The sequence below is a fragment of the Fusarium phalaenopsidis genome (assembly GCF_050370095.1).
Source record: "Fusarium phalaenopsidis strain FUZ10S chromosome Unknown contig_32394, whole genome shotgun sequence".
In the NCBI taxonomy this organism is placed as follows: domain Eukaryota; kingdom Fungi; phylum Ascomycota; class Sordariomycetes; order Hypocreales; family Nectriaceae; genus Fusarium; species Fusarium phalaenopsidis.
In genome coordinates this window covers 23,135-145,908 of record NW_028145379.1, presented here as the reverse complement: position 1 = coordinate 145,908, position 122,774 = coordinate 23,135, and the positions used below count along the sequence as shown (strand labels likewise).

Here is a 122,774-nt window from a genome sequence, read left to right as displayed (position 1 = left end):
TGGGAACGCAGCCCTTTTCCCAAAGGAGATCTGGGGAACACAATGACCACTATGCCATACAGCAAAAGTAGAAGATACCTTCTGCTATTGCAGAGGGATTTTGGGCCTTTTATGCTGCTCAATAAGACCACATGATAGTTACGGTATGTCCTCTAGCCTAGATCGTGATCCTTCTTGATGAAGGGGGGATCAGTCACACCCCCAAGAACATATCTTATGGCACTCATAGCATTGAAATCTAATGGTGCAGTCACAGCTCGTCAATCAAGTTGCAGATAACAGCCCCAGAGTCCCGACATATCATCCCAAATGTGTGCTCACTTTGTCGTCATCCCTCTGTTCCACGACTTCTCCCTTCTACTCAACAATGTACTCGGCTTTCCTACCCACTATGCGCCCATCCATGATCCCACCTCGTAGTAGTTCCACTCGAGCGTAACGGCTCTATGGGAGATAAGGCGCTGTGCGGATCGCGCTGTCGCTCACGTAAATTGACGCTATCCCAAGAGACAATCGCAATACCCAGCTAGTCTCGCAAGCTCAATCGGGGTGGCCGCCGGCCCTACCGCCTCTCTTAGACAGCATCTGCGTCTCTTAAGGAGTTTAAATAGGGCCGTTAGAGCTCAGTGGCACGAAATCATTTCGCGGCAAACATTGTCTACAGGTGGTATTGTCGTTCCAGCCTTCTTCAAGATGTTGGGACCGTGTGACCAGGACCAGACGGGGCATACGCGCGTACTTTTCTAGCAGCGCTACTATTTCCAGACAACGACGATGCAACTCAAGGTATTCAATAGCCGTAACAGATATTGAGATTGGCCGGAGGAGCAGGTCCGGCCGAGTTGGGAACGGCGTTGCTGTCGTCGTCGCTGTCGTCGTCGCTGGTCACTGTGACAGTAGGAAAGGAGAGTGCCCCAGAAGGGTGTTGGGAGATGTCGCTCGGAGGTTCGGGCTTGGGGGAGGAGATAATCGAGCCATTGACGGACATTGTCCAGTGGTGTTGCTCGGCATCACTGTGCCTAGCCATGGACTCGATCATCTCTGGAGCAAATGTTTCATGCTCTTGATCCGGGCAACAACGCCGCTTCGAAAGTTGAGTTATCGACTTATAATGTAATATTTGAGCATCAAGCCTTCAGCCGTTCTCTTTGGCATTGCGTGCGGCGTCCTCAACTTGTGATAGAAATATTCTAGGGCCCTGTTCAGCGGTGTTTCCCGAGGTTCGAGTTTTCTCCGAGCCGTCGCCACTCCCAGTATCATGGGGGGTATTATTTCTGATAAGCTTGCCGATAAGGGAAATTGGTCGCGCGCACGTCAGCGTAATGCGCGGGAAAGCCTCCAACTTTGGCTCGTGGGTGTCAACATTGTCCTTGAACTCCTCCAGGCTCTCACTATCGTCCTCAATCGCATAGTCATCAAGCGAGCCGGTTGTAGGCAGAGTTGCAGTTACAGTATATGTTGATGGTAATGGAGAGGGATCATTTGTTGTCGAGGTGAGCTTGGCAAGATCTTGCGACACTTCTGAATCTTTGACCAGGCTAGGTGACTTCGTACGAACACTCTGCTCATCAATAGGCTAGTCGTGGTGAGAAAAGGAAGTCCTCGTGTCCGTTCGAGGCATAGCAGCGGCATCAGTCTTTGGCTTGACACCAATAGCGCAAGAATCGACAGTCCGTGTAAGCGCAGTCGCGATGCTCATCCTAGTGTTTCCGAAAACGGCGATAGGAGGAAAAAAGCGGAGTCAGGCAAGAAGAAGGCGAACAAGGCGAACCACCAGCACAGGGGCCTCTTCGCATTTTTATCCCCAAAGGATATCAGTGCACCCACCAACGCAGACGTTCACGCCCAAACTTTCGTAAAATGATATGTGATACGCAAGTGGAGGGTGTCCCATGTCTCCCATGTCTCACCTCTGCCTAATCCTTGTTGACTGTACCCCTGCAGCAGTGTCCCTGCTCGAAACGCAAAAGCAGGGATCAAGCAGGTCAACCACAGCGGCGTTAGCGTGCTGGGCCTCTCCCCTGCACGGTGGAGCCTCGCCGTCTCCCTGTGCGGTGGCATGACGGCTCATATCCGTGTTCCGCGCTAAAAGAAAGTTGACGCAGATTCCACCAGCTGAAGGGCCTGCGGATCATTGCATCCACGGATCATGGTGCCCCTGTCAAGGTCCGGTGGTCTATGAAAACGCAAGCGTCCCCAGAGAGAAATGGTGGTACCCAAGCTTACACTCCCGCACCCTGACAACAACCAAAGTCATGGAACCAGACCTGGCACCCGTTATCAGAATGGCACCCAATCACACAGGCGATATGCTCAAACCACCAGCAACAACCACGCCCTCAAGAGGCACTCCGTGCTCGGACGGAATCCAATCTCTTAAGACTCAACCACCTCTAGCCCTTGAAGATCTACCGGCCAATATTATCCCAAAAGAGGTACCGGACCAGGTTCGCTGTGGTATATGCGCAGATGAAACATTCCCGCAACTCGATATGCTGCAACGTCACGTATTGAGGCGACATGCTAATGGCAAGGGCGCCTATGCGTGCAATAACCCTGCTTGTGAAGTTGCTGGTAAACCGCCGCGTTTTGACGACGAGTCTGATGCTAAGTAAATAATTCAAGTATAGCGAAGAAGCATACTAACTCATTGAAGGGTTCATAAATGTCATAAGCCATTACCGATGCCCTATGCCTGTACCCTATGCAGGACAGGACTCACCCACAAAAAAAGTGCAAAAAAGCATCGTTGCCGATCTAAACGACCCAGAATTATTTTCTTTTGTGGTGATTGCAAGAAGGAATTCAACGAACATCGTCCACTTAACTCCCATGTATTTGGCCATTCCGATGAGAAACCGCTAAAGTGCACTTGTGATACACAGTTCAACGATTATAGGGTTTTCAAGACTCATGCCGGAGAAGAGGGGTGCCAGCTACTCCCAGATCGCACGCCCGATGATCTCAAAGACAAGCGCATGTTTGGGTGCTCCATTGAAGGCAATGATACTACTTTCTACGACCTGGCCGAGCTACTGTGAGTTACCTGAGCGATAGTGGTTGAGCATCGCATTAACGCTTAGGTCACCCAGTGACAGCACTCTCAGCAGTCGCGCAATCTACAGAGGGAGAGGTAGGGCCCGGAGCGGCCAAGCCCGACAGCTCAGGTCAATCGATTCAGCCTACCGAATCTCGACGCAAATTCAGGCCCCGCAATGCTATCAAGTTGCTCAGTGCCCCCCCTTCACCACCGAGGGTCACGTCAGATCCACTGGGTGGCCCGCCACTTGTTTCCTCCGATGGAATCCAATCTTCTGGACCTCGGCATCGTGGCTAGGCAGAGACGGTGCGGCCATTCATGTATCGGATGAGCCCTCAGACCACCTACCGAACGACTCTCCAACTTCACTCTTCGACGAAGAAACTGGATCCAACACGACTCTCGCTGGTGACGAAGACTGGCGGCCACTTACCCCTGCCCCCGTCAGCGGTAGGCCATTTCGCAGGGCCCACAGACAAGTCAGAACACCCGAACCGGCAGCGACTCTCGAGGTGGAAGATATCAACCATGACCAGGGTCATGGAGCGAACGATTGGCCTCAACTACAACCAACTTCCTCGATGGAGTCAACCGCGCAAGGCAACGAACCGTCTCAGCGTACACATATCTCGAACCCAGAAAGAATGCACCGGCGTAATTCCCCAACAGCGACACTTCATGCACCTGTTGCCACCCAACCACAACAACCCACCCGCCCCCGCCCCCGCCAGCAGCTATCTCAGCTCGAACCTCCTCAAAAGTTCCGATGTGGCTATGACCAGTGTGACAAAGGGTACACGAGGAAGGAAAGCCTTACGCGACATATAAAATTTAATCATGAGGGGACGGGGGTTGTATGTGACGTCTGTCACAAGGTATGCCGGGGACCTTGGGATCTTGAACAACATGAAATAATTGACCATGGGGAGGGGGAAAGATTGCCGTGCGGCCAGTGCGACGGGACGTTCGCGCGCAAGGGTGACCTTCAGCGTCACATAAAACATGCTCATCGAGGGTTTCGCGCGCCTTTAGCGGACCGACGGTGTGACACATGCAACAAGACATTTCCAACAAAAGGCAATCTCAGGGTGCATATAAGAACTGCTAAGAACTGCTCACAAAGGACCACAGGCAGGTTCAGAGTAATCTAGGAGAGGAAATAGCGTTTATTAAGATAGTGAGAGCGATAAAAGCCGCGCTCGCGCGCGACTGTTCGCTTATAATCCCGGACCGAGAGTGGGCCTGCTGTACATATCGCGGGGTGCTGACCAGGTGCATTGACCAGAGTGTCGCTCCCGGATAAGTCTCGGAAGTGTACTATACTTTAGCCTGCCATCCAGCCACGCCCCGTTCACTCATCGTCCCCCCAGAAACAACCTCGCACATCCGCCAACACGGCTGAGCCCGGCACTCCAGCACCAGATCTCGCCGCGCTCTTTGCTGCAACCCGCTGGGTCAGTTCTCAAATCAAACAGGTACAGAATTCACTCAAGTCTATTGCGGCATCCATTCAGCAGCACACAAGTGAGCCGAGATCCAGCACGCCACCTGCGACTCGTAGCACAGCTGGAGGAAAAGGCAGCAGTGAATCGGCAGTATGGACAAAAGCTATCTCCGACCTCAAAGAGGCCTGTGAGAAGATGGATTCTCTCGAAACTACTGCGGAAGCCCTCATCACTTCAGTGTCACAACTATCACACGAGTCGCGAGCTCGTGCCGACGGCAGCTCAGTGCATGATGTTGGAGATCACAAGTGTGAGGCGACCAAGGCGGTGGTAAGGTGTGGAAGGAGGAACACTCTACAAGAGATCGTGCCTGTACATAGACAGTGGTTCCCCCCCCTACTGCACTTTTAGGAGGAATCAAGCAATCAGCATCTTCTCATTACAACATGAATTGCAGACGACGTGATCTCGCTGCGCCAAACCCTTGTAGGTTTGACGAGCCAGGGGACTCGTCATGGTCGCCGTTTTGCATCGAGATCCAGGATATTAATCCGAGAGCTTGCAGCACGCGGTGGGAACATTTTCAGCGGCCCTCAAAAGTCATGGTTGCATTCCACCAGACAAGGAGCCAGAACATTACTCAGTCACTGCCAGGGCCTCTGAAAAATGAAAAGTAAAATTCAGCTTACAGATACCCTACAATCGACGCCCCTGCCCACCCCATCCTTCGACCGCCGAAGCGCACCTCTATCCGCGCAAAGAAGTGATCGTATCGATCCATGAGCCGTCATCCAAAAGTCATCAACTGCAGTGAAGCGAGCCTAAACTGCATTAACCTAGCCGAGTCAGCTCTCTTGTCTCTACGAATTCACCATTGGTCATCCTTGTCATCCCCTTCAGGCAAGAATGCCCACATCTGACTTCAGGGGCACCGCGGCCAACAGATACATCAAGTGCCATGGGGAGTGATCCGAGCGCGGCTGGAGAGGAGGAGGCTAATCGCTGAGAAAGGGTCTCGCCGAAACTCGTGTCCGGGGCGCGGAATCGAGGCCTAAGTGACTTCTCTAGCGTGCTGTCTTCCGCGACTGTAAATGATCGGCTCGGCTTGGTTCCTACCCTCCCAGAAGTCTTTCCATTGCCGCTCTAGAATCGTCGTGTTAATGGTAGAGTATGTGCGTTCTCCACCGGAACAACAGACTATCGTAATCGTGCAATGAAGGGTACGCGGTAGATAATGGGGTTGTCTTGGCGGTTTTTTTTTTTTTTTTTTTTGGTTTCGATAAAAAGATAGGCGTAGTATTATCGGCTTGAAATCCTAATTACTCCTTTCGACTTGGCCAAACGGCCTGCAATAAAGAATGACCCATCGTTTAACCCTTCTTCTCAAGATTCAGTCATCGTCAACCCATTCCTACTTTGCTACCGCTATGACAATTAGGTAGAATCTCCAGGATCGGTCCGGCTTTGTGGCACCATAGTCAGCAACCGATGAGCAGTAACAATCTCTTCTTCGAACTCACCTCAGAATGGCCAATGCAGTTTTCGCATGAGAAGGTGGAGGATCTTGTAATTTCTTTCAAATGATCACAGTAGATTTCGTGCACATCGGCCATGTAAGCCTGTTCTTGTTGTGCCTCTGGGCAGCGGCGTCTTTTCTCTCTCAAATCCTTCACTTCGTCGGGGATGTTTTCATCGGGAACGATGTCTCCGCAGACGTCGCAGTAAGTCACGTACTGGAAGGTTTTGCACATGGCCAATCGTCAGGGCGTTGAGGATGGGTTGAGACTGTTTTGGGGTATGAATGAGGGTTTGGGTCGATATTGGGAGTGATTTGTGGGAAATTGAGCGGGCGAGAGGACTGAATTTATATTAGGTAGGTCCGGCGAGGGAGCACGGTATCAGGGACGACGTGGGAACAACTAAACAACAAAGGCAGTGGTCAGGTGGAGGATACATGACTAGCTTGAAATGAGATGACCAGTGTGCTAATTTGTCTTCCCTTCGCCCTACTTGCGCTTGGCAGCGCCCAAAACTCATGCAATCCATCGGCTCCTCCGTGGCCACAGCCCCTGGAAAGACAGAGTCCTCAGAGATGCCGAACCAAACCAATCCTTATGGCTACACAGGGTTACAGAAATTCATCGCCGCTCTTGAGACTGGAGTTGGCGACATAAAGCCTGACGCTGGGGAGGAGGAACAACTCGATCATCATCTAGGTAATCCTAGAGATTGCCATGTCTAGCCTCGGCGAGAAGAATGCCGCCCTGCACTTGCGGAAACCGAAAAGGGTTATCTATCATTTCTTAGAAAGTTTTACGGTTAAATGCTCAAATGAGGGCCCAGTTTCTAAAAAGCTATATTTCAGCGGCGAAGGAGTTGACGATAGCATTTCTGTGAGTCGGCGGTGATCGGTTGCGCCTGTCAAATACGGCAAACCCCAATGGTCAGGGGTAGCTCCGTAACTTGAGACTTGAGATGAAACGGAGCCCCAGGACGCACAAAAAAAAAACCATTGTAAGAGGGACAAAAAAATTCAAAGGGAAAAGGTAAACCCAACCGAGAAAAGAAAAAACTGAAGAGAAAAGCAACAATACCGAAGGAGGGGGCAGGTCCCCTTCTCAAACTCCATCCCTCCACCCCGCCATCCGGACCAGCCGCCAAAGCACAAGCAAGTAGGTGGGATGGATGCGTAGTTGCGCGTCCAAAGTGTCAGTGACCAAAGGGGGAAACAGGCGCCAATATCGAGGCGGTTGGCCCAAAGTGCCGTGGCGTAATACAGTCGCCAACCCCCGCGCCCAATTACGAGGGTCACGTCTCTTTGTCGTCTCGAGTGACAAAATGATGCCCATGTCATGTCAAGAAGGTGCCGCAAGTCACAGTCTGTGCTAGACGGACGGCTTGAATCTTTATCGAGCTCCGCCGCTCCCGCTGGCTTCTTCTGAGGCTTCGTAGAGGTCCAGACAGTCTTCGAGAACTATGCGCTTCTATTAGCCATCACGAGGTCGAGCCTTGGTCAGGAGAGTCTTGGGCATACCGGCAGTTATCAGTTCCTCCCACACCCCGTGTTGGTAGTCGACGAGTCCGTGGCGCTCGATCCCGTCGCATAAACGTATTAATTCGTTACCCATCTTCTTAATCATGGCCTTTGACATGAGGCTCTGCGATCTCGATGGCTGGGATGAAGTCATCAACTCCATCTGGCGCTGGCCAAGGCCTAACCAGGCGTGATTGAAATCGTCCCATAACTTGATTCGATCGGCGTGGAGGTTTGTATCGTCTAAATTGAGGCCTGTAGTCTTGGTCAGCCATGTCGTCCTGCCTGATGCTCTGCTCCCACCCATGCTCTTGAGGTTTGCGACAACACATACCAAGGTCTGCCACCTGAGACAACAGCCAGCTGGTGACGCTCAGCAGTGTCTCGGATGCGCTTTCTAGGATCCATTCATGATCTCTTGGAATATGGTGCCCAATTGTCTCTGGTAGTTGACCCATTTCTCCTCTAGTGCGCCATCCGGGTACGCGTGATCTTCTGCCATGGAAACATCGGCGCTCGCGGTCGCCTGGGGCGTTGCGCCCACGTTCGACATGTTGCTCGCATCATTCATGGCATTACTCTGCTGGTACACGTTTGCTGATCCGCTTGAGCCCTGCGCCGACTGTTGCAGGTCCGGACCGCCTGTGCTTCCCGTCTCGGACCCGAAGTGTGTCGAAGCGACATCCGGCGTCATCATCTGCATAGTTGCAGGTTGCCGTGATCCAAATTGCTGCGCATCGTAGACGGGGTTTTGCGCCACAGGCTGGGCGACGTTGTACATCACGGTCGCGGCCGTGTTGTAGCCGCCAAAGCTCTGAGGATGCTGGCGCGAGTCCTGGCCGTACTCGGGCCCGTAAGCCATGGCTGTCCCAGGCATGTTTGCCGTCGAGAAGGATGCGCTGGGTTCGAGATAGTAGCTGCTGTAGTTGCCCGAGCCCCCCATCCCTCGTACTGCTGCTGAAGGAGACGATGAAGCAAGGGACGCAGGCCGGTACCTGTCGCTGGAGACTCCGGCGAGAGAACGGCGCGGCTGGGAGGGATCGTTGAGCGAATATCTCTGGTTGGGTGATACTGGAGGGGTCACCGCGGGGTCGTTGGGATAAAGTCCACTCAGTTGGAGTAGTCGGGATGATCGATGGTCGGGGGGGTGGTGAGGCAGGGAATCGATGGCTAGGCGAGGTAGTAGTCGAAGTGAAAGAGCACAAATGAGTTTACAAACAGGGTGCCGCTGGCCTATTATACGCAACCAAGCCCAACTGATCCACTGGTCAGGGTGGCGAGAAGAGAAGGAGGGGTGTGGGCGTGTGTATCCAGGCTACTGAGGCGGGCGCTCGCGCTGAACAACAGCTCCAACATCTGTCTGGCTCTGAAGGGCTCGGAGTCTTTTGAGGTCCAAGCTCTGATCAAAACTTCTTGACCAGCGAGTTCCATTCCTGTCTTGCCGGTGAGCGGCAGCTGAAAATTGCGGCAACCGAGAAGCAATGCAAACAGGGCTGAGAAAACAAGGCCGAGTGGGGTCCAAGCCCACACACTATCCTCTGAGATCACGCCCGATGGTGCTTCGCCAAGGTGGGAACGCAATGGTGTATCGAGCCACTGACCCGCCCACTGGGAAGACATGGGCCGTGAAACGATACACACGCATCGAGAACATCAGGCGAGAAGTATCAATACTGCCACGGATTCAGCATGTAAGTGAACTACGAGCACGAAGACAATAGCTAATCCTCTCTTCCAGGAACACATCGTCCGACTCCATTCCTATGATTCCTTGACAAAGCCCCTAGACGTTGGCCTGGAGCTCATAGATGGCCAAAATCTCCGCCAGGCACATGAACGACATCCATTTAGCCTACTGGACTGCAAAGCATTATCAAGACAGGTCCTCGAAGCCCTCTCCTACCTACATAGCCACCATATCACACACCGAGACATCAAACTTGATAATATCATGCTAGAATCAAGGAGCCCAATGAGAACCAAGCTCATCGACTTCAATTCGGCGTCTGACTTAGAGTCAATGAAAGGCCATGTCGGCACGCCTACCACTACGATAGCAAAGTCGATCTTTGGTCGTTTGGTGTTATGATCGTGGAGCTACTTTGTAGTCTCCCCATCGATGGAGACGTCCCGTCCCACATGTATTCTCGGTGTAAGATATATGATTCAGCCGTCCCCTTTCTCGCCTCACTGCTTTACCCACTGCCTATATATCGCCAGACGGCTCAAGATGCTCTCCGTAACAGGTTTCTCACGATTACCGACAGCGATGCTGGTGTTCAATTACCACCTATTGATTCTGGCGAGCTCCCCGACACCTTGAGGGTTTCTAAGGTAGCCATAGACGGTGCTGGTACTGACTCACATGGGGTCGCACCTCCTTTGCCTGCAAAACTGGCAGTGGAAACCTACACCCACCAACTCCTTGTCTCTCGGGGCCTTCGGCCTCGCTCGGTCTTGAACGCAAGGCGGATTGCTCCTCGATAAGTCCTATGACCGTCTAGTTAAACCAGAAACTGAATATCGCAGGAGTCGTTCCGGTCCTCTGGATGAAGCTCTACGAATCAAGAAGCCGATGATGCGCCTGAGGCCCCGAAGCGATGATCATGGTGTAAGTTTATTTTTACCAAGATAGGAGAGGATAACATTGAGCTGGAAGATGATGCAACAGATGTAAATTAAAAACTAGCCTTGACATACTTGACCATCTCCATCGCGCGTGCACTCCGGCTAGACCCCTTCTATCTCGACCCTACAGTGAGGTGTTGGGTAGACATGGAATCCCATCTGAGTAAAACAGCATTGTAATCACAGGAGATGCCTTTTCTAGCACACTGCCTGCAGGTAAGTTTCGCAAGGTTGCATCTCCTTTTGCGTTTCTTACAGGACCAGCAAGAGCCTTCAACGGCGGCGAAAGGTTTTCTCTTCCCTTTTGTGCACTGAGTTTGGGATAGTATGGATGTTGGGCCTCTTTGGGCCCTCGGTAGAGCCTTTGGGACCGGAGGCTCCTTCTTAACGCCCTGAAGGGTATTGCTGGTCGCTGGTAATTCGCAAGTTGAGGCCTCCTCATCGCCGTTTTGATGAGTATCATTGGTTGACGATACATCCCCTCCAGAAGCGAGAACAGGGCGAGTGTACTGCTCTGGCGGATCTGGCGTCGCGTGCGGCTCTTTGATATTGGTTACAGATCTGATGAGACCGCCTGGATCCTGTACTTCGACTGTCCCTGGCGCGCTACTGACGGGTGACTCTTCGGGAAAGAATTTCAATCGCCTATGGGCAATTATGGGCGTCTAGCAAATGGATATCCAATGCAACATACAAGTGACCCAAATGTCCGGCCAATATCAATGAGCGATGGTATACTCCCCGGTCATCTTTCCGGAAGCCCTGGAGCCTGGTATTCTCCAAGTGTTTAAGAATCTGACACCGTGCCGTGTTAAGGGGTTTGGGGAGGACTTGACCATTGCTGAAATAGGCCAAGCCACTTCGTGACTGGCCGTTACAAGATAAAACGTAACAAAACCACTGAGACGACATCAAGGCAAAGGCAATGAGTAATCGTAGGTGAGGCAGAAGTTGGAATATTTTACAACGAAGGTTGGCTTGCACCGAGCGCGTGGTCTCAAAGGCTGGTGGGACTCGATTAACCAATGCCAATCAACATTCGGAAAGGCTTGACAAGGAGCACCCCTACAAGCCCGACGTGAAGGCTCTAACATAAGTATTCTTTAACTTAATTTACAGGGAAGAGATGCCATTCTTGGCCAAGACTGGGCCCTGTTGTGCCATGCGTGGTGGTTGTGGAAACCAACAACGCCTCAACAGCAAGGTTACCTGGTTACTTGCCTTGTGTGTGTACGCAGACTCTGGCCTTGAGGGGGGACGTGTGTCTCTGTGTGGCTGGTCGCCTTACCAGGGCCACCCTCCCATTTTATTCATGTTTCACGCCGAGTCCGGCGTCAATGGACCGCAATCACCTCCGAAGTGTGGGGGTGATTTGAGATCGGGATCGGCAAGCGCGGGTATACAGAGTCGAGACACCTTTGTCAAAACGGGTAGAGTCGAGTCACCTTTGTCAAAATGGGAGTTCAGATAAAGCTGTCACATTCAACATCCTTCTGGCCGATCCACTCCACTAGGTACTGTATATCAGATGTGTTGACCCCTCTACCCCCTGCTCCCTCCCAGTTGAGACATGGTGCTTCCCGCCCCTGTCCTTACGCTAGTCCAGATACGATGGGATGAAAATCCCGATTATGGAATGGTGGCTTGTCAAGCTCTTCAAGGTCAAGGTTCCCTCACTGCCCCTGCTTAGAAATTGGTTCGCAAATCAAGGAGATACTTACTTGGATCTGACTAGAGTCTGAGGCGTTAGCACGGTGGCTCGGCCGTGCCACCGATTTTTTGTACACTTAGTACCAAGAGGGCAGATGCAGCCCGCTGAGAGGAGGCTTGAAATATGCTCCCCTGATGGTGTTGGCTTGGGCTGAGGAACCACTTATGGGGAAGGCTTTGGTAAGAGAGTCATCTTGTGATTGCGGCATGAACTGAATGACATGGGAGCGCAAGGAAGTCATTGCGGGGTTCAATGACGACGAAGACAAGGCGACCGCATTTGAAAACCGCAAGGCAGCAGCCGCACTTATATGGGCATTATCCTGGGGTGCCAGATGACCAACAGCTCCATACGCACACACCCTCCAACTTCGTTTCATGTTGACCCTTTTCTCCTGTGAGCCAAGAAATCGAGATGAAATGTGGTTAGAGCGAACGGTCCTCGACTTGCTGGAGTGCTTTGCAGGTAGCATGTCTCACCATGGGGGACTCTTTGCTTCTGCTGCTTCCCGGCAATTCTCATTCCAGCCGGGGCCCAGTGGGCCGGGTTATTCTGTTGGGGTGGGGGGGCTCCCTGTCACACAACGTCTCTGCCCATGCCGGCATCTCCGTTCTTCGGCGTCACAGGCAGTGGTATGGCTCCCACTCCCCGGTTCCCGTGGTTGTCTTTTGCATCCTGGGTCTTCCCCCGGTATGTTGCCTCCCATGCCGTGCAGTCCACGCTTCCTTCGGGTGGGGTATCCGGGTGGCCAGCATTGTTGCGGTCTTGCAACTGTTTACAGGTGTTTTCCAAAACACCAGTCACTTCTGCTTCGTCCAGGTTGTTCAGATCCCTAACCACATTCTTGTTCATCCCGCTGGCAATGCATGCCAGTATCTTTCGGTCCCGGAGATCTCCATAGATTGTAAAGGTCGTGTCGATCCCCAGATTTCCGAGTCGCGTCTCAAGATCGTCTGTTTCGTCGGGCTCGTCATCACAGTCGCCAGTATCATCTGTTTCGTCGGGCTCGTCATCATAGTCGCCAGCATCATAGTCGCGTAAGTTCCAGCGTTGAATCAGCGCCTCAAGGGACGGCTCGGTAAGGGACGGTTTGGTTTGGCCGACTATATCCTGATAGATACATCTTAGGTTGCCATCGCGTAGTTGCTGATGCAAAGCCTGTTGCCAGTCCTTCCCGCGGTCGTTGGAGTGAACGCGGCTGGCGATTATGATAAGGATGAACGGATCCCGATCAGTGAACAGATCCTGATCAGTGGCCAGATCTTGATTGTCCATCTTTAGGGGAGAAAAATGCTCTGAGTTGCGCCGCTCATGGGTGTAGGCCGAGGGGTATTTGCACTACACTACCAAGCTGGGCAGGCATGACTCCGCTAAGCCTAGCGCAGGAGCCGGGGCACATAAAAAGGTAGCGCGGCGGCAAGTGAATTCACCTGATATATTATGACCCTAACCTAAAGGTTTCGCAGGCTCGCGTGAAGCCGGCGGCAATCCCCAAGAGCAGGCATGCTGTGGTATACTCTCCCCTCCAGCATTTCGTGATGATGGAGCCAGTGAAGAGGTCATCGACTGGTTAGAACTCTCCCTGCTAGAAGAGAACATTCACCCTCTTGCAGTAGCTCAGATAATCCTTCCCTTCTACCTGGTATGTCCAATGGCCTGGGCTGGCTGTAGGGGGCGTACGGCCTAGGCTGGGGGCGTCGGTGGCCTCGGATGATTTGCCGTGAAAAAGTACTGGATTATAATAGGCGAAACGTACGTAAAGGTTGTCCGTACATAGTACCTGCTCAACAGGCGACTGCGACTTGGGTTGCAGGCCTGTGGCTGCCTATCATGGCGGCGGATGGCCTTGACCAAGCCCAAGAAGGCGCAACGGCGACATTGGTTTGGTAGCCAGGATAAGCAGGGCGATCTCAAGAAAAAGGGTACTCTACCATACTCCATCGGATCTGCCATGCCCAATTGCGATCAACCGGTGCGCACAGGGAAAGAATATTGTGCAAGGCCGCCCGGCGTGCCCTGGATCCCTCGGAAGTGAGCGCCAACGCGTTAAATTCTCGCACTGGTGGGCGCTATTGTGCGAGTGGTGAACAGAATCGGGCCTGTTGTTTGGAAGGCATCCCTGTCTCAACCCAGTCCAACCAATGATTGCTCTGGATATTAAGCAGCTAACAATGGCATCTGCCGATTCCATTGGGCCAACCAAGACAGGATACCGACTTTATTCCGGTTGCAAGGACGGACGAGTAGCTGAGGCTATTTATGACCTCAAGGTTATCGGTGGGTGTGGCGAAGCAATATATACCATTGGTTCCTGTACTTCCATTACGGGGGCCTCCTCTTTTTGGGGTATTTGGTCCAATGGTCTATTGTCACAGTTGGTGTCTCCCAAAAGCGCCACATTCTGCCTCTCATCCGCTGGTTGGTTTGACTGTAATTGTTACGATCATCCCTGGTTCGACCGATCTCACACGCGGTGGTATCCGAGAAGGTTCCCTGGGTGGGCTGAGTGGTGATCAGCCAGCCACTCGACGCCGTCCACGCCAATACATGGCTCCGTATCAAGCAGCCGCCGCTCATGACACTTGCTTTGCCTCTGCCCGTGTCATTTGAGGCCACCAACTCGGCTTCTTCTCCGTAGATCCGCCAAGCGTGAATGCAGCAAACCCAATTCAGAAGCAGTCAGTTTGAAGTCACTTTGCTGAGTCGCAACCCATGTCCACCAATTCAACAATGAAGTTTTGACACAAGTCAGGCTGTCACTAAAACTCCAGCGGAACTCGTTCATTGACAGACACTATGTGCGGGGTCACCATTCGTGATATCCCGTCAAACTGTGTTCCGAGCACATCACAGTAGCGACAATGACAATGACCATAATCATCAACTAGAGACACTTTCTGTAACCGTGTCGATTATTATACATTAAATTCAATGACATAAACAGCCTGCGTAACTCGGGGGACCTCTTCTGAGGGAGACGTATCATCTGTGTAGGAAACCTGGAGAAACCCTTTCCAAGAGTTCGTCAACAACCCCCTATTGCGATGGCCGTCATCTGTTTCATTGTCTGGCTGATATGCAACTCTTCGTTGGGCTGGAGGGGGGGTTTGGCTATCGCCTTGTTCCAGAGCCCCATATGCAGTCCTGTAAAGCCTTTTGACTGTAGGGTTCACGGGAGCTTGACTGCCAGGAAAGGTCACATTCTTCATCAGGCCCTCCTCCTTGTCCCTTTGGTCTGGAGGTAGGTCCTCCTCAGCAGCAGAGCGAGCATATTCAGGATTTTTCCCGTCCCCAAGATGCTCTACCAGGACCGCATCGCCGCTCGCACACATCAAGGCGTCCCCGTCCTAGCCAAATAAAACCCATTGATAGAAACCGCAGCCCGAGATGAGGGAGCATCTATGTGCAACAGATTCACCTTCGCCCATGCTTCGACAAATCTGTTGAGTATAGGAAATTTATGAGCCAGCCTGCTAACGCTTTTGCTGCCGACGATGTAAGCGACGACAAAATCACCCGCGACAGACAGCTTTATTAACATACAAGGTGAAAGATATAATGCAATCGGTCGGCACTGTAACACGCAAATGCCTGGCGTTCCACTGCGGAACAAAGGGGATACTATAGATAAACTCAACCTGAAACTACTGCAACTACATTATTAGTCGCCCCTCTCGCTATCGGACTCTTAGTCGAATATGCAGTATTTCAGTCTTCTACCGATCACACGACTTTTTACCCTTCATTCAACCCCGCGTCATGTTGCTTTTCCATTGCTCATTCTAATAGCCATTTTTCAATATGCTCAACGGCAAATTCGTAGTCCTTGCCGTCGAGAAATTGCTGAACGTCACTAGGCGTTCTTCCAGGGTATTTATCTTGCCCAAGTTTGATGTCCTCCTTGGACTCATATCGGACCCGGATAATGTTGGTCACGGTCTCTTTGGTCATCTCTGCCGGAAAACAAAGCTCCCTATCTACCCTGCCAGGCCGGCAGACAGTATCGTCAAGAACCTCCCTGTGGTTGGTGGTCAGAATAATGTAGACGCCATCTGTTCCAATATCACCACTGAGCCAAGACATGAGGGTCTGTTTTTTGATTGGCTGTCGTTGTGACCCATCGGGATTGAGGCTGCCCTCCCGTCGTTGAGCCGCGTCCAACTGATCGACCTCGTTCAGAACTACAACCGTCCTCTTCCGCAGATCCTTGATCAGTTGCCTGAATTCCGTGTCCGTGCTTCCAGTGGCAAGGGTATAAAGTGGAACGTTGAGCTCTGAAGCAATGACATCGCCCATGGTCGTCTTTCCGGTTCCAGGTGCACCATGTGCGAGGAGAACGCGTTTCCATTTTTTGCCAACTCTAGCATATGCTGCTTCCCCTTCGAAAAGGCTCCTTACATCTTCCATCACACCGCTCAATTCTTCGTGATGGTAGGTTTCCATGAGTCGCCTTGGTCGCAACAGGTCAGACCACGTATCATCCTGTGGTGTGTACTGCCGCATCCTGTCATCCCGAAGGTATTTGTTGAGTGTTTTCTCCACGAACATCTTCACAGGCTTGTTGTTGAACCAAATAGCGTAGATCCTGATTGGGCTTTCTCGAAGGATAAAGTAATATCCCTCGTATTCGAATACAGTAAGCCCAGTAGGGAAGAAGAACATTTCGTCGTCATCAATGTCCAATGGGTCCGATTCTATGGACACGTAACATGCCATGGTGAAGGTTGCTGGGTTTTGGTAAAGGATACTGGCATAGTTGGTCCGCTTTGGCCGATATCTGGAAAACCAGGCAAAGATCAGTCGGCTGTAGATGTCGTGTTCTTTCAGCTCAACAGAGGGCAACCAATCGATCACCGCGCAACGGAACCACCAGAGCATGGAGAGGAGAAGGACGGGAAACCCATAAGTGGTGTGGATAATAGGGCCCATGGCCGCGATGAAGAGTGGTACGAGGTGTTCGATCACGATAGAAGAAGGGCCGTGAAGAGCAGAATGGATTGAATTGTTAGGTTCTATGTACAGTAGTGCTGGCGCGGCGAGACCATTTTATCTACAGTTTTTACCCTGCTTAAAATTTTATCAGGCTCACAATCCCTCAAGTGATAATGCATCTATCTGAGCATTTCGCCAAAACTAAGATCCAGCGCACGTAGCTTAGGGCAGCAATGATCGGCACACTGAAGGAAGCTGCAGACGCTGAGGAATATCAGACAGTGAGGAGACAAGCAACAGATGACGAGTCAATTTCTCGGCAAGGCAACTATGAGGCAAATGCAGGGGCAGCTGCATTAGGGGCATGTGTAATCCAGCGCCGAACTGTAGCCTCGAAGAAAGGAGCCGTGTTGGGCCTCAATACTTGTCGTCCATTCCTCAACAGGTAAGGGAGCGAGGCTGTAAACCCCTCCACATGGTTACCCAAACAAAAGAAGAGGTTGCTCTCGGAAAGGTCCCGCCGTGACCTAATGCCGTGTGGCCCTGGGATCTAGCAGCTCAGGTTACACACAGTCAAGCAATTAGTCGTTTCTCGTTCCTTCGTTTTCTCCTCATTTCGGTCTCGATCCAGTACAGCAGTGTCAGAACCCTCCTGTGGAAAAATAGCCTTGTACTTTCCGACGCCTGTGAAAAAATCAGAATGGGATCACATAGCCTACGTTACGGTTACAATAACACAGCATAATGACGTGCCTGTGATCATACAATTCAGGTGGGCCAGTGGGGAAACAAAACCACTGTCCCAAACCGCGGAGTGATGACACGAAACAGCCCAGCACACGTCACGTCAGTGACGGCCGAATACCTATACCGACGTGTAACAATTCGTCACCAATGCCCCATCGCTGCGGTCCGCATGGGTGGGGGGAGGTTGAACGTGCTGGTGGTCTGTATGAGAACGACGAAAGGATAATAATACGATCAAGTGCCCGAGAAAACCGCCCAGGGCCAGTGCAATCGCGAACCTTTTCCTCGGCCTGTACCGTGTACGTGAATCCTTCAGGGCCTTGACGGTCGCAGCCATTTCAACAGTGTCAATTTCTTCGACGTCAGGTATCGCAACTACGAGAGGCATGTAACGATGCGTCATGGCATGCTGATTGATAGCTTGGTCTCCCATCCGCCCTCGGCCTCAAAAATTTTACCGACCGCTCTGCCAACCTCGACAAGATGACGATCACGGTATCGTGGCGCTACCAGCGATACCCCAATGGGCATATCGTGGGCACCCTTGAAGCCGGGGACGTTGAGCACGGGTGTGTGCAGGGCCTATGTCCACGTCAGCTACAAGACGAGAGAGGGGGCAGGAGGGACTTGCACTCCAGATACAGCAAAAGATGTGACTCCCCGTGCTTTCGAGACCAACAGGTGCCTCATCAGGCACGCTCGGCGTGATGATGACTGCGTACCGCCCAGCAATCTCATCAAACTTGGGTCGGAGGGCGGCCATGCCGTCAAGCGCCTCCAGGTGCTCCTTGCGGGTGAACCCATTGATGTTCTCGACATGGTCGACAAGGACCTGGTTGATGTCATCTTTCCCGACACGATACTCTGGCAAGAATGCGGTGCCGCCTTCGCAGTGAAGGACCACGCGATGCCATTCTGGGAGGTTGTCGAATTCTAACGGGAGGTCGACCTCCTCGACGATGGCGCCGTGGGCCTCAAGAAGGGCGGCGGCTTTGGACAAGGCTCCCTGGGTGCCAGGGCCAGCAAAGGGCCACACGGCTGTCTTGCAGATGGCGAAGCGCGCACCTTTGACGCCTTCGAACACGGTTGCATCCTCCTCTTGCTTGTCATCCTGGATGCCGAAAACATCAGCCAAGAGCGCGAGGTCATCGACACACCGAGCAAACCACCCCAGTGTGTCAAAGGTCAGGGAGTAGATCTTGGATCCCTCGCGGGAGACCGTGTTCCACGTGGGCTTGAGCCCGTAGATGCCGTTGAACGAAGCGGGCCGGATCACGGAGCCGCCGGTCTGGGTACCCAGGGCGATGGGAGCCTGGAAGTCGGCGACGACGGCGCCAGAGCCGGTGGACGAGCCGCCCGGGGTGCGGTGAGGGTCGTGGGGGTTGCGGGTCTCGGGACCGACGTGTACGGCCGCGAACTGGGCGGTTGTCGTCTTGCCTGGGGGTTGGATTGTAAGTGGGAATCCCGAGTGGATGGGGAAACGGAGTTACCAAAGATGAGAGCGCCTGCATGACGAAGGGTGCGGACTGAGGCGGCATCAACCTCGGGAAAGCTTCCTTCGTATAGGGACGAGTTGTGCTGGGTGGGCATGTCTTGCGAGGTCAGTTGATGATCCCTTTTGGTGCTCGGTTGGCTTACCCTTGGTGTAGATGACATCCTTGACCGCAATAGGCAGTCCATGAAGGGGACCTCGGCTCTTCTTTGGTACCTCGTCCAGGGCTTTTGCTTGCTCGATCACCAGATCTTCGTCGAGATGTGCCCAGGCCTGTACTTGATCGTCCCGAGCCTTGATCCTCTCAAGTAGAGACCTGGCGTAGTCTTGGACTGAAAGCTCATCAGCCTGGATTTTGGAGAGGGCCTCGGAGGCTGTCAACCGCCACGGCTCTGCTGTCTTGGAGGGTGATATCATGTCGACTGTCACCTCCCCGTTTGGGTCCGCTGAGATGGGAGAAGCCGCCGAAAATAGCCTTGACGCTTTCCAAGGAGGACCTGGAATGAATGCTAAAACAAAGGCTCAATATTCTAACCGGGTGGAGGATCTGTTTTTTCTTTTAAAGGTGGTTTTTTTTTCCACCTGGGATTTAATGGGTTAAGAGCTGACCTCTATGTAAGATGATTCAAGGAGAGGAAGGCGAGGCAGTTGCCACTTGACGACCTTCTTGTGCCAGTACTTACCGCGTCTGATGGGTCATGGAAAATCAGAGGTGCGTGAAGTATAGGTACGTATTAGTTAGCGGGGAATAACATTACAGATCCCCTACACCCTGCATGTCTTGGGCTAGATCCGCTGCCAAGAAGTACGGGACACAGTTTCATGATTCTTGCCGGAAAGTGGCCAGTTTCCGGGATGAGTTCTGATGATTCAGCCGTATGCCCACCCCTGACCGCAACTTGACCAAGCAACGAGCGGGCTTGCCTACACCGCGATCCTCTCGCTTCCGTTCCATTCCATGGCTGGTAGACGAAGTTACGTGGCGTCCTGTACCAAGGGGCGGGAGTCCGATGATCAGCTGCCAAGACTTGCGAGAAGCGGGGAGTGCAGTAGTATTTGCGAGCCAGGGCGGCTCATGCACTGTAACCACCCTAATCCCGGATAGGTATCCGTTTTCGACTGGCCAGTTGATGAAGCCGTAGGTCCTGCCACTGGGCGAGGCGAATCCGTTCTAACCTCGCTTGCCCAGACCGGAGTCAGTTAATTAATCGTGGTTGGTTAGCGTTGCATGGCCGCGAGTCCGTGGTGGGTTTAGCTTTGCACCGCCTTACTTCGTACATTACGAAGACTACTGCAGCATCGGGTGGTGGTCACCAGCCCCGCTAATTTTAGGCCAAAGCGACTTGCCTCACAGCCCGCCTGCGATGCCACTGCCGTAAGTGTGGACGCAACTGGCCACACAACTTGGGCCTGCGACCATGATACCAACGCTTAGCAGGCGGGAATCTGACCGCATCCACTTTGCCAAGGGTCTCAATTTTGCAAGTTTCTACAGCAGAGGAAGGGAATTCATTTTCTCGTTGCCCCCGCAAAATGCTGATGTTTTTCATCAGCCTAGTTAGGTACATTAGCCTCTTGTCGATCGGGGCCTGAAGGCAAGAGGCGATGCGTGAGACGAGCTCGAGAGACAAGTTCGAGAGGGAGTTGGAGCGTTGCTGGAAATCGGTGCCAGCCCTCCTGTCAGATCTCTTGGCGAGCAGACTCTTCACCACGTCCTCGTGGCCGTGATAGACGGCGTGGAGTAACGGAATCCACCCATCCACATCCACTGCATCGATACCAGCCCCATGGGCGAGCAGAATCTCTGCCACGCGATCATAGCCTTCGAACGCGGCGTGCGATAGGGGCGTCCGCTTGTGCGTATCGCAATATTCGAAATAATCCCCACGGTCGATCAGAATCTTCACCAAGCCCTCGTGGCCTTTCGATGCGGCGTAGAATAGCGCAGTCTGGCCATTCTGATCCTTTGAATCGACAGGAACCCCCCAGGCGAGCGGAGAGTTTACCAGGGATACTCGGCCAAGGTATACGGCGCAAAATAGTGCATAAGCAGCGTGCGGAGAACGCATTTTGTTTGAGCGTTAAAAAGATGAGAATAACACGGGTCGTGTTTCATAGTCGCAAGCGTTGGGGTTGGTGCTAAAAGAGCGTTGTTGAGGAGGGCCAGAAAAGACATTTAAACAACGGACCTATAATAGAGGCCAGAGATCAGCTAAACAGGCCTGAGCGTTGCGGATCAGCACCTCCGCTCGGAGCCGATTAGCTCATGTTAGATTTAATAAACCAGGATTAGTTATCTGACCCTCTTAGTGTTTTGCAGTATTGGGTTTCAATACCGTTATGTATTAATGGCTGTTTTTCGCTGTTGTGGCTGACGGTCTCGCAGACTTGTCATTATACCATCTAGTACCCCTCACCCGGTCATACCCCTCATCCGTTCAGCAAAAAGAAATATTCCTCCATACACAATGCGATTTTTTATCATGCTGGCAAGAACCTGATAAAAATAGCAAAAATAAATTCATATTTAGGATCAAGATCAGAATTGAATGTATCCCTCATCCTCTTCCACCCCTCCCACCTCGATCACCTCCTCAACAGCTTCTGCCTCTTCAATTGCTTCGTTTGACCTAAAAATAGTGTTACCAGCCACTAGAGCCTCGGCAAATGTCATGAACTTCTTGTTGGGATTGGGTATCGCTTTCCTCTTCTTGCCTCTACTCGACCGGCCGACTTCCTCCTCCAGACTGGCTATTCTTGTGCTTAGCGAGGCGATCTTTGACTCTTGCGCTTCGAAACCCTTCGACATCACAGAATAGCGCCTTCTCGTTGAGGGGCTCTTGTTCTTCCCCAGATCCCTGATATGACGGCTGGTCTTTGGCGTGTTATCAGAGTCGCGTTGCCCGTCGCTCGGGCCATCTGATGCAGGTGTCGTTTCCTTTTTGTCTGGCTGAATCTCTGGATGTATGAGTGCTTTCCGTCGTGAAACCGGCCAGTTTCCAGTCACTCGCCAGCCCGAGAGGATGTTCTTCTTCGTCATACCCACCTCCCTGGCTTTGGCATAGGCCCTGATGAAGTTAACCTTATCTACCGGCGCAGAGTCGGTCAGGCTTGTCAGCTTTTGGAGTTCTTTGCGATAGGCAGCCTTGGATGCATTGTAGGCCATTGTCGAGTGGCTATAGGCCGTGGGAGCAGTGAGCTGGTAGGTAACAGCAATACACGTTGTTCAAAAAGCACGTAGCCATCCACTCATCCTGGATTTTGAGTCAGCGACATTTTTGGTCGAGAAAGTTCGGAACAGGCAGATACGCACAGATACGTGGCTTTGATGGCCATCTAGTATGATAAGCCTCGCATCAGACTTATCTTCCGGTTGCGTTTGGGGAAGATAGACCTCTCTGAGCCACTCGACTGCGATGTGGTTGTCTATCCAGCCGTTGTCGGACGTGACGTAATACCAATCGGCCACCTCCCTGAACTCATCGATAAACCACTGTTGCTGAAGCTCTTTGCCTTTGAATATAATCCCAGGTTTCAGAAGACGGTCAGTTGCGGTCGCGGCTTCGATAAAGCTAGTCCAAGTGCGGGACTGAGAGCCCTTGAGGAAGGTCTTCCTCCTGGGGTCGCTACTGCCAATAACCAAGGAATCCAAGCCTATGTTCCCAATGAATTAGCTCATTCAACGGCTAAAACGACTGATGCTCACCAAATCCGGCCATGATACCGCCCTCGTCAACGTTGACAGTGTTCTCGGGTTTGATCCAGCCATATTCCTTCTCCCGGATATCAAAGTACCAATTGACGGCGGTTGGGGTAAAACAATTGAACCTCGATGCCTCCTGGCATTTTCCGATCTTTGTCTTTATGGACGGATGCCGTTTCATGAACCTAGCTAGCCAATGTACGCCGATAGGCCGTTCCCTGCCTTGTTGTCGTAGGAGGGCAGCGACGGTGGCATGGACTTGACTGTGGGACGGAGCATAGCCCAGGGCCTCTTGCCGGAGTATCCAGGTTACCAACCTGGTCTCTTGGGACTTGGATAACAGCTGGGCAGGATGGGTGACTTCAGGTTTAGGCGGTATGCCTCTTAGTCGGTCAGAGAGGGTGGTCTGGGGCATGCCATGCTTCTGGGCGGCCTCATGCTGCGAGAGTCCATTATCTGCGACATCCAGCATGGCTTCAATAACACCATCCTCTGTATAAGGCGTTTGGGACATTTTGAGCGTCGTTTTGGGAGGCTGGTGTAGAGAAAAATCCGATGAAACCTGGTGGAAGGGGGGGTGATGAGGGAGGCGTTTCAAGACAGTTGATATTAGTGCCATACGGCTATACCACATGCGTCACTGGGGAAGCAACGTTAAAATGCTAGATTCCATGCAATTTTCAATAGAATAGACATTTTTCCATGCTGATAGCTTCGCTTTTGTTCAAGAACTGTTCAAATGAAAAATCGCATTTTGTATGGGGGAATATTTTTTTTGCTGACCGGGTAAGGGGTATGACCGGGTGAGGGGTACTAGATGGTAGATAATAAGGCATGCATCATGAAAACACGAACTAACCTACGGACATTTGGTAGGAGCTCGGCTGAGGAGCGGCACAACCCGCTCTCATCCAGACCTACGCATAGCTAAGCCTGATGAGGGTATTATAGGTATACGTAAATAAGTCAGACATTGAGTCATCTAGTCGTCCGACGCCGACTTGGCTCGCTCAAGTTGTATTATCGGGCGGGACTCACCGCAAGCCTCCCACATCCACATTTACCATTTGGCGCCAAATAGGCTTGCAAAAACAGCTTACAAAGGCTACCTATAATAATAGCAGCCAAGGAGGCGAATAACAGTAGCTAAAGAAACCTATAACAGCGCCCCCCAGCGATAGCCTTTGGTAATAGCAACTACCTATCCTATAATACCTACTTTCAAGGACGCCCTACTTACGGTGTTTTACGGCATTGGGTTTTGATGTTGCTGTGTCTATTCATGTGTTCTTTGATCTAGGGTATGACGGATACGTCATTGAAAAAGAAGAAGAAAAAAAGGGCGCCTCACAAAGCCATTAGTGGCGTCTGCATGTGTGAGCTGTGGGATCTGTTTTTTCGCCCCTTCATAAAAGTTACAACTTCACACAGGGCGCTCTACAGTAGCTAATGAGGGTTGGAAGGCGGCGCAATCGGGGCCCGAGGTCCCCGTAGCCCTACATACTTCGCGTTCGTCCTCCTGCTATCTTCATATGCGAGATATACCAGCTGGAAGATAGCGATAGCAAATGCAGCTGCTGAGCACGACCGGCTTATCCATAGTTAGAACACCCTCGACACATCGGCGTGTTTCAGAAAGCAGCTTTCAAAGGCAGCTCAAGCTGCTATTTCGAGCTGCTATTTATAGCGATAACTAGAAATAGGTAGTTCAAGGACAGGATTGAACCTCTTAAATCGTGGAGGGAAGGGCCTTATCTCTTTACCACAATGAAACCAATACTCTGGCTTTCCTCGATTTCCCTTGCGAGCACGGCTTGCACTTACAACTATGCCACCTGGGTCCCTCATGACGGGGACACGTTTGCCCAAGACGTTGGGCAGGCCCTTCCCGGACTTGATTATAATGAAGTCGAGGCTCTGAATCCCGGCATTAACATAAACAAGATTTACCCCGGGCGGACATACAAGGTTCCATATGACGCCAGCATGGAAATCATCCCCCCAGCCACATGGTCAGACGACTGCCCTAGGGCCCTGCAGCTGAACCAAAACGCATACACAAAATCGACAAGCTCACCTGCCTCTAGTGTGGCGAGCAGGGGCAGTTCGGATTCGACGGCCACATCGACAGACCGTGACAGTACAGTCACTCCATCCAAGATACAGACCGAGACAGACGTCTCTGCGAGTTCATTCAGTATCAGCCTACCCAAGGCCTCTACCTCCGACTCTGCAACAGCAGCGATACCCACCACGGCCCCAACTGACTCTTATTCTATATCGGCCCCGGCGGCAACTGGTGCCGGTAGTTCGCTCGTCTGTTGGAGAGAAACCCACCCCGAAGCAGCCCAATTCAGCTCAAATAAAGAGTCGAGAGTCAATTTCATAGAGTCGTTTTGTAATCGGCTCGATAATCTCAAGGTCAACGCCCAGCATCCCACGGAAGAGGCGCCATACGATGATGTGTGGATCGGGATGCAGATGCTACCGTCCTGCCCTAACCACGCCATCGGAGCGGATTCTGTCGACACATGCCGTGCGGTTCTTGAGCACATCAACGACAAATGCATCGAGGCGGGGGGGGTTTTCCAGACGAGCTGTATGTTATATTACTTTGTAAAGCTTGGGACCTAAGCGAGATAGCAGATGATGTCAGAACGCTCTGCATTTCATAATTCCCCGTAGGTATAATTGCTCGTTGCACATTAGGATCAACTCTTAGCTGCTATGAATAGACGATCTTCCGGCTCAGGTTAACCCATCAAGGGCCAGGCTTCAGCTATAATAAAGAACACATTAGCTATTTATAGATATTGATGGTATTTCGATACTTTAGGCCGCAATTTGTTCTTATGTACTATGACATGTTAATGCTAATGGCTTTGATATTGACTCTTATGTTTGCAGAAAATAATAAAGAACCTCATGCGACGACCATGCTCCACCGCGCATACCGGACGTCGTACATGTGCTTCTCCATAGCATAAAGCTGCCAAGGGGTGCATGAGGCGATCAGACCTGGGGGCTGCTCATGGCCGTGTGCAAGAAGACACGGATCGGGCAGTGCCATCGGCGGCCGAGGAGGGCCTCCACTCCGTAGCTCGCCACCTCTACAACGACGGGACACTGCACCAAGGGGTTCCTAAACTGGCCAAAGTGACTGGCGGAGCAGCGAGAGCACTCGGTGAGACACCGTTCATTCCTGAACGAGGGTGGTAACGAAGTCGTCCATGTCAGTGTCTCGGAGGTTACGGGGGAGGATGAGGAGGGTGAGCCTAGTCGCAGCGGCGAGAGTATGGCCGCTGTTGCCTTACAGCCTGAGGATTAGGGTCAGAGTTAGTCATTAGATCTATAGTCGCATCCGACAGATTCGCCAGCGCCTTCGCACCAGCCATAAAGAGACCCGCCAGGCAGGGGAAGGACGCTAAGGCCTACAGGCGTTGGGCAAGACGCCGACTTCACAGTATTGGTCTTCAGGGGTTTTCTACCAGCAGCTTTTCAGAAAGGGCCACCTCAGCGAGTATTTCGAGGTCAGCGCCCAACAAACCATCCGGCAATCAGCAGATCAGATGGACTCCCTTTCGGCATTCCAGGCCCAGACACTCTCTTCGTCAGAAGGAGGCCAACCTTATGCCAGAGCCATGGCCTGGTCGGCTTGGGTCTGTCAGCCATCTCCGCGAATGCGGTCCTCGATGCTGCTGGCATGAAGGCTACGGCCTCTCGCTTCTGGGTTCGCCGCTGCATGAGAAGGCATTACAGAATCTTTCATAGAAGAAAGGCAGCTACAAGAGATGCCCAGCGGAAAGTGACGGACCGACGTCATACGACACTATCTCCATCACGAGTACTGAGGTCATCTCGATGGCTGGGGTGGTGATACCGCCGTTCATTATCATTCGCGATGTCCAAGTTCCGCCCAGGTGGATTGGCAATGAACTTTATGGCGAGGCAGTAATCACAGCCTCTCCAAAGGGATATATTATCAATAACTTTCTCGTTTCAGAATGATTTGGACACATCTTCAAGCACACGAAGACGGCTCGAGAGCGGTAGAGGAGTATTATTCTGCTTGACGGCTGTCAAAGTCACTTTACCAAGGGTCTTTTCGTAACTTACGGCTCTCACAATGTAAACGCCGACATCAGGAGATCATGATGAGTGAGACTTACAGACGGCGCAACCGCCAAAATACACGGAGAAGTCCATGACAAGGAGGTCACGACCATGCCCTCCACGCCCCCTGGAGGCCCCCCTCCGATTCAACAATTCGAGCATTATTTGGAGCCTAGGTATGAGTCTTCTACTGCAGTCTGCAGGCAGCAAAAAAACTAAAATTAAAAAAAAGCCATTGTGTTAGTATTGAAATATGATGCTATGATGTGGTGATAATGCGTTCTTTATTATATTTGAAACCCGGCCTTTGATGGGTACATTGAGCCAGAAGATTGAGCCAGGGGACCGTCTGTGCTGCCTTTGAGTAGCCCGTCTCTGACCTCATGGAGGGATATGCATTTCTACGTGGGCATATATACAACATACTAGCTCAAGACATAGGTATCAGACGTGGCGGCAGCTCTCTTATCACACCTACCCATGTTGAGCACATGCATATGGTCTGACGATTCTTGCTCTGAAGTACCAAGAGGAGGCCATCGTGGTTGGGGCATTGACGCTCATCACACTTGGCCACTGCATACGTAGGATCAGGATAGCAAATCTTAACTGAGCTCATAATAAATAGTCATATACAGCACTTCCATGATCGTAGGATAATCAAGGGGGCTGAGTTGTACAGAAGGAACGTGGACTCGGGATCACACTGTGGCACCCCCACAACCGCCAGCCGACTGAGCTTCCAAAACAAGGCCGCCTTGATCCGTGTGCCAATCTCTGATATCTGAAGATACGATGACTTCGACCGTGGAAGGCCTGTCGGCGTGAGCGCAGGAGGAACCTCGCTGCCAGTCGGGCCCGGCTTCACGATGAGGGATTGGTGTCGATGATGCCGAACAAGCGATTATCAGATAGCTTCTCACCCAGAATCCCCTTGCGGTGTCGGTTCCGCGCGCGGACCAGTGCCTCTGCCTCGTTGTCCTTGCGGAAAAGGTCGAAGAAGATGGTAGGCTGGCCCTGGCCAGGCCTGTCCACACGCCCGATGGCCTGCTCCGTCAGGGCGTTGGTCCATGGCTCGCCGAGCTTAATCACGATGTTGGCGAACACCAGATCGTTGCGCCCAGCCGATAGCACGTTGAATGTGGTAACGACGACGGTGGACCTCTGCTGCCCAGAACCGCGGATGTCGCCCGTCCTGGCCAGGGGCTGCTGATGATACTCGGCCATCAACCCCGCCATCTTCATCGTCTAGTGGGTCATCCGAGATGTAAATCACCTCTTGGTTGCCGTCAGGATCGTCGGGAGGCGAGGGGTGATCGTCTGAGCGCTGGTCGTCTTCATCGATGCGTGTATGCAGCAGGTCTTGCGGTTGGGCGTCGTCTTCTGCACTGGGCTGCACTTCGGCTATCTCATCCGTGTCGACGACACTGGGCACTATCGGCACGTTGCCCAAAAGCGGCGTTGGCTCAGTGACGGCGGAGATATCGAGCTCTGGCTCCTCGGGCGCAAGCCGGGCACAGAGGCACGGGAGCGTCAAGGTGCGCGTGCTGTTGTCGTCGTGGGCAAGACGAAGGGAGTATCTGGTGAGAAAGGTAACGTAGTCCTCCTCGTGACAGATGTCGTACGAGACCGGATCGCCAGGAATGCGGCCGCAGAAAGAGACCACGCATCGCCCGCCAAACACGGACTCGGCGCGTGTCAAGAGGGATTCGAACGAGTGCATCCACGGGCGTGAAAACTGATCCCCGTCGACGTCATCATTCTCTGGCCTAGACGCCTAGTCGACGAGAGGAAGGATGAGGTTAGTGCGTGATTCCGGCCCAGTACCATCGCCCTTCATCTTGAAGTCGCACGCGTCTAGCCCGACGCGGTTTGATGACTCCATGGCTGCGCTCGGAGGGGCCCGCCCAGACCCGGCCTCCTCCGTACGGATATAGTAGAGAGTGAGGCGGACGAGGAGGGCGACTCGGTGAGAGCAGCCTTCTCACATGCGGTCGAGAAGGGTGAGCTGCGGGGCGTTGGTGGTGGTGAGGCTCTCTTAAGGGCCCGCCGGCGAGAAGGCGGTCGATTTCGGTCGGAAACGTGAGGGAGGGGGGCTGTCTCGTCGTGATCCTCAGCGTTGGAAGAATATCGAGTATTGTGAGCAGTCGCGGGTTAGGTATTTACAGAGGCCTTGGTAAGGAGAATATGCTGGCCGGTGTTCGATAGAGCGCACGCCCTGAGGAAAGCCACGAGTCAGATGCCCCCCCTGCTAGACGCAAGTCCCTTTGAAGGTATACTCACTAGGTGGCGGTGAAAGGCAAAGGGGGATAAATGCGCAAGAATACATCGTCACGGGTGATTGGTGTTTCACGAGAGCAGAGATGTTAAGGAGAGAGGCGTGGAGGAGTGAGAGTGTCACGAGCTCGGATTCTCTGAAGTGTCTGATTGGATGTGTGTATGTTCTTGATTGCGTCCTCTCCCCGCTCTGAGTCCCTGTACATCCTTTATGCAGAAGTAGCTAGAAGGATATTGCTATAGCAGTGACACGCCATGTATACGCCCTGCTACCCAAATACACATCGTGACAACCCTAGGCTCACCAATAATATCTATTGTTGGATTGACCCCTCGTGTGGCGGCATATGCCCCGAATTTGCATAAACCCCTGGTACACAGATATCCTAGCCTTAGTCAGGTGACTAGAAAACCCCCTCTTCTCTCGAGAGGGGCCGGGAGGAAGATCAAGCAATAACATCATCACTTTTGGCTCCACATCGTGTTGTTTCATATCGTTCTGATCGAATATGCCGTACGCTATCCAACATAAGATAAGGTGCGGGGCTATTGAGCAAACCGAACACTCAAAAGAGATGTGGGGGAAGACTCCTACACGGGAGACTAAGCCTATCTTGGCATATCAATCGGGCTCCGTATGCGGAGGAGGGGGGAGGGGGCACTAGGTGAAGACGATGGCTATGAACCCTGACGGGGTGCAACTGTCTCCAGTGAATCATGAATAGGGCGAGAACTATCGGATAGGAGGCCGTGACAGGCATTTCAAGAGTACATTTCATATAGCAATGGTAAAACTATCCCATCCACAGCTCAGTACCAGCTTTCCACGCAGGAGGCAGCATCGAGCTATCATAGCTGTCAATTACAGGGTAATTCTGGCCGCCTATGAATGTATACCAGGTGAACACAAATACGTCTTGGGGAATGCTAGAAGTTCAGTTCTCGACAGAGGTCACAGTGACCGGGCATGACCTTCCTACTCGAGTATGTGAAGATACGGGGATGGCCCGATCGCGGGATCCTCGCAGAGTCCAAAATGGAGAAGAGCTTCGGTGGGCGCTTGGCAACTGTCGAGTATGCATGTACGAAGGAGAAAGGAGAGTCTCCTACGAGGCCGCGCGTCGAGGAGTAAATAGAGGCTCGTCAAGTCTCCGCTTGGATCGACCGGGTTGTTCCTGGGGGGACGAGGCGGGCGACAGCTGCAGCAGCTGCTGAGGCAGAGGCAGAGGCAGAGACATCTCGGCGATCGGGGAGGAAGACTATATGGCGACTGCGATGTCAGCGGGCGAAGCGGTGGGATGGAAAAGAGAGGTTCGGGGTGCAGCTACCTATACGCTGAGTATTATGCTAGGCAGGCGGGGCGAAGTGATGACCGGCTCCCTCGCTGGCACGGGCAAATAGAGCTTGCAAAGCAAACGTGAGGAAGGGAAGAGGAGGAAGCCTTCTCCAGCCTCGCTGCGGAGTTAAGGGCGGAGGGGACAGGGAGGCGTCGCTAGAGAAGGCCGGGAGAGCCAGAGACCTGAGTGTCGCAGTGCGGCTGTAGGGTGACCTCGACCGTCTAATGGAGCAGGGGGGGTTTTTCAAAGGCGTAGGCGACGATAGGGGTGTCCTCCATCCAGGTGTGAAAAGCGATGCTGGTCACGCATAGCATGGCAGGGCACAGAGGTCGAGGTGAGGAAGGGAGGGGAATGAAGGCGGAGGGGGGGTTGCTAGAACCGGTCGAGAGCGGCGAATATGCAGGCAGGCCGAGAATGAGAACCGATCTATGGCTGGACTGGGCATTCACGCTCTAGAGGGGCTGGCCTAGGTGGTCGAGATGGAGACTGTGATGCGAGAGCCTTATGAGACCCCCGCCATACCCCGGATTCCAATCCCAGATCCGCGGGGACGAAACACTCTCTGTGCCTGAAATGTCATGCAGCGGGGGACTGCCACGTGACGAACGGGCGCTGGTGTCACACAGAGCTGTTAACCACATGGCCGCCAATAACGGCCCTGCGGACTGCAGATGGGAGGCGTGGGGGCGCGGAAAAGGGCGGGAGGAACAGAGTGAGTTTAACGCCGCCGGGTCCAAGACTGTGATATTGTGCACCGCGTGAGGGGCATCTACGAATCGCCTAGCCAGCTCACTCGGCCGGCAGTGGAAGAGCCTGCGATGGTGACGAGCCACGAAGGCACGTTGGAAGAAGAGGCGGGACGTAGGGATGGCGTTACTCTGCATGTCGCGGCCCTCTCGAAGGGCCACAGTCCAGGCGCCGTCACTGACAACGACGGGAGAGTCCCCGGAGTTGAGGGACAAGTCAGCGGGAGGCAGCACCGGCAGATGGTATACGCCTCGATAGCAGCCTAGCCACATGAGGCGAAGAACACCAGCAACACCAACCGACCACGACCGTCGGGATACTACTCGTACACAGGACGCTATGGAGTCGTGCTGCCTGTGTCTCACCTACTCGAGGCTTCGTGTGGCAGCATCAGGGGAGTCAGCAGAGCAGGTCCAGCCCTGCCTCGTGCATCGATTATTCGTCATCTACCTAACACTCAAATCTCGGACTAATACCATAGGCCGCAGCGGCCTTGTGCATGTAGCGATCCCAACAAGTGCAGTTGAAGAAGCCAGCTAGCTCCGCGAGGGAGGGGTGCCGATTCTCGGCCTGGAGGAGTTCCCACCAGTAACGGAAGATACACCCCGTGAGGGGCGTGGCGGGTACAGGGTAGGTCGGAATCATGCCAACGGCGAACAGAGAGTGGCAGCGTGAGGCGCCGAGAGACGACGGCGGCGGGACCAACTGACAGGTGCACGTTAGCGTGAGGGTGTCCCGGCAGGGCATGTGCGTGCAGGGCAGGGCGAAGCTCCTCCTCCTATAGCATCGACCTCGCATCATCGAGTAATGTGTCGGGTGGGGCCATCGTCTTCGCTCTACGGTCAAGGGCATCGCCAGGGGAAATGTCAGGTCGGTGCGAGGTCATGTCGGCTATGACAGGGGAGGGAATGATTGAGGCGCGGTGTGATTATCGGGTCACAGCCTGCTCGCGAGATCAGCTTCACGCTTGACAGCGGGGAGAGAAGAGGAGGGGAAGGAACACACCCGTCTCGAGGGAGGTTATGCGGATGGCGACGATGAAAGTGACAAGAGGCGAGGCGCAGGTAGGGGAGGTGATAGCTCTCGTCGTGGTCGGAGAGATGACAGCCGCGGAAGATGAGAGAGAAAGGCGTGACGATTGTGAAGAACAAAGGTGCCGATGGTGAATGTTGCACGAAGCACGTGATACATTGTGTAGGCAGCAAGGCAGCTCTTTCAACGGGCAGGGTGACGTCAGTCGTAATTGGACCCAATATGATCAATAACCGATATGACATTCAGCATTGGTCTGGTCGAAAATTCGATGATAATCAAGGGAGTGCTATTACGCGTATGTACTCACTGGAGGAGGTGGTGGCGGCCACACATCTGGGGGGCTTATACCCGGTTCGGGCCGGGGCAAATAAGATCTGTTTTATAAGCTCGATGTGTGTGAGCGTAGGAGGTCTCTCTTTTTAATGTGCAGGAGCCTCATTTTCTCTTCTGGTTCGGGGGCGGGGGTGGTTCGTAGCTCTTTGATTAAATCACATATCGCTTGTGGGCACTATACCAGCTTGCCCAAGGGTATGGATTTCACCTCCGATATCGCGATGCACGTGGGTGACTTCAAGGCGTGCAATGAGCAAGGCCGCTCTTTCACCCAGAAGAAGCCCTTTCCTTCTGCATCAGATATCGTCGTCGAGACGGATGATCGCACTCAAAAGCAGCGCCAAAACACTCAAGATATTCCCATCTTCGTGGACAACACCGCAATACGAGAAGGGTATCACCTGGAAAACAACGACAACCAATTGACTCGACGGCCTGCTATTGATAACTAATAAGGGTGGTCCTTAGACCGCATTTATCACATATTGACATCGGGGCTGCCGTTCCCTATGGAGTTTTGGATGTGTGCCAACACATCGCCAACATATCCAATGTCACCTAATAAGCTATTTACAAACCCCCCCAGCGCTGAAAAGAGCTCAGGCCACCAGATATCCTATCCTCCCAGGGGCAGCCTCTTACTGTAGAGGTACTACCGTGGGGATATCGGGCGACAGTCGAGTGGCACGTTGGGTATCTGATTGACGTGCTTTCCCAACGGCAGCGGCGCCCCAGCTCAGATGTGACTCCTCGCCCATTCCATTTGAGGAGAACTGGTCATGGCGAACGACTAGGCTGATGACGGTTTCGCGCCCTCTATCGGTTAGCTCCGATGCCAAGTTTTCGTAGATAGAGTGGCACTGACGCAAGTAGTCGTGCTCGCCCCCCTCGCCTATTGACTCATCCAGGGCAGGGCACGCAAACTCAAGCTCGAGTCCAAAGAACAGAGTCTGGGATCTGCTTTCAGGTTCCCTGTGTGTTCTCTTTGTCTGCCTCTCCTCTATAGCGTGTGAGAGGCGGCGCTTGCCGGCGGAAGCCACGGCAGGCGATGACGAGGAGTGCGACATGTCGGCCATGGGTCGAGAGGGCACGGAGGCATCCCCTGCTGCTCGGATGATGATCGAGGTGTTGCGTGTGTAGGCAAGGCAAACCCGCCAGCTGGGATGGAATTCTCGTCTCCGTGATGTGGTTCATCGGCCGGGAGGGTGGGCGAATGACAAACCGCCTCGATTAGCGCAAGCATAGAGACGGAGAGGAGAGCGCGGAGGAGATGGAAGAAACGTGCGGAGAGGAGGCCAAGACGGCCAACGAGGAGGCAGCCGAGCGTCTGCGCCCTCAGCGAAGCAATTCATATCACGGCGATATCCCCGACGGCCCAAAGACGGACAGTGGCAGCAGCGAACACCCGACCACAGCGGTATCGACTTCGGCGTCAGGCAACGAGGACAACGCAACCGCAAGCTCGGCCACCCTCGCGCTGACGGCCGACGATCTGGGTGCTCGCATGCCCCAGACGCTGTACGAGCTCTCGCAAGAGAAGGGGTTCTCCAGCGTTGTCCGCGTCCCTCGGATCGAGGTTGAGAAGCTGGATGAGGACATGGCCACGTGGGCGACGCCAGGAACCGATTGTCAGGGGCAAAAAAGGGGTTGAAGAGAGTGAAGAGGTCAAGCAGCTAGGGAGCATATCGAACGTAGGTCTTGGGGTGCGACGGTCTTGATTCTTGCCCTACTTGCTTTCTATGGCGTTTCCCTTATAACGTCGGTAAGCCCCGCATTAGCTGTGTCTGACCTGCTGACAAACAGCTCTCTTGCCTCTTTTGGCAGTCCGGCCATTTTGGCACGTGACACCGATCCAGATACCATAATGAATGTCGTTAGGAAGTCACAAGACGATGATATCTTGCGAGTCTACCGAGGGGACGTTGCAGAGGGGAAAGGGCTGGAGTGGCCGACCTTTGATGCTTGCCTCAAAAGACCGAAGAGGCGGAGGCATTGCTGGAGGCTTTTCTGCAAGAGGCGGCGTATTACAATGGCCTCATGGCGATGGACATAAACGACCCGTGTCCCCTCTACGGCGGCGACGAGCTCGACAGATCCGACAAGGTTACGCACATCAATGAAAGGCACACACACCTCGGCAAGGCCGGCTCGGCCACTGCACTACGCAAGGAAGACATGGGCCTATGGTCCTGCGATAGCATGAGCTAGGGGCTCAAGCTATGGGTCATCGTCGACACTTCACACGGGATGAAGCTCGACAAAGGTGGATAGATGAGTGTAAGCGGTGCGACCAATTTGTCCGTACTGTCCGTCTTCGCGGTCAGGCAATTCGTCGACGATGTAAAGTCGCATAACGCGACCTTGCGTATGGACCAAGACGAGATCACCGCGTACGATGGCGAGGAGGGACAAGTTCCCATCTGAGTACATAATGCTGGTGAAGGTGAAGGGCAGCAAAGTACAAACCCGCTACCGGCAGCTGCGGTTCAACGAGGCGTACAATGACCGGAGAGGCGGCTCGATGCGCATGCCCAGCACCCTCCGCGAGCGGATTGCGCAAGCCTTTGGCACCACACTCTACAAGGTCGACAATGACCGCAAGGCTGGGCGCTGCTGGAAGAGGCTCTGCGGACCATACGGCCCGGGTCCCCTCGCCTTCATCCCACAGTGCCGACCCGGGAAGACGCCCTTCCACGTAGCGACAGAGGAGTATATGAGGCTCGCTGAAAAGGCAGAGAAGGCAGAGAACCTCTGCGAGCTGCACGAACTGGTGGACAACGCATATGTGCGCAAGATTTGCGCTGCCGGACTAGCATTCCTGCGGGCGACGGACGGTGGCAGGGTTGCCAACTTTGCATTCTCGGGTAAGGAAGAGGATTCGGACTGGGATAAGATGAGGGAGGAGGAAGTTCTGGCCTGGGTGACTCCGTTCGACCATGATGATTAATGACGGCATCTATGTATTTGACAATCTTGCAAGCGGCATCCTTGATAGAGGGGCACAGGGGGGAGGGGGGATACTAATGATCCTTTCAGGCACTGTTGGCAATGTTGGTGAGCAACGTAGGCAGCAGGACGTGAAGAGGAATATACGCTGTATGGAGGTGCCCCTATACAATCTCTGATATCCTACCTGCTTTGGTTCATGGTTAATGACCGTCATGGAATACGTGCTGGTGGGTGTGACTCGCCGTGCCTTTCATAGAAGAGTTTCAATTGACGTGCTGGTGGGTGTGACTCGCCGTGCCTTTCATAGAAGAGTTTCAATTGACGTGCTGGTGGGTGTGACTCGCCGTGCCTTTCATAGAAGAGTTTCAATTGACCTGACCAACGGCCCTTCTATACCAACATTAGATGTGACGTCTTGTCACTATAGATGCGGTAGAGCGCAAAAGAAAAAAAAAAAAAGAAAGAAAGAAAGAAAGAAAGAAAGAAAGAAAGAAAGAAAGAAAGAAAGAAAGAAACGGGAGGTGGGGGAGGGGGCGCCCCGTTGAGATCTATGCGAAAGAATCGCTACCAACTTGACCTCCTACGACTTTTGATCATCCTTGACTCTCAACGCCTCGGCCCCCACACAGAGGTGTCAGACATCATACCAGCACTGACTCCAATCCAGATGTATGCCATGCAGGCTGCCTCGGAAGCGGCCTCGCGGAGCAAATTGCGACCTAATCTGCGGATGGGTGACCTGCTCTTGTACACTGAAGAGACTCCTCTGGTGGTGATCCCACATCTACAAGGCACTCTGTGATGCGGCCTTCGAATCGTGCCATGAGGATAATTCAACGCAATACGCAGTCTTTCCAGTAGCGGAGTACCTGGCGCCAAAGTATACTACTAGCTCTGCGGCTTTCGTGATTGGGAACTCTGAGAGCTACGAGGAGGAGTGGTGGCAAACCTCAAAGGGGGATCATAGAGCGCAATACATACGGGGTTTCCATGAACTGGTCTTCTCCCTCTTTTCTCAGCTATACCCTATCTTGTGAAGATTGTGTCTTCCTACTGTGGTCTGCCTTGTGCTACAACGCTCCCGAGGGGGGAGCCTTGCAGTGGGCGTCAAGCAAGCGAGTGGTCCTTATGTCTGCTACAAACGAGGCTGAGTGAGATATGCATGTTTTCTCACTCGTTCGTCCCTAGGAAGGCAAATTCGTGTTCGGGGAGAAACATTGAAGAATTTCTACTCTGCTGGACCTCGGTCGAGTCTTGTTCTGGCCTGCATCGGGAATCTAATATATCAATCACGGATCTAGGCGGTGACTTGCCGACGCAAGGTACATGTGGTTGCATTGAGGTCATATGTGGTCATTGCAGCACCTAGTACCCGAAAGGAACGTAGAATTATGCTGTTCGATGTATATGGGGGGAGGTATATCCCAGAGACGCTGTTGGCTGGCTCATCTATCTTGCATGCTGGCGCCGTGCCGACATTGAATATCTAGCCACATATTAATATGTGCAGTGGTTAGTTCTCACTCGCAGCTGCCAAAGTGCATGCTGCCGATCTACCTGTCTGTTGACTCCGCTCCATTCCCCGTGATGCGCCATGCGACTTAGAGTAGGCTCCACGTCAAGCAGGCGAGACAGTATGAGAAGCTGGCTGGGCCCGCAAGAAAAGGGGACGATGAAAGGGCATCACATGCGGCTGAACCATGGGCTCTCTGCGTTCTGATCCAGCTGGCGCATCGTTTTGGTTCGGTACGTGGCTGGCAACCGACCATTGTTTGGCACGAAAGGTAGGGGCCGGCTGGGCAGTCTTCTTAGTGGCCAGGTTCCACGTCCCTTCTGAACCCCACTCTGATACGCTTGTTGCTTGAGCCCTGGATGATCAAGCTTTCCCTGGCAAAACAGGCCGCCGAGCGGGATCAATAAGCTATGGGCGAGTTCATACGCAAGGTTGAGAGGGCTTAATAATCACACAATATACATTCACAACCAGAGGTATATTAACAACACAATGATATTAGATTGCCAGCTTAGTCTATGATATCTCTGTCTCCCTTGCCACGTCTACGAAGCGTAGCCGTTCTGATTAACGCTCCAAATATTAATGCCTGATCCCTCTGCTGCCCACAGCGGCTGTTGGCCATACTGTGCCGGGAACTGTGATGTTCATTTTGCGGTACAAATCATCGAGGGTTTAAAGAATATGGCAAGTCCACATAGGAGATATATCCGGGTCGGGGCGCTGCTGCCTTTGATAAATATTTGCCCCTGCCTGTCAGTGTTTGCCCGGTGGCGAACAGCTCTAATAACCTCGCCCGGCACGAAGGAGCACCAGCAATTCACCTCCCCTTTCTCTATCACCAGCCCATTTTATTCACCGTCTACTCGTTCACCTCTCCTCTCCTCCATTCACCTCGCCCCCTTCACTCCTCCAAGCTTGCTCCTTCGCCTCTGCCCTTACCTATCCCTTATCCTCTAATCCACCGCACCACAAAGAAGTCCCCGAGTCAACACTCCGCCTATTCGCTTCCCTCATCGCAAGCATCGCACCGGCATCGCAAGCACAAGCGGCGCGGCGGATCCATCTCTACCTACAGCCCTCCTCTACAAACGCCAGTCGCCGTGACGGTATCGGCCGCACACGAAGCCATGGAGACCATATCGCGGGCTCGTGCCGACCCGGACTTTCAGCACATCCTCCAATACGTCAGAAGCATGGTAAGTCTAAGAACCAAACCCGCTCCCCTTGCCTCAACCTCCCTCATCGCACCGCCGACTATGCCCAAGCACTCGAGTTGCCTCGCAGCTATTCTCGCACTAGGCCGTTGCCCTCACTCTCTTTTCTCGCGCCTCATATCGACCACCGTCACGCTTCCTTCCTTCCTCTCCCACTTCCCCGGTGCATCGCACCGCCAGTCACACCACGCGCGTCATCGCGTCCGGTCGGCACGACAAAGCCAAGGGTGAGGTCGACGGCCTGTGACAGAACCTTGAAGATGCATAGTCAGCAGTGATATTCATTGTGGAAGGACCTGTCGAGCTGAACATCCGAGCCACGTTCCTCAAGCTCAGTCTTATGTCTCAGTTAAACCATCGAGGGCCGGGCTTCAACGATGACAAAGAACACGTTACCGACACATCATAGCATCATATCCCAATGCTAACACAGCGGAGCCTCTGAACCGACTCATGCTACACAGAAAAGTTTTCAAGGTGGCAGAGAGGACTTCGTCCAGAAGGAATCAGCAATCAGTGTCTCGCAGATGTCCATAGCTGGATATATGAACTGGAATGCACCCGACAATGGTTTATTGGAAAAACCGAGACAGAGGAAGAATACTAATATGCTTGTTCACGACTCCTCGGCATACTGAACAACCCCGTACATACTCACCCACATCGTCAACGAGGCCCTTCCAGTGGAACTTCCTCTGGATTAGGTCCAGCGTGCGGCCAGTACCACAATTCCCTGCAAGCGGGTCATCATGGTAGAGTTCTGGAACCTCACACCGCGTATGCTCGTCTAGAGGTACATAAAGGCGGGTTTTGAACCGCAGAAGGCCATCGGGCTTCACTGTACTGTTCACCCTGGTAGCCCTTGATCGTCTCTTAGGTCCATTCGTCGTGTTTCTGCGAGTACCTCACGACTTCATTGCGCGGTCGGGAGGCCTCGTCTTCATATAAGTCCTCTGAACATGGCCCTCCTAGCCTGTTCTTCAGAGACCAACTGTTCGCAACCAGTATGGTCCCTAGCCCACTCTGCCAATCGCTTTGGATCCGACTCTTCTTCGCCGGGGACTGGTTCTTCCCTCGCCGGGTCCTGTTCGCTCGGGACTTTCTCTTGGAGGGGTTCATCCCCCTGCTTGGTCTTCCCTGGACGCTTCTGCAGCCTCCTCACGAGTCTTCGGGGATATGAGGAAATCGTCGAGATACACGATGCATACGGTATTGACAAGACCTTGAAGAGATTGGCGTATGTAGTTCTGGAATGGAGCCGGCGCGTTGGTGAGTCCGAACGGCGTCACCGCGTACTCAAAGTGCCCATAACGGGCGAGGAAAGCTGTCTTCCACTCATTTCCCTCTGCAATGCGGATACGGCGGTATGCGTCTTCCACGTCGATCTCGGCGAAGAACTGGGCTCCCGGAATACACTCCATGATCTCCGAAACTAAGGGGAGAGCGTGGCGATTCTAGATGGAAACCTGATTGAGCCCCCGGTGGTCCATGCATAGCCTGAGGCTCCTATCCTTCTTGTGCCCAAGAAGGATAGAAGACCCCGCTGGGCTGGTCGAGGGTCTGATCCGACCCGAAGCCAGGTTCTCCTCTTAGTGCCACCGTAACTCTGTAAGCTCTCCTTGCGAGAAGGGGTAGGTCGGTCCAAAGAGCGGTTGCTTGCCTGGCAGGGGGAGGTCGGTGGGCTTGTGGTCGTGAAACTCCCGGGGAATACCATCAAGCTGGTCTGAACAACCATAGGTCCGATCCCCTGGCAGTATAAAGGTCTCGTCGGCTTGATTGATAGCAAAGATCCTCGCTAGGTTCTTGAATTGTCTTAGACTTTAGTCTCCTTCCAGCGGACGAAGTGGCGGAGATCCAGCTATTGGTGTATTGAGCCCATCTTTCAACGAGGGAATAAGGGATAAAGTACAAGAATAGGTCTAGAGGCTCGTTGGGCAGCTCTTTCACCCGTAAGGCACGATAAGCGATGTGTTGTGGTTGAAAGTTGTAACCTCTCTCTGTGGTTGCGGGGAAATTGGGTCTGCACGTGGCATCGTCGGGCTGCAGCCGGCTGCAATTACGGTCCTCAATACAGAAAGTTATCGTAGGCATTGGCAACTAGTGCTTCCTTAGGTACCGACGGCATAGTTGATGTTTCAATTTGATAGGAAATTGACGATATCCCTTAGGCCCAGATCAGGGACTGGGTTCTGACTGATCCCGGTTATCAGGAAAGACATCCTATCGCATAAAATTAGCGCAGCCACCGTCTTGTACCCAAAACCCCGTCATGTTCATAGCTATTCCTCAACCGGCGAGGGCTCTGACCGCCCTGCCCCACGTGCCAGAGGGTCATAGTGAAGTCATCACGGCTATGATCTTGAGGAGGTAAACACATCGCATTTGAAGCTCAATTTCAACGCTTTGAGACGAAATTTTCGAGAAGAAGAGTATTGTTCCTGCGATTCCCATAGAAAATATACCTAAATTGAAGAGATGCCGCTCTCACGAGCCCGCCGGCAGTCCCGACGAGGTCCTCAATCGCTGCCGGCTACACAAGAGGAATCAGAGATGCCGCCCACCTACCCTCGCGATCCAAGCACGCAGCCGGCCGAGTCACAGCTTTATAATAGTCGGGGCTGGCATTGGACTGACGAGTAGACGTTATACTTCCTTTAGAAGCTCCTGGAGGCTCGTCGAGACGGCGAATTGAATGTGAATAAAGTCATGCCATACCGACGTGTGTTGGAGAGCTTTATTCCCGGCTTCCAAGAGAGATGGGGGTCTGATATGTGGGGATATGAGGCGTTGAAAAATAAGCTGAGGAATCTAAAGGGATTCTGGCGTGTTTTTCGTGATGCTGCTGACCTCTCGGGCACGGAGTATGACGAAGATACTGGGCGGCTTTATATGAGTCGATCTAACGCTAAGAAGATCAGGGATAGGAATCCTCATCATGGGAATAAAGTCATTAGCGACGGACTTCTTATCGGTCCTTATATCTCCTTTGATTCATGGGGGGAGATCTTCTTAGATGACCCGCCGGCAGGTCGTCTTATCACCGCAGCGACAGACAAGCGGGCATAGGGAAGGCACGCAAGTGCGGCAGAAGCTCAAGATTCGGATGCCCTGGTGGCCGACGACGATGAAGAAGAAGAAGAGGAGGAGGAGGACGAAATTGAAGTCGATATTAAAGAGGAGGCAGGGAATAGACTGAATAGTCTGCCGCAGAGTCAGCCACAGAGTCAACTTCCTAATTCCTTGTAACTTCCCGACTCTCTGCTCGAAGGAGGGGATTCACAACCGATTCCTGCGTCGCCTCGCACGTCTCATACGCCGGCAATAGGGTTAACTCCTTCTTCCACACGCCTGCGAGAGCGGCAACGTACCGCTATCTCTGAGTATCACACACAGACTTCATCATCGTCAAGGAAGAAGTCGAAGGGCCAGGGCACGATCACAGCGGAGGAGTTAAAGGAGCTTCTTTATGAGGATTCTGCGAGGCGCCTTTCCGTCATATCACGGGCAGCCGGGTCAGAGGATCTAGAGAGGGCTGTCAGCAACTGCTTGGAGGTTATTAGAGAAGCATACGGTATACCTTATGCCGTGAGGGCGATCGCGATATTCAAAGAAGTGAGGAATGCGGTGATATGGAATGCGCTTGGTTCAGTGGAGGTGAAGAAGGCCTGGGTTGAGAGCCAAATTGGCCCGGCAGAATAAGGCTATGAATAAGGCTATATGGTTACTGTGATTTAAAGATGAAGCTATGTAGTGTTATACCTGCTAAGGGGGCTTTTCCTATATAAATTGACCTTAATTCAGGTGCCTTATTACTAACTTTAATGGAGCTATCACAGACCTGATTTTGCAGCTTCAAATTACCCCTCACCGCCTTTAGCCTTGCTGCGGCCCCTCACTCTATTCACTTTCCTCACCTCCTTTACTTTCCTCGCTCTCGCCGCTGCCGCGTATCTCAACAGCTTCCTCTTCTCCTTCTTCTCTTCTTATTCTCAATACTTCATTATATCTCTGCTAAGTCGCTCTCGCGATCGCCGCACGTAATCCACGGGATGTCTGAGCCGGCACGAAGTCATCCGCGCGCCTCTTGGCTGCCTCTATCGCTGCCCGGGCGTGAGGGAAGTTATTCAGGTATGTCTGCAGATCAAGATCACGCTCATTGGGCTCGAGGCCGTCTCCTAAGATGAAATTCCATAGACCGGTGACCGCAAGGATAATACGCTGTTGATCCCGAATATCATATTCTGCGGCGCTATGCCTCACGATCTTGAACTTCCTTTTCACTCGACCAAAGATCTGCTCCACGATACCTCGAAGCTGGGCGTGACGAAGGTTATATATCTCCTTTTTATTCTATGGCCGTCGATCAGTAGCTTCCCAGTCTTTGAGATGGTATCTAGTCCTCGGGAAGGGAATTAGGATGCCTCGACTAGAGCCAAACCCGGCATCAGCTATGAAGAAGCGTGCTGAGGGGATTCGCAGGTCAATAGTCTTTGCAATCCGGATCAGCGAGGAGCCATTGATAGAACCCTCGGCGCCCACAAGCACATATACGAAGAATCCCTCGAAGTTAACTGCTGCGAGGATATTCTGCGATATGTTGTTTTTCCTAGACCAATATCTCTTCTAATGCCTCCGGGGCACATGGGCAGGTATATGACAACCATCTATAGCTCCAACGGCGCCGTTGAACGCAGTCATTTTCGGGGACAACTCCACGAAAGCCGATAGATCAAGAAGATGACTTGTTGGCTGCATAACAAAGCGTACATGCAGTCGGCGAAGAGGTTCGAGGAGTTCATGGAAGATATTCGAGACGGTTCCTTGGCTGACACAGAAGCGAAAAGCAGTATTCCTCTGCGGCTCCCCATACGCGAAGATCCATAGCAGGATCATCAACTTCTGCTCGAGGGATATCTGCCTGCTATCACGAGCAGAAGTATTAATCTTTAACCACTGGCAGAGGTTTTGAAATAGGACTTGTGGCATACGGAATAGGTGCTTGAACATATCATCATCCCCCTCGAGCAGCCACGAGGCATAGTCTCTTGCAGGATGATGATTAGTACGGGGGCGGCGGCGTCGGCGGCCTCGCCAGCTTGGTCTCTCCTCTCCAATGACTCCAAAGAAGCGTAACAGGATGAGAACCCTGTGGCGGTTGGCGATGACTTCATCTTCTTCTATGAAGTAGCGCAGAAGGTCCTCATTCTCGAGGAGGCCGTCGCCATCGATCAGGTTCGTAATTTCCTTATTTTCCTCGTCTTCAACCGACATTATCGATAGTTATTAGGAGTTGTGAATCGCCTCGATTCACCACCCCCCCCCCCCCCCCACGAGTATATCAATTTGAGTCACGAAAATCGGTATGGTCTACATCCCCGTTGCCGTCACGGGCAACCCGAAGCTCCCGGCTAGCTTGGTACATGAAGGTGGCGGTGTTTATGTGCAGCTATGCAATTGAGACAGTTAATTCTTATATCCCCCGCTAGAATTGGTGCCAAATTGAGCAAAGCGCGTCCCCTCATTCATTTACACCGAAAACCTGATGACAGGGATCTCCCAGATTGCTGACCCTGATCAGGGCCAAGTGGGGCTCGTGACCTGCTGGAGTCTTCGCACAGCAGAAGAGATAAGTGATATTATTACTACTGTACAGTAGGACGCCTTTGCGGCAACTGTTGCGGAAAAGCAGGGCCCGATAACCATATTGACGAACTATCTCCTCAGTGCCCACAAGACTGCAACGCGTACCTCGCCCCACCTTGACCACGTGATAGCCTTAGTACAAGCGGGGTACAAAAAGTTTGATCAATGAAGCTATCACAGCCAAAATCACATACAAATTATTTTGAACTGAACAATGGCTACGCTCTCAATTCCACAAGAGGCACAAGCCCTCAATGCCTACGATGACATGAGCTTTATCAAGGAAAATCATAGCCATCAAATGCACCCTAATGACCCGACCCGGGTGGCTGTTTTTCCGGCCGATAAGGCCCGCGGCACCAAATTTAAACCCTTCCCCGTAGAGACACGCAACTTGCACATTAACACACCGCCGCCATCGCCGCTGCAGCTTTTCCAGCTTTTCCTTCCTATCTCCCTCGTTGAGAGATGGGTCCAATACACTCAAAGCTGGCTTCTTTGGCTCAAGGAAAATGAGGTTGTCGATAGCTGGAATACCCCGATGACAAGGAAGGCAAGGCTGCGAGCTTGGCAAGGGACCTCTGTTGCAGAAGTATATGTATGGCTTGGAGTGCTAATTTATATGGGTTTACATAAGGAAAAGAATATCAAGAGCCATTGGAGTACTCCAAAGCCGGGGGAACAGCGCCCTTTACACTCTATCATCAGGTTCATGCCCTATTGGAAGTTTCAGATCCTTCACCGCCACCTTCGCCCTTTTGACTACACCAAGATCGACGAGACCGGGCCTCTTCCGAAGGTATTCCAAGCCTGTGACGAGTGGTCTAATCATATACAAGCTGCGTCGGCGGAGATCTTCATCCCGGGCTCTCATCTCGCTATAGATGAGTGTATGGTCCGCTTCACAGGCAGGTCCAACGAGACAACAGTCGTCAAAGGCAAGCCTATTCCTCGAGGCTTCAAGATCTGGGTTGTTGCACAGCAAGGGTTTTTTATCCACTGGTTCTGGCACATCACGGGCGCACAATACGGCGCCGTTGGTGTTGAGCTTCCTCCCGCAAAGCGCCGCTGCACCCGCCGCACGCAAGGATCACAAGAGACACAAGAGGGCTCCTCAGACGAGCCTATCGCCTTGAACTCGACTCAAAGCGTCGTCGTGGCCCTAGCAAATACACTGCCAAAAGCGACATATCACGTCTTCGTCGATAACCTCTTCTCGTCGGCAGATCTCTTCCGCAGCCTCCGCATGCATGGCCACGGAGCCACAGGCACGGCTCGAGCTAACAGCGGCATCAACGAGGAGCTTGTTCACGATCTCAGAGGCGATAAAAGGCTAGGTACTAGCTACGACTTTAACCAGGTTAAGGTGATCCCTACGGCTGACAATCAGGTATCACGCTAAGACGCTTTCACATATAAATCTCTTACTAATTTGTCTTCTCTTCATCTCACAAGGTCAACCAAGTCGCTTGGAAGGATAACCGCCTCGTCTTGTTCTTTACGACCGCTTTTTCCGGCGAGGAGCGCGTTGAACGCCGCAGAAAGAAGCCCTCCTCCAAGAAGCCCGAGGCCCGTCAGATCCGCCGCTTCTTTGGCGATGAAGCTATTAAGGATATCTCTATCCCTACTGTTGCCGCCGAGTATAATGATGAGATGAATCACGTTGATCGGGGCGATCAATTGAGGTCATATTATGCGTATGATCATCCCTTGCGCCGCGGCCCTTGGCAGGCTCTTTGCTGGACCTTCTTGCTTGACGTTGCACTCGTCAATAGCTACGTTATTCAGTTACGGGGTCCTGAGCCAAGTTGGAAGCGATTCACAACTCAGAAAGAGTGGCGAGAATGCATTTACAACGAGTTATTTAACACCTACGCCCAGAAAAGCCAGTCGCGGCAACGTTACAGAGCAGGCGACGAGAGTGACCTTCAAAGCCCTAATTTACAGCGTGTTCGCATCAATCGAGAGGTCAATCATGTCTATCGCAAGGTAAACTCAGCCTGCCTTGCTTGTAAGGGCTTTCGGCAGGGGCAGATAAGGTCAAAAGGTGAGAAAACAAGTCCCTTCCAGGAGCTCAGCAGTAACTGCCAAAGCCGGAAGCAGACTAGGTACGGCTGCCGCTTGTGCAATGTCGCGATTTGTAACAGCCAATATTGTTGGGACTTCTATCACCATGTAATTTAGGTGTGGCATTAAGTACCTTTCATTTGATGCATTTTAATTGGCCCCAACCCCTCGTCGTGACCTGGTTGCAGTCTTGTGGGCACTGAGGAGATAACAAAGATCGACGTTGCCGTCCGCGAACCATTTTGTCCGACAATGCTGGTTGCCTCGCCACGTCAGCTGCTCTCACACGCGCATGCAGGCGATATTTGATTCGATGCCTTCTTGACGCCACAATAAAGGCGGTGTGCGCGCAGGAGGCCTCAGTAAGTTGCTGGTCTTCTACATAAATTAGGTCATCCTTACCCTCCCCTTTGCCGTCAGCTCAAGATTTTAGCTTTGCATTCATCATCTTCTTATTGCCTGCATCCACGAAAACAGTCTTAATGGTCGTGGTTCAAATCGCCAACATGGGTAAGCCCAGCCAAGAGCCCAAAAGGCCCGAGAGCCCACCTTTAACCCCAAGCCAAAGCCAATTTGCCAAGGCTAAGCCTTCTAGGGTGGGGGGGAAAATGAAGGACAGGGCCATCGCCACGAACGAGGAACCACTAAAAGAATTCCTTGAGAAAGGGATCAACAATGCAGGTCAGTGGTTGTTTGAAGGCGACGGAGCGGCCTCAGAATGGCTTGTGGGGGGTGGAGGGGAGGAGGGGAGCGTATCGCAGCCTGCCATCTGGCTACACGGTCCCCATGGCTTTGGTGAGTGCTCTCGTGCTCCTCCCTACGGGCTTTTACTGACCTTGATATAGGCAAGACTACCCTAGTTTCGCATGCCATTCACAGGCTAGGGACTCTCCGGGCCAAAGAACCACCTTGCATTCCGAAAAACAGCAAAACGTACTACTTCTACTGCCAGGAACATAGCGGGCACAACACTTATGTTGATATTCTCAAGGGGATTCTCTGCCAGATGGTCGAGCAAGATGATAAACTCGTCTCTCCCTACCGCGAGAAGATGCCGCAGGAAGGATTCGCCTCTCTTTCCGACGCTCACACGGTCGAGTCACTCATCCAGAACATTGTACAATACCCACTCAGGCGCTACATCATCATTGACGGGCTAAACAAGTGCGAACCTTCGGAAAGTCATCAAGCCATCAAGTTCTTCACCAAGCTAGTTAAAGAGCATAACATTGCAAACCGCAGACAGCTGAGAATCATGTTTGTAAGTGGATGCAACGACAAGCTTCGGCAACAAATGGTCAAGACCGGGGTCGCCGACGTTCCTCTCAAGCCTGGGGACAACGCCGAAGACATGAAGGCATTTGTGACGCTGCGATTATCCAATGTCCAACTGTCAAGCCAGATCAAAAAGCTGATCGAGAAGAAAATTTGCGATCAGAGCAAATGTATGTCGATAATGGAAACTATAGTGCTGTTGCTGATCTATATTTATAGCCACAGGCTCGTTTCTCTATGCGAGCTTGACGGTCGAGAGAGTGTCAAGTGTCACAAATGAAGATGTCCCAGAAGAATGTAAGCAAGGGGATGTATTGGGGAGTATGAGAACAAATAAGTGGCTTGACGGATTATTTAGTTCTGCTGGGTTCATGAGTCAGAAGGGAGATAAGCCGTACGAATGTCGGCGTTGTGGCAAGGAGTTTGCTAGGATGAATGTCTGCCTCAGGCATGAGAGACAGAGTCCGCCCTGCGTTGACCCAGTTAGTAGTTGAGCATATGAGCGGTCTTCTGGCTCAGTTATCCCATTGAGGGCCAGGCTTCAACCATCACAAAGAACACATCATCAAAACATCATGGCATCATACAGTATTGAGCACTTACACGCTCCTCTCCTACAATAACCCTTGTTTTAAAAATAAAGTCTCACATGTGCCAGCCTGTCCCCACTTCCCCAGATTCGCGCCATGGGCCTCCAGGTAGCAGCGGTACTTCTGAGTACCTTATTCGCTCGACCAGAAACTGCTTACGCCCCCAAAAGAAGGCCTAATTCTGACAAAACATCTGCTTATGAGGTAGAGCTATGTACTCGGATGACCCCACCCTAGACTTTGCAAAGAGCATGTTGTTTTGGAAAAACTGGCTATAAAATAGCTAAAATTCTAAATAAAATATCTCTAGCTATTTAAATAAATATAAAAATATATAGTTTTTTTTAAGATTTATAAAAATTGCTCTTTATATATAAATAGTAGTTTATATAGTGTGAATAGCTTATTTTATATACTAGCTTAGTAATATTTTTTTTTTAAAAAAATATAAAAAAATTACTATGACTTATATATTATATAATAAGCCTAACTATTTAGTTTTGGTCTATTAGGCCTTAAATTAAATTTTAAAAAAAATTTCTTTATATATATTTTTAAGGTAAAAATACAAGTGCGGCGCATACTTGCATGCGGCACATACTTATCATACTGTCAAATGTAACGATGTATTATCTTGTTGTTCTCTGTGTGTTTCTCGGCGAAGCCTCGCAAAGGGGAAGGCGCATTTCTGCGACTTCCCAATTGAGCCTAGTGTCATCACATGACACCCTTCAAGGCATGTTGCAGGCTGTCACATTTGACACATACATCACCTACAGAAACACCATTAGGGAAATCCCGACTATGCCTAGAGGCAAGAAGCTAATAAAAACCATTCACCAAGCCTCAATTCTACTTAATAAGATCTTATAATATCAAGAAAGCTATTTTTACCTTTACTTCTGCTCTTGTTGTGGCATTATTATACTTCCAAGTTGCCAACCTTGTCGTCGCTCTGCCGTCTAGTGACCAATCAGAATTTAGCGGACAAAATCCATCCATTTTCAGAAGGGTAAGGCTTCTAACCCACATAAAGCCTAGCGTATTATTCCAAGAAGCTCAGCTAAAAGGGAGGGAGACTCCTTGATTGCCTGTTTGATTGCCTGTTAAGGTCTACACTAGGTTTATTCTTGGCCGCTTTATTGAGTACGACAGAATAGCAGAACATAAATCTAGTTAGATTCATATTTTGCTAGTTGCGTTATAAGAGATGAGATATTTATATTGCGGGTATTCACAGTAACGTACATGATAAGCGAAATGGTCAGACAAGCGAAATGGTCACTTTTCTTAACCTTTAAACTAGAAATCGCAATAAAAACACAACAAATCAATTAATCAATTGAACTACTCACTATACTCTTCCCCAGATGTCTCAATCACTACCTGACAGGTTCTTACATTATGACCAGGCTTGCCGCAGACACCACAATGCCGAACACCCGGTCGCGCCGACCTTCCTTGACCACTACGCCTTGACGATTCAGCCACTACCTGCGCATCAACATCCATCTGATCAATTGCTTGCCTTCCTTCCTCTACCGTCATTACCCCTCTTTTCTGTAGTCGGGTCCTTTTTGCCCTCCGGCGCCGGCTTAGCATCTCATTTGCCTGTCGAAGGTCTTGGTTCTCAGATCTCAATAAGGCATTCTCATGCATAATTGCCTTTGTTCCCTTAGTAAGAGACTTTAGAGCTCCTAGGATTGACTCTGGGGAGCTACTTTTGTGCCTTCTGATTCGTCTTTCAAGGTATTCAGACTGAGATCCAGCCTCAAGCACGGTCTTTGGGGTCCTTGAGGCCCAAGGGGTCGACGGTTCAGCTGCCTCCTCAACCGGCGTTGGCGTACGTAGCTGCACATCAAGCTTTGAGATCACATTTTCCGCATCAAGAGGAACAAGCCCAGCTCCTCTGAAAGCTCCCTTGATATTTCGTTCTGTCATAGTGGCTTGAAATGCGGCGTGGAAGGCCACAAAGAACTCAGTCTTTGAAACGTGGGTTATAGAGCATCTGATCAGACGCTCTATTTCTCGACCGTAAGCATTCTTAAGCACGCTAAAGCACCCGACGTCAAGGGGCTGAAGTAGATGAGACGAATGAGGTGGCATATAAAGCCTGATGATCTTTTTCTCCTCGTAATATCTCTCGAATTCGATGGAGTGGTGACTTTCGTGGCCATCAAGGATCAAGAGACGATAGGAACCAATTGATCGATTGGTTGTGCACCGGTCAAAGTGCTTGAGCCACTCGAGACCGGTCTCGTTATCGGTCCAGCCATTTTGGGTCATCGCAATAGCCCAATCGCCCGGGAGGTTACTTTCTCGGTACCAATTGGCGAGGTAATATTGGCCCGCACCGATGATAAACGGCGGGATCGGCCAGCCTTCCGCATTAATCGCCTAAATAACCGTAATCCATTCCCGGTTTCCAGGCTGCACTGCTTTTGGCTTTTCACGCCTTTCTGTCCCTGTGACGACCATTCCGCTTGCAATCATGCCCATAAGAAAGCCAGTCTCGTCAACGTTGTAGATATCATCTGATCGGATGCCGTACTTCGCGATTGTGTTCGCCATAAGCCGAAACTAATCGCGGATAATGGTTGGATCTTCGCACTTGGCTCTCTGGTAGTCGTATTTGCGGAAAAAAAACGCGTCTTAAGGTCTGAGTGTCGCTTGACGAAGTTTGAAGCCCAACGCGTGCCGACTGGTGACGCGTCGCGGTCGGCAAGTAATTGATTAGCCATTTCTTTCATACCACGCAGTCGGGGGGAAAATCCTCGTGAATCTAGGTCGAGAATAAACCGAATAAGAGTCTGTTCCTCTAGATCAGATAGTTTGCGTGAATTAGGCATTATATCGCGTCGAGCAGGAATGCCGTTATGTCGGTTAAGGAGATCACTATAGCGGACTTTGTAGATCTTTGCGGCGCGTCGGAGGCTTAATTTAGGATCATTCTGATAGGCTTGAAGTGCAAGAATAATATTTGCCTCATTAATTGATTGTGGCATATTAGGTGGTTGAGAAATAATTAATCAAACAGAAAGAGGAGAGATTAAGAGAAAAGTGACCATTTCGCTTGTCTGACCATTTCGCTTATCATGTACGTTATAGCTAACCTACACCGCTAAATAAAAGAGTGATCTCAAAGTATTCTCAAGCCAAGGCAGCAATTACCACGCGCTGCTATAGCAACCCGCAAAAGCAATAAAAATAATAGGAACTGCAAGAAGTAATCTACAGTATCATCAGCATCAAGTAATTTCTAACACATAGCACTCCAATATTTACTAGACTTACCATAGAAAGACCAACGGGGCGTAGACGACCACGCAAAAATGCAACAGCCCAGGACAAAGCGACAGCAGATACTCAACGCAAACGGGAAAAGCGGCAGAAAGTAGCAGCGAGAGAGAGAGACTTACCATATAGCAATTTCTACAACTTGTACCTTCCTTCTATTAGGCCTCCAGCTGATTGCGGCCATCCTATCCAGCACTTGGATAATGCAGAGAGTAATCTAGCCGCAGAGCTAGACAAAAACAAAGACATCGGCAACTTTCTACCTCCACCGAGCCCTCCATTCCAATCTACTACCGACGAGGTATCCTTCGACGATGGTGAGTCTCTTGGAGCAGCATTGATCTTATCCTCGAGTGATATATCAAAAGTAGACAGCACGGATAGCTCATAGTTCCTACTCACAGCTGATCCTCAACCACCAGAAGACATCAAAGAGCAGGCTATGGCTAATATTGGAACTTTTACAGATGCTACAGACTTGCTATCCATTTCGAATCACGAGAGCCCTGACCCAAACCAGGCCACTACCCTCGATATAGCCTTAGAGACCTCGCCACAGGTGGAGAACGACGAGCCAGATCCAGTTGGGCACCTCGCACAAGAGCTAGCAGAACAAGCCGCCCAACGAACAGATCAGCCTCGCCATGTACCTGGAGTTCACACCCGAATTAAGTCCTGACGTCCTCAGCAAGGAGGCTATCGCACACCGGAAAGATGACCTGGCCGGAAGAATGAGCCCTGAATCCGGAAGACAGGCCGTTTGTGGTCTTGAATCTAGAGCCGAGATACCCCATATTTGCTTAGATGAAGATGAGAGGGTTTCGAACGATGCCGGGGTTACCTTCGATGTGGATAGCGTCGTGGCCTTCCCGAGTAACCTTGCTGTCGCTAAGCAAGGTATTCGCTGGTCTCCTACTCAGATGAATGTATCTGATCTTCAGTCTGATCTTCACCTCCGATCAATCCCAGTCACATATCTTGATGCAAATGGAAAGCAACATCAAGTCCACCGGCCCGTGCACCAGATTCCTTACTATACCTTCGGCCGCGTTGTTGGATTTGAAGATATATCCTTATACCTTCTGTTCCCGAACCTATATCGAGAAGAGCAGAAATGTAGTAAGCTCAGGGATGAGGACTTTCGGCTATGGATGGATGGCATTCTCCTCGCTGCGATATACCAATGCTACATCACGGCCTATGTCTAGCATTATCCATCGAGCTATGACCACAGTCGTTGTGATCCTACCGCTCGTGGAGTAGAGTCACTTTTTCAACGTATGCATCCGATGGCACGGGAACATCAATTAGTGTACTGTATACTACCAGAGGCACTGGCAGATGTTTAGGCTTACAGACCGACGGCGAGCCGCGTTGGTATTGGTGATGGATAGCAGCTCTGGGGTCTGCAACGGAGGGTCTGGTGGGATTTGCATGGTATAAACTAGTTAGTCACATGATCCTTATCACTGCGAAAATTTTGTTCCCAGAGGTCAATAATGTCTTAGTCCCTCCCATCCTCTGCAACGCTAGGAGAGCCTTGTCCACCTATGATCATCTCCTCCTCCGTCTTTGCTTGGTATGCACTTCCTCAATGTGACGCTTAAGGTTATCAGGGCGGGTGAACTCTCTCTTGCACTCCGAGATGGAGCATTTGAACGCGTCTAGGGTGGGCAGGAACTGCCGATGGTAGACCCTGACGTGCCGGAGCATGGGCTTCTTGTCCCCAAATATTTGTCCACATCCTGCTATACAAAGCGTCCGGGGCTTATGTATTGTGCGGATGTGAATGCTGCGGAGTGACTGCGTGGGTCGGCAAATGCTGTCCCAGAGCTTGAGTAGACTCTATTTCACGCCTAGATTGTTCAAGCGCGTTGACAACATCTCCGGGACTCTTCGCTTTGACTTCAGCAGGGACATTTTCGCAACCCTTCGTAAGCATCCTTCAGTCATCGTTTTCCTGACTGCTAGCATGACCCCGTTGAAGGGGCCTACTATTGGATCAAGGTCTCGAGGAAGGGAAGTCTCTTTATCGTCAGACAGGGAATCGAAAACATCCCGACCAAATCCCCTGCCGGCGAAAGTCCATCCACGTTGTTCCGGGAATGCCCTCAGGTCCGAATGGAGCAGTGTTTCAGGTACAGAGCAAACCATCAGTGCTAACATTGGCTTGCAAATGGCTGACCAGGAAGTGCATTGCCGAACGATGATAGAAGGCGAGGCAGATTATAGGGCAGCGTCCTGGGCCTGCACTGCACGAGCTAGTCTTGTCATGTCTGCTTCTATTGGCTCGAGCCAGGTGATGCAGGACTCGACAGCTGAGCCATTCCATGAGAGGGAGGCCATGTTGTCCCTAAACGTGCAATCAAAGGCTCTCCTACGACAGCCCCAGCTCGACCAAAGTCACCAAGGCTGCCAGGGTACATCTGAGCTTGAACCGAGGAGCTATCCGAACACTGAGCAAACCCTCAGCACTGATGGTCGCTTAGAAGTTATTGACCCCAAAGCAATCCATACCCGCATTTCAGACGATGAAATGTCTGATAAAGGTCAACTAATCACGGAAAGCGAACTGCCAAGTGTCCAAAATACCAATGAAGTGATGCAGATTGACAGTGGTCTTTCAACTAAGGCCATTGACAGAAGCATCACCCACGGCAGCGACCTTTCTACATCACCCGTACGCATCTACCAACATCAGGTTCGACGAGCCTTGTTCAATCACACGGCAGCTGACCTTCTTAACCTAAAGACGAAATCAATCAATCTCTCCTTCCCGAGAGAAATACAAGTATTTACAGCAAGGCAACCCCGGTTACCCTCAGCTCGGCCGCGAACTCCTCAATGGCATGCCGGAGATCTTGTCCCACCTGACAACGAACCTAACTCTAGTCGCCATGCCATACAAATGTTATCACACCACGATTCCATGACAAGCACCGAGAATTCGCAATTAGGAATGGCCCGCACACCACAACCAAATCGTCCGATCACAGATTGTGATTTAACGAGCGGACCAGAGGTAGCGAGACCTCGGGACGCCGCTAATCAAATTACAAATACCTCTCTTTCCGAAGCACAGCAAACAACATCCCACGCCCTGATTCCGAGACCCTCGCTCACAACCCCGACAAGCAGGCCTCAACCTAGGGAATCTGGGATATTGCCAGGTCAAGTTCAGAGTGTGCGGTCTGTTCCCATCAACACTAAAGTCAACTCTACCACCCCTATCGGCCAGCCGCCAACGCCAAGACGTCGGGCTCCCATAGTTCCAACTCGCAATATTCCACCTGCAAGTACCAGATCTTTCGAACGATCACACTTACTATTACATGAGTTGCAAGCATCACATTTATGATTTGGCTGGTCATGGTATTATCCGTGCCGTGGGACAGGTTACCAAGATTATAGAGCCCATTCAGAGCGCCGAAACATTGTAGCCGGATGGAGGACTTGAGCTTTAAAAACATGGAAATTTTCGAACAGGATTTACCCTTCACTATCTAGTTTTACAGGTGCCGCTTAAGTAGACTGGTGCCGCCTGGCGTCCTGTTGACTCAACTCAATATCAAACATGCGTGAAAATTCAACTAGAATGCGAAACTAATTAACGGAACACGACACTTCATCCCCGCAATGCCGCCGAGGATTGAACGGAGCGGCGAAGGTGGGCCGTGCCTATTTCGACGACGAGCGGGAGGAGTTGCGGCGCCGGCGATTCGGCCATTACACCGGGCCGACATGCAGGGGCAGTTGAGGCAGATGGTGGGGCCGATGGTCGAGTTCAGGAGTCTGTAGGAGCCCGTGATCCGGAGACAAACCAGAAAGACATTTTAAGCGCAACGCTACTACAGTAAGAACCTACATAAATATATTTGTAGAGATCCGATATGGTCAGTATCTGCACACCAGCTGATATCGTCTGTGATAGCTTTGGTCGGCCAGACCAGGATACGGTTTGCAGAGCGGTTAATCGATGAGCGGCCCAATTGATCAATACCGTCTCCGTCGGCCACAATCTTAATGAACACAATAATGAATACATGACAGATTCAAAACTTAATGCTGTGAAACGCCGTAACCGAGACAAAATTAAGCTTCTACGGCGGCAACCATTGGAACTCGACAGTAGCAAGCTCCACCCCAAGAAGGGGTACCATGGAGACTGAGTCTCTTAGGGTGTCGTTCTTTCCGCCACGGGCTAGTATTGGCTGGCTAACCGAGGCAACTTTTTGGTGCTCGACTCATCAACGACATCTCCAAAATAGGCCATGCAATGATCAACCACAAGGGCATCTCCAGTGCATTCCCCCTCGCCCTTGCCTCCTGGAGCGCGGAGCAGGTCGGGCTGCAGGTGTTCGCTGCCTCGATGAAGGTAGGGGATGGCGGAAGACTAGCCCTTCTGGGCGGACTTTCAGGGGCCGCCGGGGGTTGAAGCAACCCATACCTTGGTGGGAATGGAAAGAGTACGACCTCCTTCTTTTCCGATAATCTCCTCATACTTTGTATCCCCAGGGGTCCTGCCTCAACGGTGGTGGTAGTGGTGGCCTTGTTGGCAGCGTCGTCTTTGTTATAGTTGAAGCCCGGCCCTTGATAGCATAACTGGGCCGGAAGACCCGATGACATCGTGGGTGATGTCGATTTGTGGAATAGGTGGAATACCGGGGATTCCAGAAGAGGTCATAGGTGCGTCTTATAGTACAAGATGCCACCTTCGTCTTCCCATCAGAGGATATATGCCCTGCTGGCTTCCTCCTGTCGTCTCCGTCAGCTTCTCGCTTGGCTCGACTGGGAGACGCCCAAGGCGACGACTGCTAAGGTCGAGGCATCTCGGCGAGAGGGGGGTAGGGGCTTGATGGTTCCTATAGTATCAACGGCCGAAATGGAGAGATTGAAAAGAGCCCAAGAAGCAGACGGGGAGACCCACCCCTGCTCTCCGTGAACCATAGATATCGCAGAGGCGAAGGTGCTGAGCTGCGCCTACCCTTCTCTGCTAACACATATTTGAATTACATGGTGGCATCCCTCGGATCAACCCGAGCCCCCCTTGGCAAGCAGAAGCTTTACAGCCTCTAACTGGCGTGACGATTGTGTGTTCTTAAGATGTTCCACGTAGCGGTACGAGGCGGCGTCGAACAGCGGAGTCTGACCGTGGTGATCCTCCTGATCAACGAGAGCTCCATGGGAGAGCGGAAGCTTCATCACGTGCACATGGCCGTTGAACGCAGCTAGGTTCAGCGGAGCCGAACCTCGAATCGACACTGACCTTTCCCGTGGTGAGGAGGGGCCCCACCACGTCGACGTGGCCAGCAGACGCGGCGTCGGACAGCTGAGTCGGACGAAAGTGATCCGTTGGATCAACGTCAGCCCCTTCGGCGACCAGAACCTTTACTTCGTCCATATAGTGGAGTAGCCTTGTAAATTGATGTTAGCCTTAACTCCGGTCTAGGCCTTTCTTTATTTTAGAAAGTAAACGAAGTTGTTGCGTAATTATATATTTCAGCATGGTCACGCGTAAAAATCATCACGCATCTGCATCAAGGTGGGGGCGGGGAGGAGCTTTCATTTCCATCTCCACTCCGACCACCCCCTCTCAAACTTGCCTCTTGAGCTCGTCTCTATGAAAAAACCTCCATCTAGTAGGGATAGTATGTATTAAAATGAATTTCCTTCCTCTACCGCAGAAACTCGCAAGATTCCTACTCTTGGCGAAGTGAATACGGTCAGATTCCCGCCTGGCTGTGTGATTTGTGAGGGCCTGAGTCTAAGCGCTGGCGTGATGATGGCAGGCCAGCAGGCCCAAATTGTGTGGCCGGGCGTGGCCTGGTGCGTCCATTTGTGGCAGTGGCATCACAAGCAACCACCCAGCATGAGGCTGATTCGGCTTGAAATTGGCGCCGAGTGCACCTTGCTGCCTGCGGCTGTATCAACCGACCACCGGAAATCCCTGGCTTGGAAAAGCAATGTGCTTACTGTGGAGTCATAGCCCCAGAGTGGTCGCTTGGTATTGGCTACCTTATGTCATGGCTCCCAAGAAGTGCCCCCTGACCAGGCTACCATGCTTACCTCCGCACGCCCTCTGGCCCGGCTGGTCAACGAGGTTACTCCCAAGGGAAGGTTCCTCCACCCATGTACTCGTAATTGGCCCCGGGAAGCCCGATGATCAACTGCCAAGACTTGCGGGAAGCGAGGAACCGTCGTTGGTTGGCGAGGCAGTTGTTGACCATATTTTGATTCAGCAAAGCTATCACTACCGCCAGGCACCCAAGTGGATACTTTGACAATAGCCTGCAGATATTAGGCAGAAACCGTGCAATGCAGTCTGATCAATTTCCTATTCGAGAAGGAACATTTGGTTTCTTGGAATTTTTCCACTTCTTGCTGCGGCTGAAACTGGACTCGATGAGGGGGGACACAGCCCTGATCGCCTCTGCCGCGCATCCATCAGTCAAGATCCTACGGTACTGCCAGTATGTACTGAGGCAATCATGTCATTTTACGGGATCGGGCCCGGTTCCCCGTGCTTTGTCTTCTAAGCGCAACACCGAGCACGGGGAACCAAGCTAGCCTACAGGCCCACTCAAGTATGCTTACGGGAGCGACCACAGTTAGGCTTTATGATAAATAAAAGCTCCTAGTATAGCCTTTATAACCTAAAGTCTTTTATCTCTTTTAGCCCTACCCAGCATACATAATCGACGGATTTGCCGGCTTATAACACTATTAAGAATGCCCACCGAGCGGAAACATGAGGGCCTGCACACATTCCGCCCAATAATTCAATTCGACTGCTTGTGAGCATTTTGATTTATAAGAGGCTTCTTAGAACGCGATGTGTCTTTATCCTTGAAGCTCCGAGCGCTAACCTTAGACCAGAATGTACTTGCTTAGGCAAGACTTTCGTTCCACACCTTTTGACGAGATCCAATATGCAATAGACGCAAACGGCCGCGATTTGAGCAAGGCTTATCGCCAGTTATGCGATAAGGCCGACCGTCGGGAGGTCGACGATCCACCGTGGGATCAGGTGGCGACATACACCAACGATGAACACAGTATGGCATTAACGAAGCCCACGATAGCCAGGAAGAAAGAGATAGCCGCCCTCAGAGAGGAGCGAAGGAACCGGCTCGCGAACCGAGGGCAGGAGAATTTTGTTCGCCGTAACCCCCAGGAGTCGCTGGAACAAGTCAAGATCGAGGAGGTCAAAAGGCCGCTCGATAATGACGATGCTGAGCCTCTAAACCGTTGCTCAGTTTGTCATTATGCACAACCTGTTGAGTTGGCCGAAGATCTCCATTGGGGGAATCCGGAGTGTAGGGTTATCAGCTCGAGTCTGTTGCAATGAAAGCCATGAACCCGGGGGCGCATGGGCATCGCTCGAGAGCAGCGACACAAGAGTGAGCCGCAACTGGTCGATGAGACAGAATCAAAGGCACTAATCCTCAATTGCAACAAATGTGCGTTATATCTGTAACTAACATACTATAGACATACGATAAGCGCCGTTCGTAGAATCAGGCGGTTGCAATAAGATGACTTACACTATTGAGAATTGTCTCGATGAGCAATTCTATGTGTGTTCGATGACCTGTGATTATGGCCACTTTGGTGGTGCGCCTGGCAAGTGCCCTTTATTTGAAAACACTGAAGAACGTCACGAAGCGGAAGCTAAGTTGGCAGAGCAGAGTATAGAGAAGGGAATCTGGCGATGCCAGGAGGATCAGAATGAAGCTCGTTGCAATGTGTGTAGGGTGGATAGTTTGGATTTTAGGGTCTAGCACTGCTTGTTTTTATATTAAAAGGCGAAACGATAAGGGCGAAACTGTTTTCCTCCGAGAAGTCAAGTGAACTCCTAAGATCCATTATGGCTACTTCTCACAGGGCTCGTCATCCCACAGCTCGCCTTATGTAAGAGCGATTGTTCTTACACCCTTTTGCCTAAATAATTAAGGGAAGAAGATGATTTGTCTATCGTCAAGGTATTCAATACGTTGTAGATTAGCTGTGGGCAACATGTTAATCTACCCGTAGCCTTGAAGAACCGAAAATTACTCCCCACGTCACCACCGCTCTGACAAGGTAAGCGAGTCGCTTAATGCGCGTGGTATATAAATTACAACCTCCTCTGTTATGAGGCTCTCTATTCCCACATGAAAACCACGAAATATCCTGCGCTAGAGCATAAGCCACCTTTCACAGGGGCTACCGACCGTTTCGATATCAAATCCATCATAATATCAGGCTTCGACGGAACATCCGCGCCCAACAACATCGAGATGGAAACAGCGGTAGATTGCGGGACCGTTGGTGTCGCACGGATCATGTCACCCAGCTTTGATACGCCTGTCAGATGGCTAGCTGGGCCGTTCAACGTTAAGCTAGGGTTGCCACCTCTTTCCCTCATCATTCCACCTGGCACGAGCGGCAGCATACTCGAAAGCCTGCAAGACGTGGTCAAGTTCTTCCAACGAGGCCGGCTTTCCTTCTTGCTCGTCGTTGCCAGGCATGGCCTCGGGAACTGCGCGTGGAAGTTTCGATCTTCTGGCTCAGTCAACCCATCAGGGGCCGGGCTTCAACTATAACAAAGAACACATTGTCAACACATTGTCAACACATCATAGCATCATATCCCAATGCTAACACAGTGGCCTTTTTCTTTTTAGTCTTTCTGTTGCCTGCGGTCAAAGACTCATACCTCATCATGAAAGGTTAAATCTATCAGGGGGTATTTAACTGCTATAACCTCCGTACAAGAAACAGGAGACAACTATCCCTTTCCATCTTCTCAAGCCTACAGTCTCTCAACACAATGCCAAGAACCACAATGAATTAAGCAATACAGGTCACTGGGTCGTACGACATCGCCGTCGCCATCTAGTCCGCTAGAGGCGGTTTGGTTACTTGCAATGTGAGCAAACGCAAAATCGACCACTTCTATGGCACGGCGGTGGTTGGGAAAGTGTAGGGGCATTACTTCTCCAGAGGCTGGGCAAATATGCTTGACTGGAATCTCTCTGGAGCATCACAGGTACCCAGGGTTCTTTACAGGCTCCTCAATTCCTCAAACAGGTCTTCCTCACCCAGAATCCGGCTTGAGTTTTGGTCATCTCGTGCAGGCTCGCACAAGTGATTCCCCTTCAAGATTCTGCACCAACCATCCACCTTTCTCATGGTGTCAACTGGTCTGTCTCCGGGCGTTTTGGAACACCTGGCCACCTGAGCGCGATGCCAAATTCTAGTGGCCTTGGCCGTAATCAGGTCGATCATCTGAGGAGCCTCGGGAGCCCTCAGTTACAACTGGTTGATCAATGTTTCGGCGGGATCCTCGGGTCCGTATATACTGTATAGACCCTGGGTGCTGGCTATCAAGGTGCGAAGATGAAGCCACCACTGAATGATGATGCGGCCGGTAGATAACGATAAGACACCCTCAGGGCAGCTGAGTATCATGATATTTAAGACCGAGATACCAACTTTATAAGGGAAACCCCAGAGAAAGGAAGTATGTACATCCCCTCACGGACGGCGGGATCATTTTGAGCCAGAACTTCAGGTTTGATCTTCATCCCTCTGACCCCAAGGAGCAAGCCCAAAGGGCTCTGAATCTAAAAAAAAAAATACATACACAACTCTAGTTCTTGCCTTGATCTCGCCAAGTTTCTGAGCGACCCAACGGAAATAACACAGTCGTAGAGCATGAGGCGGGAGTGTCGAGTACCACAAGATCAGTCAAGATACCAATTGTGGAACGAGTGACCTGCTGCAGTCTTCGCACTGCCAGCAGAGAAGATAGTGAAGGGTTTTTAGCCTTTAAGCCAAGGCATTGCTGTGGGATTATGAAGAGCATCCATCACCTTTGTACCCGTTGGCTCATCAAGATTTGAAACCTCTGCGACCTGTACGTTATTAGTAAGTTAGGGAGAGGGGGCCTGGAGACTGGCCCAGTTCCTCGTGGACCAACCAAGCCGCGCTATCAAGCCGTGATCGTGACCGTGAAGCTGCCTTTGCAAGCCCTCGCAAGCCTCCGCCACAGAGGGGGGTCGCCTACCAAATGCCGGTCATCTGGGCGAGCTAATTATAGAGGTAGAGAAGCGATTCTTTCATTCTCGACTCGTCGCAGTCCCCAAGGCATATACTAAGCCTGTAACTACAGGTCAGATTAGCCACGAGGGTAACGAGGATGTGTATCAAAAAACCTACCAAACCGGCTCTAAGGTGCTCTTCTTTTTTCAGTGTAGGGACCTCTTAGGCAGTGTCGCCACCGGGCTACAGATCTCCAAAATGGACGAGTTTTGGGATAAGAAGATATCCAGAGCCAATGACGAGTTCCTTTTTGGTGCCTCAACATATTATCTGGGACGCGACCACGTTCCGCCCGACGGTATCTCGGAAGGACATGGCTACGTCGTTATGGATGCTCGAAAGCTCGAATCTGGACAGCGCTTGGTGAAACTCCGGGATCCTCGAGGCAAGGTTGGCAAGGGTACCTGGAAAGGGCCCTGGAGTGATGGTTCTAAGGAGTTGACAATCCAGGCCCTTAAGGAGCTCGGCCATACGCCTGGGACCGACTCCGTCTTCTGGATGTCGTACGAGGATTTCGCCAAAATATTTACCCACCTCGATTGCATACGACGTTTCCATGGCCTTGACTGGCGATGCTGTCAGCGCTGGATTGCAGTCGACGTGCCATGGATGGAAGAGTACTATAAGAAGTTCCAGTTCAAGTTGACCAAGAACTCACCCCTTTGCCTGGTTCTGTCCCAACTCGATAGACGGTACTACGTCGGTCTCTGGGGACAATATTCATTCCATCTAGACTTTCGGCTTCACAAAGAGGATAGCCCCGATGCTGAGGATTGCGTTGCGAGACCCCATGTCCACTATGCTGTCAAAATGATCAACATACCGATGCTGCTTATCACGACGAGATGAACCATGTTGACCGTGGTGACCAATTGCGGTCATATTATAAGTATGATCATGCCCTCCGCCGGGGCCTGTGGCAGGCACTAGCCTGGACCTTCCTCCTTGATGTGGCCCTCGTTAACAGCTATGTTGTTCAACTTCACGGGCAGCCAAATTGGACAAGATACACGAATCATAGGGAGTGGCGAGAGTGCATTTATAACGGAATATTCAACACCTACGGTCGCGATGGTCAGGCAAGAAAACACTACAGACATAACGGCTGTAACACAGTTCGAAGGATTCCTGGTGCGCGGGAAGGGATGGGGCCCTGAACACGATCAATGGATGAAACCTGAGGATATCACCAAGCAGCTGGTGAATAAATTTCGACGCCGGCACCCAGAAAAATTTGGGGGAGACGGGCGTCGCAGAAGTTGGAGAAGGAGAACCCGATAAGAATGAGGATGAAGGACTACGAAGGGGGAGAGAGTTCGCCAGAGCCGAGTTGTGCCTAGTCGCTGGGCTGTCATGGTTGCTTCTGGTGTCGGTCACGGAGGAAGTGATGGGGAGCCGGGGAACTTTGAGAAGAGGGGAAGGAACCTTTGTTGCTACTGTCTACTAACTTTAGGGATTAGACACGTCTCAGGCGTCAGTGATACGATACAATACGATGACGGCATCAAAGCTCTCTACTGGAGCAGGCTTTAATTCGGTTGTCAAATCTTGCGCTACTTCATCAAACTTTGCCTTGCACTGATGCTTGGTCGTACCCCAGTCTCCGCACATTATGTACTCCGTAATAAGACAGCGCAGGTTCACATCCGAGAAGTTGATGCGAACCAAGGCTCATTCGCCCCCACACGGCCGTTTTGAGCCTCCGCTGTGGAGCCAGCGTTGCCGGGGCGTGCTGTTGCTCTTTTCTCTGTGTTCGACCTCAAGACCGGGGCGTCTGGAAGATGTAGCCAAGAGCCTCAAACCCGCCAATGCTCCACCTTGTGCGCAGTTGCATTCATACCTCTTCAGCACCTCCTTTTCTATTCTTGTTGTCTCCTTAATTGCAATGTGAAGGAGTGCGCTTTTGTGTGTGGTTGGCTTTGACAGGGTAAAGCGGCCTAGCATTAGCTTTATAGGGCGGTGTGTTAGGCCAAGGTACCGGTGCAGTATGCAGGCGCCTCGCCCACATGTTGGTGCACCTGCTCAGCCTGACTCTGGAAATTGCTCATCTCAAAACGTGAAGAGTTTTCTCAGAGGTGTCGGAAAGCACAAGGCTACTTGATTTTACACAGGAGGCAAGGCCGAGCAGGCACCCACAAGGCTTCGCTCCACTAGTTTTAACACTACTGTACTGGATCAAGATCTAATGAGAAGAAAATGAAGGAATGAGAAACAGCAAACCCCTTGCCTGTGCGTAACCCGACTTCCCAGATTCCAGGGTCGCGCTGCATCAAGTGTCTACTTTAGACTCATGGCGGGAACTTTCGGAGACCAACCTCTCATTTTGTTTAGGTAAACACCTGGAGGGGTTATACAGCCTCGAATCCTTACTCGTTGAGGAGTGGACGACAAGTATTGAGGCCCGACACCGCTCCTTTCTTCAAGGCTACCGTTCGGCGCTGGACTACACATACAACTAATTCAGCTGCCCCTGTGCCTGCCCCATGGTTGCCTTGCCGAGAATTGGACTCACCATCCGTTGTTTGTCTCCTAGGTAAGCTGTCGAAGCCCGTGCAGCATTTCATCATATCCCGCCATCTGAGTCATATTCCTATGCAAGAGGCGGTCTACTTAATCCTGGCATGCATGGTCGTGTGGGTTATACTTAACCTTTTCCGTGCCTCTCTACTATGAGTTAGGCTCATAATCCCCCCAGAAACCACATATGTTGCTCTGGTGCGACCATCTCCTGACTTTTTATTCTACCGTCTAAGATCTTTGCGAATTACAGATTCTTCGCCAGCCCCATTGATATGGCTTTGTTCCCTTCGGCGGGTTTAAAAACTACCCCGAACGATAGCCCTGCGTTGGCAGTGATGCAAGTCCTTGATCTATGCGGCTGTCGTGTGTTTGAAACAAATTGCGAGCCGTTGGACGGCCAATTCAGCCCTTTATGGGATACTAGAAGTTCCCTCCAGATGAATCTTTTATTCTACGATGACCCGAAGGCGAGGATAGCTCAGTTCGGACGATTATCCCAGCTGAAAGACCCATTTGGGAGTTTCCGCCGCATGGAAGGCGGCTCTCAGCACCTACGAGACCCCTTGTCAACGTTGCAACGTTTTGCAACATTTTGGCAGCACCGCTGGAACATGCCTTCGACGAGTTCTATTACAGTGTCTATCACGAACGGACCGACTATTGCGTTGTCCGATGAGACCTTAGAGACCAATGCGATAGATTTCTCAACTCAGGCTGTTCACCGAGCTTACATCAAGCTGATTGATGCCGCGCCAAAGGCGGCCTCTCAGCATATCTGCTATTCGGCAGCGCTCTATTCAACAGAAAGTTTAAGCGACTCGAGCGAATGTCTTGCATTGCAATGGGATTTGCTGGAAAGGGTATGGGGCCGGCTTGGAGGGACGCATGAGCTCTGTTTGGACCTTGCAGTGGAGGTTGCCGCGGGGCTTCGGGAGCGGGGCTTCTGTTTCAAATCTCTCCTTCTACTCCAATGGCTGCATACTACAGCAGAGAACTCGCAAAGACAAGAGAGCATTATTTGTGTGCGTGTTCTACTTGAGTACGGCATCACTTGCTTCAGTCTCGGGTGGAATGGCGCTGCCGCTCCTCGCTTAACCAGTGTGCTATTGTTATCAGAAGCGAAGGGATACATGGTCCAGGCCACAATGGCGAGGTTACATCTGGCATTCATCCATGAAGCCAACGGTTCTTACGATGAGGCCATGGAAATGTGTCAGCAGGTGTTGGAGTGGGCTGAGAAGAACGACAACAGTGGCTTTGTCCAAGAAGCCAAACGGTGCATCATAACGATCGGTCTGAAGAAGGGGGAACTAGATCGCTCTCAAAGTTATGAGACAATATTGCGGGAATGAAAGATAATGTGCTATTGAAAGGTCTAAGTTACATGTAGCTGAGAGGAGCACAGCTCCTCACTTAGGCCCTGATGCCAATCGTACATCTGAGGATGACTGGGACATCTAATTTCCGCCTAGATGAATGCCAAGACACGCTTAGCTCAAATTGTCAGCTATAGGCGCTGTGTGTGTGAGTGTAAGCTGTCCAAATTGCATACGTGGGGAAAATAAACGTCGCCACATGTATCACGCTAGCCCAGAGCGCCGGAGCTCGCCTTCTTTGCCGTATGAAGCAATCCTGATAGCTTTCTGCCGCTTTCCCTGACTGACGCAGGAAGGTGATAACTGTAGATCAACGTGAGCTAACCGCAGACCAATATGAAGCTATTCACAGATGTATATCAACGAAGATGGATGAACCTAACCTCCACGGGCCATCAGATGACGCCCTCTCGCTGTCTAATGATATTGACGATGCCGAGATGTCCTCAGATGACGCTGCGGGCGCGAGGAGGCGTGCGAGGATGCACCTGTACGCTGCCGAGGAGCGCCCAGATGATGCTGAGTGCACAGAGGAAGAGTTTCTCGTAAAGCTTCTAATCGAGGATGATATTAGCATGGATCAAGAGAGACTATTTAGGATACTTATCATCTTTGACGAGTGGAATAGAAAGGCGCCTCGCCCGAGAGATCACGGTGATCCTGTCACGCAGGGCACATACCAAACCACCAACCCGCAGCTCGCGAGAGCGCATTTCGAGTGGGTGCTCGAGGCACCGGAGCTGGTCTTCAGCGACTTATTTCGCATGCCAAAGGCTGTATTTTTCGCCCTCTGCGAGTGGCTTCGAAACAATACCATCGCCGGCGATAGTCAGGAGATGTATCTGGAGCAGAAGGTGTTGATCATCCTCTGGATCTTCGCCTTTGGCGCTGTGCAGAGGAATACGGCAGGCATCTTCTCTGTCAACCAAAGCACGGTCTCGAGGGTGTTCCACGAGATCATCGGACCGCTGCTTCAGCTGCATAACCGCTTCGTGATACAGCCGACGGCAAGGGAGCTCTCTCCTAATGTGGAATTAGACAGCGATTCCATGCAGTTCAACGGTGCTATAGGGGCAATAGATGGGACTCACGTACGTGCCTTTATCGCCCTTGAGCAGCAAGGAAGGTGGTGGTCAAGGAAGAGCCAAGTCTCTCAAAATGTGCTCGCCGCAGTCAACCTCGAGGGCCGGTTCGTATATGTGCTCGCAGGTGCAGAAGGCTCGACTCACGACTCCGCACTGCTTCGGATCGCCCTCACACAGGCAGACCCGTGGAAGCTCATACTGCCTCGCGGGCGCTTCTACCTTGCTGATGCAGGATTTCCTTCGAGATGCGGTATCTTGACGCCATTCACAGGGCATATATACCACCTCAAAGACTTCCGAGACCGAGGAACGCTGCCGGACTGCGAAGAGGAGGTGTTTAACTATAGCCACGCTAAGCTGCGGCAGGTAGTCGAGCGGGCTTTTGGCATATGGAAGAGGAAATTCGCAATCCTGCGTGGGTGCCCTCCTGAGTACGATTTTGATAGTCAGCAGCTTATTGTATATGCCACGGCGGGCATATATAACTTCATCTTGAACGAAGGGAGAGAACCTGCTGAGGAGAGGAAGCTGCTCGAAGAAACGCTCACAGAAGAAGAGAGTAATATTATGGAGGCGGCCAGAGCTCGTGCCGACTCTATCGTGCCTTTCCAAGCTGGCAGGCGTATGCGAGAGCACATTGCGGCGTGGATATGGACTCAACACGGCTTTGAAGAACGTATCAGAAGGCGGCGAGAGCGTGAGGGCGTTGATGATGTTGACGATGAAGTTGATGAAGCCGGAGAGTGAGAAGGAAGGAGTTGCAACTGTGAATGCGGGGGCGGTGAAAGCGGCGGCGGCAGAAAAAAAACGAGGCCCGTTGTTAAGGGCTGTGATGAAGATATCAAGGCCGGTACGGAGGCGTCGAAAAACACCATAATTTATATGTAAAAAGCAGCTTTTGAGCTAATCTGATTACATAGGTTGATATCAATACCACTGACTATTACAAGCCTACTCACGAGGCTCGGCTGCGGGCCCAATTTTCCTCGTAATCCAAGCCTCCTTCGCAGCAACTGAACCTAACGCATTCCACACCACAGCGTTGCCCGGATCTTCCTGGAACCAACAGATCACTCGGATCATCAGCGAGAGCTCTTTCTCCTTCATAACCTCCTCACAGTTGGCGATAGCCTTCTCAATATCCTGCGAGCCGACTGGGCGGGCACAAGAAACCACGTTGTGAGTCCTCCGGGTCTCCTGATGCATCAGAATCTCCTTTATCTCCCCCCAGGGCACACCGCCGAGATCCTCACGATCATCACGCTTCCTCTTCCTGCGACGATCAACAGAAGGGTTATTTAGCGGTATATCACTCACAGGACGAGAGCTGGAGTAATTCTGAGCGCGTTGGCGAGGCTGCGGAGGCGATAAGACCGCTGAGCGGCGACCAGGTGAGTTTCCCGCCTCACGAGAGTGATCCCGCGATGCAGGGAGAGATTGCTAACTATCCTATATATCCTATGATGATATGAGGAAGGCATAGTCGTCTCTCGGCGCCGCTTGTTCCTCAGCTTCAGCTTCATCCGCCGCTTCTTCCTCTATCGCATCGTAAGCAGCCGCCACTTCCTCCACCGTCTCTATCCGCGCTGCCCTGCCTCGCGCTCTTCCTCGCCAATAGGCGCCGTCTCCAGGTGGGTAAATCTGCTTCCCGGCGGGCTTATCGTCTAAGAAGATCTCGTCATATTCCTCGAAGTTGATATTATCAGAAATAAGCAGACCGTCCGTGGCGATCTTGCTCCCCAAAGAACCATATCTCTCGAGGCAGAGATTCTCATCGTCCTCACTCATCAATAGCAGACCAGACTCGTATTCATAATATGATCCAGAGCAGTATTCCATATCCTTAAAAGCGCGCCAGAAGGTCCTAATCTGTGTGATCTTCATCGTCATCATCTTCGGCGCCCACCGGGCATCTGGCCACCTCCTTTGGAAGCCAGGGACAAATGTCTTAAACAATAACTTGTAGGTAGATCCCTTTTTCACCTTTAGCTTTCCCTGGCGACGAGCTTCTAATAGTCTCTCAAGGAAGTATATCTCTTAGTCCTCTGACCAATGCCAACTCGTCGAATTCTTCGGGTTACTGGCGTCATCTTCACGTTGGTGATCCCCTCGTCTTTTAGATTCCTCGCCTGTAGCTGACGCAGACCTTGACGGCTGGCTGGACGGCACCGTGGACGCTTTAGCCGGCGATTCTATGCGTGCCACCGAATTTCGCAGTGGGAGCCGGGAACGCAGAAGCATCTTAGCAATCCTGGCGTCTCGAGAGCCTCATTTTAAGTATCAAAAGGCGATATCACTACAGCTCGAGAATCTGCATCACGATGACTTCAACAGCTGCGGGGGAAGGCGGTGAGAGGAGGTGTGGTATTGAGCTTAACGGGGTTTTAGTACAAGACGGTAGGTACGCTAATTTTATGCGTTACAATGTCTCAAGCTATAATCCCTGATAGACCGATTGCTCATTGGCATCAGGACCTTAGTATCCACATCCCAGCCATCAGCAGATCGGACCATCTAGTCATACAGTCTCAACAAGTTAACGTCATCTTGCCCAAAAACTACCAGCGCACATATCACTTCCTCGATTGCAAAGAGATCATTTACCAGTTTGACGGCCAGTTAATATGACACGTTCACAATGAAACAGCAGCAGTTGATCTGCCGGGTGGGGTAGGCGTTAGGTATGCTCTTCTCAGGGAAGTGTCGCACGGCGTAATTTCTTATGGGGCGGAGAAACAACTATTTATCTCGTATATGATTTCAAGAATCCCCATCTATAAGCGAAGTAGTCCTCTGCCAGGCTTCGCAATGTTCTTTCTTATAATAACGCAGTCCGTCGTGTCCTCGTCCCCATTCCCAATGTCCCGTTTTCGGAGCTGGCTCATGCTCACGCCACGATCCAAATGAGGGCATGCTTTCCGGAATGCTGAGACTGATGCACCCGAGAGATAGAAACAAGGATCGATTCCTCCGTCAGCGGTTGAGTAGGCCCTCTCTTGCTCTCGGATCACGGCCGACGAGCTGGGAAAAAGACGACGAGCCACCTCGTCAGCTCGCCCGATCTCAATCCAAAGAACGACGTCATTCTCTTCACGTAGTGGGATGGATGTCCTGACGCCTGCTACCATTCCCGTATCGGTTGAACTGCTATAGCCGGCCACCACAGCTTCGCATAGCCAGTTGCCCACAAACTCTCGCAGGGAGTCCAGACACGAGTAGATGAGTTGTCGGCACTTACCGCCTGTCCGGTCCGAGGCGGCAGTCGGTGGCCTGGGCAGATGTTCGACTGATTTTTTTTGGTGGCCCTCGCAGTTTGTCCACCATTCCTTTGATCTCAGTTGTATCAAGAAGCTGTAGTTCACGGGCGAGGTCATTGAGCTGAGCTCGGATGCCATCGTTAAGCTACTGCTCAGGCCAGTCAGGTGTGGAAATAGCCGTAGGACGGTTCATTCCGCCCTCAATGCAGTATCTGGGAGATATGCAAAGGATATAGATGAGAAATATTCCTGGTCGACGCTTGAGAACATACTGGTAGCCTTCATACGCTTTCCTCTGTGTATAACGTTTCCTTGAGAGGCTAGGCCGACGCTGTCCATTCACTCTGCGTAGAGGCTGTGTATCGGAAATGCTGCAAACGATGGGTAACCTTTCCCGCAACACAGGTATGAAGTTCTTTGGAATTTCGTTTGTATCAGTGATGGCGCGAGCAACACTCTGTCGATTTAGGCGCAGCATCGTCAAAGGCAGACTTGAGCATGGAGTCAGACGATAAGTTTTCATGCGCTTGCCTGAGAGAGGTGATTAGACGCCCATTAGTGCATGTGCTAAGGGTAACCAGTCTGTCCAGATTCGCTCAGTGGGCCCAGTCCAGCTGGCCCCCTCGATCACTATTCATGTCAGAGGCTATTATTTTCCCATTTAGTTCATCAAACATACGGTTTTTTCTATGTTAGTACTTATCTTGCAGCTCAGTGTCTGGTGATCTGCTTGAAACGCAAGTGACATCTATGCGCTCGAGGTGGACGGGCCACGGATTGCAGAGCTTGCGGTAACTTCGGAGATTCCTATTACCGTGTTCTCTCCAGCAAGACAACATAACTTTGGTTGAGACAATTTCTTAGTGAAGCAGAAACGCGGTGTATCGCACTCCACCCTCAAGATGAGTCCCCAGACAAGCAACTAGCCCGCTGCCGGTTCGTGCTGGCTCTTGGTTTCGTAGCAATGTCTAAGTTTCACAGATGAGTGATGGCCTCGTGGTCGAGACTTGTGCTGGAAGGGAACTCGTGCAACCGGGCAGCCGGGCAGCCGACGGAGGGATTAGGGTGAACTAATACCCGTTATTCAGTCGCCGGAGGAGTGTATTCGACACAGCAGCAAAAGGTACAGTTATCAAGGCGCGACGGCAAAGCCTGTAACATAGAATAGCTTTCATAGCATATGCACTAGTTGACGCTGGTGCAGCGACACGATTACTTGACGTCTCGTTGCCCTCTACTAGCTCTTGCTTTTATACCAATGTTGATATGAGCTATCGGTTTAGAGTAATCAATTATCCTTTCATTTTGAAAGAGGACTTGCAAGGAAGTTCTCGCAATATCTTCCACATTGGATCTATGTTTCGTGACGTGACAGGCCTGACAATGTGTTCTTTATTATAGTTGAAGCCCGGTCCTTGATGGGGTAACCGAGCTAGAAGATCGCGACGTGGCAGGCATCCGTTCGCTGATGCCATGGCTTGATCTGCTGTGCTATTCGACGAGGTTAAGACGGGCAGACCTAGCCGTGACAAGTTAACACTTGGAGGATCACCACTCATGTGCCTTTTGGTAACAGATAGAGTTGTCTTTGATGGAAAAAGTAACTTTTCTAGTTGCCGTAAGCGTCTTGGAGCTAACTATGACGTAAATCTACATCATATGACATTTCTGGGTGATAGAAAAATACCTCTAAGACTGTGGCTGGCTTGGGCTCGGGTGATCTATAGCATTAACCTTCATAGAAAGATCGATGATAGACGTGAGGCTACTTTTAGGTGCTACATATTCCGGCCTTTGCCCACTACTTATGAACCACTGGCTACTCGGGAGAAGTAGCGGACGATAATAACATATCCTTAACCCGCATCGCCGCAGGATACTTTTTGGGCGTTGCGAGCATTTTCCTCCGCATATCCAATTCTGAAAGATACTTAACATGACAGCGAACCCATATCTCCGTGAGATAACAGTAAATAGAATTCAGATCCTTCTCTGGTGATAGAAGCCTCACTCTGTTCCCAAGAAAACAAGCATGACTATAGACGTTGCCCAGAAATTCTTGCCCTTCGGTGAAAAGCCACGATATTAGGTCGGGGGTATCGACCCTCAATTTTTGGAGGCTGATGACAACCCCCCTTATGTCGTTCTCCGAAGCGTTTTGTTGGAACTTAGGAACAATCGTTGCTGGGAAGAGCGTTGGCAGGATCCCTGGCATTCCACGACTTATAATCTCCCTTGGGACCTTAAGTGCATCAGAATTAGACTTCAAGGTGTCCAGCCGTTGTCGTAGATATCCTGGCGATGGTGGGGTTCGTTCGAGGACGACTTCGGTGGCGTGGAGAGCCTCTACTTTTGCAACAAAAAGCCAGGCCAAGAACAACCGCCAAGAGGGATATCTCTCTAGCAGCCGCCAGTAGTACTCCACACTGTTGCTGCGTTCGGGAACCTGATGGACTATGTCGTCAAGAATGCCCCGAAGGGTCTGTGTTTCATTTTGTCGGTTGTTCATGGTGCTCAAGACAGCCGAGTGGGTACCAGGTAATTGGGTAGTAACTTGGGTATGGGAATATGAAAGCAAAGAGATATTAATTTATGAATGAATGCTCTTGAGCGAGGTTGGGAAGCACGGCTGTCTGGACTCTATTTGTACGATAAGCCCTCGGCACACTGACATTCAGCCGTTCACTCCCCCACGCCAGATTACTCTTCCCTCGGCTCTTGCTTGTCGCCCAATGAGTGACGTAAGCCACTCTTTACTGTATCTTTTGTGTGTGTAAGGTCTTGCGGGGTGATGGAGATGCATAACCACGCAGTGAGGAAGATGGTGGGCGGGGGGGTCAATGTAGAGACAGGTAACCGCTGCAGGGGGCTTTCTTGGCGGACGTCAAGCAAAAGCCGAGCGAGCCTCGCGGCGACGGTTGGGCCATGTCGGCCATGTCGTGTACAGCAAGACTCCTCGAACCGGGTGTGGGGTGGGTGTTATGCGGTTGCCTCGTTGCTCCATCCCAGATTTTCAGGGTTGTCTGGTATATTGATTGGTGTTCCGACTCGGATGATTTCATAAGTCTCAAGCCGTAGCTGACGCATACCTCCGCGCTTGCCGGGCGATATGGTGCGACCAGCTATCGACTTGAGATGAACCGATTCAATCGACAAAGCAACAGGGAGATAGCCAGCTAGGGTCAAGGATGGTAATAGTACCAAGCCCAAACCAACATTTTCACAAAGGAGAATCTGATTCGACCAGGGTAATTGGCGATGGCGGTCTGCAGGTGGTGTGGTGTGTTGTTTTGTTCGTGGTCCTGGCCAAGGCCGAACACGACAGCGATAGGACGCTATCGTGAGCCATCGGAACCGTTAAGTGAACAAGCGTAAGAGATGGAACAGCAGGATCAGGATCGTGACTACAAGGGAGGTAAATGCTGCTCCTTGGTAGGTGGCACATGGTCCCTTCCTTTCAGTAGCCAAGCGGCAGATGCCGCTCGGCTCGACATAATGAATCACGACTAGACAATCATGATTCAGTCGATAGGGGCACTTGGCCTTGACGATGAGAACTCCAGCTTCGAGGGCCAGTTTCATTGTGGTTCTCTTATAAACGGCTGATAAGCACGACGTATACATGCCCTTTTCTTACTTCTCTAGGTTCAAGAGGCAGGCGGGTGGTCATATACGCTCTAGCTAGCACCACCAGCACCTACCAACCCAGATCTCCACTGTGCTCGTGAAACAGACTCGACTTCTCACGAGAGCGTGCGGTTGAAAAAATATGGCCTGGGAGTGTGATTGGTTCCGAGGTTTACCTGTGCGAGCTCTCCTACAACTCGTCCAATTCCTCCTCACTATCTGTGACAACAGCCAGAGGCGATTCACTGGCTGCATTTTACATTCTCCTCACGCCCTGCTTCAAGGGTCTTCAGGCTCAGTTATCCCATCGAGAGCCGGGCCTCAACTGTAACAAAGAACGCGTTTCGAGTTGCCCAGGCAAGTGCCACGATCAACCACAAACTGCTCGGCTCTGCCAACGTCTTTTCTCACTTCCCCGTCGCATTTTCCCTTCTGGGTATCTCTCCCATCGTTGAATTGATATCATGTCGGTCTGCCCATGACTATCACCCTATCAGGCGATAGCTCCTCGACACATGGATATATTGTCGCTGATCATGCTCACCATGAGCCGAATAGAATAGTCACATCACCGGTCTCTAAATACTGCCACATACGCTGGATCGGCTTCCGGCCAAGTTACGTGAGATACTTCCCAACTGCCTTTTGCAATCTCCGCCATCAGTTGAGGGGACCTAGACATGATACCAATGGTACGCAAGCTTCAAAAGAACGATTTCAAGTTAGTTAACCTCATGTCATACCCAAAGGCAGATCAAGGCAACCCAGCAAGAGAAATACTGTCATCAACACAACTATTTGTGATAGGTATGGTAACTCTATTTAAGATACACCCCTAGATCCGAAGCAGGCAGACATGTCCTTTCTTCCGCGTTTGCATATAGAAACATAGGCCAGGAGGGAGTTTTACTTTGCCATCGGCAATAGTCCCTCTAGAAAATCTCCCGGCGAAGTCCAATCGAGACTTCAACTCAGTAGTCTGCAGCGCTTTATAGTACACGCGACTAATATCAAATAAGCTATATATTAGATAGCTAAGGGGTTCACCGTCAATATGAATGATCTTTACTCCACGTCCAGTGAGTTGGGCATCAGTAACCTTCACTGAACGGGTTTCATAGTGTGGTTTTTGCATGTTGAAATCCGATGTGAGCGGCGCGAGCACTGGTATTTATCAAGGCGCGTCGATGTGAGGCTCGTGTTGGCGTTACTATTTACTATCTACCCGAGTTAGACTCTAATTCGGACAATGCAAAACAAACCAAAATTGACCAGTCCATTGTTTTGTTTGAGGCGCAGGGAAGTAGCCATGCCGCACCTGACGGGGAGGAGGTCGAGGAGAAGGTAATAGAACCTAAGCAAAGATGCAGCAATGCACCAGCATAGCCGGTCAATACCAAACCCCAAACATAGTCGGGAAAAGTCCCGAGACGATACCAACCCCAGACAGTTATTCGTATACCAGCGTGAAGGAGTAACTTAGAAGGATAGGTGTCTGGAATCATGCACCAAGTATAGACCATTATGAAACGCCAGTGAACGTTATGCCGTCGCATATGATAGATAGTGAGCCACGTAATAATGTTTAGAATTCCGTGTTCTGATGGGGCTAGTTGACAGATTTCTAGTTGAGAATAGGATTAGGCGGAAATGCCAAGTGGAACTACCGAAGAGAAGCACATAAAAGGCGCATGAATAATAGTTGTATTAATAAATTAAATTAGCTTTCTTGCAACTCCTATCCTCGTTATGATAATACTTTTTCATTCCCCGATGATAGATAAGGACGCTTGTACCATCACTAATCGTTGCCGTCATAGCCATGGCCTCGATCACCTCTGGAGCCAATGTTTCATGCCCTTGATCCAGGCGATAACGCCGGCCTGAAAGTTGAGTTATTGACCTATAATGTAATATTTGAGCATTAAGGCTTCGGTCGTTCTCTATGGCTTGGCGTGCGGCGTCCTCAACTTGTGATAGAGATATTCCAGGGCCCTGTTTAGTGGTGTTTCCCGAGGTTTGGCCTGGTCGAGTTTTCTCCGCGCCGTCGCCACTCCCAGTATCATGGGGGGAATTCTTTCCGATAAGCTCGCTGATAAGGGAAATTCGTCGTGCGCATGTCGGCTTGATGCGTGGAAAAGCCTCAGATTTTGGCTCATGGGTGTCATCATTGTCCTTGAACCCCTGCAGGCTTTCGCTGTCGTCAATCGCATAATCACCAGGCGGACTGGTGGTAGACAGAGTTGCAGTTGTCGCCCATGTTGAGGGTAATGGAGAGGGATCATTTGCCGTCGAGATGAGCTTGGTAAGAACTTGCCGCACTTCTGAATCTTTGGCCAGGCTGGGACGAGAAAACGAAGTCCTGGTCTCCGTTCGAGGCATAGCAACGGTATCAGTCTTTGGCTTGACGCCAATAGTGCAAGAATCGACAGTCCGTGTAAGCGCAGTCGCGATGCTCGTTCGAGTGTTTCCGAACACGGCGATAGGAGCAAAAAAGTGGAGTCAGGCAAGAAGAAGGCGAACAAGGCGAACAAGAGGCTCACCAGGCGAACCAGTAGCACAGGGGCCTCTTTGCATTTTTATTCCCAAAGGATATCAGTGCACCCACCAACGTAGATAGATATTCACACCCAAACTTTCGTGAAATGATATGTGATACGCAGGCGGAGGGTGTCTTTTGTCTTCCATGTCTCCCATGTCTCCCATGTCTCACCTCTCCCTACGTTCTTGGTGACTGTACCCCTGTAGCGGTGTGTGCATACCCATTCTCCAACTGATCACACCCCGTGGGGATAACATGCCCCACAGTCAGCTCAGCGCGCTAAGACCGGCTCGGGAACCAGGGCCATCCCGAGCCCCGTGTCTGACTGGGGCTGCCTCGAGGTTGGACCAGTGGCCCAGCCCCGACCCTGATCATGACAGGGGCCCGAGAGGGAGCATCTTATCCCTGCCTACACCTATCCTGATACGTTTATTCTTCCCGTGTGTGGTAGATCCAGCCAGCCACTCACAACCGCCTCGATGATCAACGCACCCAGAAGGAAAAAGCAAGATTTGGGGGGAGGGACCAACCTCGACAGAATTTTTGGAGAGTCCAGAGCTCCTCGGCTACCCACCACTCTTCATGCACGAGTCCACGACCTGGTCCACGAGTCCACGACTAGTCCACGAGTCCACGACTAATCCACGAGTCCACGACCTGGTCCACGAGTCTATGACAGGTGGTAAAAGAGATTCGCTCTCTGCTATCTCTAGATTAGTGCTCAAATGGCCGACATCTATCAGAGCAAGAGCGATGCCTCTAGTACCCTCAGTCAGAGTTGGAACACGGAGTGTCTTCCAGCCAATGCTGCATTATCGAAACTTCAAGTCAGTAACACTGTGTTCACTACAAGGGAACAGAAGACCCTGGCTAGCGGGTTGAAGATGTATCGGCAATCCAATCCTTCGGATCGTCGAATCAGGACTTTCCGGGACTTTCTCAAGCCGATCGTCAGCGCGTCGCCATGCGCAGCCCTTCTTTGTTTGATGAGGCTGGGCCATTCTCGCCTCGGCAGAATGGTGGAGAGCGAGCGCACGCAGCTCCGAGCCTCCATTCTCGCCAACGCACGTACTTTCGAGACCGAGGCCCTCAAGAAGAAATTCAGGCGCCTAGGCGTTTACGAGATGATACTAAACGACGAAGCGTCGACAGGGTTGGTCACGATGGCGGCGTCCAAGACCCACATTCTCTTCCTTGGGATCCCAGAAGTAGACGACATAGCGAGCAACGACATGCTAGGCATTCCCGTGGATCTTGAAGACCTGGAGATTCTCAACAAGCATCTTTACACACTCCTCACGCCAGAGAAAATCAACAACCTGCAAACCCACCTGGGCCCCTCCTTCATAAGTCATAGGGGCAACAAGTTGGTGATTCACCAGGCTGTCCTGACGATTCTTTATGCGTGTCAAGGTCCGACTGTCACCGCGGACTTTCGTGCATGGGCCGAGCTCCGGGATCTGAATCAACGCGACCAGCTTGTCGAGCGTATTCAGGCCATGCCACAGACAAAGATGCTCGTTTTTGTTTCATGCACCAATAGTTCCTGGCCTTCTCCAGGGCTAGAAGAGTTTCACAGCTATATGAATCTCATTGAAGCCGCCTATGGAAATGTCGTCGTCTGCCCCAGCGAGACCGAGGTCAAATGGGCGGAGCTCAAGATTGGCGATATACGAGCATTCAATGGCATTGCCCAGAGCAGCAACAAATTCACCTACCGCCCGAAAACATGTCTCGGGATCGGGGAATGCACCCTGCCGGATATTTGTGCTCGCCATGCAATGAAAAGGAGCCATAGTTGCGGCGGTGCTCACGTCAAAGTTACGGGAGCTAACTCGCGTCCCGGTTTACGATGTCAGCTACCCACGACCGCACCGACAGCCATGCGAGCGGGCTCACGCACCATAAAATCGGCATCCTCGAAGCATGTTTGGTTTCATCAGGAGCTAGTCGAGTCATTTGGTCAGTTTGGCGAGTTTCGGGTGTGGTTAGTTCAAGGAAGGCCCTCAAGGCCGCGCAAACAAAATTTGACTCTGCCTTCGATTCCAAGTCTACCGGGAAACCCAAAGGCCTGGCAGTGATGCCGGTGGAGCTGAGTTCATTCTCCTGGTACTCCAATGATCCAGCAGAACAGCAGAGCAAGTGGAACGAGCTGTATGAATTTGCCGAGATGGTCAACTCATGCCTCCAGAACAGGCATGATGCTGACCGACACTACCAATCTGTCCAAGTGGGTTTGCGCCTTGATATTGGGATATCTGAGCACAGTTCTCGCGGGGCCTTTTTCGTCAATGAAGCTACCAGGTTCAATTGCGCGGACTACATGTCTGAGCTGATCTGTCAGCCCTTCACTGAGATTTCAATGGCGTTGGGAGCGGCGATAGCTCAGAAGTGTGAGGATGGAGGGTGGTGGCTGAGATAGATATTGAGGGAATGGTTCGGTCACTTACAAGAAGAAAACATTGTCAAAGACAGCCACTGTGTGAGGTTTCGTCATCATTGCCGCTTGGGTTACTAGTTGAGTTTGTTGTTTGGAGAGTGACGACCGAGGCAAGGCCACGACATGCCAATGTATGGCCGCTGTCAAGTTGCAAGGCAGGACCAACCAGTAAGTTCGTCAAGAGGGAGCAATATGGAGTGTATACAAAGCCATGAATTCAAGTAGTTCAATAGGAAACGGAAAAGGTGCATGTAAACTGCTTCAGAGCCACAAAGACACCGACATTCTGACCCTTTCACTCCAACGTTTTATATCAACGCGGCGCATTACCATGCGAGTCAGCCATCCGATACAACCATCATCTCGTCGATATACTGTTGTGCATTCAAACCCAGAGTCTGAACCGTCTTCTGTCTAGACCTCAAGGCCGTGTTCAGCAAGGTAATCCTTCGTTTCATTCTCCCACTTGTCCATCGACCGAGCAACAGACATACGCTCGAGATCCCCCTCGACGGCAGATTTGCCAACGTGCTGAACCCTGAGGTACAGTACCCCACTCCGACGGTAGTGGGAATGAATTTGCAGACACCGATTGGGAACCCTAGGGTGTTTTTTGGCTTCCTGGGCCCGTCCCCTCGGAGAGATCTCCAATATGTGAGTACCGCAGCGCCGTGCTCTAGGTGCAGATCACGCTCATCCACCCACGACTCAAAGGTGCCATTAGTGCAGTCTTTCGAAAGGATTGAAAAGCTAAAGAACACCGTCAAGTCTGTTTGCACCTTTCGGTGCCCGTGAATGAACTGAATGCCGTCTTCGGGTACAGAGGGCCCCTGGAGCCATTTTTGGTACGGGTTGGGCCAGCACTTGAGAAGCTCCGTTTCTAGTAGACGCACCGACTTGTAGTTGAAAATAAGCTTGCAGGTCGGGTTTTGAGGCCAATCTTCCTCAAAGAACCGCTTCTTTTCGCGGTTCGTTCCGGAGAAGATAGGGTCGCCAACCATTTGGACCTGCAAATGATCGGGCTTTTCCGGGCAGCGACCCAAGACCCTGAGCACAGAAGACGGAATAAGGCCCTTGGGACGCTCAAATTCATCCTTGCAGTTCCAGTATGTGCAGACAGCCGAGCTGCATACTTCTTGAACATCGGCCTCGCCCAACCAGACCCGCTCGCCAGTGGCCAACATGCACTGAAGGTAATAACGTTTTCCGTTCTGCCTGTGATCCGCGATGAATTGAATGCTGGCCAACCGAGGATCTTGAGAGGTAGTTGGCGGCTGGGCGCGAATTGATCCTTCTTCGTCATCGCTCGTGTCATTCTCTTGGCCGACCAGGCTATTGATAGCCCCCAGAGCAGCTTGTTGCTCGGCGCTTTCGGTTCCGTCGTCCATGTACTGGTTCATTGCCTCGTGGGTTGGGTCTTCGTGCGCTTCAGGCTGTGGTTGGGGACTTGCGAGTTGGACAAGTGTGTTACATGCTTGTCCCTCCATTCTGGGTGCTCTAGAAGCCTTTCCCCGGCGTGGAGGTCGGAGACTGCTAGGGCGGCGCCCCCCTCTGATCCTTGACATCGTTTTGGAAATAGGGCAAAGTGGGAGCTGGTGAAAATGGAGAATTGTGTGAACTTACGTCCGTGGAGGTGTCCGAATTTTCCTTTCAGCAGTGCTGTCCCTTTCTCAAGGCTATCCCTCAACGCCCAGTGCTCTTTACGTTGTGTTACCCCGTCGAAGCTCCTGGCCAATCCTTCTTCGGTCACAGCGGAGGCAGCCTACTCTGGGCCACGCCACGCCTGGGCTCAGGGGGACAGGAACAGGGGGCCGCAAGCTCCGTGGAGTGGAGTCGTCCATTTCGTGGCTGTTGCATCCCTGTCAAAGAATATGGAGTGGAGTCGTCCATTTCGTGGCTGTTGCATCCCTGTCAGAGAACATGGAGTGGAGTCGTCCATGTCGTGGCTGTTGCATCCCTGTCAGAGAACATGGAGTGGAGTCGTCCATGTCGTGGCTATTGCATCCCTGTCAGAGAACATGGAGTGGAGTCGTCCATTTCGTGGCTGTTGCATCCCTGTCAGAGAATATGGAGTGGAGTCGTCCATTTCGTGGCTGTTGCATCCCTGTCAGAGAACATGGAGTTTACAGAAGTCTTCCGCGTGGCAGGCGGATGTGGCTACATCATGTTGCTATTGGCGAAGGGCGATTCCTCTCCTTGGCAACGGATGACGCGCCAAACGATGCGACGTATCCATTTGGGCGACCAACGTAACCTTCGAAGCACGTCAACAGGTAACGGCATGCCGTCGTGCACATTACGGATCAAAATCCTGGCAAAAACTGCGAAGAGATCAAAAACAGGTGGGAAAAGAGTGAGGTTCGGTGTCAGGTCATTTCCCATATACCAAGGTTGTCCCGGTTGAGGAATGGAGGAAGCACCTACGCTGAGCCCCGACTGGGTTGCTCAAGAGAAAATGGCCGACAACCCTCTGCGAGGGGTTTTGTTTTGTTATCATGGCGGGACAAGAATTAGGCTACCATAGTTCGAAGCCTCGGCGGTTCCACTACCTGTATGAACAAGCAACAGCGGGGCTCTTGAGCTTCCCCTGTGATCACTGTCCCGACTTGTCTTGTTGATCAAATGTGCAACGTAGGCGGGTTGGTCCTCCACATGCAAGATGCTTAGCGGAGGTCTGTTTCCCCATAGGCTCAAGGAGGCACCTGGAACAGGATTTGCATTACTTCCGTGACTATGCATCGCACACGTTCTTCTCGGCCCAAACACGCTTCCCATCATCCTTGGCCAAGTTCTAATTTGCACGATGAATACTCTGGGCTCCTGAGAGAGCTCCGAGGGTATGCGTTCGATACCACCATCCCCCTCATATTCCACGTCTAGCAAGTGTCTGCAGATATGCCATCGAGTATGAATGCCCTCAGACGCTTTCCTTCGACGGCAATTCGTTCCTAGGATTACAACTCAGGGCCAATGAGAGAGCAGAATTCAAGAAATGCGACGTCGACTGTTGGCTCTTCCCACGGACTGAGAGCGATAGCGAGCATTATGGTTACCCCATTCGGGACGTTCTCTATAAGATGATTGTCCAAGGCATACGGAGATGCCAGAGCGATGATTTCACCCTACCAAGCCTGGGTGGCCTAACGGTCCATTCTCGGATGTTCTTTTCTGGTGAGCCCAGATGGCCAACAACTGGTAGCAGAAGGCGAGAGCATCCGGCGGGATACGAGAGGAGAGACTGATAGAGGATGTCTTTACTAGCAATTGCATAGGCAACTTGTTTTGCAGCCGAACGGTCAGGCCATTACTGACTCATGGCCCTTATGGGAGGAACACACTAGAGTTGTCCCTAGCATAACTACCCTAGATCCTAAAGTAGATATTTATAGCAAAGACTAAGTAGTTGCTCAAGTTTGATCCACAGCCCTAAACATAGGCATAAAATGTTATCATATTCTTTCCCTATGTTATCCTGCCGCTCACAAGTTCAAGTTGTAAGCTATCTCCCGTCAAAACAGTCTGCAATAACAACAAGGACAGCCCATTCTTCATTAGAACGAAAGTGAATATCCCTCGTGTCTCCCTGAGAGATGTCTCACAGTCACGTGATTAATTAACACAAGTACTTTTCTTGCCCAGGCATAAAACCCACCCCCGCCCGAGCCAGTAAGAAAAGAGAAAAAAATAAATTTTTGCAAGCCTTGGTCATGGACTGACGTGGGCATAGGACGTTTCATTTGAGTTCAAGACTCACACGGTAACTGAGCATGGGGGGTTTGTAGTTTCATCGGGCGATCGTTACCCCTATGTGCTTCGCCTCACTCTCCGTGATGAGACGCGGAAGGGCCTTCCCGGCCGTGTTATCTTGAAGAAAGAAGACGAAGAACTCTTGAAGACGCGGAGATGACGCTCCAAACCTGTTCGACGCCGAGGTGATGGCAAACCGATGTATGCAGGCCCTACAGGGTGACTTCATTCTAGAGTTCTACGGAGTAACAAAAGTCGCCGGCTCCCGAGCCATGATCCTCTCAGATGTTGGCGGAGTTACCCTGATGGACGAGCACATGCCATCTAGGTATAGAAGAGGGTCAATTACGCCATGGGCTTAGAAAGCCGCTCGAAGCAATTCGGCTTTGCGGGGTTCTCCTTGACGATATCAGTCCTAATAATGTCCATTACTGTGAAGGAAATTTTTATGACTTCTAACTTTGAGTTCATTGAGATGCGTTCTAGCAGCATTGAGGATGTAATGGAGGAAGTGGACATGCGGGTTGACATGCTTGTAGATTCGTACAAGAAGCGTCAGCGTGCGATTCGCACAGATCAACAACAATCAGGTACACAACGGGCTAGAATTGGTAAGGGGGTGTTTCGCGGTTGGGACCATTGGCTATAGGCTGTAAATGGTGAGTGTTTATTTTGTTCTATGTTATCTTATTTCAATTCATATCCCTCCTTTCGGGTAGCCTCGACGGCGGCTCCTCATTAGTCAGCCCCATGGGTACCCGCCGATATCCGACACGGAAAAAACAGGGGAAAACAGGAAACGCAAATCTCTTCCACGAGATCCCCTTCGGACTGCCCCCAGGCATGAAGGAAGAACGAACCTACGGTGTAAGTTAGGAATTGCTATCTCGTTATGGCTAGGGATCTAACGCCAATAGCGTGCTATTGAGCTGCTCCGCTCGAGAAGAGCAGCGAGATCTTTAAAAGCTCCCACAATCTTCACAAGGGCACGTCTGCCAAATGGCGCACCTACTTTTCGTGGCACCCCTCATATCCACGGAATGAAAGAATGGCTGCGGAAACTTGGGCATGATGTCAGTCACTTATAGTCATGGAACTGGCTATTATTGACCTTCTTAGGAAGAGAAACTTGATCGTCTCAAGGTCATCCACGTCGCTGGGACGAAAGGCAAAGGGAGCACGTGCGCATTCATCGATAGCTTCTTGCGCAGCCATGGGCGCAGAACCGGGTTTCCTAAGAAGCGTGGACTCTACACGTCGCCGTATCTGGAACGGCATAACGAGATGATTCGCATAGATTCCATTCCATTGTCTGACGCTCGATTCACCGAAGCCTTCTTCGAAGTCTGGGAAGGCCTTGGTCTTCGCCAGGAGGACGCTGGCACTCCAAAGCAGCTTCAGCTTCTGGCTGTACTCTCCTTCCACGTTTTTTTGCAAGAGGAGGTTGACGTCGCGATATACGAATGCCATCACGGGGGAGAGTACGACGTAACCAATATTATACGACATCCCATCGTTACCGCGATTACAAGCATTGGCCTAGATCATGAGCAGGAACTGGGTGGAACCATTGAGAACATTGCCTGGCACAAAGCTGGGATCTTCAAGCCAGGGGCTTGTGCGCTAACTGTCCCTCAGCATCCCAATGCTGCGAAAGTGCTACAATCTCGAGCAAGCGACTTTGGGCTAGACCTACAGCTCGTTGATGTTTCGCAGCAACTTCCGGGAGATTTCCAGGACCCAACTCAGCGCATCAATGCCTCGCTTGCCAGAGACGCCAGTGATGCATTCATCAAGTGCCACAACCCACGGGGCGGCCTGATACTTCGTGACATTGAGGGCGGAATCCGAGACTTCAAATGGCCGGGTCGATTCCAGATTGTGAAAGTAAACCGGACAACTTGGTGCCTAGATGGGGCTCATAACCCCATGAGTGCTTCCATATCGGCAAAGTGGTTTAGCCGGATTCCTAAAGATGAATGGTAGGGTCCTCTCTGCACGCCAGCACTGCAGTTTGTTAACCTAATCTTAGCACAGGCTGTGTCCTTCTTTTTGGCCTAGACTCCGACCGTCATGACCCTCATGCGACTCTTAAGTCTCTGGGGACTCTCTTGGGGACATCTTTCTCTTCTGTCATCTTGACTTCTGATACTGGAAAGATGGAGACAGAGCGTTTGGAGGCATATGCTCGGACGTGGAAGGAGGTGTCACCAGGAACGCATGTTATAATCAAGGACCGAAACACTGCTATGGAGGTGGCGCAAAAGAGAGGCTCGTATGTCTTGGTGACTGGGAGTTTATTCCTGGTTGCGTTTGCTTTGAAGAAACTACATCAACCTCGTTGGTGAAGAGGTATCAACCGCTGGCGCGACTGCTCCTCTTCGTGATATCCGATCCAGTCTGGCCATAATGTTCCCAGCCCGGTGAAGTGATAACATCGGCGACGCCCAATGCTATTCCAGACCTGCTTAGCCTGTTGGGAAAGCTCCACCGCATCCGCGCGGCGTAATTGGAAGGCTAGTTGACTCTGCGAATATGTTACGATCATTATCGCGTATCCTGGTTCTGGCCAGCGACGGTAGGCGGCGGCCTTGGCCTCCTCCCACCAGTGAAATGCCTGTGCTGTTTCCTGGCGGACATGGTAAATCATCGCCAGACCGCAACAGGCCTGGAAAATGTTCTGCTTGACGGTGAGGCCAACCTGACCCATGTTTGTATAAGTATCCTGAAGCCACTGGAACAGACCTGCGGCTTCATTCAAAGCGACATCATCTCGACGACTAATCCGCATCATGTCATCGAGTGCCTTCATGAGATGTGCATAGGCAAGTGCCAATGTCAGTCGCCTTCCAGACCCTAGCTCTAAACGATGCGCCGAGCTAAGGTACTCCTTGTCCTGGTTGAGGAACTGGAGCGCCACAGCGTGGTTGCCCCTTTCGCTTTCGAGCTCGGCGTATTGGACCACGACTTTTAGCATAAGTCGTGAATTGAGTTGCTTGGCAGTGTCGAGGACTTGGTTGAAGAATTCCGCGGCCTGCTCGAATCTGCCATCATATCGGAGGCTCTTCGCATATAGAAACCGACTTTGGAGTAGAACGAGGTCCTCTTGCCGGGATATGTTATTGGGATCGAGGACTCGGAATGTCTGAGTCGCTCCGTATACGTCTGAACAGCCAGCCCCTTCATCAATCAAAGCTTGAGTCTTCATCAAAGTGAATTGCCCCATGAATGCGTTGGAGCGTTTATTGGCTGCTGGAATAAGACAGATCGTGGGGGGCAGCGCGGGGACGGGTTGTTTGCTTCGAAGTGGATCAAGCCTTCGCAAGGCATAGTGACGCAGAGAAACCCTGGACATGTCGACGTAGTTATTTATCAGAAGCGCTAGCCGCTCGGCGACTTGTATAGCTTTGATCTTCCAGGTAAAGTCCCCGAAATATGTTGCTGCGAGGAACGCCTCGAAGGCCGCCACCAGAAAGTCAGCGTCGTTCCACTCCGCAGGATTAGACCACATGTGTGGTGCTAGCTTGCGAAGGATTGGTAAGAGGGAATCGCCCTTTTGTGTATAACTGGACTTGGATGAATAACAGGACTCCCAAGTGCTCTGGTGAACTCACGTGATAGGTTCTGTTTCGCCGTTCCTGGGGAAAATGTAGCAAACGTGCTTGAGAGCTCGCATTCTCCATTGTTCTGCGCTTGTTTTCGAAGTAGAACGAAGTATCTCGTCTGTGATAAGTCCGTACAGAGAATATGTCGCTTGACCACTCGATTGTCTGACGTGGAGTAGCGGGGATCGCTCAAGATCGTCCAGAGAGTCAAGGGGAGGGTTAGAAGGTATCTCGCGTACTTCAATCTCCCCCTCTTCAGACCAAGAGACATTCTGAGTGGAGAAAAAGAATCTAGGAACATTATTGCCAGCGTAGTATATTAGTTTTGCAAGGTCCCACTTTGGTTTAGGGAGGCAGGGGAGGCAGGTTAAATTGCTTGCAACGATAGGGCTCTCTTCCGGCAGCCTTTCGTCTCTTGGGGGGTAGAGAGAGGAGTTGAGAGCAAGACGAACGACGCCAGCCTGATCAGAAAGGGCCATTCGAGACAGCCGTGGCGCGGAGAAATCCAGTCCAGCTAGCCTTGCGATGAGCCAGCGTGTCGGATCGGTCGTAGGTTCCAAGAGCTTGGTGTCCACACGCTCAAAGGGCGGCCCTGCGAATTTCTGAAAATGTTTGACGAGGCCCTCCCGTACATACGTTTTCCGTTCACCTCGTTCACCCCGTCGGCGTCCTTGCTCCTCTTTTAGAATCGCCACTGCATAACTACATTCTGTTATCAAATGGCGCAGGTCGACGTCGGTCAATGTCAAGACGTGAAGGTAATCCGTCCAGCTGAAGCTTGGGCGTTCTGGTAAGGAGAACTGCAGCAAGGTTCTATTTAGGGGACGGCTAGGATGCTCCATCTCTCCTGTGTGGATGGGATCTGTTCCCGATGGTAGGTCTCTCGGTGGTGTTCGTAGTTGCGTGAGCTTGTTGCGCCCGCGTTGAAAACGCCTCATGAGTCGAGCCAAACAGCGAAGTTAATCCGTCGTCTGGGGTGTGTCGGAAAGGAACACAGGAGCTTGGGCCACTGCGAAAAAAAGAACCGGTGTCAGGCCGGGAGAGTTGGTTGTGGAATGGCGTGAATGGTCCCCTCAGTTAGGCTGCCCTCCCCGGCTTAAATCTGATTAATGAGATCTCCTAATATCTAGAAAGCTATTTTTACCTTTACTTCTGCCCTTATTGTGGCATTATTGCTCTTCCAAGTTCTCAACCTCGTCGTCGCTCTGCCGTCTGGTGACCAATCAGAATTTCAAAATCCATCCATTTTCGGAAGCCCAAAGCTACTAACTCGGTGGTTGAGAGTGTGCAACATTGGGTGTAGCCAGAAGGGATTGAATTAAAGCTCCTTCCTCTATCTAAGGAATGACAAAGGTCGGTCTCTTATACTTGTGTTCATCCTGCCGATCTTCCAGGCAGCAGGCCGTTGCCTGCGATCTGGCGTTCACGCTGACCGTGAAGCTATTCACGATGGTCATGATCCTTGCCCCACTTCTAACAAACTCACATAGAGCCTAGCGTATCACTTCAAGAAGCGTAGCTAAGAGGGGGGGAAACTCCTTGATTACCTATTGAGGTCTATATTAGGTTTCTTCTTAGTCGCTATATTAAGTACTATAGAATAGTAGAATATAAATCCAGGCAGATTCATATTTTACTATGTATTTGCGTTATGAGAGAGGAGATATTGCATATTATGTGTCCTAACAATGGACCGATAATCAAAGAGATCTGGGCCTTTCGGACAAATATCGGCCTGGTTTGGTTGAGATTAGCTTGTGCTAACTATGGTAAGAGGCGCTGGAGAACTGCCAAGATTAGACCTTAACTGTTGTCCTATGTTGCTTCTATACTGTAGTATTGACGTCTAATTATTAACCGCTGGGTGGCGATGAAGACTTCGATGCTCCTGCTAGGCCCAACTGGCCATATAAAGCACACTTGACACACCCGGGCTTCTAGGCCATATGATCGAGACGTTGAAAGCATGCGCCGCCGCTCTGAAACACCGGTCGAGTACATCGATCCCGAGAGCCAGACATCTGAGACATCTGGTAGGGATAAAGAAGGCCCTGTTTGTTACAATAAGCCCTAATCGGTCACAACGCAGGCGAGGAAACTGAGAGTGATGACTCCATTGTAGTACTGTACATATCACACTCGACTAACGGAAGATCTAAGTCAATCGACGCTAAAAGGTTCGCCATACCCTCCCCGGGTTCCTGGCAGCTGCACGCGCGAGCTAAAAAGTCAGGTATGGCAAATTTGTCTGCTCTAATGGCCGAGCCTGCAATAGGGGGGCGGTAGGTGCCGGGGGCATATGTCGTTCATCTTGAAAGCTCAGACTGTGATTCGATAGTGATCGGTTGTTAAATACAATAGCCACCATGCCATATTGAAAGTGAAAGATATCATTCATCATGACACCGTATCTGCCTGGCAGGACTGTGGAGGCTGCTATAACAATAGAGATCGAGTGATAACGTCCTGGCTCGAACGTACTTGGCCCTATCACAGCTATGAAATAATCCCGGCCAAGCGTTTAACTCTAGTAATGCTTATTAAACGCCTCCTGCATAGCCTTCAAATGTCTCCAGTCATGCCCATCCAGTCCAAGGCTCCAGGCCATGATGCTCCTCACGCCGCGGCTCTTGGCTAGGGTGGTAATCTTCTGAAAGATAAGCTCGGGAGTGTCCCAAGACCAGAAGATGCGATCGTCAGCATCCCAGTACCACTGCGCACCAGCGTCCTCATCGGTACGACCCTGCTCCAGCGCCTTGTGGAACGAGCTGTAGAGATCAGGGCCTTCGCAACGGCCGTAGGCCGACTGGCAGCCCGTGCAGTGGGCGTCTGTAGTACCGCTGCTCGGTTCATCAGCTATCTCCCGTCGCCGGAGTTTCACGTCACCACTCACCAGTAGCCAGCCGAACTGCAGCAAAGGCCGTCAGGGCACTTGAACGAGGTACCAGCCCCGCAGGTCTGATCAGGGGAAATCATCAGACTCTCGGGGGGGGACACAAAGTTGGCCTCCTCGAAAGTCATAGATCCGGACTTGCCCGTGTCGCTACCGTCCTCGGGGTTCTCAAGAAGCTCGACCGGGCATCCAACCGGTTCTTCGCATGTATATCCCTCTTGGGTTGTGAACCACTTGGCATAGAATGGGAATCCGACGGCTAACTTAAAGGCGGGGAAGCCGAGATCGATGTAGCGGTCGATGGCCAGCAGGGTTGCCTGGATTGACGTCTGGTGGGTGGTGTGCTCGTCTCGGCGGTTCATGAGGTCGTAGGTCATCACCTTGGAGTGTTAAACTAGTTCCCGAACTGTCATAGTTGTCAGTCACTCACATTAACAAAGTCGACGGCCTGGTTGATTTTGGGAACTTGGCGGGGTGTGAAAGCGATCATGTCGCGCCTTAGGCCAGGGACAGCAATCGAGAGCTCCTTATCGCCGATGGCCGCCTTGACCTCCTGGAGGAGGCGAGGGAAAGCATCGATCTCGGATGCCTTGCTCTGGTTTGGGACGCGCTTATAGTCCTCGCCGTTGCCGCCGGGGTATTCCCAGTCAATATCTACCTTGATTAGCCGGAGTACGCACCGTCAGATACATTTGGCGTACCGGCGCAGTCGAAACCTAGTCGGTCTAAGGTGCTAGCGACGTTCCTTGCAAAGTTGTGACGAGACCCGTCGGTTTTCACAGCTTCGCTAAAGCCCGCATTATCGCCCCAGCCACCGATGGCCAGGCAGACTTTTACACTGCCGTCGACGAGACCACGAACCTCGCTGACCGGCTGGAAGGGTGTATACTCGCCCGCCGGCTGCGATGAGAAGATGGAGGAGTTGGCGAATGACATTATGATGTGGGTAATGCCCGCTGTGACCGACTTGTCAGGCTTGTCCCTGGTGTGCCACCTGTGAAGCATCGTTAGCGCGGTGCCGGCACGAGCCTGGCAGGCTTTGTTCGTGGGCTACGAACTGGTCAAAGTAGAGGATAAATCGTCGCTCGGAAGCGGACGCGGCGGCTGCCGCTATAAGGCTAAGCAAGATCAACAGGCGCATGATAGATAGCGGTCAGGATCAAGATGGGAACCGGATACCTAATAGTAATCGGTGGCTTTAACTACTCAGTTCTAGATAAGGCCGGTTTTAAAGGCTCCTAGAAATAGCTTTCTCCCCAAAGTTATATTGCATGCCATCTTGTAATAGCTAGCCTGTTAATATACTTACAGTTCTGTGGTTGCTGCTACGGAGCATTCTCGCAGCAAGCCGCGATTATAAGCAGCTTGCCTAAATCGAGAAAGATGAGAACCAAAACGACGTCACGTGCAGGGGTATCATTCTCGATAGAGCTTCAGTTAGTATATAGGCAAATGAGGGTATTCGTTGTTTGCCCTGCATTCCATCTCAAGGCGTAGGGGTATTTGATGGCTATTGCAAGAGTTACTCCTTTTCAAAGCAGTGCTGCACCGTTTAAGCATAGCGAAACACCTCCACTTTCCACATCTTTCTCAAATGGCCTCTCCCGAGAGTTCTACCATAGTAGAAACCCAAGGCAGCATCTTCACCCTGCTCATTGCCATAATCCCCGCTGCCTTCTTGATCCCCCCTGGCCCCTTCGACTCCATACAGTGCTCGTTCTTGAACATATGTGAGGAAGCATTGTGTTCAAAGTTGATGTGTTCCAGCCAAAGTTTGGCAATTCGCCGAGATGTTGCATTCAAGCTCTAACTAAGATGTTCTTCCCCGTAATCCGGTTGGCTCACCCCAGCAGCTATTTCTCGTACGGAGCTTAGAGCGGTTAACTTTTCATAATAATGCAGCTAGGTATGGCTTTTCTGCTGCAAGCAGCAGAAGGTTAAAAAAAAAAGGCCATTGCGTTAGCATTGGGTTATGATGCTATGATGTATTGATAATGTGTTCTTAGTTATAATTGAAGCCCGGCCCTTGATGGGTCAACTGAACCAGAAGATCGAGCTAGGCCTTCCAAAAGCCTGCCGCGGCGCGGATATGCTTATAACAACGGGATCCTCTGTCCCGTCTCGCCCAGCATGACCGTCTCTCCGGCCTGCCCGTCTCTGCCAACCCTACCGGCGGCGAGCCTCAGGAGGCGCCATTGCCGGAAGACAGGCCAATACATGGTGCAGACGTTTAAGAACGTCTAGGCGCTGCTGTTCGTGAATTCTATGCTGAAGTAGGCCACCACCTCGACTTGCGACAAAGCCCATTCCGTGAAAATTTGGTTGGCGACCTGCAGTAGGAACTGCCGTGTTCTGTTGACGTTCTCGGCTGAGCGTTATGCGTCGTTCGGCTGACTGTCAGGGGCAAAAAAGGGGTTGAAGAGAGTGAAGAGGTCAAGCAGCTAGGGAGCATATCGAACGTAGGTCTTGGGGTGCGACGGTCTTGATTCTTGCCCTACTTGCTTTCTATGGCGTTTCCCTTATAACGTCGGTAAGCCCCGCATTAGCTGCGTCTGGCGACCCATACCTGCACCGGGGCCGGTGCAAATAAGACCACGTGACCTCTGCACCGGGGCCGGTGCAAATAAGATCTGTTATGTAAGGGGCATACGTGGCCTTATTGAAAGCCCACAAACCCACCGACCAGCAGCCTCTAGAGGATCAATTGAATGATCAATAGCTTCTACAGCATCAGCTCAACATACTGCTCTTTTCCCCTGCTCCAATGGACCCAATGGAGGCCTCTCTTTGCTTCCCTGATGATGTCCTCCCCCCTGAGGACCACTACAGCTCACGGGAGGAGTTACGCACAGCAATCAACGCCTAGGCAGCGCCACGAGGCTATGCCTTCGTGATCGGGAGATCTAGGAAGACGAAGAACGGTAGAAGTGAAGTCATCTTCCACTATGACCGTGGAGCAGGGCGCACACCTGTAGCCGCAGCCTCGAAGCAGCGTCAGGCTAATACCCGCCGCACGGGATGCCTCTTCTCTATCACTGCAAAGGAGAGCCTAGATAAGACTATATGGAGTCTAAGGCATCGTCCTGGAGCTGGCTTTAGTCAATATAACCACGAGCCAAGTATCAGCCAGCAGGCACATCCAGCACATCGTTAACTATCGAGCCTAGAGGAATCAACAGTCTAAAAGCTCTCCTATGCCGGCATTGCCCCGAAGAAGATTGGGTCCTTCTTGCATATGAATTCTGATACGCTTGCTATACGTTAAGATATCTATAATTGTATTGCATGGGGCAAGCGGGATCTTGCTATGGGCCAAAGTAATATGCATGCCCTTGCTAATCAGCTTGAGAGCGAGGGCTTCTGGAGTTAAATTCGCCTCGACGAGACTGGCAGGGTTGTAGTAGTTATATTTGCATATCCGCGGTCACTGGGATACCTCAAATCATATCCTGAAGTGCTTATTATGGACTGTACCTACAAGACCAATATGTATAAGATGCCTCTTCTTGATATTATTGGTGTTGACTCCTGTCAGCGGTCCTTCTGTGTTGCATTTGTATTCCTCAGTGGCGAGGAAGAAGATGACTATACATAGGCCCTTGAACGGTTGCGGTCAATACATGAGCTTCATGGAATAACCCTTCCATCTGTGATACTCATAGATCGTTGCCTTGCTTGTATGAACGCTGTTTCCTCTCCCTCTTGCTTCCCTGGGTCAATCCCGCTGCTGTGCCTATGGCACATCAATAGGGCAGTTCTGACTTATTGCAAACCTGCTTTTACTCAGGATAAAAGCAATATTAAAGGGAATAACGATTGGGACCGATTCTATGCCTATTGGCACGAGCTTGTAGCCTCACCGACTGAGGAGATCTACAACGAGAGAGTTGAGAAGTTCAAGGAGCGTTATATCCCTGCTTATATCAACGAAGTGGGTTATATCATGGAGACTTAGCTTGACCTCTATAAGGGGAGGTTTATTAAGGCGTGGGTTAATAAATATCTGCACTTTGAGCAATATGTTATATCGCGATGCAAGGGCATCCACTAGCTTATTAAATCTCACTTGAACGACTCACAAGCTGACCTCTTTGAGGCCTGGAGGATCATCAGGCTTGTTCTCACAAACTAGCTCGCCGAGCTAGAGGCCAACCAAGCCAGGCAACATATCAGCGCACCTCTTCGACTATTAGGTATATTATTTGGTAATATACGCGGTTGGATCTCGCATGAAGCCTTGCATAAGGTGAATGCTCAACGGGAGCGACTATCGAAGGAATATCCTTCCTGTACAGGAGTCTTCAGCCAAACCCTTGGCCTGCCTTGTGCTCATACCCTCAAGACTTTACTTGAGCAAAGTCAGCCCCTTCAACTACATCATTTCCATCCACATTGGCGCCTCTAACGCTCAGGAACCCCTGTGCTTATTATTGAGCCCCGGAAGCAATTTGACCGCCTTACGGCCAAGTCAACACTGCCGCTAACGAGCACATAGCGTGAACCCTCTGCATTTGAGTATATTGAGAAAGCGGCACAAGCAAAGGCACTACCCAGGTATTCAAAATATCACGAGTACGGTCATCATATAAGGTCGAAAGTATGCCCCTTACGCTATAAGCACCTATCATATACTCCCACCCAGGCCTCTATCACGACGCAGGCTCCCACCCAAGCCTCTATCACGGCACAGGCTCCTATCCAGTCATCTATTACAACACATACAGCGATACATACATCTACTCGCTCTATGACCCGCTCGCTATCCCCGGCATCTCCGTCAGGCTCTAGGGTATCCGAGACCATAGCATATACAACAACACACACAACGACTCGCACTATAACTCACGTAGTATCTCCTCCGGCGGCCAGCTTGGCCCCTGCGGCAAGCAAGCCAGCGGCGCCTGCTCTGCGTGTGGATAACCCCCGTGCTATTTTCCAACGATATAAGGAAGCACGAGAGGCCTAGTATGCTATATTGCCTCGGGGAGCGATTAAGACCAACCAGCAATTCAGGAAGGCCATGAAGCTACCGATACGTTACTCTGAAACTGAGTATAACTGGTATATTAACTATAAGCAAATGGGGAGGCATTGCAAGGAGGGAAACAGCATCAGGGACTAGGCTAAGGAGGAGATGATAAGTTATCTTAATTGGGATAAAGCTAAGACTAAGCGGGTTGAATTTAACGTGCAGAAAGAGATAGCAGAGCAGCCCTTTGTACAGCGGCGAGGGATACAGTATATCTGGGATGCTACTGAAAGAGATCATGCATTACAGGAGGATTATTATAGAGGCGGGAACCCCCCCCCCCTTGATATTTACAAAGTCAATAAGAGATATAATTAATATATATCACTCGAAAGAGAAAGAGAAAGCAAATTTCCGAGTATATCTTTTATAGTCTAATGGCTTATTTTGGTAGAGTTGTGGGTAAGTTAAATTAATATATAAAGTGGGCATAGTAGTCTTCAATTATCTGAGTAATAAAATAACTATCCCTAAAGAGATTATTGCCTTCCTTGCTAATACCACTGAATATAGCCATTCTGATCAACATCCGCGATGTGAATCCCTGTATTCTCTAAAGCTACGAGGGTTGGCTGATAGGTAGTTATCCCTATAGCCGGCGAGGGCCAAATCGTGCCTGGGATTATTATAGGTTGATTCTAATATATATTATCTTTGGCCTGAAGGTTATATATGCTCCAATGGGGGTTAATATCCGGGTTAGCCCTCTGTTGCCGTTGCTGAAGCTGCTGATTCCAATACGCAACATGCCACTCTCCCTCAACCTGATATCCCCATGGGCGTGACAGCACAGCAACAGGGGCACCTTGGGGAGGATATTGAGTATTCTGGGCTCTCACTAGGGCTTGGGGATTCTGGGCATATAAAGCATTAGATGTGGTAGGGTCATTTGGCAATATATGCTAAACCCACTAATAATGCATATATAGAGGCTGGGCTCCCGGATGAGGATCGTTGGGGCGCTGCTCTCGTTGCTGATTGTTAGCAATGACATGCAAAGTAGCTGGGATATTCGCATTTATTAGATATATTACCCCGGCCGGTGTTGATATATTATCAATAAAGATGGGGAAGTCCTGTGGGTTCTGACGCTGGTTTTTATTCCTATTATACATCTTTGCGGTATTATTTGATAGAGGAATAAAGCTTCCTTCAAGGGAGAGAGGCCTACTTTATATATTACATACATTAAAGTGATTCACTTAAGAGCTATGTTGTTGAGTGATACGAGAGAAGGCATCACACGTTCTTCATAGCTCAAGGCAGATTTGTACGTTGTGTTGGATAGCGTACGGCATATTCGATCAGAACGATATGAAACAACACGATATGGAGCCAAAAGTGATGATGTTCTTGCTTTATCCTCCTCCCGGCCCCCTCTTTTCTCAAGAGGGGGTTTTCTAGTCATCTGACTAAGGCTAGGATATCCTACAAGGCAGTCGGCGCAGATGACGGTTAGGATGACAGCGACAACGAGGACGGCGGTGGCGCTGACTGTGTCCAGGATGGGCTCCTCGTGCTCCTCGTGCTCCTCGTGCTCCTCGTGCTCGCTATAGTCCTGACTCTCGGCTTCAAAAAGATTGCTGTGAGTGCGATGCTGGAAGACGAGGTAGAGAACGTAGAGGAGAAGCAGAATGAAGGCAGTTCCGCGCGATAGAGCGAGTATTCTCTGGTCCTTATCGCTAAATCCTCTCTGGTTAAGGACGGCATGCAACTATATCAAAGGTCAGTCAAATTGGCTTGGTCAAAAAGAAAAAGCCGCAACTTGCGCCACCGGGAATCATGAGCGAGGCAGACGAGAGGGTCATGAGCGAACACGTAGTCTGTGCAGTAGCTGAATTAAAGACCTGCTCCCTACCATTGCCAGTCGAACCGCGATGGATCACACCCCCGAATAGGAAGCACATGCCCATCACCAGCAAAAGGTTGGAGAGGATTGAGCCAAGCATGCAGGCCTGGACTATGTCGATCTGCTTTTCCTTGAGCGCAACAATGGAGGCCTGCGGTTTACTATCAGCATGTCGGTTCCGGCGCAGACCACTCGCGGGGCTATTCGCACAATCAACTCAACGGCATCTCTAGAGGCAGCATTCAGGAAGCGGCCCCGTCTTTTACTAATCGATAGAGAGATCTGTTTGGCAGCAAACGACATGACGCCGGCGAGGGGAATGATGGCGACGAAGTTGAGGGGAAAGGAAGAATTCCAGCTGAGCTTGCCGGCAACAATGCCAATGGGGACCATGACTAGGAGAAAGTTGGCATAACCTGCGATCGAGATTCAGCGCGTGAGGCTATGTATAGTCAAGTCAAGTGAAAACATACTACTGAAAAGGGTGACCTTGATGGCATGCCAAAAGTAGGCGAGATGCCTCGAAGCAAAGTTCTTGTCATCGCGACCCGGTGTGTGCTTCCTACCACCTCTAGGAGGGCTGGTGGTGCCGTGGGGAACTGATAGGGGAGTGATACGCAGCGAGTTCTCACCGGCCGCGCCGTGGTGCGGAGGCCCGTTTGGCATTTTATGTGCGATGTACTATGGTAGTTGCGCGGTACGATGCGATAGCCACCTAGCCAAGAGGAGATGAAGCAATTTAGGGGCATCGGTGGATGGTAGATGAGGACAGAGTAAGGTGAAAATGCTCCTGGTCTGAAACGATGAAGTTAGAAGCGATAAGGCTGACTGGCAGGCTCACTGGCAGGCCGACTGACAGGCTGACCACACCGCGGATGCGGTGTGCTTGCCAAGGACAAACCCTTGTGGGTTGTAACAGGGCACCTAGGTAGTTGGGGCTACAGCGGGGAGGGCGCGCCTAGCAGGTGATGAAGAAGGCTCCCGCCAGAGACGTAAAGATGCCATGATCTATTACATATAACTATGCGCTAAGTACTTAATTTTTTGGTCGGGGCCTGACGTGCGATAAAGTACTGTAAATGGACGTGATTGACTTTTCCCCCCTGCTGTGACCGCCGCGGAGGCTTTTGACAGATCATGGGATTACAGTGACAGCAAACCAGCATCGCCACAATTACGATCGCCAAAATAAAACATATCTGCAGAACGAGAGATATGGTCAGAATGGGATCACATAGCCTACGTTACGGTTACAATAACACAGCATAATGACGTGCCTGTGATCATACAATTCAGGTGGGCCAGTGGGGAAACAAAACCACTGTCCCAAACCGCGGAGTGATGACACGAAACAGCCCAGCACACGTCACGTCAGTGACGGCCGAATACCTATACCGACGTGTAACAATTCGTCACCAATGCCCCATCGCTGCGGTCCGCATGGGTGGGGGGAGGTTGAACGTGCTGGTGGTCTGTATGAGAACGACGAAAGGATAATAATACGATCAAGTGCCCGAGAAAACCGCCCAGGGCCAGTGCAATCGCGAACCTTTTCCTCGGCCTGTACCGTGTACGTGAATCCTTCAGGGCCTTGACGGTCGCAGCCATTTCAACAGTGTCAATTTCTTCGACGTCAGGTATCGCAACTACGAGAGGCATGTAACGATGCGTCATGGCATGCTGATTGATAGCTTGGTCTCCCATCCGCCCTCGGCCTCAAAAATTTTACCGACCGCTCTGCCAACCTCGACAAGATGACGATCACGGTATCGTGGCGCTACCAGCGATACCCCAATGGGCATATCGTGGGCACCCTTGAAGCCGGGGACGTTGAGCACGGGTGTGTGCAGGGCCTATGTCCACGTCAGCTACAAGACGAGAGAGGGGGCAGGAGGGACTTGCACTCCAGATACAGCAAAAGATGTGACTCCCCGTGCTTTCGAGACCAACAGGTGCCTCATCAGGCACGCTCGGCGTGATGATGACTGCGTACCGCCCAGCAATCTCATCAAACTTGGGTCGGAGGGCGGCCATGCCGTCAAGCGCCTCCAGGTGCTCCTTGCGGGTGAACCCATTGATGTTCTCGACATGGTCGACAAGGACCTGGTTGATGTCATCTTTCCCGACACGATACTCTGGCAAGAATGCGGTGCCGCCTTCGCAGTGAAGGACCACGCGATGCCATTCTGGGAGGTTGTCGAATTCTAACGGGAGGTCGACCTCCTCGACGATGGCGCCGTGGGCCTCAAGAAGGGCGGCGGCTTTGGACAAGGCTCCCTGGGTGCCAGGGCCAGCAAAGGGCCACACGGCTGTCTTGCAGATGGCGAAGCGCGCACCTTTGACGCCTTCGAACACGGTTGCATCCTCCTCTTGCTTGTCATCCTGGATGCCGAAAACATCAGCCAAGAGCGCGAGGTCATCGACACACCGAGCAAACCACCCCAGTGTGTCAAAGGTCAGGAGTAGATCTTGGATCCCTCGCGGGAGACCGTGTTCCACGTGGGCTTGAGCCCGTAGATGCCGTTGAACGAAGCGGGCCGGATCACGGAGCCGCCGGTCTGGGTACCCAGGGCGATGGGAGCCTGGAAGTCGGCGACGACGGCGCCAGAGCCGGTGGACGAGCCGCCCGGGGTGCGGTGAGGGTCGTGGGGGTTGCGGGTCTCGGGACCGACGTGTACGGCCGCGAACTGGGCGGTTGTCGTCTTGCCTGGGGGTTGGATTGTAAGTGGGAATCCCGAGTGGATGGGGAAACGGAGTTACCAAAGATGAGAGCGCCTGCATGACGAAGGGTGCGGACTGAGGCGGCATCAACCTCGGGAAAGCTTCCTTCGTATAGGGACGAGTTGTGCTGGGTGGGCATGTCTTGCGAGGTCAGTTGATGATCCCTTTTGGTGCTCGGTTGGCTTACCCTTGGTGTAGATGACATCCTTGACCGCAATAGGCAGTCCATGAAGGGGACCTCGGCTCTTCTTTGGTACCTCGTCCAGGGCTTTTGCTTGCTCGATCACCAGATCTTCGTCGAAATCTGACCAAGGAGCGCCTAGGATGAATCCTGCGGCAAAGGTTCCAGACTCCAACCAGCAAGCAGAAAGTGCCTATAGTAGAGTGGATGCCTTCAAGCCAGGCTTGCCCTTGCACTAATGCAACCCGGGAATCATGAAATCTGGGGGGTTTGCGAGAAGCTTGGTATCTAGCATGGAGATGACAGGGCACGTCGGCCCGGGGATACGGCATGATGTGGCTGTCCAATGTCGTCAAGGCCGAAGCACCCCTTACTTTCTTTTTTCCACACCGCTGGCAGGTTGGCATCTCTTGGAGTAATGACAGGGTGGCTCATTGCAACTGGTCAAAATCTCTCGCATCAAGCGGCGTACTGTGCAAGCCATGTGGAGGCATAGGGCGGGGAATGATCCAGATGCCTGTGCGTGCAGGGGTGGCCTTGCCTCCGTTTCGGGTTGGGTGCCGGAATCCACTTCATCGACTGAGCGTCCGGTAGCTTACCGCACTTCTTCTGACGCAGTCAGCACACAAGTTCTACTGCTATTTCCAGTTTGCATTTTGGGTGGGAAGCAAGGTAGTGTGGGGGTTGGGAGCCTGCGGGAGATTCACCCTCACATATTCTTCATCCGTCACGAGAAGAAGGGGTAGCTTTCGGCGCCGGTCTTCTGGGCAGCTTACAGTCAGGGGCTGTAGGGTAGCCAAATGGCTGGACGCAAGCTGCGGCGGCAGACCGGGAATTGGGGCATTCGTCGGCTATCGTGTCTTCCTCGTGCAAGGTCCGGCCTATCACCGACTCAGTGTTGCCCCATTAATAGCTCTGTCCTTTTGCACCACTGAGCCAGGATCGAGAGACTATGTCGAGCTGTTAAACAAAGTTCGGCAGAGGAGCATAATTAGCAGCGCGGTCTTCGTAGGTGTACGGAGTTCCGGAGTAAGACACTATATTCTAATATTAGCCGCGTATAAGTATATCTGATATTGTTTTATTACCGGGCCGATGTTTTTATGCTTCCCATTTTAATATAAATATAAATATTTATACTAGAGCTAATCTTAGACCGTGGCTATTAAATGGCCCTGATATGAGGTATATATCTATAGTAGGTCTCTTAGAATTAAATATCTATCCCTAGTCTAAACTATAAGGACTTCGAATAATATGATACCTCTTACCACGAGCGCTTCTACGCCTAACGATCCTAAGCACAATGATATCTGGGACGCTACTTTACCTCACCTTTTTTCTAAGTTCTTAGATTTAACTAAGAAAAACTCTGCCAATGCATTTTGGATCACGCCTAAGAAGACCTACGAGGATCTAATTAGACGGAGAAAGTCGATTAAAAATAGGGTTTTCTTCGGTTGGTTCTCTCACATTGAAAACCTGAAAATCAATCCAGCAGTGCAAGGTTATGAAGTTGATGGCCACTTCATGCTCTGGCCAAAGGAAAGCCACAAGAACAACATGCCTCTGCTCGTGCCTTGCAATCAGACTCAGCCGTATATTATACGCTGGTGGCAGAAGTTTTGGGATGAGGATATGAAGGCCAAGATAATTTACTTACAAGATGGGGCCAAAAAAATTCACGAGATTGAGTTCGAGACGACCCCTGACCCCGATGGGAATTTCTTAGACTACGAAGCGAAGCTCGATATTGAGTTCGAGACGACCCTTGACCCCGATGGGAATTTCTTAGACTACGAAGCGAAGCTCGATATTGAGTTCGAGACGACCCCTAACCCCGATGGGGATTTCTTAGGCTACCAAGCGAAGCTCGACCTATCCCCGACGACTATTTGCTTTCGCAGGGAACTGCAAAGAGATATTTGGATTGCCGCTATGGGTCCTGAGGATGAAGCAGATTATCGGGCGCTCGAATATTATTTTAAGGTCGATGGGAACTGTTTTATGATCGGAACTGAGTCAGCATTCAAGCACCTGGCCGACTTAACCGATACGGAAAACAAAAGCGTCTTTCTCGGGCGGTTCTCTGGTGGTCGACAACTAACACTTGATCACGAACAGTTACAGAGCGATAAAATTAAGCAGGGCCTTTTGGAAGCGCGGCCCAAGCGCCGCGCTGTCAATATGTCTATCTATACTGCTATAGGAGAGACTCAGCCCTACCATCTGCCACGGGGTCAGCAGTTTTGGGATCAAGATATGAAGGCAAAGATCGTTTATTTCAGAGACAGGACAAAGAAAATTCACGATATCCAGTTCAAGCGCATTGACGATTTCAGTAACCTTGAAAACCCCTTGGCTCATTATTGCGCAGAGCTTGACCCTATTGACTTTAGTCCACACTGGACTAGCGTAAATCTTTGGTTTCAGGGCAATCTAGAGAGATGATAATTGTCGGAAAGTAGGGTCAGGCCAGAATTGTGTTGTTTATGTTTTTTTTCTTGTTCTTGTTAAACAATTCAACTGCGCCAAAAAACAGGGCGCGCCACTAGTTTTCGGCACGATCGCAATTGCTCCTCTTATTCAACGCGCCCCTTCAGCGTAGCTGCCTTTCCAGGGAGTTACGCTGGCCATAGCACTCATGCGATACTTTTTGCTCACACTGGGGATCGAACGCTGGGTCTTTAAGGTGGCGAGTCTAGCCCTTTTCGGCAGTTTCAGGCTTCAACACAGAGTGCGGTTACCTCTGAGACTCTTAATTGTTGAACAATTCAACTGCGCCAAAAAACAGGGCGCGCCACTGGTTTTCGGCACGATCGCAATTGCTCCTCTTATTCAACAGTATGATCTTCTTTGAAGGGCTTATTTACCAGAAAGATAGTCCCTGTGATAATACAGTAGCTTATAGAGTTTGTGTGGGCTCATAAAATAAATAATTCACTCCGGGGGGGCGGGGGGTGACCAGTTAGGCTATACTCCTATTTTCATCAAGGAGAGAGTGGCGCTCGCTACAACTGCTTCACGTTTGCATTGTTAAATTGAATGTTCGTGAAGCTATTCTCACATTTTTGTGTGCAAGTGGATGTGATTTCTAGCCCCGGACCGCGATATTGGCCACCACAATCTCCGGCAGGATTTCCTCGTCACCCGAGTAGTGATTGGGCATGCGATCATAACCAAATCCGCCCCAAGTTTCAGGCTGTGATGCTTCTTCTCCTTCTTTGCTATTTTCATCTGACTAATCCCCTCTTCCGGCTCTCGATCTGTGTGCTCATGATGGCCTATATTTCGTTGTCCTCCGAGGTCTCGTTGCCAGGCAACAAAGGCGTCAAAGGGCATGGCGATACTGAGAGTACATCTTCAGGTATGTCACCATGATGATCTCGCGAGGCCGCAGCCTTGCAAGCCATGCCAAAAAAAGCCGGCGGCCTTGGGAATCGCCTCAGGGGCGTGGGGACCGCGAATTCTGCATGTAAAGCTCCGTTCCTCGTCGTTGGCCTCAACCCAGTTGCGCCGGAGAGTTTTGAAGCTCTATTTTCCATCTCTGCTCCTGCTGCGGTTCTTCTCCGACTCAGGCCTCCACCTTCTTCTATGGTTCGCCCGCGAGAAAAGCACCACCATGACCTCCTCTTATTTGCAGGCCACGGCGTTCCCACCTCCGGCTTTCGAAACAAACCCGTTTCACTACAGCCACCACTGCTGCCTTTTCCCCCGGATGATATGGGCTAGTCCAGAAGGCATTCAACGCAGATACTGCCCTTATTTGCATGAGCATGGCCACCGCCAGTGTCCCGTATCGGTCGGCGCTCACGAACCGTGGGAGCCGAGGGCATGCATACACTCTCGAGGATTAGGATAAAAAATGGACGACATTTACTCGTTAGTTGGGGCCCACAGATCAGCTTAGCTGCTTTGCCCCTGAGGAGCCTCGCACTGGTGCCGAGCTGATGGAGGTGAGCTGACTGTGAACAGATCCTTATATCAGTATGAAGTTATAACCCGAGATATCGCCTCAGCACATCGAGGCGCCTTTGGTCTGCCCTTGTTGGCCCTCCACAAGTTCCATGCAGGCCCAAGGTCGCACCTCGGCGTGTGCACCCGCAGCAATTGATCCGGGGATTTTTTCGGGGCTAAACCTGGAGCAGCGAATGGTCATTTCCTTCTGCATACGTTCAGATTAAGCGAGCGGCTCTTTCTCCCAGCTTACTCTCCCGAGAACGAGCTTGCTTTGTTAGTTGAGAGAACTAGACCTCTCCTCGTGCAAGGTCCGGCCTATCACCGACTCAGTGTTGCCCCATTAATAGCTCTGTCCTTTTGCACCACTGAGCCAGGATCGAGGGACTATGTCGAGTCGGTCTGTTAATAAATGCTTAGGACTGACTGCCTAGGAAATCGGGTCAGCTCTGCCATGGTTTGGCCGGACGCAACTGTGAATTTGGCCTAGTTCCTGTTAATTCCAAGTCTTGGATGGCACGATGGACGAGTTCCTGCGAGCAGGGTTATGCAGGGACCGAATGGACCTGGATATGGTACGCCGTGACGCTCCGACTTTTTGATCCTCGAGGCTCTTGTTCACGGGATGAGCCGCTAAATCCTATCCATCGTCAGTCATGACAGGAGCCGGAGCAACCGGAGAGCCTTGGTTGAAAAATGAGGAGCCATTCTGGGAAACAGATATATCAAAGTTAAGGAACGAGAATTTGGTCAATTCGCAGGTCTTCTGTAGCACTGTATCGACTTGTAACGACAGCCTGATAACAGCCCGGGACCGTGAATAGATGACTCGAGTTGACGTTGATAACGCCCCTCGGCATGGCCCTCAATGTCCTAGGGCAGTGTCGATACCAGTACCAGAGCCAGAATCAGCTTAAACACCAAGCCAGTCCTCTTCTTGAGGAGTTCTCGGCAAAGTCTGGTCTTCCTGGCCTTCTTCCGCCCCCTTGGCCGGTGCCCCCGCAAGTCTCTCCGTTGGACTGGTCACCCGACATCTCCCAGAGCCTCAAGAAGGCTCAAATTGATCAGATTAAGCGCTATTCATTGATAATCTTTTTATTGAAATTGGACTATATTTGGTGGAGAAATGAGGCAATTACGGTGCGCAAGGCGGTTACAGCAGTGACGCAGTTACGGGTTGTGATGCCCCCTCTGATGAAGAGAGGGCCTTGAAGGGCATCCTGCCCGCCGCACTAATTACCCGCCTTATGATCATTGTTGGATAAGGCCAAGTACACAAGATTAGTCATGGCCGGCAAAAAGTCGGCGAAACCTCGGCGAAACCCCGACCCCGATCTGTCTCCATGGGCAGCCCCCTGAGGCAATTGAGAACTGTTGAATAAGAGGAGCAATTGCGATCGTGCCGAAAACTAGTGGCGCGCCCTGTTTTTTGGCGCAGTTGAATTGTTCAACACATACCCCCAGCCCACCACCCATACTCTCTAAAATGTTCCGTTTCGCAATCCCAAATATCAAAATCCTTATCATGTGTAACGGGCTGAGCCCGTGGGGGTCTCGGCTTGCACTCTCGACCAAGACCCACATAAGCACCAAGGCCCACATAAGCTCAACAGCTAAAAGGGGGTTCTTTTCGCTTCTTCTCCTTTACTTTCTTTTCCTTTCTTCCTTAGCTTTAGGATACTCGTTAGAGTCGTTCAGCTAGTTGTCAATATACTCAGCTGGACCGTTACAGTTTTAAACTAGGATATTTAAAACCGGATAGGGAATACCCTTTGGAAGAGAACGGGTTTGACGGCGTTATCGGGCTTATGATAAAGCCCTAAGTCCGAAGTCACGTGACCTTCCTAAAAGGGAAATAAGCCCAGAAAAGGCAGTATTGACACTCTCTTATATCTTGCTTATCTAAGTAGGTATAGCTTAGGTAAGCTTCTTTATAAGAAAGCACATAAGCTAAAGTATAGGGAAATAAAATCCTAGGCTTATATCTTATAAACTTATTTTTTAGAATTTTATTTATAAAAGACCTTCTTAGAGTTAAGGTATTTTACAGAAGGTAATAGAAATAGGAGGTGAATAAGCAGTGGAATCAGTCCTTATAAAAAGCTGATTAGCTAGGTAAGGAATCATAGAGTAATAAAAGTAAATAAAATAGATAGTAGGGTTAAAATAAAGAAGACCAGCTTCTTATTAGTGTTCTTATTGTCTGAATTGATTAAAGATCTAAGGAGTTATTTTAAAGAGAGAATCTATAGCTTATATATCTAATTGCTCGGAATTTATTAGCCTGATTCGGATAAAAGTTATACCGTCGGATAGCCCTAATTCCGGGCTTTAAAACCCTATTAGTTTTGCTAATTGCGGATAACTAAAAGCCGAGTTATGGCATAATAGAAGTTAAAACCTATAGGGTTTTAAACTAGGATATTTAAAACCAGATAGGAAATACCCTTTGGAAGGAAACGGCTTTAATGGAGTTATCGAATTGATAATAAAGCCCTAAGTCCGAAGTCACGTGACCTTTCTAAAAGGGAAATAAGCCCAGAAGGGGCAGTATTAACACTCTCTTATATCTTGCTTATCTAAGTAGATATTGCTTAGGTAAGCATTTCATAGGAAAGCGCATAGGCTATAATATAGGGTAATAAAATCCTAGGCTTATATTTTATAGGCTTATTTTTCTAGAATTTTATTTTATAAAAGACCTTCTTAAAGATAAGGTATTTTATGTGACGATCGTGTGGGTCCTAAGGGGAAGAAACCGGTCGTACTGGTTTATGTTGGCAGAGGGGATGCTGGCGTTGTCTTTGGACAGTGTGCAGGTCACGTCTGGTAATGTGCTCAAGGGTATTGAGTGTAACCAAGTTGTATTAATAGCTGAGGTAGCTACTACATAAGAGAGCGTAATGAGTGTGTCCTATATACTTGTGGTCGATCTTTGGACCAACGTTCTCTGGATTCGGTCCAGGGTAGGACCGATGTGTTCAACGTTCGGTCCCTTCGGTCCCTTGCTTAGTCAGAGTGTTTCTGCCATGCTTCTCCGCCTGACCCATGTCATGGCCGTGACATTTTACAAAACACTACAAACTATTTAATTAATTAAAACTACTCGCTATACTCTTCCCCAGATGTCTCAATCACTGCCTGACAGGTCCTTGCATTATGTCCGGGCTTGCCGCAGATACCACAATGCCGAACTCCCGGTCGCGCTGACCTTCCTTGACCACCACTTCTCGATGATTCCGCCACTACCTGCGCATCAACATCCATTTGATCAATTGCCTGCCTTCCTTCCTCTACTGTTATCACCCCTCTTTTCTGTAGTCGGGTCCTTTTTGCCCTCCGGCGCCGGCTTAGTATCTCATTTGCCTGTTCAAGATCTTTGACCCTAGCCTCAAGTAAGGCAACCTTATGCATAACTATCTTTGTTCCCTTAGAAGAAGACCGTATAGCTTCTAGAATTGACTCTGGGGAGCTACTTTTATGCCTTTTAACTCGTGTCTCGAGGTATTCTGACTGAGATTGAGCCTCAAGCACGGTCTTTGGGGTCTTTGAGACCCAAGGGGTCGACGGTTCAGCCTCCTCCCCGGCAGGCGTTGGAGTCCGTAGCTGCACATCAAGCTTCGAGACCACACTTTCCGAGTCAAGAGGAATAAGCCCAGCTCCTCTGAAGGCTGACTTGATACTTTTTTCCGTCATGGTGGCCTGAAATGCGGCGTGGAAGGCCGGAAAGAACTCGGTCTTTGAAACGTGGGTTATAGAGCATCTGATCAGATGCTCTATTTCTTGATCGTAAGCGCTCTTGAGCACGCTGAAGCACCCGACGTCAAGGGGCTGAAGTAGATGAGATGAATGAGGCGGCATACAGAGCGTGATGATATTGTTATCCCGGCAATATCTCTCAAAATCGATAGAATGATGACTTTCGTGGCCATCGAGGATCAAGAGACGATAGGAACCAATTGATCGATTGGTTGTACACCGGTCAAAGTGCTTTAGCCACTCTAGACCAGTCTCGTTATCGGTCCAGCCATTTTCAGACGTCGCAATAGCCCAATCGCCCGGGAGGTTGCTTTCTCGGTACCAGTTGGCGAGGTGATATTGGCCCGCACCGATGATAAACGGCGGGATCGCCCAGCCTTCTGCATTGATCGCTTGGATAACTGTAATCCATTCCCGGTTTCCAGGCTGCACTAATTTTGGCTTTCCACGCCTATCTGTGCCTGTGACGACCATTCCGCTTTGAATTATGCCCATCATAAAGCCAGTCTCGTCAAAGTTGTAGATATCTTCTAATTGGATGCCATACTTCGCGATTGTATTCGCCACAAGCATAAACCAGTTACGGATAATGGTTAGATCTTCGCATTTGGCTCTCTGGTAGTCATATTTCCGAAAAAAAACGCGTCTTGAGGTCTGGGTGTCGCTTGACGAAGTTAGAAGCCCAGCACTTGCCGACGGGTGGCGCGTCGCGGTCGGCGAGCAATCGGTTGGCCATTTCTTCAACACCACGCAGCCGGGGGGGAAATCCTCGTGAATCTAGGTCGAGGATGAACTGAATAATGATCTGTTCCTCTAGATCTGATAGCCGACGTGAATTTGGGATAAGATCGCGTCGAGATTGAATGCCTTGCTGGCGGCGATGTAGTCTAGGCACAGAGACCTGATAGGTCTTTGCAGCGCGTCGGAGGCTTAGCTTTGGGTTATTTTGAAGGGCCTGAAGGGCAAGAAGGATTCTAGCTTCAATAGTAGAGTCTGACATATTTGGTTGTTGGGAATTAATTGATTAAATAAAAAGTTAGATGTAAGAGGGAAAAGTGTCTCGCTCGCTTATCTGTCTGGTTCGCTTATCATGTACGTTACCTTTTAATATATTAATTTTAAAAATTCTTTAAAAATCTTATATTTTTATAAACTTTATTTCTTATATTATTGTATTTTAAAAAAATACTTAAATTTATATAAAACAACTTTTTTTATATTTTTTCTACCTAGTTACCTCTTTATTAGTTCTTATAATACCCCTATTTTTAGTATAAAACCTGTGCGGTCTTAGGGGGTGCGCGGACTTCCGGGGTCAGACGTTACATTATAGTGAGGGTACTGATCATCATCACTGTTCTCCTCCTCTTCCTCTTCCTCACAGTATTTCCCGCCCGTCGTCATCGTCGTCCATCTCGCTGTGGAGATCTGTTGGCCTGTCCCTCGAGATTTGTAAATCTCGCCCTGAATGGCCACAGCCCTGTACCCAGGCACCCCACCATGACTGATCCACAACGGCACAAGCAGGGTCGTTGGATTGTGGAGTCACCCTGGTACGCCCAGCCAACCATCCCATGGGCCTCAAAAACGGGCTTGTTTTGGCTGTACCGTCTATCCCGCCATGTCTGCGAGGCATACGCTGGTGCTTTGAGTGGCCACGAGGTATGGGGCATGTGGTTTGAGATAGTAGTGGAGGGTCGATCTCACGGATTGCTTTCAGTTTGATCTCGCTGAGTCTACAAAGTCGCTGTTGACGCAAAGTTGACTTCCTGGGTTGAGATATCCGCATCAATAAGTATCATATTACCGGCCAATGGATAAGCCAAAAGAGCGAATAGTTCAGCTATTGAGTCAGCTTTATGCTTGGATTCATGGACTAAATAATTAATGGGCGTTAGCGTACCCAGTAGGGGAACTATCACCATGGTAAACTTGCCATGTGTGAGAGATTTAGGACAGAATATGTGAGGCGCAATCCCCCTTTCCCTCACGGGTAGTTAGAGAATTCCGCTTCTTGCGGTTTCGGGACGGACGCCAAGTCTCTCGGGCGTGCTGGCGCCTCACGCTAGGGGCTTGGTTGGTGCCATTGTTCAGTTTGGGCTGATGCGCCTCTATCAGTTCCCGGGTTCTAACCCCGACACCTATCTGCATAATGGTTTCGGCGGCCTCATCACCAGGACTGAGTTAATCAGCGCGCTGCATGCCGCTAATTCCTTTCAGTCGCTTACATAAGGTTTGACGCTCAGCCGCTAACCCAATGAGAGTCTGGGCCTCGCAAGTAAAGGCTACTCGTCACACACGTGTGAATCTGAGAGAATTGGTCACGCCATCATGGGTCTCACCTTCCACGTCCATCTTGGTCAGCGAACCGCTCGTACTTCGGGTCGCAAGCTGGCGAATCATAACTTGGGCCTCTTGTACGTCTGTTTTTAATTGGTCTCTCTGTGGTCTTTCTGACTGTGTGGGGTCAAATCGAGCTTGAGGCCTGGGAAGACATAGGTTGGCGGTCGGCCAGGTTATGCTTCCTGTCGTCGATAACGGCCACTAACGTTTACGCTCTTACTCTACAAGTCTGCATCACAGCGGCTCTTTGCGCGGTTATAAAATGGTGCCTCACGGTTGCTGTTGGCTTTTGGCAATTGTGTTAACCACAATGGTGAGAAACACAAGCAGGAGAGGAGAGATACCGGCCTCATATAAGATGCTCATACCTACTCAAGTTATTATCAGTTCCTCGACTGTCTTTGTTTGCCTCGCTGCTATCAGCCTCGCCGGGTATATCTGCTGTGGCATCTGTGGATAGATTCCCTCCCTCCCCAACACTTTCGTCTCGGGCTATTGATTCAAAAGCTCGACTGCATCCAAAGCACTGATCGGCCGTCATAATATCGCCCCTGGCCATGGCCGAGGCGGTAGGTCTCGCTGCAAGCGTCATCGCTATTATCAGCCTGTCCACGAAGGTTACGAGGCTCTGTTCCGACTACTCCACTGCCGTCAGAAACGCTAGGGCCGACATCACACGCCTCCAGAGTCAGCTGGGCAACCTGGGCGAATGCCTCCAAGGAGCTCAGCGTCTTCTCAATGACCCGAAAAATCGGTCGCTTGCGACGTCGCAAATATTGATGGACTGTCTCGATGGCTGCACGTCAGAGCTGGTCCAAGTGCAGAGCAGGCTAGATCCGGGCAAGGCCCGCAAGGCCATGGGCCGCTTCGGACTTCGTGCCCTTAGGTGGCCGTTCGATAGCAAGGAGGTCAACGGGGTCATCTCTAACCTGGGGCGCTGTATCCAAACCATCATTTTGTGTCTGCAAATCGACCAGACGTGAGTGGACGCGCCATCTGGAGGCCTCGACGGAACCGGCTGACGCCATCACAGTACCATCTTGCTCGATATACAGCAGAAGTTCGAAGGTGTCACGCTTCAACCGCGCAGAGATGGATCAATTGCTCGCAAACCCTGCTTCTGCGTCCAGTTCGACAGAGATCCCGACTTTATCGATCGGCCGGATATTATTACATGGTTAAGGGAGCAATACAAAGGCTCCGCCGGTCGCATGGCCCTCGCGGGCATGGGCGGGTTTGGGTATGGGTCACCGCAAACCAGCGTCTTCTGGGACCATGCGAGTTCGAAGCCAAGATTTGAAGAGGCCTCATGCGTAGCGGCTGATGAGTACCTCGAGGACATTCTGCAGCACATGCGGCAGATGGAGGCATGTTGAGCACCAGGCACTACTCTGTGTCTCATTTGCTAACCTTGCATAGGAAGAGACTCTCCCCGATGCTCTCTTCATTGATAAGCAGCCCGAGATCCAGTGGTCCATGAGACAATCCCTCATCGACTTCCTCGTCGAGGCCCACGCCTGTTTCGCCCTCCTCCCCGAGACCCTATTCCTGACTGTCAACCTGCTCGACCGGTACTGCTCTAAGCGAGTAGTCTACAAGCAACACTATCAGCTCGTCGGATGCGTCGCTCTTCTCATCGCTGCCAAGTATGGTGACAAGAATGACCGTATTCCCCAGATTCACGAGCTTAGCAGCATGTGCTGCGGGCTCTACGATGCTAGAATGTTCACTCAGATGGAGATGCATGTGCTCAACACTCTGGACTGGGTCATCGGCCACCCTTCTGTTGACTATTTTGCTCGGCTCATGTTTAGGGAGGAGGGAGACAACCAGGAGATTAAGCACATGGCGGCCCATCTCTGCGAAACCGCCCCCTACCATGGCTCGTTCGTCTCGACGAAGCCTTCCATAATGGCTCGATCGTCTCGCGCCGTAGCCCGAGCCATCCTCGCCCGACCCAAAGTCAATGATGGAGAAAACGATCCCACCGAAAACACGACTCTGCTGGCGCTGTCGCATCACCTTCGCCAGCCCTCAGCCACTCTCGCCTGCAAGTGTTCGACGCGTAGCTTGTCCGGAGCGTCTCAAAAGCTTGCCGAGTTCATAGCTGAACAGGCCGACGTCGCCCGTCAAGCTGCAGATCCCACCACGCCGCGCAATGAGCCCATCAATAAGCACACGAGGAGCAGCTACAGCAAGCCCCGGAACGGACACAGCGGTACAATAGGCCTTGAGGGATACCCGACTCCCCCGACCACTCCTGGCGCCAACTGCAAGGACTGCTACATCTCGCCTCCTCACAGCTCATACTTATAGGGTCAATGTTGGTAGTGTACTAGCATCGTGAAACAGGGAGCCGATAAGAAGGCGGGGTTTGTATCTTCCTTTAGCAAGAGAAAACACAACATCTTGTTCACTCGATATTTCTATTGGAGATGTGATAGTCGGGGCAATACTACTTCCAAGCGGAGCGCGGGGAGAATCCTCTTGTGCCATGAAAACGCCAACGTCGCCAATACCGTCCCCGTAGTACGTCACGGCAATCATCTGCTTGACGGTGATATCCTCTTCGATCTCCAGTCGTGAGTTCCGGGCCTCCATGCCAACGCATTCAACAGATCGCATAACACCACCTGGCCCGAACGAGGGGATCCGCGCCACCGGATTTTCGTCTTTGAAGTTAATAGGAACAGCGCCGATCGATGTCGTCCAGTCAAGCCGACTTTAGATACAGTCAACCACATAGACGTTCGACGCCCTACGCAGAAATGCAGAATAAGCAGCGAGAAGCTCAACAGGCCCAGATCCAAAAACCGCGACAGAAGCACCTGCCTGGAAGCCGGAAAAGTCGAGGCTTGCCCATCCCGTAGCGGAGATGCTAGAGAGAGTGATGCAATCTTGTTCGACGCCACGGTTGATCGTCTCGTTGGTTAGTAGTCTTGTCCGCCGTGGGCACTCAAAAGACGAAATACGAAATCTACAGTAGACTCCGCATTTGGAGGGAGGGAAAGTGTTTGACTGATGGATTTCTTAATCGTGATGACCGCAAACTAGGAGTGACAAGATGGTAATAAATACTATTGCTATATGTTGCTTCCGAGTGTGAATATAAAGGAATATTGATGCATTGAGTTTAGAAACTTGGGTCTATCCCAGTTTTAATGTGCTCGCAACTGAGTTTTATTAATCTGGTAACTTGTTGTAAATTAAATTACTACATGGCGTTAATGGACGTGATGCATTCAGTTAACCGGCCAACTGAACCATCCATTCTAGTGCTTGGTTCTTGAAATCTTGTGTACCAACAGAGATCATAGGCATCCGGATATGGAACACGGCCAACGGCGGCGTCAGGAACATGTCCATTCACGAGGAGATGGTGTGCTTCGTGACCATGTACCACAAGGGTTACCGCAAGACCATCCACCGGTCCTTGCCACATGAGGTCAGAGAGCTGCTGGTGTGGTATATGTGGGTGGTGTTGCTGTTGTTGTATTGACGTCTTACGGGCACACAGATCCCGCCAACCGCCGATCGGCGTAAGAAGATATGCTAAGCTAGCTCTAAGGTAGGTATCTTGTCTTAGCAAAGAGGGAACATATTCCGGCGGGGGGGTCTAAATCAAGACAACGTCAAGACTCTCCTCGCTCCTCACTACCATGTATGTTCTCTCCTCTCTCATCTCCCTTAGGCCATTCAGCAATTCAGCTAGGAGGGTTTTCAAGCCCGGCACCCGTAAGCGGGATACAGGGGCAGCGGCATCGCTGTTCTCAAAGGCTCTCGTGAGCCGGCCTGAGACGGCAGGCCAGAGGGTTGCTGGGCAGCCAAGGCTGCGAAGAAGGGTAGGTCGAGCAGCTGGAGCTGCGGAAGGTCGTGGCTCGCGATGCCGTGAGGTCCGGGGGGGTTGCCGGCCGGCTTCTTCGGGCAACGCAGCTCCAGTCAGGAAGCTAAAGAGGCGCGGCGGCGACAGGTTGAGGGCTCGCGCAGCCTGCGAGGGCCTTATCTTTGGAATGGCCCATAGTTCGTCTCGCAAAGTCATTATATGCGTAGTTAATATCAGGGCGCAGGCCCATCGCTGGATATTTGAGACTGCCCGTTCGTGGCAAACATTCCTTCCCCCTCCCCTGCGTCAATGGTTCTCTGTCTCTGTCCAGCCTGGTCTAATCCACCGCGCACTCGCGACCATGCGACGCCAACTTACCACGTTCGCTTGCCTCTCGGCAAGCGATTAAATGCCTATCGGACGCGCTTGTCTCATTCCAGCACCACATCTAGCATGTCACTGGTAGAAGGTGTAGAAGAGAGTGATGAGGTCAAGCCGCTATGTAGCTGCGTGCAGGTAGGTAATAGGGTGTGACGGTCTTGATTCTTTGCTTTGTATGCGTTTCTCCTTATATCTATGGTAACTCTCAGATCTTCGTAGTCCGACCGGTTTCCGAGCAGCTAGCTGCGTTTTCCCTTCCCTTGCGTTGCTCCCTTAGGCTGAGGCCTCGGGCTTCCGCTGGCTTCCGTCGGCCTCCGCAGCCCAATTGGCAGTCTAAAGTTTTCCCGATTGGGAGGCTCATGACATAGCAGCTGACATGAGAATAAGCTGTCGCAAGTGCATGCATACAGGAGACGCAACACGCAAGCGGGTTGCCCAGAAGGAGCCTTGAGGAACGAAATCGAAGATGAAATTTGGGTGTGGAATATTATTTTTAGCAGATGATCAGAAACTATATATATATATATATTGATACAACCTGAACAGGAAACCAGCTTTTTGGTGCCCTCCTCAGTCGACTACTAACCACATCATGTCAATGGTGTCAGGCTGAAACGTGCACCAGATCCTCGTGAAACATGTCACAAAACTCTAAAACGAGCCCATGGAAGGTGGTGATCTTAAGATAAACCCCCAACCCCCAACCCACCCAAGAAGCTTACGATCATAAGATTTGCGTTCAATCCATTTGACGATAGCTAGAGTTACAGAGGCTAAAAACTATCACGGGCTGTAAACATGGCGATGCGCCCAATTCGGTTCCAGTTCCTTTGCGACTAGTCCAGGGGCTTATACGGAGAGAAACGATTCACCATTGTAAATCTCGCGTCCCAATTCAATTCAACCCATTCGGCTGAAAAAGTTTCAATTTCTTGACTACCTTGTCGATGGTCTCGTTACTTTCGACCTGCGCAGATGATTAGACATTGTATCAGTGCGCCAATGGTGAAAGTTAGCCATACCTTGATGTAAACAGAACCCGTAGGTCCATCGGACGGCATGTCCTCTTGTACCAAAAGTCTCAAGCGAACACGTTGCGCCTGGCAAGGGTCAGCGTGGTTGCGTTGAAAGCGGAAAAATGACTGACGTTTGTCGCAAACCAGACACGCTGTTTCTCGTTACTTGGAAAGCTTTTGACTAGGACGCATCGAGCTCCTTGAAGACGTCGCCGCTCAATCTCTGCCCAGAGGAACTCCGTTACCAGCCAGTCCGGTACAAGACCGTCACTCGCCCGAAAATACCGTGCTTCTGGATTGCACTGTGGGTTAGGGTCCGAAACCCATCCATGGTAACTCGGAAGCACCCATCCCATGATATCTCCTCACCATCGTCGCTCCATTCGAACTGGATTGTCGGGCCCTCCGATCGACGTAGGGACTGGCCATAGGCGGCTAAACTAATAAACTCCCCGAGTGGCGATAGCGTCCCGTCACACATCTTATTCTTACGGATATCATTCAATATATCCAGTTGCCCATACTGAGGCCTTTATGATAGACCAATGTAGTCATGTGAGAATCTAGGCAGCACGGATTCCATGATAAGAAGCCGAGTACAATAGATAAGGCTGGGGAGGATGCTAGTGAATTGAGCTGGGCGGAGAAAGTCGGCCCCCATAAGCGATGCAAGTCTGCATGTGGCGCTGAAGTAGACAAGCATTGTCGACTTTGAGTTTCCATCTGCAAAATCCTCAGTCGCCATAAATAGGCAGAATTGTAAGACTAGGTCGGCCTTGGGGTCTTGTGGTGGTGGTGGCGGTGGTGGTTGTATAAAATGTGCATTGGAGTCTTCGTCCTCGCTATTATTCCCCTCCTCCTCCTCCTCCTCCTCCTCCTCTTCCTCTTCCTCTTCCTCTTCCTCTTCCTCTTCCTCTTCCTCCTCCTCCTCGTCGAGTAGGGACACATTCTCGAAACTATCGTATTGTTCCCATGCAGGATCATCCCATAAGGTCTCCAACGCCATCCTCTGAGGCTTAGAGAGCGTTCATTGACATAGACGCCTGGTCAGTGTCGGGGATAGACGCCAGAGTCGAAACCAGAAGCATAGACACTTTTTAAGCAGTTGGCGATATCTTCGTTCTGTACTAGGCTTGACGACTAGCTCAAATGGGCGTTTATTGGGTCGGTCAGGATATATGCCGCGAAGCCATCACCGGAGGGAAATATCGGTGTGCTTGATGGTATCGTTGGAGCGTTCGAATAGACGGTCAAGGGCGGCCATCATCCGGGTCAGCTTGTGTTCATCCTCCTGACTGCTTATTAGAGCCTCGTCCTTATAATTGGCAAGCCATAGCGGCCCTGAGTTTTCTTTGGGAGGGCACTGAGCCATCGCGACGATTAGGTCTCGTCGCGTATTGCGGAAAGTCTCCTCCCAGCCAGTTCACCGCATCCAGTTCGTTATGAGGGCCGGGTCGGTTGCGCTTGTCGTCCGGCCGGTGGGTTGCGGCAGACTACCCCGTGCTTGTTGGAAGAGATATTGCTGCTCTCTGACAAAGTGTTCCTTGGCGAATACCTGTATAGCTTCTGGCGCCTGGTATATGGTGACAGGCGTGTGTGGTCCCTGGGGCTGACCGCGGTATAGATGAACCGTCCAGGAACGCCCAATATTGCTCATGGTCCAGGCCTGGAAGCTAAGTCGGTCTAGGATATGGTCCTGCAGCCAGTGACTCTCAGGGAAGCCGCGTCCTCTGCTATGCTGGATATCCTGGGGGTGGACTTCCTTTAAGTGCTGAGAGAGAACCTCGAGGCTAGTCGATCGGAGCCCACAATGCCTGCAGGCGGCGCCCTGCTGGATGCGGAGGTGAGGGTGGGGTGAAGAGCCATCCGACCGCACTGGCAGTGTCTTTGGGTCTGGAAGGCGAAGGGTTCGGATGAATGGGCCAAGCCCTCGACGAGCCAGCTTGGAGATGCCATGCCGCTCTCCGAGGTGCCGCGAGACACGGTCTCCATCGGCCTTGAGGGCGAACTTGCATTGAATGCATAGGATCGCTGGCTCTGGCTGGTTGAGGTAAAGTCCAAGGCGGTCGAGCTGTTCAATCATCGTTCACTTTGGCGAAGAGGATAGTTGATTAGGAAGAGGATTGCTACTCGATATTGGGCTGTTTAGGAAGGAGGGCTCCCTTCTCTCTCTGACTTACCTCCTATAGAGAGAAAAGGGGAGGGCATAGGTAGGGATCCCTTGCTCTCTTGCGGGGTCTACCTAACTGCCGCGATGGCTTCTATGCCTACTCTGGACTTGAACAGAATGATGATTGGCTGCATTAGTGTCACTAAGGAAAACGGGAGCTGGGTTTTGGGAACGGGCCCCGTTCCCGAGGTGGTAGTAGACAAGGATAGTTGGGGATAGGTGATTGGCGCAGAAGCGGGAATGGGGCGCCTTCCCGACTTGAATACTTGGTAGGGAATGCGGACTTCTGGAACGACCCAATATCCCGTACCGAGGTTGCACTCAATCATGTGGAATTAACTGATAGTGAGGACGAATACTGCTCAACTCAGGCTTGGATCTACGAGGTCAGGTCGAGCGTTATCAGTCTTCTTTTGGAACATCCCAAGGTCGATGTCAATGCTCAAGATGTCTTTGACATGTCTCCATTGCACATTGCAGCCCATGGCGGAGACTTCTCCGAGTCCGTGATCCGGAAGCTTATTGGCAAAGGTGCCAAGATCTCAACGCGCACAAACAAGGGCGAAATACCATTGCATCTCGCCAGCCGGGAAGGAAACGCGGAAGCTGTTGCCATCCTCCTAACATTTGGAGCGGGTCCCATGGACGGCGATTTCAACGGGTTTAATGCTCTGCATTATGCGGCACAAAGTGGGCATCTAGGAATCATACAGGCCGCAGTGAACCACGTGCCCGACACGTCCCTGGAAACATTCATGAAATCGAAAGACAACCACGGAGAGAACGTGTTGCATCATCTACTGAGCAACATGGTCAAGGTTGGCATTACTGCCGTCGACTATCTCCTGAAGTGGCCTCTTGACATCAATGACCTCGACAATGCAGGAATGTCGCCGATGGCTAAATACCTCACCGCGTTCGTGCTCAGTGTAGACTATGATGGCCCAGAAGTCTTGCGTCTTATGTTTGAGCGTGGTGCAAACCTATCTTTCGAGACGGAAGAAGGTTTAGGTTTAGCTCACCTGGCTGCTGGGTCCCGCAGAGCTTCTGTGAGCTTGCTCTGAATACTCGCAAGTCGGGGCGTAGATTTAAGGGCCGAGGATAAACAAGGGCGAACCGCCCTTCATTATAGTGCTATTAAGGGCACTCTGACGGAGAAGGTTCTATGTTTTCTTTATGACGAAGTACGATTGTCTGTAGGGCTTCGTGATGCGCATGGGAAGACACCGTTGGATTATGCAGTTGAGATGGGATAAAAGGGTTATCACCCAGATCTTTTTAACCGCGATCGTTGGACTCGGACAGAGAGGCTACTACGCGAGTTAGAAAAGGAGCTATGACTATGAAGTTTATGATATTTTGAAGGCGCTTAGATTTAATTTGGGTTAAAGTGCGCCCATGCTGTTAAACAAATGAATACTCTTCTGGTAGCCTTGGCTCCCAACCCCTTGACAAGTAGCGATGGTAAACTTGAGTGGAAGTAAGAAACGGACAAAGTGCTCTCGTGTTATAGAATAGGGTTTCCCTAGCTAGTAGCCTAAATACTATTAAACACTATCACGTTAAGTCAGTGCTGGCATAAATGTTATTTCGCGATTAAAATATAAGATAAAAATTATCCTCACCCCTTTTGCTCACTTATCCCTGATTCTGGCATCGACTGTGATCCGTCCCTTGGCCCTAGGGTCCAAAGACATCGCAATCTGGACTGCAAGATCTAGATACTCCGCGACATTTTCCACGTGTGCCCCAGAGACCGCGACGTGCCTCGTCTTCCAATCGACGTTAGCGGCCACTGCTATTTTTAAGCCTTTTTTCCACTCTTTTCCCAGCGCAGCGCCAGTTTATAAGGTCTTGAGATCCGAAGACCCCTTGGCCCATACCGCGAGATCGAGATACTCGGTGGGATTCTCTGAATGCTTCCCTGGGGCCTTGAAGCTGTTAGGTTTCCAACTATCGCGCGCGGGCGTTCTGGGGCCCGTCCTCTAACGCTTTTCCAGCTTACCACCCATTTCTAGGTTTAAGGCCTAGAAGTCAAAACTGGAACCATAGCCGTCATGGGTGGATAACCTAGCATCAAGGAGAACCCTGTCCAGATTTAGCCAATCTTTGGCTTTGGACATCAGAACTTTATCCTGAATAGCGATGTTTGTCCGGCGGATATCCGGAACTCCCATGCGCATGGACTCGACACCCACAAAGGTGCGATCTTTAAAGGCCAACCCAACGCGACATGGACTGAATAAAAGTCCGGCATCTGAGTGTATAGCAGGCCCCCGCGATATCTCGGCCGACCATGTTCGATCCTTTGCCATTGCCTCAAACCGAGTGTCGGTGTTGTACAATAGACCATCATCATGAAGAGAGACAGAGTGGAATAGATGAGCGGAATGGGTATCGTTCTCCATTTTAAGAATTCCCTTCATCCCCAGACCGCGAAGCTTGGGAAGCTCGACCCCGTTGCTCAGGATCTCAGTCTCAGACAAATCAAGAACTGGAAAAGGGCCCAATAGGCCACCATCTAACTTGGAACCGAAGGACGATAGCTGAGGAGAATTGCATCCCTCGCTGTCACGAGGAGTGTTGGACTGTTGCCGAGCCGGATATGGTGGGTCGTTCATCGAGGGGCCAGGTGCACGAGAGCTGGTAGTACCAAACTTCATCCACCCAGTTTCGGTATCGCAAAATGGAATATCGAAGTGATGGCGAGGCCGAAGTCCATCCACCTCTCCGAAAGAGAAGGGTGCATTGCGAGGTCGGAATCCATCTGCTTCCTCGAAGGAGAAGGATGGGATGCGAGGTTCGGGGGGGCGGAAAGCCGGGAGATCGAGCCCAACAGAGTGGCATCTTGCGCAACAGGGACATCAATATATAAATATAACCTCTCCTCCCTTGAGAATCTTGACAAAGTTCCATGCTGTATTGAGTGTGCCTTTTTGTCTGAAACATGAATCAACACACAGCACTCACAACAGAGACCCGTCTTCCTAGTCTACAGAGGCTCCTTAACACGACGCGAATCTCAAAGGGCGCCGGAACCACCGGTGGAAATTCTGAATATGAGCCCCCCAATACCCACTCACGTTTGAACGGGGTTAGAGGATCTACCGCGAGTACACATGCAACATCCGGGTCACGAGCAACTGTGCAACCGTTCGGACCTGGCCGGTCCATGCCAGCAACCCTTCCAACAACGTCAATTAGGTCCATGGCTCCCCTCAGTGGCTCTTCATTGGTGAACAGCTCCCAAGCCATGAATACTCCATTACCTGCTATCAATGACCTAAGGCTAAGATCAAGGCTGGAACAACACTTGTAAGTTCTAAGTCTCTACCATCTGCTGTCGCCAACTCCGGGACTACATCCACGTTAGCTAACACTTGAATTTAGGGCCTCTTCAGCAGAGCCTTCATGTCAGTGTGACGCTCTCAAAAACACGAGGTTACAATCGATGAGCTCCCAGCCTGTCATTGACGCTGCCAGGGGCTCTCCTTTACCAACATCGACTGCTGCCAGGTCGCACTCTCAGGCGTCCATGACATCTCCCGAGGCACACGCCCGTCCACCGCCACCTGCTACACTCTCGCCCCAAAATACTCGGTGGATTCAATATCCACACACAAATTCCTTGACTATGCAGCCATGTCTGGGCTCGCCTCCATCAGGGAACGCAGCACCGCTCTGGCAAGAGGGTGTATACATGGACGGCATGTCGGATACAGTCTTTGGAACGCATAAAGAAAAAAAGTATCTCATGGCCCCCCAAGGAAGCGATAGCTCAGTACGCATTCCGGTCGATGAAGACCAGCAGTCGAAGAAGACGCAAGAAACGAGGTATCGAAATGCTATATCGTCAAGGAGGTATCGAGACAACAAGAGAGCTCGGCAGCTTGAGCAGCTCGCGGAGTTGAATCAACTTAAGATGAAGAACAACGAATTGGAAAAGGAAATGAAGAAGGTGAAAGAGGAACTGAGCTACTACCGGGGTATCGTCAAGCAAATGTCACTCGTAGCTCATTCAGTGCGAGCGCCAAATTCTCTATCCCAGATGAGCAACGCAGTTGGAAGGATGGGGACGTTGGCGACAGCGTCCCAGTATTATCGAGAGGAAACTTCATGCGGACAACCATCAAAACGCCGCCGAACCGACCAAGTCTCCGGACTCTCGATACCGGCGTACGGAGCTTTCAGAGATGGACCCCTGTGCAGATCGCCGCCCAAACAAAACGCGAAGGATACTTTGACCAGGTGGTTTATGTCTCAGGACGCTGCGACATTGACCTCACCAAGTATGGTGATGAGTGTTCGGTAGAACCCGAGCTATTGGAGAAGTTGTGGGTATTTTAAGAACATTTCACCTACTTGGTCCCTGACGGAAGGGGGTACGATGGCGTGTGGCAATCTTGAGAATGCAGGGGTCGGCCTCACTTTGATGACGAGTGTTGACTTTGCGTCAATTATTCAACTTGCACTGGCGGATTTCACGAAACTACCTCTATATTGGGTGTGTTCAAGAGTTGGAGTTCTCGCGGCACATGGTTTGCATCGAATGTTGAGTGTATTCAAGACCAGGGCTTATGTGATGGTCGGTGTTCTTTGGGGGACAACCCAGATGCCCTAGTTTAATGTTGATAGCTGAGGGAGACATTGCCATTCTTAAAAAAGAGTGCCACATCTGACAATGGGCAATGCAGCTTCTGTGGCCGAGTCAAGCTAGGTTCTATATAACGAATTGGCCGCAGGTGTACTGCATATGGTCCAGATCGGTGCGCAAGGTGTAGGGTATGGGTGGAGTGATATCTGACGTTCTGGATCGCGAGGGATGATCAATTGAAGGGCCTTTGCGGAACCAGTCTAGGCTAATCGGTTTCTTAGATGGCATATACATTGAAGGTTGAATATACACAAATTGCTGAAGTGGGACAAGTCCATGCTGGACAGCGGTGTTGACAAGACGAGCAGCTCCCAAACAACGTGAGGGAAGAAAATGAAGAAGGTGACAGCGATGACGCTGATTGTAGCCAAGTCAAGGAAATATCATCTTCCCACGATATAGAGCCGTCTGATTCCTCAAAAACCACGCCACAAACGCCGCAGAGCTTTTGAGGTAGCCGGATTAGGGAACGTGACGCCAACGATGTCTAGGGCGCCTAAGTAATACCAGCAGTTCCATTGTCATATGACATGTCAAAGCCGTGTTGAGTGCCGGCTCCCGTGCTCATATTTTGGTAGAGTGGAGGACTCAGCCTGATGAAAGGCGAGGTGCTCTCATCTCCACACCCAGAGGGCAGCCACTCGCCCAAGCTGTTAGGCCGTGATGGTAACGCAACGTCGCCTCGGCCAACGCTGGCAGACTCCTGCGAGAGCTCAGGTTTTCCGGGCTGTACTACACTTGCACGGTCTGCGTTTGTGGTGCGGGAGGGATGTTTCGGAAACCCGGGGAATCGGAGGCTGGAGTCAAATGACATCAGAGTGATGGGCCTCAGTTGACCAGGTGGTTGACCAGGCGCTGGTTTATGTGAGTATACTAGAATTCGCTCATCCATAGCCCATTCAACGTCGCCAGTACTCTGTGATAGGTTGATGATCTCATGAAGCTGAGCCAAGGCGTCATCGGGTTGAGAGGGACTTGGTTTCTCTGGCCACAGCTTTACTGTTTGGTCCTGCTCCACAATCTCCACTTTTGGGCGTACTCTGAGTTGCAACATATGTTTGGGGCTCTTTTCTCCGTATACAAGATCCACGAATGCGTCGCAAGATGGGTTATAGGTATGGAGTGGACACTGCGAAAAAGTGTAGATTGTGGCATCGCTTTGATTGTCCCCGACGTGGATGTCCTCAAAGTGGCGCATCTGGGAGTCTTCTTTGCATTCCCACTCCGGATCGGTGGGGGAGTTTCTGTTAGAGATTGGCTCTCCGGAACTCTCATGGCCTTGACCGAACTCGAGTCGCTTCTTGTAGCACGCCCGCCGCTTTCCAGCACTCTCTAGGTACCGCTCTTGACGTATCTCGACGATGAAGATGTCTCCCGTGTTTTCTTCCTTTATGAGTTGCAAGGAAGTCCAACACTTGTCGATGAGGCCCTCTGAATCATGACGCCACCAGAGGTGACCTTCTGGGGGCTTCTCAAGGCTCTCAGGTGTTGCTTCATCCACAGGAAACCGCACGGCCTGGTAAAAGCGGTCCCGTAATTCATAGTCTGTCGGGTATCTCCGCTCAAACGAGACACAGTAGAAATAGTGGTCGATGATCTCGAAGCAGATGTCCTCCCCTGCTTTAGAGCCTTCAAAGTCCCATAGGATGATTTGACCATCCGACCACTGGCGTTTCCTCAGGTCAAGCCGCTGTAGACCCCATCTTCTGGAGCCATCGATTGCGGCGTGGGATTTGGTGATGCAGAACAAGTACTCCTTGTTGTTCCGGATCAAGATCTGATGCTCCGGAGATATCCCCTTCACGACAATCCATTCGAGATTATCCTTCGCCTTAAAGATGATGAGCCAGCAGTACGTGGATTCGCCGTTGACCTGGGTAGCCAGGCACGAGAGGATGCCTTTGGCGCAGTAAAGGGGCTCAAAGGTATACGGCGCAGATCGATTGAAGTCGCGGACCACACAACGCATAAGTACCTGGGTGTTGACCGCCAGCTCCATCGCACGAGTCTGACGTATGTTGAGAATACGCAGATGCTCCTTGTTGATTGTGTAGCATAGATATCCATCCGTATAGATGAAGCGGTCTGCCATAGCGATGATGGCCACCGTCCAAGGCTCGGCAGAACGGACAGCCATTCGCCGCTTAGCGAGTCGTCTAAAGCCCCTTGCAAATTCCTTCGTTGCGTTCGCCACTGTAGCCTCGGTCGAGTAGCTTGCCTTCTGAGCTGTCATCAGCAGACCTGTAGATTGGAGGTGTATATGGGAGGGACATACTTTGAGTGCAATGCGGCCGATGTGTTCATCTTGGTGGATGTCTTGTTTAAGGCGTGAACAGGTCAGACCGAGATTGAATATGCTATATATATCGGCATACTCAATGATCTGGACTAAAATCTCGGCTGGGAGGCGGGAGATGCTCATGACGGTGCTGGAGCTGGGATGGACAGGTGAAAGAAGGTCTTTGAACGACTGCAAAATATGGCCGCCGTATATTGCTGGTTGATGGCACAAAGCTGCTCATAATTGGTGGCTGGAGCACATTATAACAGGAAAGGGTTGAGCAGAGCCTCATCGCGGAGCCTCATCC

At 51.2% G+C, this 122,774-nt stretch overlaps 24 protein-coding genes across 24 annotated transcripts; 10 read left to right on the top strand and 14 right to left on the bottom strand.

Annotated features, from left to right (window-relative positions):
- Positions 1-7,916: 7,916 nt before the first annotated feature.
- On the bottom strand, positions 7,917-9,164 carry LRP88_14918 (uncharacterized protein; the record flags this gene model as incomplete). Its single annotated transcript, XM_083251252.1, has 2 exons — positions 7,917-8,574; positions 9,121-9,164. 2 exons carry the CDS (start codon positions 9,162-9,164, stop codon positions 7,917-7,919), a joined length of 702 nt encoding a protein of 233 aa, XP_083093007.1.
- A 3,174-nt stretch (positions 9,165-12,338) lies between these two features.
- Positions 12,339-13,139, top strand: LRP88_14917 (uncharacterized protein; the record flags this gene model as incomplete). The annotated part of the gene is made up of 2 exons (XM_083251251.1): positions 12,339-12,895; positions 13,016-13,139. The coding sequence occupies 2 exons, from the start codon at positions 12,339-12,341 to the stop codon at positions 13,137-13,139; spliced, it is 681 nt and encodes a 226-aa protein (XP_083093006.1).
- A 2,496-nt stretch (positions 13,140-15,635) lies between these two features.
- On the bottom strand, positions 15,636-16,787 carry LRP88_14916 (uncharacterized protein; the record flags this gene model as incomplete). The annotated part of the gene is made up of 1 exon (XM_083251250.1): positions 15,636-16,787. The coding sequence occupies one exon, from the start codon at positions 16,785-16,787 to the stop codon at positions 15,636-15,638; it is 1,152 nt and encodes a 383-aa protein (XP_083093005.1).
- Positions 16,788-18,027: 1,240 nt separating this feature from the next.
- On the bottom strand, positions 18,028-19,446 carry LRP88_14915 (amidase; the record flags this gene model as incomplete). The annotated part of the gene is made up of 3 exons (XM_083251249.1): positions 18,028-18,974; positions 19,028-19,129; positions 19,176-19,446. The coding sequence occupies 3 exons, from the start codon at positions 19,444-19,446 to the stop codon at positions 18,028-18,030; spliced, it is 1,320 nt and encodes a 439-aa protein (XP_083093004.1).
- Positions 19,447-20,357: 911 nt separating this feature from the next.
- Positions 20,358-21,098, bottom strand: LRP88_14914 (ankyrin repeat domain-containing protein; the record flags this gene model as incomplete). The annotated part of the gene is made up of 1 exon (XM_083251248.1): positions 20,358-21,098. The coding sequence occupies one exon, from the start codon at positions 21,096-21,098 to the stop codon at positions 20,358-20,360; it is 741 nt and encodes a 246-aa protein (XP_083093003.1).
- Positions 21,099-22,715: 1,617 nt separating this feature from the next.
- LRP88_14913 (uncharacterized protein) lies at positions 22,716-23,246 on the bottom strand (the record flags this gene model as incomplete). Its single annotated transcript, XM_083251247.1, has 1 exon — positions 22,716-23,246. One exon carries the CDS (start codon positions 23,244-23,246, stop codon positions 22,716-22,718), a length of 531 nt encoding a protein of 176 aa, XP_083093002.1.
- Positions 23,247-24,499: 1,253 nt separating this feature from the next.
- LRP88_14912 (uncharacterized protein) lies at positions 24,500-25,366 on the top strand (the record flags this gene model as incomplete). Its single annotated transcript, XM_083251246.1, has 1 exon — positions 24,500-25,366. The coding sequence occupies one exon, from the start codon at positions 24,500-24,502 to the stop codon at positions 25,364-25,366; it is 867 nt and encodes a 288-aa protein (XP_083093001.1).
- Positions 25,367-27,709: 2,343 nt separating this feature from the next.
- LRP88_14911 (uncharacterized protein) lies at positions 27,710-28,568 on the bottom strand (the record flags this gene model as incomplete). Its single annotated transcript, XM_083251245.1, has 2 exons — positions 27,710-28,093; positions 28,122-28,568. 2 exons carry the CDS (start codon positions 28,566-28,568, stop codon positions 27,710-27,712), a joined length of 831 nt encoding a protein of 276 aa, XP_083093000.1.
- A 4,644-nt stretch (positions 28,569-33,212) lies between these two features.
- On the bottom strand, positions 33,213-33,641 carry LRP88_14910 (uncharacterized protein; the record flags this gene model as incomplete). The annotated part of the gene is made up of 1 exon (XM_083251244.1): positions 33,213-33,641. One exon carries the CDS (start codon positions 33,639-33,641, stop codon positions 33,213-33,215), a length of 429 nt encoding a protein of 142 aa, XP_083092999.1.
- Positions 33,642-33,844: 203 nt separating this feature from the next.
- Positions 33,845-34,225, top strand: LRP88_14909 (uncharacterized protein; the record flags this gene model as incomplete). Its single annotated transcript, XM_083251243.1, has 1 exon — positions 33,845-34,225. The coding sequence occupies one exon, from the start codon at positions 33,845-33,847 to the stop codon at positions 34,223-34,225; it is 381 nt and encodes a 126-aa protein (XP_083092998.1).
- Positions 34,226-35,005: 780 nt separating this feature from the next.
- LRP88_14908 (uncharacterized protein) lies at positions 35,006-35,521 on the top strand (the record flags this gene model as incomplete). Its single annotated transcript, XM_083251242.1, has 1 exon — positions 35,006-35,521. One exon carries the CDS (start codon positions 35,006-35,008, stop codon positions 35,519-35,521), a length of 516 nt encoding a protein of 171 aa, XP_083092997.1.
- An 8,589-nt stretch (positions 35,522-44,110) lies between these two features.
- LRP88_14907 (uncharacterized protein) lies at positions 44,111-48,007 on the top strand (the record flags this gene model as incomplete). Its single annotated transcript, XM_083251241.1, has 6 exons — positions 44,111-45,233; positions 45,362-46,004; positions 46,532-46,758; positions 46,809-47,224; positions 47,267-47,408; positions 47,937-48,007. 6 exons carry the CDS (start codon positions 44,111-44,113, stop codon positions 48,005-48,007), a joined length of 2,622 nt encoding a protein of 873 aa, XP_083092996.1.
- A 13,402-nt stretch (positions 48,008-61,409) lies between these two features.
- Positions 61,410-62,060, top strand: LRP88_14906 (uncharacterized protein; the record flags this gene model as incomplete). Its single annotated transcript, XM_083251240.1, has 1 exon — positions 61,410-62,060. One exon carries the CDS (start codon positions 61,410-61,412, stop codon positions 62,058-62,060), a length of 651 nt encoding a protein of 216 aa, XP_083092995.1.
- Positions 62,061-65,475: 3,415 nt separating this feature from the next.
- LRP88_14905 (uncharacterized protein) lies at positions 65,476-66,939 on the top strand (the record flags this gene model as incomplete). The annotated part of the gene is made up of 1 exon (XM_083251239.1): positions 65,476-66,939. One exon carries the CDS (start codon positions 65,476-65,478, stop codon positions 66,937-66,939), a length of 1,464 nt encoding a protein of 487 aa, XP_083092994.1.
- A 9,695-nt stretch (positions 66,940-76,634) lies between these two features.
- On the top strand, positions 76,635-77,699 carry LRP88_14904 (uncharacterized protein; the record flags this gene model as incomplete). The annotated part of the gene is made up of 1 exon (XM_083251238.1): positions 76,635-77,699. The coding sequence occupies one exon, from the start codon at positions 76,635-76,637 to the stop codon at positions 77,697-77,699; it is 1,065 nt and encodes a 354-aa protein (XP_083092993.1).
- Positions 77,700-78,396: 697 nt separating this feature from the next.
- Positions 78,397-79,545, bottom strand: LRP88_14903 (uncharacterized protein; the record flags this gene model as incomplete). The annotated part of the gene is made up of 1 exon (XM_083251237.1): positions 78,397-79,545. The coding sequence occupies one exon, from the start codon at positions 79,543-79,545 to the stop codon at positions 78,397-78,399; it is 1,149 nt and encodes a 382-aa protein (XP_083092992.1).
- A 2,612-nt stretch (positions 79,546-82,157) lies between these two features.
- On the top strand, positions 82,158-83,791 carry LRP88_14902 (bifunctional folylpolyglutamate synthase/dihydrofolate synthase; the record flags this gene model as incomplete). The annotated part of the gene is made up of 2 exons (XM_083251236.1): positions 82,158-82,395; positions 82,929-83,791. The coding sequence occupies 2 exons, from the start codon at positions 82,158-82,160 to the stop codon at positions 83,789-83,791; spliced, it is 1,101 nt and encodes a 366-aa protein (XP_083092991.1).
- Positions 83,792-84,137: 346 nt separating this feature from the next.
- On the bottom strand, positions 84,138-85,316 carry LRP88_14901 (uncharacterized protein; the record flags this gene model as incomplete). Its single annotated transcript, XM_083251235.1, has 1 exon — positions 84,138-85,316. One exon carries the CDS (start codon positions 85,314-85,316, stop codon positions 84,138-84,140), a length of 1,179 nt encoding a protein of 392 aa, XP_083092990.1.
- A 2,621-nt stretch (positions 85,317-87,937) lies between these two features.
- On the bottom strand, positions 87,938-89,308 carry LRP88_14900 (uncharacterized protein; the record flags this gene model as incomplete). The annotated part of the gene is made up of 4 exons (XM_083251234.1): positions 87,938-88,253; positions 88,304-88,683; positions 88,734-88,957; positions 89,005-89,308. 4 exons carry the CDS (start codon positions 89,306-89,308, stop codon positions 87,938-87,940), a joined length of 1,224 nt encoding a protein of 407 aa, XP_083092989.1.
- Positions 89,309-95,062: 5,754 nt separating this feature from the next.
- LRP88_14899 (uncharacterized protein) lies at positions 95,063-95,847 on the bottom strand (the record flags this gene model as incomplete). Its single annotated transcript, XM_083251233.1, has 3 exons — positions 95,063-95,332; positions 95,371-95,597; positions 95,655-95,847. The coding sequence occupies 3 exons, from the start codon at positions 95,845-95,847 to the stop codon at positions 95,063-95,065; spliced, it is 690 nt and encodes a 229-aa protein (XP_083092988.1).
- Positions 95,848-96,942: 1,095 nt separating this feature from the next.
- LRP88_14898 (uncharacterized protein) lies at positions 96,943-98,041 on the bottom strand (the record flags this gene model as incomplete). Its single annotated transcript, XM_083251232.1, has 3 exons — positions 96,943-97,658; positions 97,748-97,888; positions 97,942-98,041. The coding sequence occupies 3 exons, from the start codon at positions 98,039-98,041 to the stop codon at positions 96,943-96,945; spliced, it is 957 nt and encodes a 318-aa protein (XP_083092987.1).
- Positions 98,042-108,699: 10,658 nt separating this feature from the next.
- Positions 108,700-110,458, top strand: LRP88_14897 (cyclin; the record flags this gene model as incomplete). Its single annotated transcript, XM_083251231.1, has 3 exons — positions 108,700-109,121; positions 109,176-109,423; positions 109,566-110,458. 3 exons carry the CDS (start codon positions 108,700-108,702, stop codon positions 110,456-110,458), a joined length of 1,563 nt encoding a protein of 520 aa, XP_083092986.1.
- Positions 110,459-114,785: 4,327 nt separating this feature from the next.
- LRP88_14896 (uncharacterized protein) lies at positions 114,786-115,445 on the bottom strand (the record flags this gene model as incomplete). The annotated part of the gene is made up of 1 exon (XM_083251230.1): positions 114,786-115,445. The coding sequence occupies one exon, from the start codon at positions 115,443-115,445 to the stop codon at positions 114,786-114,788; it is 660 nt and encodes a 219-aa protein (XP_083092985.1).
- Positions 115,446-120,682: 5,237 nt separating this feature from the next.
- Positions 120,683-122,608, bottom strand: LRP88_14895 (F-box protein; the record flags this gene model as incomplete). The annotated part of the gene is made up of 1 exon (XM_083251229.1): positions 120,683-122,608. The coding sequence occupies one exon, from the start codon at positions 122,606-122,608 to the stop codon at positions 120,683-120,685; it is 1,926 nt and encodes a 641-aa protein (XP_083092984.1).
- Between the last annotated feature and the right edge of the window lie 166 nt (positions 122,609-122,774).